The 144,179-nt window shown below is 40.3% G+C and overlaps 3 protein-coding genes and 1 pseudogene across 6 annotated transcripts in view; 2 read left to right on the top strand and 2 right to left on the bottom strand.

The window, feature by feature from the left end:
- Positions 1-3,449: 3,449 nt before the first annotated feature.
- UBE2V2 (ubiquitin conjugating enzyme E2 V2) lies at positions 3,450-62,459 on the bottom strand. 4 transcript variants are annotated; one of them, XM_054692276.1, is made up of 5 exons: positions 62,400-62,459; positions 23,277-23,350; positions 20,201-20,349; positions 15,932-16,057; positions 3,450-4,345 (listed from the first exon to the last, which is right to left on the bottom strand). In XM_054692276.1, exons 3-5 carry the CDS (start codon positions 20,243-20,245, stop codon positions 4,199-4,201), a joined length of 318 nt encoding a protein of 105 aa, XP_054548251.1. In that variant the 5' UTR covers positions 20,246-20,349; positions 23,277-23,350; positions 62,400-62,459; the 3' UTR covers positions 3,450-4,198. The 4 variants fall into 4 exon arrangements, with proteins under 4 accessions (XP_054548251.1, XP_037362679.1, XP_054548249.1 ...); XM_037506782.1 differs by lacking the exon at positions 23,277-23,350 and having other exon boundaries at positions 62,400-62,457; XM_054692274.1 differs by lacking the exons at positions 23,277-23,350; positions 62,400-62,459 and adding an exon at positions 53,921-54,091.
- A 35,588-nt stretch (positions 62,460-98,047) lies between these two features.
- Positions 98,048-98,691, top strand: LOC119244484 (MOB kinase activator 1A-like; annotated as a pseudogene).
- A 3,198-nt stretch (positions 98,692-101,889) lies between these two features.
- On the bottom strand, positions 101,890-123,852 carry MCM4 (minichromosome maintenance complex component 4). The gene is made up of 16 exons (XM_037506793.2): positions 123,649-123,852; positions 123,131-123,295; positions 122,617-122,780; positions 122,423-122,524; positions 121,798-121,893; positions 121,624-121,719; positions 120,591-120,729; positions 118,221-118,441; positions 115,283-115,403; positions 111,589-111,848; positions 110,550-110,915; positions 109,991-110,118; positions 109,139-109,346; positions 107,955-108,183; positions 104,084-104,217; positions 101,890-102,954 (listed from the first exon to the last, which is right to left on the bottom strand). The coding sequence occupies exons 1-16, from the start codon at positions 123,716-123,718 to the stop codon at positions 102,862-102,864; spliced, it is 2,592 nt and encodes an 863-aa protein (XP_037362690.1). The 5' UTR covers positions 123,719-123,852; the 3' UTR covers positions 101,890-102,861.
- A 938-nt stretch (positions 123,853-124,790) lies between these two features.
- The window catches only part of PRKDC (protein kinase, DNA-activated, catalytic subunit), a 250,915-nt gene continuing 231,526 nt past the window's right edge, over positions 124,791-144,179 (top strand). The window contains exons 1-16 of the mRNA XM_037506810.2: positions 124,791-124,949; positions 128,120-128,196; positions 128,299-128,391; positions 130,785-130,859; positions 131,756-131,864; positions 132,282-132,394; positions 132,482-132,581; positions 134,733-134,788; positions 134,870-134,900; positions 135,432-135,589; positions 138,393-138,539; positions 139,736-139,900; positions 140,639-140,807; positions 141,698-141,747; positions 142,348-142,467; positions 143,753-143,905. Coding sequence (XP_037362707.1) covers positions 124,796-124,949; positions 128,120-128,196; positions 128,299-128,391; positions 130,785-130,859; positions 131,756-131,864; positions 132,282-132,394; positions 132,482-132,581; positions 134,733-134,788; positions 134,870-134,900; positions 135,432-135,589; positions 138,393-138,539; positions 139,736-139,900; positions 140,639-140,807; positions 141,698-141,747; positions 142,348-142,467; positions 143,753-143,905 — 1,770 coding nt within the window. The 5' untranslated portion in view covers positions 124,791-124,795. The remainder of the gene's footprint in view (positions 124,950-128,119; positions 128,197-128,298; positions 128,392-130,784; positions 130,860-131,755; positions 131,865-132,281; positions 132,395-132,481; positions 132,582-134,732; positions 134,789-134,869; positions 134,901-135,431; positions 135,590-138,392; positions 138,540-139,735; positions 139,901-140,638; positions 140,808-141,697; positions 141,748-142,347; positions 142,468-143,752; positions 143,906-144,179) is intronic.

Raw genomic sequence — 144,179 nt, forward strand, 5'->3', positions numbered from 1 at the left:
TGTGTTTGGGGTTTTTTTGGTAAGCAATTAAAGGAATATAAACTTAATTGCCAACAGTGCTTCCTTATGTTTGAGCATTTTTGAGAATTATTTAACTAAACAAGCAACTAAAAGTTTTTACTATCAGCTAATTTGTCATCTTCTTTATAACCACTGGCTTCCCCTTACCATTGGTTTCTTAGAGCCAACTACTATTTTTCTTTGAAAGTCAAATATTAACTGTCCTTTTATTTAAAAAATATACAAATAAATTTAATATGGCTACTCATCATTAAACAAGGACAAGATAAATGAATTCACCTACATCTAGAACAGCAAGAAATGGACACTACACAATCCTGGTTTTTAGTCAGTTATAACTTGAGACAGGGTGATTCCTGGCATCTCTCAGTTAAACTGAGATCTGGGAAGCCTTCCTGGTGGCACAAGGAGTTAAACGTCAGCACTATAAAGCAATCTGCAGCTACTGCAGCATGAGTTCCATCCCCAGCCAGGAAGGTGACACACATGGCACAGCAGACCTCTCCCGCCTTGCCCACTACTCCCCTCAACAGTTTATTTCAGTCAATCCGACTGTTCTGCTCTCTACTGTGTCTCTGGTGAATCCTTTCACCCTCGCACCTCTGGCCTGTATGCCAGTTCTTGTATGCGTAAATGAATCTTTAAAAATAAAATGAATCAAAGATATGGATTTTACTGATTTCATAAATGAACTTGCTAGAAAAATCGTGGGTTGGTATTATTGATTACAGGTAAACAAAAGATGGAGCAGCCTCAGCGATTTTCATAGGTGAGAGTATCCTAAGGACTTAAAACACCACTGGAACCTGATAGCCAATTATCTTTCCTCATATACTCAGTCAGTTCCCCAAACTCCCTTAATTCACAAAATGTTTGACTTGCCATTTTCTGTATCAAATACCTTTCTTAATTTTCTCTTAAAAAATGCTTTTGGTGTATCTATTATGGTGTATTTTCAATATTCCACAATACTTTTTAAATAAGCAACAGTGAGAACGGTAAGATTCCTCTATTCGTTAGCATCTTCTAAGTCCTATTAATTTTTGCATAAAAGATACTCTCTTTCCAAGCACTTCCTGCCTTTTACTAAACACAGTACTGGATGGGAGTGAACTGCTAAAGAGCCAATCAATTTTGTGAAACATTACATCCATTCTTTTTCATGTTTCCATTTTATATACAAAAAATTTACACTCAGAATCCTTAGAGTTGGAATCCTTTTATGAAAATAACCAAGTCAATCAAGTTGACACTGGAAAAAATACATTGGTACTTATAGGGAAAATAAAACCAGTACCTTTAAGATCGTTAACAGCAATCAATGATATTAAAATTCTACAGGTCTAAAATATACTTTTATAAGGAAATCTGAAAAAAATTCCCTAAATACCTCCCCCAAATCGTATTATTGATATTAAACTTCATTATTAGTGCTCATATTCTATCAAATGTATGTGAACAGTCATAGGCTCATTAAGAATGATCACAGTTTTAAAGCACAGTCTATAATTCCATGATGCACCTACCAGAACTACCCAAATGCATACACACCATATTTATTAAGGAAAATGGATTAGTATTTTCCAGTTGTGTCCTCTAAATTTTCAAAACAGTATGAATTTCATATTCACTTATCAGTAATAATGTTTAGTGGGAAATATTTAAATCATTGAATTGGTACTAAGTAATCTAGACTAAAAAACCATATTCAAGTGAAACTAATTCATTTTCCAAGTACTTACTCAAATTTGAAATATGATAAATTCATTTAAAAGGATAATTTAATTTCTTACTATTTTACACACCAAGATTTAAATACACTATCCTCATAAATGTTTATGTTCCAAAATCCTGCAGTTACATAAACCTATAAAAACAAATGCCATTACTTTAAAATGTTAGACAAAATACTTAAAACTTAGCAATTCTCAAAATGCATAATTAAAACCACTATATCACTGACCTACTAGGACAAGAATTTTATTTCTGTAATCTTTATTAATATATGATCATCCCCTAAGGGTCTCACCTGCTAGGCTTTTAAATAAATTTTGAAGGCAATTTTACATTTCCATTAAGTTAATACCACATACTCCTACAACCTAGCCACTTTACAAAACAGACAAAGGAAAAACTGCTTCAAAACTTCTTAGAAATGTTACTATAATTAAAAGCGGATTTTTATTAACTCCTATATAATCAACCAGTGTGTCTTAATTGCCATGTACATTTTGATTGTGACATGCAAAACTGATTCTGCTTTGGAAATTGGCTAATTGGCATGCAGATTTCTGCAGAGATCCATAATCCCGAAAACAAAAGAGGGATAAACATTATGGGTTGAATTCAGACAACATATATTTGAAGGGAAGTCTTTCACATTAATGGATATAAAGTGAGAGGACGGGAGATTTAAGGTACCAGACTCTCTATCCATCAATATATAAAAATAATTCAACAGCATTTATATATATGGAGTTTTAACTGTCTGTATGTACTGTTTTCAAAGTGGAAAAGGAATTATCAGAGAGACTGCTTCAGACTATCAGTAACCATCAAATATGTATGACATCAATGTAATTCTATGTAAACTTCAACCATTAAAAACCTTTAAGAACGTATTCAAGGGTAATTCATTTCAAACCTATTTTAATAAATTACACATGCACTAATCTGTATGTATATTTTCTGGGCTTTTTAGTCTTTGATAATTAGGATAGAATATCCGTGTTGAAACTGATAAATTTAAACAAACCATGATTGACTGACAATGTAATACTGACCAAGAAATGGTAGCTCAAAGCTTTAACTTTGAATAAATATGACAGAAACATGTCAGGGCATATCTGAGAAATTTTTCCTTATTATCTACCACTTTTCTATTTTGTTCAGTGAATTCTTTAGAGGAATATTTTCAATAAAGTAGTATACACAGTGCTTTGAAATAAGAAAGTGGCCGAAAGTCTCAAGACACTTGGTAAAAGCACAACAAATTAAACTTTCAATTCAGCCTTAAAATATATGCCAGAGTGGAGGATAATGCAATGGATATAATATTCCCAGATAATATTAAGAGATGAAAAAATGCCATAGAAAAATAAAGATAAAGGCTGTTATGAAGAAAAAATGGAATGTATATTTTGATCACTCTATAATTCTATAAGAATTGCTTGAATTCAAACACCTTTTTCATAATATACTTGATAAAATCAAATTCAAAATATAAAACCTGGGAAGTCCTTCTTATCCAAAGAAGAATAAACTAGGTCATTTGTTCTCTGAAATACTCTGCAATTTCCACGTATACAAAGTATGATAAATGGTAAATGGTGTGTTTATATGAAAAGCTACCATAATTCTAATTTTTGCTACCTCAGGAAGGTACTGTTACATATACCACATTAATATAACAGAAATGGCACAATTTCTGAGGACACATTTCACATTTTATTTACACTTTAAGACTAACTTTAAAATCTCAAAATCACATATCCATATACCTATTTCCTTTTTGTTGATTTCACTTAAATGCATGGTTTGTCAAACAAAGACTGTAAACAAATATTTACCATGTCTGTTACATGTAACACACAGGAACTGCTTTTAACAGAAATTGATCGACCTCTTCCCCACGACATTTTTTTTATTATAAATACAAGTATCAAAACAATCCTGAACATATTTTTGATACTACTAGTAGTCAGCACCCACACCGCTTCAAAAATTAATACAATTTGTGACAATATTCATTATACCTGCTACTTTAGACAATTTAAACTGTATCTCTTTTTCTAAGCAAGATGGACAAAGCATGCTATTTAGCTTTTCCTTCTTGAGATTTTCACTTTTCAGAAATACACATGCTTCCAAAGCCATCCGATACTTCTAGTCATGCTTTCATCTTATAAACCTGAATTCAATTTTGAGCACTCTAGGTTTATGCTTCAATGACAAAGCCTTAACAAGAGAAAAAAAATTGTGCTGCATTTTTCCTCTTGTTACCTGAAAACAAAATGGGTGTACATATATTAATTATATTCTTTAAAATGTCCAGGTCATGTTTATCAGCTGGGATTCTTTTACTTAATGTGTGGGTATTTTGTATTGTGATATTTAATCAAGACATTAACATGAGTAGAAGGTTGTTGATTTAAGACAAGTTTAAGATCCACTAAAATTAATTATTGTATGTTTGTCCTTCTGGTGGCTGTGGAAGCTTCATATTTTCTTTGGACATCATTAGACGTCTTAGCTCTTGAAGTACAACTTTAATGCTATATGAATTTTGCCATTTTGCTAAGACTGGTATGCTCCGTGCATCCACCTGAAAGGGGGGAAAAAGAATAAAATTAACTACCAAGTTTAACATACTATGGCACCAATTTATTAAATAAACATTTTAGTAAGAAGTGCTTTTCAAAATTCATAGGCTGGGGCCTCCCTGGTGGCCTAAGGGGTTAGGTCTCAGAACTATTGAAGCAATCCACAGCCACTGTAGCACAAGATCCCCAGCTAGGGAGCTAACCTACATGGTGCAGGAGACCTCTTCTGTTTCGCCCACCACTCCCTTCAGCAGTGTATTTCAGTCAATCCACCTGTTCTGTTTCCCACTCTGTCTCTAATGAATCCACCAACCTCTGACCTCCCCCCAACCCACACCTCTGGCTTGCACCCAATTTCTTTTATGCACAAATGAATAAATCTTTAAAAAAAATTCATAGGCTGGGTTTATTTTTATAGAAATGATAAAACTATAGGTTCACATATTTAGGGAAAATATTCCTTCTTTAAAAAGTGTTTCGGAAAAATTTGGGTCATTTTTGTCCATGTACTTTTCATACTTTAGAATAACAACGTAGTAAACTTTGGACATGAGAAGTATTTGTGTTATAGTAATTATACTATAAATATATTTACCAAGTTCTTCCTGATAAGCGCAGAAGGTTCCTCCCCATTTGCAATGCTACTACCCAAAATTTGAGCAATTATCTCACACTGGTATTTAAGAAAGAATTTTGAGTCTAGTCTCCATTTCCAAATTGCTCTTTCCATTGTATTCTATTCAGTAAACACTAAATCTTCCACTGTGAAAGACTTAACAGAATGGAGTTGCAGCTCCTTCAAGGCCTCATTTTTAAGAAACTGTCATCACTTGGAGTGTTCAGCAGCCACTCCCTGCACCAACCTAAGTATTGCTATTCTACCACCTCTACCCACACGTCTACCCCATCTCTGGCATTTGAAAAAAATAATCAGTGTCAATTATTTAACAGCATGCTGAAGAGTCAATAGCAGACAAATAGGAAGGTAACCAAAATACTTTCCAGAGGTAAAGCTGAGAAATGAGAATTCTGTATAGGCTTTGAAAAATTTCCACATATGCCCATGAATGTGAAGAAATCACACACATGGACAGGGCTACGCACAGGCTCACAAAAACCTGAGAACCCCAAAACACTTACCTGTGGCTGACCCTGAGCAAGATATAAAACAGATGATGCACCATAAACATGTGGGATTTATGCCAGAAATGTAAGGTTTATTCAATATTTTAAAAGTCAATCAATGTAATGCATCATATATTAATAGGAAACAAAAACCGACATCTCAGTAGATCCAAAAACATTTGACAAGATCCAACAACCATCACAAAAACACTCAACAAACTAGGAATAGAAGGGAATTATCCCAACCTAATAAAGGGCATCCAATGAAAATATATGGCTAACATCAAACTTAATGGTGAAAGGCTGAGTGTTTTTCTAACATCAGGAATAAGACAAGGATGTACATTTGCATCACTGCTCTTTAATACTGAATGTACTAAAGGTTCTAGTCAGGCAATCAGGCAAGAAAATGAAAAACAGGCATTAGGATTGAAGAGAAAATAGTAAAACTATCTCTAATTGCAATTGACATATTTTATATATGTGTGTGTGTATATATTTACACACACATAAAATTAAAAAAAAAAAACTTCTTAGGTACCTACTAAAAAAATCATTAGAAATAATAAAGAAAAACAGCAAGGCTGCAGGACACATGATCAATGTACAAAAAGCCAGTATATCTGTAGTATATCTGTACATTTGCAATGAATAAAATAGTATCATTTATAATAGGATAAGAGTAAAAAAGGCATAGATTTTGCAAAAAAGTATAAAACTTACACACTGTAAACTATAAAATATTGCTAACACATATTAAAGACCTAAATAAACAGAAATACCCACCCAGTTGTCCGAGCACCCTCTGTTGTGCAAAGAAATGAAATTAGACCACTCACTGGCACCAGACACAAAAATTAATTTAAAATGGAGTACAGAACTAAATTAAGAAATAAAGGTATAAAACTATTAGAAGAAAACAGAAGTAAATTTTGTGATTAGCACCTAAGTATAATCAATAAAAGAAAAGGTAGATAAATCGATATATCAAAATTTTTAAATTATAAACCATACCATCAAGTAAGCAAAGACACAACCTACAGAATGGAGAAAATACTAGCAGATCATACTTGTTTTAACTGGCTCTTGTTCAGCATATCAGAAATCTTGCAAGTCAGTAACATAAGGTCAAATATCACAACTAAAATATGGGCAGATATATGAGATAAGTAGTTTTTATGAATGGTATATTTGTACTCCTCCCAAAATTCTTATGATGAAATCTTTATTCTACAAGGATATTATAAAATGAAGACTTTGGAACAAAGTTGTCCCTCAGTATTCCCAGGGAATTGGGTACAGGGTCCGGAGAATACTAAAATCCACAGATGCCCAAGTTTCATATAACATGATGTAATATAATGTGCACACATCATCCTGTACATTTTAAATCCTCTTTAGATCAGTTACATACCTAAACAGTATAAACACTATTTAGTTGTTACAGTATATTTTTTGAGACTAAGGACAAGAAGGGACAACAAAAACAAAAAACACCTCCTGACATGTTCAATACAGAGGGCAGCAACCTGGTATGCATTTTCAATCTGTACCAAAGGCTGAAAATAATTAGCTTTAGATGGAGTCATGAGGGTGGAACCCCCATGATGGGATCAGTCTTCCTTTAAGAAGAGAAAGTAACTAGAGCTCACTGTCTGATCCATGTGAAGACACAGCAAGAAGTCCGTGTCTGCAAATTAGGACAAGGGCCCTCACCTGTAACACCTCATCATTTTGTTCCCCTGATCTTAAACTTCTCAAGAACTGTGAGAAATAGGTTTCCAGAAATTTATTGTGAGAAATAAATTTCTGTTTAAACCACCATTCTACGCAGCTTTTTTAAATGGCTCCCAAAGATCTTCAACTCCTGATAGTCATTCATGTCCTATGTAATCCTTCCCTCTGAGTACTGGCTAGACCTAGTGATTTGCTTCCAATAATATAATATTGAGAAGTAATTTTGATATTATGTCACAAAAGCTCTCTGGCTTCCATCTTGCCCTTTCTTGTTTAACAGCCAAAAGTCAACTGCTATGTTGTAAACTACACCCTGTAAAAAGGCCTGCATGGGAAGGAACTAGGCAATAGTATGCAAGAAACGATGGCCCTTGATCCAAAAGTCCACAAAGAACTGAATCCTGAAACTAACCACAAATGAAGGTGGAATCCTTCATTTAGGGCATTCAGATGAGATGACAGCAGAAGCTGATATTTTCATTGCAGCCTTGTGAGAGACCCTGAGTCACAGGAACCAACATTCCTGGCCCACAGAAACTGAGACAGTGAATCCATGCTATTTTAAAATACTTTTGAAAAAATATACAAAGGATCTTAATAGACATTTCTTCAAAGATATACAAATGGCTAGTAAGCATGTAAAAATACTGAATTGTTAGCCTAAAGAATTGCAAATCAAAATCAAAATGAATACCACTTCATACCCACTAGTAATCAAAAGACACTATGGAGTTACACTAATAAAAAAGATGGTAAGGGGCCTCCCCAGTGGCACAGCGGTTGAGCACTGGGCTGCAAAGCTGCCCACAGCCTCTGCAGTGCTGGTTCAATCCCCAGCCACCAGGCGAGGGTCCCACATGGCGCGCAGACCTCTCCTGCCGCCCGCTGCTCCCCTCAGCAGTGTATTTCGTCAGTCTGCCTGCTCTGTTCCCCGCTCTGGCTCTGGTAAATTCTCTCACCCTCCCGCACTTCTGACTGTACCCAGTGCTTGTGTAAATAAATAAATCTTAAAAAAAAAAAAAAAAAAAAGATAGTAAGGCCTCCCCGGTGGCACAGCAGATTGAGCACAGAGCTCTGAAGCTGTCCACAGCCTCTGCAGCGCCATTTCAATTCCCAGCCGGCCAGGGAGATACCCACATGGCGCAGCAGACCTCTGCTGTTTCGCCCACTGCTCCCCTCAGCAGTGTACTTTGGTCCTTCTGCCTGTTCTGCTACGTGCTCTATCTCTGGTGAATTCTCTCACCCTCCTGCGCCTCTGTCCTGTACCCCAGTGCTTGTATAAATAAATAACTCTTTAAAAAAAAAAAAAGAAAAGTAATATGTGTTGGCAAGGATATGAAAAAACTGAAACACTTATACACTGCTGTTGAGACTGCAAAACTGCATGTTCACTTTGAAAAACCATCTGACAGTTTCTGAAAAAAAGAACACAGATTTATCATACGACACAGCAATTCCACACCTAAGTATACAGCCAAGATATATATAAAAATTCCAACACAAAATCTCATACATGTTCACAGCAGCTTTATTCATGATAATCCAAAGGAAAAAAAATCTGATGTTCATCAGATGATATAATGAAATAGCCCATATAACATCCATATAATGGAATGTTATTAACAATAAAAAGGAATAAAGCACAGATGTATGCTACAACACAGTGACCTTGAAAATCTTAAGTGAAAGAAATTAATCACAAAAGAAAACATACTGCATGGTTCCATTTACATCAAAAGTTCACAATAGGTAAATCTATAAAAGCAGAAAGTAAATGAGCAGTTGTTTAAGGTAGCAAAGGTGGGATGAAAGTGGTAACAAATGGGTAAGGTGTTTACTTTGCACAGGACAAAAATGTTCCAAAATAGGATTGTGGCAATGGTCCAAAAGCCTGTGGATACTAAAAAACAGTGAATTATAAACTTTAAATGAGTGAATCATATGACATGTGTTATACAACTGCTTAAAAAAATATAAAAATAAAAATAAAATTGTTGGGCCTCCCTGGTGGCGCAGGTGGTTGAGCGCCACACTGTGAAGTTGTTCGCAGCCTCTGCAGCACAGGTTCAATCCCGGCTGGCCAGAGAGAATCCCACATGGTGCAGCAGACCTCTCCTGTCTCACCTGCTGCTCCCCTCTGCAGTGTGTCTCGTCTGGGACTACATCAAACTCAAAAGCTTCTGCACAGTAAGAGAAATCATAACTAAAAGAAAGATACATCCTATGGAATGGCAGAAAATATTTGCACACCATATATCTGATAAGGAACTGATATCAAAGATATACAAAGAACTCACATAAAACAAAGCAAAAAAAGAAAATAACCCAATCAAGAAATGGACATAAGTGCTAAATAGGCATTTCTCCAAAGAAGATTTACAGATGGGCCAACAAACACATGAAAAAATGTTCACCATCACTTACCATCAGGGACATGCAAGTCAAAACCACAATGAAATACCACTTCACATCAGTAAGAATGGCCCATATTAAAACTTTTACACTGCTGGAGGGAATGTAGATTGGTTCAGCTCCTTTGGGAAGCAGTGTGGAGGTTTCTCAAAAGACTAAAAATGGATCTGCATATCAACCAGCAATACTGCTCCTAGATAGCTACCCAAAGAAAATAAATCTATTTATAATAGACAAGACATGGAAACAACCTAAATGCCCCAAAAGAGATAAGAGAATTGGGCCTCCCCTGGTGGCACAGCACTTGAGCGCTGGACTGCGAAGCTGCCCACAGCCTCTGCAGTGCTGGTTCAATCCCGGCTGCTGGCGAGGGTCCCACATGGTGCGCAGACTTCTCCTGCAGTGCCCACTGCTTCCCTCAGCAGTGTATTTCGTCAGTCTGCCTGTTCTGTTCCCCGCTCTGGCTCTGGTGAATTCTCTCACCCTCCCACGCTTCTGACTGTACCCAGTGCTTGTATAAATAAATAAATAAATATTTTAAAAAAGAGAGAGAGATCAAAGAATCAAGAAGATGTGATATATATGCACTGTGGAATACTACTCAGCAATAAAAAAGAAACTCATGCCATTTGCTGCAACATGGATGGAACTGGAAAGGATTATGCTAAGAGAAACAATCAAGTAGGTAAAATGTGAATATTGTATGGTGCCACTTATATGTTGAAAATAGAAAAAACAAACACAGGGTCAAAGAGAAACCTTAAAACCAAACTTTCAAAGCTGACCATAGATCAGCAGCTTTCAGAGGGGAAATGGGAGTGTGGAGATGGGAGGAGAGCACAATGGATTATAATCGAGGACTATCGTATTCTGGTGTAGAGTTGCTATGTTGACTATAGCTGAAGGTAGCAATCCTATATTGTCAAAACAACAGCAAGCATGTAAAGATGATACTTCAATAAAATTTTTTTTAATTTTAAAAAGTAGCAATTCCCATCATCTATTTTAAACAGATTCCACAAGTGAACAAAGGTTTACAAAGTGGAGCGACCATAAAGCTACTTCCAAAGCAGAAACAAACACTCTAGCTGTAAAGATAAACAATAGTCAGGGTTCAACACATGCAAATCAATAAATGGTATATATCATCTTAATAGAATAAAAGATGAAAATCATGATTATCTCAACGGATAGTGAAAAAGCACTTGACAAAACACAACCTTTTATAATAAAAACCCTTAATAAAGTAGGTATAATAAAAACATAACTCAACAGAAAAAGGTCATGTAATTAACAAACCCACAGCCAATTTCATACGTAACAGTGAAAGGTTCAAAGATCTTCCTTTAAGATCAGAAACAAGACAAAGATGGTAGCACTCAAGTACTAGCCAGAGCAATCAGGCAAGAAAAAGAAATAAAAGGCATCTAAACAGGGAAGGAGGAAGTAAAATTGTCTATGTCTGTAGTTGATACATTCTGATATAGAGAAAACCCTAAAAACTCCACAAAAAAACTACTATAATCATTGAATTAGTAAAGTTGTAGGACACAAAATCTACATACAGAAAATAGTTGTGTTTCCATACACTAATACTAAACCTCCGAAAAAGAAATTAAGAAATAACTTAAAAAAAAAAAAATAGTCAAGTAAACATAAGTGACTGCAAATCCTGTGAAATACCAACAGAGTGCACAAAAATGTGGGGGTGGTGAGGGAGCATATAGGAAGAGGCAGGAGGGAGAAAAGCATTGGAAAATAATTATCATGTCAGAGTAAATCTGCATGTTATCAGTCCACAGTATACAATAATCTCCAAGACTTCATAAAGTATTTATGTTTTACTATGCTAACCACTAAGAAGGTATAATTTTTGTCTAACCAAAGTTATTGAATACCCATAATTCATTAGGTATATAAACAACCTCTAAACATATAAAATTATCCTGGTGCAATCACCAAGGATGAATGTGAAATTTTGTGCTATTTATTTATTCCTTATAAGTAATTACATACTGAAATATCAATCAAGAAAAAAACTGATGCCCAATAAATTCGCCCTACCTCCATCCCGCTAAACATATCCTATATTCTAATAACTAAAATCAATATTTATTATTTTATTTTCAAAGCCCCATTCCAGCTTGTCAATATGGAATGATGGTGGGAATGGACAGTTAGCAGGTCAGACATGGATGCCGGCCCACGGTGAATAACTTGGCAATATTTGAAAAAATGAAAACAAGCCCCATATCTCAAAAAACATTTCACTTAGGGCCTTCCTGGTGCCACAGGTGTTAAGTCTCAGCTCTGTCCAGCTATTGCCAACCCCTGTAGCATGAGTTTGATTCCCAGCCAGGAAAGGAACCCACATGGCACAGCAGACCTCTCCCGTCTTGCCCGCTGCTCCCCTCAGCAGTGTATTTCAGTAGATCTGCCTGTTCTGCTCCCCATTGTCTCTGGTGAATCCTCCCACTCCCCTTCCCCCACAACTCTGGCCTAGGCCCCAAGTTTTGTATGCATAAATTAATTAATTTTTAAAAAATTTCCACTTCTCAATGTATGCTCTCAAGCAGTGCTATTCAAAGTTTGTTCCATGGGAACAGCAACAAAATTTGGTGGTTGTTTTTTTAAAGATTTATTTATTTATTTATACAAGAACCAGGGTACAGGCCAGATTCACGGGAGGGTGAGAGGATTCACCAGAGACAGAGCAGGGAACAGAACAGGCAGACTAACGAATTACACTGCTGAGGGGAGCAGCAGGCGAGACAGGAGAGGTCTGCCGCACCATGTGGGACCCTCGCAGGCTGACCGTGATGGAATTGGTGCTGCAGAAGCTGTGGACAGCTTCACAGTGCTGCACTCAACGGCCTGCGCCACCAGGGGAGGCCCAGGAAACAGTAACAGAATTTGAACCTATTTTTACTGGTCCATGACAAGAAAAACACAGAAATTCAGAGTAAGACTTTTTATAGATTTCTATGGCAATTTAACAGAGAAATTTTAATTTTTAAAAACCTGAGCTTTTACTTTATTTTTTTATCATTTTCCTAGTAATTCATTTTAATTGTACTTTAAAAAAATATCCACAACATATTAGAACCTGAGAAGCACGTCTCCAGGGCATATTGAGAATACTTGTACAAAAATGTTCATGTGGCAATCTTTTCACTGAAAACTAAAAATCTGTTTGCCCATCAAATGAAGAGTGGGATATTAAACAACTAAAAAGGAACAATATAATTTGCATGACTCAAAATGGATAAATAACAAATCACTGAGATTTGATTCCACATAAAAGTGATATAATCTAGAGGCACTAAATTCAAGATGGGACTCCTTCTAAGCGAAGAGCAAAATAAAAGTGAGAGAAGAGATATACATAATTACTTGTAATTTTTCTTTAAATTTTTTTTTTAAAAATCTATTATAAATAAGACAATTATGTTAAAATTTGACAAAGGCAGGTAGAGAATGTTGTTCATATCATTCTCTAAAACCTGCCTGTTTATAAGCAATATTTCCTTCAGAAACATGAGATAAAAAAGGTGAAAAATTATAATAAATTCAAAAAAAGGGAAAGAATAACAGTAACTATAACAGAGTAACGAAAGGAATACAATTCAGATTTGGGGATTAGGGAAGATTTCTCTGACAAAGTGACATTTACAAAGATGTGACAGATCTCTAAAAGTGGGGGAGATGTCCAAACAGAAAGTGTAAATATCCTGAGTTTAAGTGAAAAGTGTGCAGGGCAGAATGTACCCTCCGCGGCTATAGAAACTATTAAGGATTTTAAAACACAGATGAAACAAGAAACATATATGTGTTTTAATAAAATCTCTCTGGCCTCTGGCTTTATAAAGATTAGAGGGGGTAAAACAGTGGACTCAGAGAGGTTGCTGCCAGGGTCCACATAAGAGATGATGGTCAGATTCATTTGGTGACAATGTAAACAGAATAATGAGATGTGATGAAGTTATACTTTCATCAAAGACTGACAGGACTTAGTGACAGATGATCAGCTGAAGGAAGAGAGGTAGAGAGGGGGGCAAAATGTTTAAAGAAAAAAAAGGACAAAAAGCCCATAAGATCAGATTACTTTGTTAGAGGTAAATTTGAAATTTAATCTTAAATTTCTTAATTACCCTAACAATGTACTGGCAAATTACTAAATTTATGGAGTCTATAATAGGAAAACTAATAGTTGAGAAGAACAGCTGCTCCTGGTAGAAAAATTTAATAAAAATATCTTCCGATAACACTACTACCACTTCTCTTTATCCTATTTCACAGAAAAAGTTAAATATACATATTGCGATTTCTGAAATAATTAATGAATGAACAGAAACAGAAAGAGTTTAGGACAACCTTTTCAAAAGGAAGGAAGAAACGGGAAAATAGAAACTATAAAATGATTTATTTAAATCTGAATATATCAATAATTATCAAATATTAAATATAAGTGAGGGCCCTCCCCCCACCCAGTGGCGCAGACTTGAGCGCTGGGCTGCAAGGCTGCCCACCGCCTCTGCAGCACCGGTTCGATCCTCAGCCAGCGGTGAGGGTCCCACATGGCGTGCAGACCTCTCCTGCCGTGCCCACTGCTCCCCTCAGCAGTGTATTTTGTCAGTCTGCCTGTTCTGTTCCCCGCTCTGGCTCTGGTTAATTCTCTCACCCTCCCGCACTTCTGACTGTTCCCAGTGCTTGTATAAATAAATAAATAAATCCTAAATAAACAAATGAATAAATAAATAAATATAAGTGAACTACATGTTCAAATTACAAATACTGATAGACTGACAAAAGAGACACTAAGGGCCCAGCTATGAGCTGGCACACACGAGGTAGGGTGGTTTGGAAATGACCCAGCATGTCCAGAGCTGAGATTTCTAATAACCTTTCTACCTTCCTCCTATATTAGGATTATGCTCTTAGTGTATACTGTGGGGAGGTGCCTGTCCCTCTGGGACCCAGCTGAAGGCCTGGGGTTGGGGGCTGAGGATCAACTTGTGTCCAGGGATCAACTTGTTACCAAAATTAAATTAACAAATGGGGTAATGTGGCAAATATAAGTATATTGGGAATAATGGAAGCCAGGTTTCTTACTTTTTTGGAGGAAGGAATTACAAATATGGAAGAAATCTGGTGTTAATGCTGCAGAAATGGAATGGAATTGGAGGTATTGATATTAACCCATTTTTTATGAAAATCTATTTTTTAGATGATGATAGACAAACAGATAAATGAAAGTTTAACATTATCATTATAAATGAAAGAACAGAAGTTAAGGGCCTCCCTAGTGGCTTAGTGGCTTAGGGGTTATGTCTCACCGCTATCACCATTGCTGCCTGAGTACCTGAGTTGGATCCACAGCCAGGGAACTAACCCATATATAGTGTAGCAGACCTCTCCTGTCTTGCCTGCTGCTCCCCTTAGCAGTGTATTTCAGTAGATACACCTGTTCTGCTCCCTACTCTGTCTCTGGCGAATCTTCTCACCATCCCTACCACTGGTCTGCACCCCAGTTCTTCTATGCATAAATAAATAAAACTTTTGAAAAAAGAAAAGGGAGGGAAGAAGAGGCATACATATGTGATACATTATATAAGACTATGAATATGAAAAAATTTTCAAGATGTTAATTTTATATTCGGTGGGGAAAGGGAACAGAGGGATAGGATGAAGATCATACATGTATACTAAGGATATTGACAGCATTATTTCAAAACAAAGACGGACAGTGTTCTTTACTTCTTAACATGTATTGTGCCATGCTCTCACCATGGCACCTTGAGATTTAGGTTTGTGTTAAGTTTTAACATGACCTAACAATCCATTTATATTGAAAATTTAACTATTTCTACTAACTACCTGGTGTGAGTCAGGCAGAGCGTGTCATTCTTATTTGCTGTAAATAGACAATGCTCAGCCATAACTGTTCTAATACAAACATACTTGTTCCTCAAAGAAAAGCCTCCTCTTCGTGAACATTCATTCTTTTAATCTCAACAAATGTATTTTTACCCTAAGGAAAAATAACACTGAAAGAGATAAAACAATCATCTTTTTGCCAAAGAAGTCAACTGAAACATGACTAATGAAGCAATTAATAAAGTGCTAAGAGAAGTGTTACCATCACATCTATCTAGACTGGTACAGAAAGGTTTTTAAGGATAGGCTGCTAAGAGAGTAACAACATAAGATAAACTTCCTTAGACGCTCAGCCAAATTAAGGACCTTTTTATTTTAACTTTCTCTTAACTATGTACTATAGATTATATGAAAATAAAATGACTACTTTAACTTACCATTCCACTGGAATTATTTATTCCATTCATATTAATTTTGGTTACAAATCTAACTGATGGAGGAGCTTCTGGGTATTTAGGTCCACATTCTACTTTCAGGCTATATATTCTGTTTTCATAATTTGTCTGGAAGGCAAAAAAATAATAACATTCAACTAATAACAAAGGAAAAGTACAACAGAAAAAATCGATGTATGTATGATCAAGAATTTACTTTCCTGCATTTATATTTATCTAACCTATACTGTATGGCTAGAAAAAAAAATGCAGTAATCTTACTTAAAAGTAGGTTTTATAAAATTAAAATTAGTCTACAAAAGTAACATCAAAATGTTCAGAACTTGCTTTTTGTGGTACAAACAATGCCTACAAAAATCAAAAGGAAAAAATCAAACCTAATTTCTAATTTAGATATTACTAAAAAAGTTTACATCATAGGGGAAGTTAAGTACTTGACTGAGGCACATATATATATAAAGGTTCCCATCTGTACAGGACAATTCTGTTTAATCCTATTGTTCCAGTATTAATTATTAACAATACTTTTCTTTCTCAAAAGGATCCAGTTAGACAATAAATTCTATGGTTACCCAATATACAACAATCAATAAATTCTAATAAATAAAATAACACCATATTTTACCATCTTACAGCAATAAAATATAATTACTTCATTTCTCTATTAATATTTGCACTAGTATTTCACTTTGTGTCTTCTCAATCCATTATCCGAATTGAGAGACACAAGAGCAAATTTCATGTTTTCACCTCATTTTAAAATAGCTTCTTAATTGAGAAGTTTAACAGTAAGTACCATATTGATAAAAGAGACATTTTAAAGCTACAAGAGTTAATGCTGCTAAATTAACAGGGATTATTTTCATGCCTATACTTAACTTTTCTTTTCCCTTATGCTTTGCTTATATGGCTCAGCATACAATTAAAAGAGGGAAGTAAAAAAAATAATGACAGTGACAATTTAATATCAGCTCCTATATAAATCCGGGGTTGGGGGGGAAGCTAACTATATAAATTTCACTTGGCCAAACTGATCCAGAATTTCCTTTCCTTAAGTAATGAGTGTTACTCTAAGTGGAAGTAAGATCTGGGCTATTAAACTACTGTAATTTAATATGTGTACAATAACCTGGTACAAGTATAATTAAATATCTTAATATTCAAAAAAAGCTGTATGAAATGTATCCAAGTTTAATAGCCAACATGTATTAACTATAAGCCTAGCACTTTGGATATGTATAAGGACTGTGAGCAGACAGATCTCAAAGAAATGATCTAGTCTGTGGTTCTCCACTCTGGATGCACATAAATCTCTAAAATGTTTTGCATTCAAAAAATAATAGTTCCCCCAAAATTCCATAATATTAAAAATACTCAAAGTATGTGAAAATAACTAGAACTCTCCTACTTTGCCGGGTATAGAAAATGGTATAACCATTTTGGAAACAATCTGTTATTTTCTTATAAAAAGATAAATAAGCATATACCTACCCTTTGTAGCAATTCCAATCCTAGGCATTTTACCCAAGAGAAATGCAAAAAAAAAAACACCTCTGTTCACAAAGACTTATAAAGAAGGCTCATACCAACTTATAATAGCCAGAAAGTAGAACAAATCCAAAAGTGAGACCTGATAAACACATTCTGATATACACATACTGTAAAGTACTACTCAATAGTGAAAAGATGTAGTAGTTCTACCTGGTTCAACACAGCGAAATTTCTGAGACATTATACTGAGCCAAAAGAGTGCACACTGCATGATTCTACCTCCACAAAGTTCCACAACAGGTGAGACTACTCTAGGGTGCAGGAAGCAGTGGTGGGATGGTGGTGAGGACAGAAAGAGGCACAGGAACTTTCTGCAGTGACAAATGTTCTATATCTTTTCAAGGTTATGGGTAACAAGATACATTTATTAGCACTCACAGACCTGTGTATTTCACTGGACATAAATTATACTTTAAGATTTAAAAAGCCTCTAAATTAATCTGTTTATCTAATCCAAAACTTAGAGTGAACATCATCCTAACTTTTGATACCTTGAATTTATTTTATCACCTCTAAACTTCAGAAGCCAATTATTTCTGTTATCAAACAAAAGAGCAAAATAAAAGAGAAGAGAGTAGTAAAAGGAATAATATTTACCATGCACTATAGTCAGGTACCTTACTAGTGTGTATTAATCATTTAATTCTCAAAATTTCTGAAGATTGGGATAGTTCCTCCAAGGTAACTGAGAAAAGTCATTAATCCTTATGCTAAAACATTGCTTCAGAAAATATAATCATAAACATATAGGGAATAACAAAATGCTAATTATATAGATCCAAACAAATACTGGAATAACATTAAAAAATAAGGACCTTAATAATATATAAAACAAAAACAATTAAACAAGCAACAGGATATTAAGTAAGAAGCTTCCTATTTTCCTGGTTGGATACAGATACATAAATACAGGGGCAAATGACCTTTGCAATGTACTTCCTCTTCCTGACCCTCCTGGCATCCAAAGAAAGTGAACAGGGGCTCAAAAATTGCATGCCATAGAAGAATCTAGTTAAAGAGAAGCCAAGCATGACCTTTGCAGCATCTTGCCCAAGTGGCCCATGGAGAACAGCTCCCCTCTCCACTGAAATTAACAGCCTTCATCCCCAACTGGGCGCAGCCTGGACAACTTTCTATAGTTGACACCAGGAAAGGTAGCTATCAACAGCTTGGGGAGTTCTATTAGTTATCAAACTGGGTGAGAGTTCAAGTACCAGCTACTCTTCCACATCTGTGAACTGTACTGTGTAACAGCCCACAAAATAGATGATGAACTCATACAGAGGTACCAAAACATTCTTAAAGTTTAAAGTCCCACCGGATGTAGTGGCTGGAGAAAATCCAAATCTAAATAATTTCAAATTTATAGTACACCAAGTTCAGACTGTCAAATCTTTAAACTATTCATTAATTAAGAATGTTGGTAAGTTATAAGCACTTTTTTTTAACCAAACATGCCATGGTAATAATGTCCACAGGCAATGAAAATTCGAGGTTTTCGTTAAAAATACCAAGTTATGAAACCATCAAGAATTTTAACCTTATATTTTTTCCTTCCTCAAATGTCTTACAGAAAAATTAGAGCAGGAAAGGGAAGAGACAGATTATGAGTTAGTAGAATGCACAAAATTTGCAAAGGAATATCAGGAAATATAAAACATACATTAATTCTCTAAAATTAACACTGCTAATTACCTGATGTATTAGTCTTTTGTGATCAAGAGGAAATCTAAACTCTACCAAACAGCAAAAAGGTTGAAATGTTCTCAGCACAAGGTAGCAAACAGTATACAATGAAACCAAAGACTTAAAAACAACCTTCAAATTTGCGTTCTTTCCATCAAGTAAAAAAAATTGCATTCTTTCCATCAAGTAAAAAAAACATATTTCAAAGACTCAATGCATGGAATGGAGTAAATGGGACCTATAAGGAATGCAACAGAAAAAAAAAAATTCCCAAAACTGAAAAAGATTTTTGAGTAAAAATAAAATATCATTTAACTTGAAAAAGATTCTAAGAATAAAGCACATTGGGCCTGTTACCAACAACACTAGAAAATATGTAGAATCACAGATTTTTCAATATATTTTATAGATGAAAAAACTTAGGCTTATACCATTTATATAGCAAGTCAAATATCAGGGCAAATAGCAACATGTTCTCACTACAAACCCATTTAGAAACTCTTGGTTACACACAAGTGGGTTAATAATATTTGATGTCAAAATAAGCTGTCTGCTCTTCCCAAGTACTGCCTCCATTGCCTCAGCTTTCCTCCCCTCTATAATATTCTCCATCCCCATAATATCACTTTCTGAAATCCTACCAATCAGTCCTTCAAGGTTAATTCCAAAGGCCAATTTCTTCCACTGCTCAGCCTTCCTCTATTATTCCAGCTAAAAGAAACATATTCTAAAGTCCCTAGTGAACTTTCTCTGCTATATTTAGAATCTGTCATTTGTAACTTTTCTCCTACTAAACTGCAAATGTCTTGATGGCAATGACCATATCAATCTTTCCCAACAATCCTCCAGAAAAAAAAAAAATCAAGCATTATCTCTCGCACATGGAAATATCAATAATGTATATAAGAGAATTATCTCAGAAATGCTTTACTTTAACAGCAATATTATGAAAGAAAATGCTTACTCTAAAGTGACAATAAATATTAGAAAAAATGTATAATTTATAGCACTGACCCTTGGTGGCCCAATAATCATGCCTGTCCACCTTGTAAGTGTCATATCTTCATCATCTTCAAGGCCCCAGCTAACCGTACCATCGCCCACTCCTTTTTGTCCTTCTTCAAGTTCTTCCAACAAGCGAAAATTACGAGGAACTTTAACTCCTATACAAAAAAATGTCAATGTCAATGTAAAAAAAGCTCATAACTGTAAGAGCTACACATATTCAAATTCAACTTTTTCCAAATTAACCTTTGCAAACCACTTCCCAAAAAAAACAAAATTCCCCTTTAAAAGCATTCTGCCCCAGAAAATGCTGAACGTAATAATCTATGAAAATGAAATCACTAAAGAAAGCACTAATCACTTTTATACTGACATAAATCAATCATAAGGAAATCATGAAAAGTGAGTATTTTCCACAATTGAATTTCCATTCCTATCCAAGAACAATATGCATCAAATAAATGGGCATGACCAGAAAGTTCACAAAGTTATATTTCATTAATATACACACTCTAATCCTTTTTAAAGAATAAAGTTCCATTTTTAAAAAATACATTGAAAGGTACTATTTTCTAGAAGGCTGAGCAGTACCACCCACAGTGCCCAGTCAGTATCTTCTCTTGTTCCAATCACTACCAATGGAACACTCTCCCATGTCAGCACCTATACTTAATCATTACCTAGGGAGTACTAGATTTGAAAACAGATTTCCTTATGAATATAACAGTTTTCCAGGACATGCCTTTTACCTCCTTGCCCACCTAAATATTTTCACAATTTACTAACCTTTCTCATCCCTCCATTTCTACCCCATCACTCCGCTATTTTTAAAATCGTAACACAGAAGCATTCCTCTGTACCTAGAATCTCCTAGTCTTTCACAGCTACCAAACCTCAATCTCATTAAACCTGGTCTTTGCCACCATCTTGACCTCCAATGCCTGGAATTCAACCCAATCCAATCTTCCAACTGATCACAACCTTTCCTAGAGTTACTGGCATGGTGTCTCCAAAGGAAAGGATCTACAGTCCTCCGTGTTTTCAACAGCAGCTAACATCAATCACCCTACAGTCCCACTACATGATCCTGAAAAAATTTGGTTAGACACCCTCAGAATCTGCTCTGGCTCTGGTGCATATTCTCTCTCTCTCTCTCTCTCTCTCTCTCTCTCTCACACACACACACACACACACACACACAATTATCAGGCATAAAGTGACGTTTCCTTTAAAGCCTGTTATTTGGTTTAACCACCCTCTTGCAGAAGCCTTTTTCACTTACTAACACATAGTAACCTTTCCATACATAACGAAAAGTAGTTTTCCACTTTATAAACTGTGCTTCATTAAAAAAAAGTTTGAAAATCATAGGCAACAGAAAATTGAACTCATAAATCACAAGAGTAATTGTTATTACAACTATTATTATTAACAGCCACTGTTTAGATTATCTAGTATATTAGCTTTAAATAAGGTATTCCATTTTATTCTAAAAGCATCCATTTTACAGCTGTGGATACGGATGTCTGAAGGTCACAGTTATATGTGGCAGATACAGTATTAAAATTCAGGTTCTAGCAGAGAGGGAGGAGGGGAAAGGCAGTGTCAGAGAAGATTCCCGGCTGTGCTACTGAAAGAATAACCTAGGGTATTCCAGGCATGCACTGGACTCAAGAGAATCCTGTGATGAAACAAAGGATTCACCTCCTGGATATCAAACCAATACTGACCACATGTGACAGAAGAGATGCTAAAATACTATGGGCAAAGAGGTGAAACTATGAAAAACTAGGGGACAAATGTCTTATTAGTGAGCCTTCACCAGTGTGCTTACAACTGAAACTACAGGACATGATGCAGGCTCAGGGAGCAAAAGCAAGTTTACTTACAAAGGGGACAGAAAGAGAGAGATAAAGAAATTGGAATAAAGGAAAGACTTAGAGGCAGGGCAACCACCAGGCAGCAGTCTTATACAGATACAAAGGTCTTGAAAATCAAAGGAGTGCAAAGGTCTCTGCAAAAGTCTGTGAATATCTCAAATGTCGAAGGTTTTTTCAGAGTTGGCACCACAACAGTTAGCAATGGCAATCCAAATGCAGAGCCAGGCAGCACCAAACACTGGACCAGTCAATGCCAGAGGCAACAGCACCAGAGGCTGTTGACAGACATGCGAGAGAGGCAGGGACAAGTGTTTTAGCTCTTACAGATGCTTGGCCTAACCCAACAGCAAACATCTCTTTTAGAAACACCAAGCAGAGGCCAATGGTGTCATTCCGCAGGTGATGTCAGAGGCAGGGTAAGAGGTCAGATATTCAAAGAAACAGTGCCAGAAGACAGGGAGTAGCATTTCAACTATGTAAAGATCTTTCCAGGAGAGAGCTGGACAAATGTCAACTGAAGCTGGCCCAAACTTGGCCTATATCCACCTCAGGGTATCTGTTTTTCAAACTTGATTGGTCCATTTTATTTGATTGGCACCAACAGAGGCTTGAACCTGGGGCCAATGGGACCTCCAATCAGACTGACTCATTTTCAATCCCATGCTAGTTTCACAACTGCCTGAAACTGCACCAGCACTTCCAACCTGTCCTATACTGAGGTTGGGCTTCAAAACTGATCACCAGGGTTCCTTTGTCATTAGTACAAGCTTGAACCCAACTGGTGCCCAAAGGCATTCCAATCAGATTGATTCATTTTCAGTCACACACTGGTTTCAAAACTGAAACTGAAGCTGCACCAATGTATCTGACCTAATATATACCGAGGCTGGGTTTTAAAATTGAACAGGAGCGAGAGGGTGAGGGGCTGGTAGGGGTGCTCCTCTGACAGAGTGAATGGGAAGACTAACGGCTCTCCTTCAGCTATAAGGAGTAAAGGCCTTCTAACACAAAGAGAATTTGAAGGAGTGTGCAAATACTAGATCCCTCACAAGAAATGCTGAAAGGAGCTCTTGTATCTAAATTGAAGAGAAAAACATCCAAAAGGTGCTGAACAAGGAAACAGAGTCATAATATTAAAGACAAAATAGCAATAGCAGACCTTCATATGTCAATAATTACCCTAAATGTAAATGCACTGAACTCACCAATCAAGAGGAACAGAGTGACTCGTTGGATCAGAAAATAGAATCCAACTTTCTGCTGTCTCCAGGAAACACACCTGAGTCACAAAGATAAACACAGGCTCAGATTAAGGGTTGGAAAACAAGCCTACAAGTAAATGGGACCCAAAGGAAGGCAAAGACAGCCATAGTCCTAACAGACAAAATAAATCTCCAGCTAAAAAGAAGTAACAAGAGACAGGGATGAACACTATATAATGATTAAGGGAAATACACAAGGAAGACATAACACTCATCAATATATACTCCCAAAATGAAGGAGCATAAAAATATATACAGCAATTACTATCAAATCTGAAAATAGATTTTGGAAAAAGATTAGTGGTTGGGATGTCAACACCCTACTTTCACCAATGGACAGAGCAACCAAAGAGAAATAAACACAGACACAAGAGCCTCAAACAAAGAATTATGCCATATGGGCTTAGAAGATTTTTATAAGGCACTGCACCACAAAAAAGCTAAGTACACTTTCTTCTCAAATGCATGTGGGCCATTCTGCCATATACTGGGTCACAAAACAAGTATCAATAAACACATGAAAACTGAAATCAAACCAAACATCTTCTCTGACCACAATAGTATCAAGGTGGAAAACAACCATAAAAAGAAAACATGGAAAAATTCTAACGTGGACTGAAAAGCACACTAATGAATGACTATTGGATTAATGAGGAAATGAAAGAAAAATTTAAAAAATACCTCAAGACAAATGAAAATGAGAACACAACCTACCAGAACCTCTGGGATGCAGCAACAGCAGTTCAAAGTGGGAAGTGTATATATACAGGTCAACATCAAAAAACAAAAAAGATCAAATAAATAATCTTATCTCTCACCTTAAGAAATAAAAAAAAAAAAAAAAAAGATGATGGCACCACATTCCCAGAATTCAAACTATATTACAAAACTACAATAATCAAAACAGTAAGGTACTGAAACAAAAACCAGCATGTAGACCAATCAAATAGAATTCAGAGGCCAAAAATAAACCCACAACTATGACAGTTAATCCACTACAAAGTAGCAACTGGAGAAAGGAAAGCTTCTAAAAAAATGTTGCTGGGAAAAAGGACACATGCAAAACACTCAAACAAGCCCACTATCTCAAACCACAAACGAAAATTAACCCAAATTGAATAAAAGACTTGGAATGTAAGACCTGAAACTAACAAAAAAACAGAGAACAGAGGCCTCCCTGGTGGCTCAAGGGGTTAAGACACAGCCTATGAAGCTGTCCACAGCTACTGCAGCACAAGTTTGATCCCTGGCCAGCCAGGGAGCAACCAACATGGCCCAGCAGACCTGTCCTGACTCGCCCGCTGCTCCCCTCAGCAGTGTGTTTCAGTCAATCCGCCTGTTCCGTCCCCTGCTCTGTCTCTGGTGAATCCTCTTACCCCCAAACCTCTGGCCTGTGCCCCAGCTCTTGTATGCATAAATAAATAAATCTTAAAAACAGAAAACATTCATAACGAGGCTTCAGAAATGCCTTTATGGATTAGTCTCCAATTATCAAGAAAAGCAAAAGCTAGTATTTACAACTGGGACTACATCAAACTAACAAATTTCTGCATAGTGAAAGAAACTATCACTAAAACAAAGATATCCTGCTAAATGGGAGAAAATATTTGACACAATAATATCCAAGAGAGGACTAATATCTAAGATCTACAGAGAACACATACAACTCAACAAAAGGAAAACAACCCAAATGGGCAGAAGAGCCAAATAGGCACTTCTCCAAAGAAAACACACAGATGGCTAACAGGCACACTAAAAAAGTGCTTACCATTACTTATCATTAGGGAAATGTGAATCAAAACTACAATGAGATACCACCTGACAACTGTGAGAATGGTTCACCTCAAAAAGACCAGAAACAAGTGTTGGCAAAGATGTAGAGAAAGAGGAATTGTGGTGGTGGCAATGTAGATTGGTTCCATCCTATGGAAAACAGCAGTTTTCTCAAAATATAAATAGATCTGGGGCCCCCCAGTGGCCTAGGTGTTAAGTGTCAGTTTTAGTACTGAGACAGACTGAGTTCAATCCCCAGCCAGGGAGCTAACCCATACATGGTGCAGCAGACCTCTCCTTTCTTCCCCATTGCTCCTCTTGTTAGAGCAACCCAGATAAAAAACAGGTTGCCCAACTGTGGATCCTCACCCATGCAGGGACTTAAACTGCAGGCACACAAAAAAGGTTAATCAAAAGTTTATTTATTTATTTATTTTTTTTAAATGCTTCCTGATCAATTCTTTTTTTTTTTTTTTTTAATAGAGGCATGCTTTATTTATTTATTTGTTTGTTTGTTTGTTTTATACATGCACTGGGTACAGTCAGAAGCACGGGAGGGTGAGAGAATTCACCAGAGCCAGAGCAGGGAGCAGAGCAGGCAGAAGGACCGAAGTACACTGCTGAGGGGAGCAGCGGGCGGCAGGAGAGGTCTGCGCGCCATGTGGGACCCTCCTCCGGTGGCCGGGGAGCAGCCGGGGATCGAACCGGCTCCTCGGGCGCGGGCAGCTTCGCAACCCAGCGCTCAACCGCTGCGCCACCGGGGAGGCCCAATCAAAGGTTTATTTACAAGGAAAGGGGAAATGAGGAAATGAGTAACTCAAGTAGAAAAAGAGGGAGATAAATTCGTAAATGCATCCTACCCATTCCGCTGACATGGAATCCCAAAAGACCCACTGAGAGCTGGCTAAAAGCCCAGCACTGTGAGGCCAAGAGGCCAACCCCCACTCTCATGGCTGGTTAAATATCCAAACAGAAAACATGGCTACTTAACTCTACCCTCAGGTCCTCGCAACTCTCCCTTTGTTGATCATGGGATTTGTAGTTCCCAGTGTCTTGATGGAGTGGGGGTGGAGTCCACAAAGCCTGTATGGAGTTTGCTCAGAACATCCTTTCCCCCTAACACTCCTAGCAATGTATTTCAGTAAAATTCACCTGCTCTGCTCCCCACTCTGTCTCTGGTGAATCCTCTCACCCCCCTGCACCTCTGGCCTAGCCCCCAGCTTTTCTACACAAAAATAAATGAATTTAAAATCTTTAAAAGAAAAAAATATATCTACCATATGATCCAGCAATTCAACTCTGCAGTATTTATTCAAAGAATACAAAACCATTCAATAGAAAGGATATATGTACTCCTATGTTCACTACAGCACTATTTACAATAGGAAACAACCTAAGCGCCCCAAAAGAGATAGCTGATCAGGAAGATTTGTTATATATACACAATGATATTCTACTCAACTATAAAAAAAGTCTTGCCATTTTCAACTAAACAGATGGCATTGGAGGTTTTTAATGCTAAGTGAACTAAGTCAGAAGCAGAAAGAAAACTACTGGATGGTGTCATTTGTAAGTGGAATACAGAGAAACCACAAAGCCAGGTAAAACTAAACCAATAACAAACCCCAAAAATCTGACTGTAGAACTGAGTTAACAGTGGGGATGGGGAGAAGAGAGAACAAAACGTAGAGGGCACACAGTGAAGTATGGTGAGAACCAAGGGTGTTTCGGTGGTGGGTCTGGTATGGTAATAACACATGAAGGGGAGCTCTTACACCTCTAAATCACAATGTTGTAAAGTAATGTTACCTGAAACATACTTTTTAAGAAAATAGAGTGAAATCCAATTTCTACACCAAAGTCACTTTCTTAACCATCTAACTTCACAGGCAGCACATCAAGAATCAAGACCAAGAATCAGCAGAATACAAAATTCAACACACACAAAACAGTGCCTTCCTATACACAATCAATCAATCTGAAGAAGTAGTAGTCAAGAAAACCATCCCTTTTATAATTCCTTTTATAACTGAAACTAAAAAAATCAAATACTTGGGAATAAACTTAACAAAAGAGATGAAGGACCTATACAAAGAAAACCACAAAACAATGTTAAAAGATATAAAAGACAGAAAGAAAGGGAAAGACATCCCCTGCCCATGGATTGGAAAAATTAACATTATCAAAATGGCCATCCTACCAAAAGCAATATACAGATGGAATGCTATTCCAATTAAAATCTCGATGACATTCTTCAAAGAAATAGAAAACTGATGAAATTCATATGGAACCACAAAAAACCACAAATAGCCAAAACCCTACTGATAAAAACAAAAGAGAAAGGAGGTATCACACTTCCAAACTTCAAGCTACACTATAAAGCCATAATAATTAAAACAGTTTGGTATTGGAACAAAAACAGACACACAGACCAATGGAACCGAATAGAGAGCCCAGAAATAAAGCTACACTTACATGGACAACTAATCTTTGACAAAGGAGCAAAGAATATGCAATAGAATATGGACAGTTTGTTCAATAAATGGTGCTGGGAAAACTGGACCACCACATGCAAAAAAAATGAAACTAGACCACTACCTCTCACCGTGCACAAAAATCAACTCAAAACGGATAAAAGAAGTGGACATAAGACCTGAAACCAGCAGCTGGGACCTTCTTTGGTGGAGACTGTGAAACCAGCAGAAGGCTCCCCAAGGAGCCAGAGATAAGCTGGGAGGCTTGCCCATGCCAGGCGCCTTCCAGCCTGCAGTCCCAGAATAGAGGGGAGCAGCACCCACCGCTGGGGCAGACCGGGCGTGCAGGGGAGCGCGTCCCTGGCACCGGCATTTGCAGCAGGGACCTTTCTTTGGTGGAGACTGTGTGAAACCAGCAGAAGTCCCCCAGAGGAGCCAGAGGTGAGCTGGGAAGGTCGCCCAAGATGCCAGCCAGTACCAGCAACACAGTGTCACAAGGAATATGGCAAATTAGAAAACAGGCAGTAGGGAGTAGAAAAACCACATGCAACCCAGCAACTCCTCCGCAAAAAAGCACACCGCAAAAAGAAAACCATCCACCAGATTGCAACGACAGTAACTTGGAAGAACTTCTGAGCCTTCCAGATAGAGAATTTAAAATTGCTGTGATTAAAAAACTGACAGAAGTCATAAAGGAAAACAATGATAAGGGAAAAATAATTAATGATCAGAAGAATGAAATTGAGTCCCTAAAGAGGGAAGTAAAAGAAATGCAGGTTATTAAAGAATCATTGGAGGCGCTAAAGAACTCTGGGAAAGGCAATGAAAGCAGAATAGATGAAATGGAAGAACGAATAAGTACTCTTGAAGACATAGAAATAAAAAGAACTAAAACAGAAAAGGAAGGAGAAGTATGAAGGAAAAGAACGAAGAAAGACTTCGGGAACTATCTGACTCCATGAGGAAAGGAAATATAAGGGTTATAGGAATCCCAGAAGGAGCGGAGAGAGATGCAGGAACAGAGAAAATATTCAAGGATATAATTGAAGAGAACTTCCCAAACGCGAAGAAGGAGCTGAAAATTGATATACAAGAAGCAAGAAGAACACCAAACTTCCATGACGAAAGGAAAAATACAGCAAGACACATAATAGCAAAGCTCCCAAGAATCCAAGACAAGGAAAAAATAATGAAGCTGACAAGACGGAAGAAACAGATAACATTCAAAGGGAAACCAATCAGACTGACATCAGACTTCTCTGAAGAAACACTACTGGCAAGGGGAGAGTGGAGGGACATAGTCAACAGACTCCAAGAAAACAGATGCCAACCAAGAATACTCTATCCCGCAAAGCTCTCCTTCCTCTATGAAGAAAGAATAAGGACCTTCCCAGACAAACAGAAATTCTGGAATTTCATTACGACTAAACCCCCACTCCCAAAAAATACTACAAGGAGTCCTAAAGCCAGAACCTCAGAGGGACGAATAACAACAAAAGAAGGCCAAAGAAAGTTATTAAAAGAATAAATAAATAAAATCAAAGGAAAGACAAACACAATGGCAAATACAGATGCTAACATATCAATACTAACTCTAAATGCAAATGGACTAAACTCTTCAATAAAAAGACACAGAGTCACAGGCTGGATTAAGAAACAAAACCCAACCTTTTGCAGTCTCCAGGAAACACATTTAGCTGCAAAAGATAAAAATGGACTCAAAATTAAAGGATGGAAAACAATTCTATAAGCAAATGGACCAAAAAAGAAGGCAGGAAGAGCTATACTCATATCAGATAAAACAGATTTCAAACTCAAAAAGATAAAAAGAGACCCCATTGGTCATTACATTATGATCAAGGGGACAATACTTCAAGGAGAAATAACACTCATTAACATATATTCACCAAACAAAGGAGCACCAAATATATCAGACAACTATTGGCATCTCTGAAAACAGACATCAGAGAAAACACATATGTAGTGGGAGACTACAACACACCACTATCAACAATGGATAGATCAACAAGACAAAAAATAAGTAAAGACACTAAAGCTCTAAATAAGGATCTAGAGCTCATGAGATTAACAGACATCTATAGAACACGAAACCCAAAAAAATCCGAGTATACATTTTTCTCAAGCGCACACGGATCATTCTCCAGGATCGATCACATACTGGGGCACAAGACAAACATCAACAGATACACCAAGATTGAAATCATACCAACCATCTTTTCTGACCATGAAGGAATCAAACTAGAAATAAACCATAAAAAGAAGGCAAGGTACTCTCCTACCTCATGGAGATTGAAACCCACACTACGGGAAGTCCACTGGACTAACGAGGAGATCAAAGAAGAAATTAAAAAATTCTTTGAATTGAATGACAAGGAGGACACCAATTTCCTAAATGTATGGGATGCAGCAAAAGCAGTAATTAGAGGAAAATATATAGCAATTGATGCTCACATCAAGAAACAAGGAAGAACTCAAAGAAACAACCTAATCTCGAAGCTCAAAGATCTAGAAAAAGAACAACAAAAAAAAACCCAAAACCAGTAGAAGAAAAGAAATAATAAAAACCAAAGGAGAAATAAATGAAATTGAAAATGAAAAAACAATCCAAAAGATCAATGAAACCAAGAGCTGGTTCTTCAAAAAAAATAAATAAAATAGATAAATCCCTAGCCAGGCTCACAAGGGAAAAAAGGGAGAAAGCACAAATAAACAGAATAATAAATGAAAGAGAAGAAATCACAACGGACACAGCAGAAATCAAAAGAATAATTAATAACTACTATGAACAGTTGTATGGAAACAAGTTCAACAATCTAGAGGAGATGGACAAATTCCTACAACTCTACAATCACCCAAAGCTTGATAAAGAAGAAATAGAACACCTAAACAGACCAATTACAACTAGCGAAATTGAAATGGTAATCAAAAACCTCCCCAAAAACAAAAGCCCAGGACCTGATGGATTTACAAATGAATTCTACCAAACATTCAGAGACGAATTGGTGCCTATCCTTCACAAACTCTTCCAAAAAATTGAGAAGGAAGGTATAATACCTAACATGTTCTATGAAGCCAACGTTACACTAATACCAAAACCGAACAAGGACAACGCAAAAAAAGAAAACTATAGGCCAATCTCCCTAATGAACACTGATGCAAAAATCCTCAATAAAATTTTAGCTATCAGAATCCAACAGTGTATCCATAAGATAATTCACCACGACCAAGTAGGATTCATTCCAGGGACACAAGGATGGTTCAACATCCGAAAATCAATCAACGTTATCCAACACATCAACAAAAAGACATATAAAAGCCATATTATAATATCAATAGATGCTGAGAAAGCTTTCGACAAAGTGCAACACCCATTCATGATAAAAGCCCTTGAATTTCTTGGGATACAAGGAACATACCTCAACATCACAAAGGCCATATATGACAAGCCAACAGCCAGTATCATTCTCAATGGTGAAAAGCTGAAAGCAATTCCATTAAGATCTGGAACAAGACAAGGATGTCCACTCTCACCACTGCTTTTCAATATAATACTGGAAGTCCTAGCCAGAGCAATAAGACAAGAGAAAGACATACAAGGAATCCAAATAGGAAAAGAAGAAGTCAAACTATCACTATTTGCAGATGATATGATAACCTACATAGGGAACCCCAAAAACTCCATAGAAAAACTAATTAAACTCATCAATCAGTTCAGCAAAGTGGCAGGATACAAAATCAACATGCAAAAGTCAGAAGCCTTCCTATACACTAACAATAAATCTGAAGAAGAAGAAATGAAAAAAACCATCCCCTTTATTATCGAAACAAAAAAAATCAAATACTTGGGAATAAATCTAACAAAAGAGGTAAAGGACCTTTACAAAGAAAACTATAAAACACTGTTAAAAGAAATAGAAAAAGATACAAAGAAATGGAAAGACATCCCCTGCTCATGGATTGGAAGAATAAACATTATTAAAATGGCCATCCTACCATAAGCAATATACCGATTCAATGCTATTCCAATAAAAATTTCAATGTTATTCTTCAAAGAAATAGAACAATTATTGATGAAATTCATATGGAATCACCAAAAACCCCGAATATCCAAAGCTCTCCTGAAAAAAAAAGAAGGGAATGGAGGCATCACACTCCCAGATTTCAAACTATACTACAAAGCCATAATCAACAAAACTGCATGGTATTGGAACAAGAACAGACACACAGACCAATGGAATCGAATAGAAAATCCAGAAATAAACCACAGATTTATGGTCACCTAATCTTTGACAAAGGAGCAAAGACTATGCATAGGAGCAAAGAAAGTTTGTTCAATAAATGGTGCTGGAAAACTGGGTCGCTACATGCAAAAGAATGAGGCTTGAGCACTACCTCACACCATACACAAAAATCAACTCAAAACCGATTAATGAACTAGACATAAGACCTGAAACCATAAAATACATAGAAGGAAATATAGGCAAAACACTACAGGATATGCACATCAAAGACATCTTTACAGACACATCACCCAAAGCAGAGATAGTGAAGGCAAGATAAACAGCTGGGACTACATCAAATTAAAGAGCTTCTGCACAGCAAAAGAGACAATAACAAAAACAAAGAAAAACCCCACCAACTGGAAGAACATTTTTGCACACAACACTAATGATAAAGGACTGATCACAAAAATCTGCAAAGAGCTGATGAGACTCAATAACAACAAAGAAAATAATCCAGTCAAAAAATGGGCAGAAGATTAAAAAGAAACTTCTCTGAAGAGGAAATGCGGATGGCCAACAGGCATATGAAAAAATGTTCAACATCACGTGTAATCAGGGAAATGCAAATCAAAACTACCATGAGATACCATCTTACACCAGTGAGAATGGCACATATTAAAAAAACTAGCAACAACAAATGTTGGCGAGGTTGTGGAGAAAAAGGAACTTTTCTGCACTGTTGGTGGGAGTGCAGACTGGTCCAACCACTATGGAGAGCTGTGTGGAGATTACTGGACCTACTAAACATAGAGCTTCCATATGATCCAGCAATTCCACTCCTAGGTATTTACCCAAAGGACACAGAAACATCAATTCCAAAGAGCACCTGCACCCCTATGTTTATAGCAGCACTATTTACAATAGCTAACCTTGGAAACAGCCCAAATGCCCAAAAATAGATGACTGGATCAAGAAGGTGTGGTACATATATACCATGGAATATTACTCAGCATTCAAAAAAGATAAACACATGCAATTTGCAGCAACATGGATGTCGCTGGAAGGGATCATGCTCAGTGAAATAAGCCAAAAAGAAAAAGAAAAATATCGGATGTTCTCACTCATAGCAGGAATCTAGAAAACTTAAATAAGAGACCAGGAAAATGAATAACTATAAGAAAGTGAAAATCAAAATCAGCAAAAAACTATGAACCAGAGACACTTTTTGGGGGGTGGGGGCGGGAGGGGAGGGATTGGGGTCAGAATGGGGGGGTTGCAATTGTATGGGGAATATAAAAATAAAATTTATTATAAAAAAAAAAGACCTGAAACCATAAAATATGGAGAAGAAAATATAGGTAAAACACTACAATACATACATCTCAGATACATCTTTAAATACTCATCACCCAAAACAGTGATAGTGAAGGCAAAGATAAACACCTGGGATTACATCAAACTGAAAAGCTTCTGCACAGCAAGAGAGACATTAATCAAAATAGAGATACCCCACTGATGGGAAAAATGTTTGCACTCCATACAACTGATAATGGACTGATCACAAAAATATACAATGAACTCACAGGACCAAACAAAAAAAACAAAGTAAACAATCCAGTCAAATAGGCAGAACTTAAAAGGCATTTCTCCAAAGAAGAAATGCAAATGGCCAACAGGCATATGAAAAAAATGTTCAACATCCCTTATGATCAGGGAAATGCAAATCAAAACCACACTGAGATACTACCTTACACCAGTGAGAATGGCATGTATTAAAAAAAGTAGCAACAATAAATGTTGGCAAGGATATAGAGAAAAAGTAACTCTCCTACATAGCTGGGGGGAGTGCAAAATGGTCCAACCACCTTGGAAAGCTATCTGGAGTTTCCTCAGTCTACTAAAAATGAAGCTACCCTATAACCCAGCAATTTCACTACTAGGGATCTACCCAAAGGACACAAAAACATTGATTCAAAAGAACACCTGCACCCTTATGTATATTGCAGCACTATTTACAATAGGTTAAACCTGGAAACAACCCAAATGCCCAAAAACAGATGAGTAGATCAAGAAGATGTGGTATATATACACAATGGAATATTATTCAGCAATCAAAAAAGACAAACTCATGCCATTTGCAGCAACACAGATGGAGCTAGAAGGAATTAAGCTCAATGAAATAAGCCAGAAGGAAAAAGAAAAATATCGGATGGTTTCACTTATAGCAGGAATACAGAGGAACCCAGTAAGACATCAGTGTAAAAAAAATACCAGTACAAAACACAACAAAGCAAAAAGAGACAATTACAAATCAAAGACATACTGTGGGGGAGGAGGAGGAAGAGGGATTAGAGGGAGGGAGGGAGGGAGGAGCACAGGGAACTGAGGTGATGGTGCACAGGTGCATGGTGAAGGAAATTCTATGGGGACTACACCTGAGGAGGTGGGAGGAAGCAAATATTGTTTAAAAATGAACAATGATGTAAAAAAAAGTTTTTTAATTTAAAAAAAAAATGAGAAAAAATAAAGTCAAGCCAGAAAGGAAAAAAAAGGGGAAAAAATTAAAGGTTATGTTTTTGACTGCCAACATTGTTTGTTTGTTTTGTGGGACCCTCGCCGAGGGCCGGGGAACAAACCAGCGCTGCAGAGGCTGTGGGCAGCCTCACAGCCCAGCACTCAACCACTACGCCACCAGGGGAGGCCCTGACTGCCAACATTGTAATACTGAACTAAGCTGGAGCCCTCATAGAGATTGAATGTTGTTGTTTCTGCTGTTTTCTGATATTTATGGCAAATTCAAGTAAAAATTTCAGTCTGTCATTTGGTTGATAGAAGGAAATTTTGTGGAACTTCAGTAGATCTCCTGAGACATTCCACAAGATTTCTCCCTTTCCTCTTGGGAAAGGCATTAGATGAATTTGTCCCATTTGGCTTACCTAATAAATTAAAACTAGAAGAGAAGCATTGTCACTTGGGAAAAGGGTAACACTTTGACATATACAGAAATGTTGACGTTGATTTTCTAAAATGTGTACAGAAGAAACTCAATACCTGATATGTATGTAAACTGTCAACGGTGATTGTTGCCTTGCAATATTTTATAGTATAGAAACTGTTTTTGGAGAAAATAGGGAGAAAAGGCCTCAACAGATTCCTATTGATGGAACTTTAGAGAGTAAAAATTTCCTAAAAAGAACTGAATAGACCTGGAAATACACCTGATTTTCACTAAGTTTTCTTTGACGTAACCCTGGAATTTATTTATTTATTTATTTTTTTGCATTTTGTTCTGAATCCACAAAGTTTTCTTGTTTTGAGTGACCAGGATCTGCAGCAATGTTCTATTTTTTCTCCAGCAAAGCTAACTTGTGTTCACATTTTCTCTCCCCTGATAACAACACAGCATGAAAATAGTGGTAGTAATTTTTTTACTACTTATCTCAAAGTCTGTTTTTGTATAACTTCCACAGGGATTTTGTCTGCTTAAACTAAAACAATTGGACATGAGTTTCATTGTGTGGCTTTGAGTGGAATCTTCCAGGAAGATGAAACAGAGCTGAACCAAGAGGAGGAGAACCTGTTGCTTTGTCCATCGGCTCCAGAGACCCCCAAGGGAGGTGGGGAAACTGCCTCCATGGGCAGGACTGGACAACCCGGGAAAAGAATAAGCCCTGGTACCCTCGCTAAGAAGGAAGCCCTGGTGGATTTTGATAAGACCAACTTTGTTCTTGAAGCCTATGTGGACCCAATGTCAAGAGTTTGCTCTAATCCTTTATGGAGTATTCCAACAAAACCAGCTACAATTGCTGTTCAGTTATTCTGCCCTGTGATTTTATGCAAAAATAGGTAATATGGTTTAAAAGCAGATTTGATTTGTAAACTTTTGCTACACTATTGAAGCAATTTGGGATCAAGGTTGAGAGAACCAATTTTTGCCTAAGTTGAATCAATTTTAATATTTTTCCTGTGATTTGATATCTTTGCTGTTTTGTTTTGGCTAATGCCTCCAGATGTTTTTTTTTTTTTTTTTTTTTGGCTTGGACTGATAAACTATTTCCCAGGAATGGAGAACTTTTGCTTTCCACAATGGACAATACCTGGAGAGACTGGTTTGCTTTCCAATGGGAACACTGAGAAAAATTTTCATCTGAGACTGTACCCCAGCATCCATACATTTGATCTTCAACACCATGGAAATGGTGGCAAAGTGAAAGGGGGGAACTATTAGGGGGAAATAATGTCCTGAGCTAATTCCATACAGGCTTTGTGGATGCCACCCCCCACTCCATCAAAACACTGAGAACTACAAATCCGAGGATCCCGAAAGGGAAGTTAGTTGCAAGGACCTAACTGCAGAGTAAAACAGCCATTTTCTGTGAGTGGAAATAAAAACCAGCCATGTTAGTGGGGTCTCGGGCACTTGGCTCGTGCTCTTGGCCAGGCAGGTTTGGTCTCGGCATGTCATTTGGGATTCCAGGTCAGCAGAATGGGTAGGACACATTTAAGAATTTATCTACCTCATTTCTCCCTGAGTTGTACAATTCCTCATTCCCCTTCCCTTGTAACAACTGTTCAACCAAAAATAAATAAATAAATAATATAAAAATATAAGTTAAAAAATATATATATGCAAATGGCACCAGAAAAAAAAAAGACCAAGAATCAGACTACTGAGTCCCGCTCCCTATTCTCCTACCCATTTAACATGTGATTCCAGCACAGCATCCTCCTCTTTATGTGAAATGACAGTATTTCCTACCTCATGGAATCATTGTGAAAAACAATTTGTTTTAAACACAATGAATGTTGACTATCAACATTTTACTGTCCATATTAAGTAAATTACATATAACTTCCATTCACCTCCATCTAAATGCATGAAAATAAAAGTTCTTTGTATAATCTTGCAGAGTAGCTTCTGGAAATTTTATCATAAGTTGTGAATTTCTGTTCACATAACACTGGGATAACCGCTCATTTCCTTATCTATACAGTTAAGATCGCTACACTCTCTTGCTACTGAATTGATGTTTAAAGTAAACTTAAACGAGCTTCATTACCCTCGCCATCTTGAGGGAAGGCATTCCCCAAGAATAATTCTAAATATGTGCTAGATTTCGTTCCTCCTTTTTATAAACAATTCAGTCAAGTGATATTTATGAACATACAAAACTACAAAGGAAAGTACCATAAAAGTGATATACCTAGTTGTACCTAAGCTTTTCACCATGTCTCTATATACAGCAGTTTGGGAAAATAGTTCTAAGAATAAAGGATCAACTACTGGCAATTCTAACATTTAAAAAGTTTTAGCAGCTAAGACTATTTGTTTATAAAGTATGATTCAAAATTAAAAAGAACAACAGCAGTGTGTTATATTTTCAAATTCAGGCTAGAGCTTTCTGGCTTTATTTCACCCAAACACTAATGCCTGCTAAGAGTCACAAGAAGAGGATGTCACTCCATAAAACTGCAGTACATACAAAGCTGTCCTCTGATGTCCTGCTGTCTGGGACGTTTTCTATGGCTCTGCTTGTCTTTTTCCTGTATGCCTCTGTGTGTATTTGTTATTGTCAGTATTTTAAATATTTTAACCCTCTTAGTCAATCTCCATTTAAAAAAAAAAAAAGCATCCAAATACCATCCCTTTCTAGCTGAAACTCTTAAAATCCTGCAGTTGACAGGTCCACAAGAATCTGAGCGATCAGTCCACAATCTTATGCTTTACAGGAAAGAAAATTACCACCAGGAAGAACTAGGTGATGATCCCAATGTAACTTAACTACTAGTTCTTAAACCAAGTCAAAAACCCAAGACTCCAGGCTTCACACTTTCAAATCTCCTCTTTACCACATGAAAATGAACCTCTAATCATAAGGGGTAGAGGTATTACTTACTTAGTATTCGTAAGTAAAATACTGAAGGCCAAAAAACTTTAAAAAACATGCACCCACTTTTTAATGTGAAAAATACCAGATTCCTAATCACTTCCCTTTAATTTCTATTAATACCGAAAAAAGTATACAGACCACCAAATACTAGAATGAGTCTTGCCACACATACTGTTTATTAGTAACAAGGATTTCCCAATTTTAATTCATAAATTTTCACCTTTTACATGTCTTAGAAAAAAAAGCACAAATTAGACCTTGAGTATGGAATCTGTCAATCTAGCTATACAAATATATGAGAAAATAATAACAAAGAAAACAATACCAGTTTGCAACTAATCTGAAAGCTGTAAAATAAGGATCTTGAAGGATTCCAGTTCCACCTGATGGTAAACAGTCTGGGATGCAGAGTCCCCGAAAAATCAGAAGTAATTACTGTTACAATTACAGTATATTTCTTTTTAGACTATTATTTCATACATAGTGACTGACATGGTTTTTATTTTTTCCCAAATTGAGATCGGATTTATGGCTTCCTTTTTCCTCAAATTAAGAACATGTTTTCTGGGGTTTCCCTGGTGGTGCAGGGTTTAAAGACCATGCTATCAAGCTACTGCTAGTCACTACAGCACCAGTTTGATCCCCAGGCAGCCAGGGAGCTAACCCATGTGGCACAGCAGGCCTCTCCTGTCTGAACAGCTGCTCCTCTCAGCAGTATATTTCAGTACATCTGCCTGTTCTGCTCCCCACTCTCTCTGGTGAATCCTCTCACCACCACCCCCTACCCCACACCTCTGGCTTACACCCCATTTCTTGTATGCATAAATATGCATAAATATTTTAAAAAAAAAAAAAGAATGTTTTCTATTTCAAACATTATCAAGGATAATTTTAAAATGCACCAGTGAAGAATAAAAGTCTTTGTTGATGGACAAGAATATCTACACATTATCTTCCTTAACAGCATAAAAAAAACATGAAAACAATACCACATTATACAGCAATCAGGAAGCCTATGTTTGTCATCCATTCACTTTTATATTAATTCATTCACTCACTATATTTGAAAACCACAAGGTGCAATTACTACACACTTGCTACTAGGGAGGACAAAACCCTAAACCTCCAGAAGTTCATCATCTATTAGAGAATTGAAAGGTTCAGCGTGGTAAAGAAAAGGAGAGCCAGGCTAAATTTCTCAAAGGGAGGGAAAGTTTTATTGCGCCCCAGGCAGACCTCATGCACCCAAGGTGGGGGTCAGTGAAGCCGCACACGTTGTTAGGGGGAAGCAGGGTTTTATAGGGTAAGGAGGGGTCAGGTGGGAAGTTGGGCTCCTATGGCAGGGGGGAAAAAGTTTGTTGGGGGGGGGGGAGTTTCGTGGGGCAGGTAGAGGTTCTTTGTCTGAGAAGAGACTTGTAGGGGAAGGGGGGAGGCTCACTGCCTGAATCCTCCAGGCAGGTATCCGCATTCCTGCCCCCCAGGTGGGCTTCCTGGTTGGCTTCTGCATTCCGGCCTCCTGCATGGACCTTACAAGAATGACTCCAGACAGCACAATGCAATGTGAAATATCCTATGAGAAAACTTCAAATGGTCACTAAGCCCCAAAGGGGAAAAAGGAAGGTCTCCTAGAAGAAAAAACTCTCCAGGGGTACCATAAAGAAAAACGGAAATCACCCAGGTTAAATATGTAAGATGTTAGTGGAGAAAATTACAGAACAAAGAGCATCAAAAAACTGAACAGAGCAATCTAAGTCCATGAGAAAAATCATTAAAAATATTACCTCTCCTCAAATTGATCTGTAGATCCTTATAATGTAAACTGAAATTCCAATACCATTGTTCCTTAAACTTCCTAAAGAATTCTAATACTCTTATGAAAAATCTAAGGGGCAAGAGTTTGAAAAAAAAAAAAAGTTCAAAAGAAAACGAAGGGGACATTTTCATAGGTAATTCGCCTTTCCCATCGAAAAAATTAAGATGTGAAATGAGTGCATAAAATCTACAGACTAATGAAAAAAGAAAAGACTCAAAAGAGATATCTACATGTATCATGAAAAATGGCACATACAATACAGATAAAGTCAGCAGAAATCCAGATTAAACCTTGTATCATGTACCAGGGGGAAAAAATGTCTTGACTATGCACATGATCAACAAGAACAAAGTAAACAATTCAGTCAAGAAATGGGCAGAAAAGCTAAAAAGACACTTCTCCAAAGAGGAAATGCAAATGGCCATTGGCATATGAAAAAATGTTCAACATCACTTGTAATCAGGGAAATGCAAATCAAAACCACAATGAGATACCATCACACACCAGTGAGAATGGCATATATCAAAAAAACTAGCAACAACAAATGTTGGTGAGGATGTGATGGAAAAGAAACTCTCCCAGACGGGATCAACATGGCAGCGGGGAAACGCTGAGAGCAAGACCTCCCACAAAAAAAAAAAAAGTGAATAGGGAGAAAAAGAGGCAAGTCCCTGCCAGAACTGGGACACGGAAGATAAACAAGCGACTCTGGCAGGCAAACTGTCCAAAGAAGAAAATGGCCATAAAAGAGGACCAGAAAGGAGGAAAGCTCAGAACCCAGCTACCCTTCCCCACCCACAAAGTCTGCACTCTCTGACCAACTGAAAGTGTAACAGGGTGGGCCGCAGGAAAGGGGAAGGTTCCAGGTTCCCTGCCCCATGCAAATGGACGGTGGAGCTGAGCAGGGAGAGAAGAAGCTGCAGAGGACACTGAGGAAGGAAGCAGGATGGAGCCAGAAGGAGACCTGGAGGAGGCGCATGGAGCCTATGGACACATGAAGAAACTGCGCTTGCCTTTTGGTGGTGGCCTGGGTGACACAGATGTGGGTGAGACCCGTGGGGAGATGACAGTGGCAGCTTTTATCTTGATTTTGATTTTGCGCTTTTCCTTCCGGGCTTGTCTGGTTGTTTCTGACCCTTTTCTGTGGGTCCCCACTGGAAAATGCTTTAGACTTGTGGCAGGCTTTGGGGCCTTGCTCTGGGAAATCCCATTTGGATGGAGTTTTACCCACGAGGGGACGGGTAACTTTGGGTGCTTGGTTTAGAAACTAGATTCTTTGCCTTTCCTGTATTGTTTCCTAGTTGTATTAAAGTTCCTTCCCATTAAAGTCTCATATGTTTTGTGTTGATGCGGCAAATGGCAGAACCCATTTAGAGTAGGCAGGTTTGCGGGGTTTGGGCTACCCCTCTCCCTGCCCTGTAACAAAAGGAGGGAAAAAAAAAAAAACACAACTACAAAAAAACTAAAACAACCAACAAGAACAAACTACGCATCAGGCTGGACTGTGAGTGGAAAGGAACTATTTTCAGGCAGCTCACTCTGTGAACTCGCTCTGTGGCGAACCCTGCAGGAATCACCTCAGAGGTGAGCGAATGGATCGGGGCGCCATTAGAAAAAACAAAGACTCCAGGCCAGCGGGTAAGTTTGTGCAGAAAAGCAGCTCACTCAAAAAGCATTCGCCAGGTCGCGGAGCACTGCTGTCCAGGTCCCCACGCCTGCGACCTAGGCTTGCGGGGAGATGTGCAAGAGCCCTCATTGAGGTGAATGTCCCTCACTGAGTAATCAGAAACCCGGCGCCCACACATGGGATCGGGGTGCAAAATGTGCCATTTCTATGGACACTGAAACGGGCTACAGCCCACATCCTGGATCTGAGGGCTTTGGAACTGAGACCCGGGGCACGAAATTTGGGGCGTGGGAGATCCCAGGATGGTAGGGCACAGGGCAGACACAGCACCCCCACACCACTGAGGTGCTCAACGCCACTCCCAATCTATTCCCCAGACGCACGGGAAAAAAAAGTTCTGGAAGGACACTAGAAAAGATCTCTGGCGCCACCTAGCGACCAGGAAAAAATCACCAACACCCTATAGTTGGAAACTGGGGATCCCAAAAACACCCTCAGGCTCTAAGAGAGGGTGGGCCACGCAAATGGGGGTAAGGAGGGAAATAAGGCGTGGAGCAAGATCCCATCCTGGAACTGAGAGCCAGGTGCAGGATCCCGGGTGTGGGACACGCCATAGCAGCAGGCACTGCACAAGGTGACAGCCAGTGTTTTGGATCTGATAGCCCTGGAACTGAGACCTAGAGTGCAGAATTCAGGACGCGGGATCCATACAGCTGTGGGCACAGTACCTGGTGAAGACGGGGCAGATACAGCACCCAGCTTCAATAAGAGCCCCTGTGTTGAGGTGCCCCCTCCATCCCCTCTCCATTACTCAGAGAACCACTGAGAAAAAGCATCGTCAGCAAGTACAGGTCTCTGGCACCACCTCGTGACCAGAACAGAATCACCACCTAGCTTGATTCCGTGCTGGAACTGAGTAAATTCAGAGGGAGGGGAACTGTAAGGGACAATGCCCAGCAACACAGCATCAATACCCTGGTGGAGATTTGGCCTACCAGTGCTGGTCTCAGTCTGGTAAACAGTTTCTGACACCCCTAAAGGAGCACTCCAAAGAGATGCCCGCCAACACCAGTGGCACAACGTCGCAATGCATAAAACTAATTAGAAAGCAAACAAGAGGGAGAAGAAAAAAATATAAATAACCAAGCAAGTCCGCAGTAGAAGGACACACCACAAGAAGAAATACAGTCACCAGAGCTGAACAATGACATGGAAGAACTTCTCAGCCTATCAGATAGAAAATTAATGATTATCATGATTAAAAACCAGAAAGAAACAAAGAGAAACCCCACCAACTGGGAGAACATTTTTGCACACAACACTAATGATAATGGAATGATCACAAAAATCTACAAAAAGCTGATGAGACTCAACAAAATCAAAGAAAGTAACCCAGTCAAAAAATGGGCAGAAAGGGCCTCCCCGGTGGCACAGCAGTTGAGTTGCGAAGCTGCCCGCAGCCTCTGCAGCACCTGTTCAATCCCCGGCTGCTCCCCGGCCACCTGAGGAGGGTCCCACACGGCAGGAAGACCTCTCCTGCCGCCCACTGCTTCCCTCAGCAGTGTACTTCGGTCCTTCTACCTGCTCTGCTCCCCGCTCTGGTGAACTCTCTCACCCTCCCGCGCTTCTGACTGTACCCAGTGCTTATATAAATAAATAAATTAAATAAAATAAAAAAAAACCTTTAAAAAAAAAAGAAAAAAAGAAATGTAGGAGATTAAAAGATTACTTGAGGAGATAAAGAACTCTGGGTAAAGCAATGAAAATAGAATCGATGAAACAGAAGAAGGGATCAGTACTGTCGAAGATACAGAAATAAAAAAAGCCAAAAAAGAAAAGGAGAGAGAAGTGCAAATGAAGCAGTATGAGAATGCTTAGACAATTATCAGACTCCATGAAAAAGAGAGGAAATGTGAGGATTATAGGCATTCCAGAAGGTGAGGAGAGAGATAAAGGAACTGAGAAATTATTCAGAGATAAATGAAGAAAACCTCCCAAACATGAAAAAGGAGACATACAAAAAGCTAGAAGAACTCCCAATTACCATAATGAAAAGAAAACTACAGCAAGACACCTAATAGTAAAGCTTGCAAGAGTACAAGACAAGGAAAAAAGAATGGAACTGGCAAGAGGGAAGAAACAGATAATTTATAAGGGGAAACAATCAGGCTAACATCAGACTTCTCCAAAGAAACATTACAGGGAAGAAGAGAATGGAGTAACATATTCAGCAAACTTCAAGACAGCAAATGTCAACCAAGAATACTTTACCCTACAAAGCTCTCCTTCCTCTACAAAGAAAAAATATGGACCTTTTCAGACAAACAGAAACTCCAGAAATTCATTACAACTAAACACCCACTCCAAATATTCTACAAAAAGTCCTAAAGCCAAAACCAACAGAGGAATGAACAAGAACAGAATAAAGCAAGGAATAAAAATCACAAAAAAGACAGACAAAATGGCAAACACAGATGCCAACATATCACTATTAACTCTAAATGTAAATGGATTAAACTCATCAATAAAAAGACACAGAGTAGCAGGCTGGATGAAAAAACAAAATCCAGGGCCTCCCCGGTGGCGCAGCAGTTGAGCAATGAGGTGCGAAGCTGCCCGCAGTCTCTGCAGCACCGGTTCCATCCCCGGCCGCCAGCGAGGATCCCACATGGCACGCAGACCTCTCCTGCTCCGCCCGCTGCTCCCCTCAGCAGTATATTTCATCAGTCTGCCTGTTCTGCTCCCTGCTTTGGCTCTGGTGAATTCTCTCACCCTCCCCCACTTCTGACTGTACCCAGTGCTTGTATAAATAAATATATCTTTATAAAAAAATTAAATTTAAAAAAAACAGAAACAAAATCCAACCTTCTGCTGTCTCCAGGAAACACATTTAACCACAAAAAGATAAACACAGACTGAAAGTAAAAGGTTGAAAACAATCCTACAAGCAAATGGAATAAAAAAGAAGGCAGGAACAGCCATACTTACATCAAATGAAAGAGACTTCAAATTAAAAGAGGTAAAAAGAGACACAGACAGACTCTACATTATGATCAAGGGGACAATACATCAGGAAGATATAACACTCATCAACATTACTCACCAAATGAAGGGGCACCAAAATACATCAGAAAATTATTATCAGCTCTGAAAACAGACATTAAAGAAAATATGTATTTATGATGGGAGACTTCAACACCCCACTTTCACCAATGGACAGATCAATGAGACAAAAAATAAAGATACTAGAGCCCTAAATAAACAAATAGAACTCATGGGCTTAACAGAAATCTATAGGACACTGCACCCAAAAAAATCCGAGCACACATTTTTCTTAAGTGCACATGGATCATTCTCCAGAATCGATCACATACTGGGCCACAAGACAAACAACAGATACATGAAGATCAAAATCATTCCAACTATCTTCTCCAATTATAAAGGCATCAAACTAGAAATAAATCATGAAAAGAAAACAAGGAACCCTCCCACTTCATGGAGATTGAAATCCACACAACTGGAAGAAGACTGGACTAATGAGAATCAAAGAAGAAAATAAAAAATACTTTGAGTTCAACGACAAGGAGGACACCACTTTTCAGAATGTAATGGATGCAGCACAAGCAGTAATAAGAGTAAAATATATAGCAATACAGGCTCAAATCAACAAACAAGAAAGAACTCAAAGAAACAACCTAATCTCACATCTCAAAAAGCTAAAAAAAGAACAACAAAAAAACCCGAACGCCAGTAGAAGAAAGGAAATAATAAAAATCAAAGCAGAAATTAATGAATTGGAAATTAAAAAAACAATCCAAAAGATCAATGAAACCAAATGTTGGTCCTTGAAAAACTAAACAACATAGACAAACCTCTAGCCAGGCACACGAAGAAAAAATGGGGGAAAACAAATATAAATAGCATTATAAATGAAAGAGGAAAAATCACAACAGACTCAGTGAAAATCAAAAAATAATCAAAGAATACTACAAACACTTACATGGAAACAAATTCAAGAACTTAAAAGAGATGGAAAAGTTCCTAGAAGGATACAATCATCCAAAGCTGGACAAAGAAGAAATAGAACAACTAAATAGGCCAATTACAAGCAGCGAAATTGAGGCAGTAATCAAAGCACTCCCCAAAAACAAAAGCCCAGGCCCAGATGGCTTCACAAATTAATTCTACCAAACATGCAGCAGTAAATTAGTGCCTATCCCACACAAACTCTTTCAAAAAATTGAAAAAGAAGGAATACTACCAAGTACGTTCTACAAAGTCAACATTACACGAATACGAAAACCAAACAGACAGCACAAAAAAAGAAAATTACAGGTCAATCTCATTAATGAACATTGATGCAAAAATCCTCAATAAAATTTTAGCTATCAGAATCCAACAGTGTAGTCATAAGATAATTCACCATGACCAAATAGGATTTATTCCAGGGACACAAGGATGGTTCAACATCCGAAAATCAATCAACGTAATCCAACACATCAACAAAAAGAAATATAAAAACCATATGATACTATCAACAGATGCTGAGAAAGCATTTGAGAAATTACAATACCCATTTATGATAAAGGCCCTTGCAATTCTGGGGATACAAGGAACATACCTCAGCATCATAAAGGCCATATATGACAAGCCCACAGTCAATATCATTCTCAATGGTGAAAAGCTGAAAGCATTCCCATTAAGATCTGGAACAAGACAAGGATGTCCACTCTCACCACTGCTTTTCAACATGATACTGGAAGTCCTAGCCAGAGCAATAAGACAAGAGAAAGACATACAAGGAATCCAAATAGGCAAGAAAGAAGTCAAACTATCACTATACGCAGACAATATGAAATATACATAGAGAACCCCAAAAACTCCACAGAAAAACTATCTCAACTAATCAATCAGTTTAGTAAAGTGGCAGGATACAAAATCAACACGCAAAAATCAGTAGCCTTCCTATACACAATCAATCTGAAGAAGAAGGAATCAAGAAAACCATTCCTTTTATTATTGAAACAAAAAAAATCAAATACTTGGGAATAAACCTAAAAAAGAAGTAAAGGACCTATACAAAAAAACTATAAAACACTGTTAAAAGAAATAGAAGAAGACACAAAGAAATGGAAAGACATCCCCTGCTCATGGATTGGAAGAATTAACATTGTCAAAATGGCTATCCTACCAAAAGCAACCTACAGATTCAAAGCTATTCCAATTAAAATTTCAATGTCATTCTTCAAAGAAATAAAAAAAAAAATGATGAAATTCATATGGAGCCACCAAAAACCCCAAGTAGCCAAAACCCTCCTGAAAAAAAAAAAAGGGAATGGAGGCATCACACGCCCAGACTTCAAACTATACTACAAAGCCATAATCATCAAAACTGCATGGTATTGGAACCAGAACAGACACACAGACTGATGGAACCGAACAGAAAACCCAGAAATAAATCCACAGATTTATGGTCAACTAATCTTTGACAAAGGAGCAAAGAATATGCATTGGAGCAAAGAAAGTATGCTCAATAAATGGTGCTGGGAAAACTGGGATGCTACATGTAAAAGAATGAAACTTGACTACTACCTCACACCATTGCACAAAAACCAACTCAAAATGGATTAAAGAACTAGACATAAGACCTGAAACCATAAAATACATAGAAGGAAATATAAGCAAAAAAACTACATGGGGCCTCCCCGGTGGCGCAGCGGTTGAGTGCTGGGTTGCGAAGCTGCCCGCGGCCTCTGCGGTGCCGGTTCAATCGCCGGCTACTCCCCGGCCATCGGAGGAGGGTCCCACATGGCGCGCAGACCTCTCCTGCCGTCCGCTGCTCCCCTCAGCAGTGTACTTCGGTCCTTCTGCCTGCTCTGCTCCCCGCTCTGGCTCTGGTGAATTCTCTCACCCTCCCGCGCTTCTGACTGTACCCAGTGCTTGTATAAATAATAAATAAATAAATCTTTAAAAAAAAAACTACATGACATGCACCTCAAAGACATCTTTACAGACACATCACCCAAAGCAGAGATAGTGAAGGCAAAGATAAACAGCTAGGACTACATCAAATTAAAGAGCTTCTGCACAGCAAAAGAGACAATAACCAAAACAAAGAGAAACTCCATCGACTGGGAGAACATTTTTGCACACAACACTAATGATAAAGAACTGATCACAAAAATCTACAAAGAGCTGATGAGACTCAACAACAACAAAGAAAATAATCCAGTCAAAAAATAGGCAGAAGACTCAAAAGAAATTTCTCCAAGAGGAAATGCAAACGGCCAACAGGCATATGAAAAAATGTTCCACATCACTTGCAATCAAGGAAATGCAAATCAAAACTACAATGAGATACCATCTCACACCAGTGAGAATGGCACATATTAAAAAAACTAGCAAGAACAAATGTTGGCAAGGATGTGGAGAAAAAGGAACTCTCCTGCACTGCTGGGGGGAGTGCAAAATGGTCCAACCACTATGGAAAGCTGTGTGGAGATTCCTCAACCTACTATAGATAGAGCTTCCATACAATTCAGCAATTACACTCCTAGATATTTACCCAAAGGACACAGAAACATTAATTCCAAAGGGCACTTGCACCCTTATGTTTATAGCAGCACTATTTACAATAGCTAAGTTTTGTAAACAACCCAAATGCCCTAAAATAGATGACTGGATCAAGAAGATGGTACATATACATATACATTTGGTACATATACATTGTGTATATGTGGTACATATACACCATGGAATATTACTCAGCAATCAAAAAAAAATAAACTCATGCAATTTGCAGCAACATGGATGGAGCTGGAAGGGATCATGCTCAGTGAAATAAGCCAGAAAGAAAAAGGAAAATACCGGATCATCTCACTCATAGTAGGAATCTAGAAAACCTAAACAAGAGACCAGGAAAAGGAATAACTATAATAAAGTAAAAATCAAAATCAACAAGCAACTATAAACCAGAGAAACACTATGGGGGGTGGGGGAGAGAGGAGGGATTGGGGTCAAAATAAGGGGGTATGCAGTTGTATGGGGAATATAAAAAAAAAATCTTAAAAATAAACAAAAAAGAAAAAAGAAAAGGAACTTTCCTACACTGCTCGTGTGAGTGGATACTCGTCCAACTTCTATGGAAAGCTATGTGGAGTTTCCTCAGTCTACTAAAAATGGAGCTACCAAATGACCCAGCAATTTCACTCCTAGGGATCTACCCAAAGGACACAAACAGTGATTCAAAAGAACACCTGTAAACCTGTTCATTGCAGCACTATTTACAATAGGTTAAACCTGGAAACAACCCAAATGCTCAAAAATAGATGACTGAAACAAGAACATGTGGTGTATATATACACAATGGAATAATACTCAGCAATCAAAAAAGAGAAACTCATGCCATTTGCAGCAACATAGATGGAGCTAGAAGGAATTATGCTCAGTAAAATAAGTCAGAAGAAAAATATAGGATGATTTCACTTATAAAAGGAATACAGGGGAAACAAGACATCAGGGGAAAAAAATAAAATACAAAACACAACCAAAAAAAAAAAAAAAGACAGACCATTGTAAACCAAAGACATCCTGCAGGAGAGACGAGGGAAACAAGGGAGACGAGGAGGATGAGGGATCAGAGGGCGGGAAGAAGGTGCATAGGGGACTGTGGAGATGGTGCACGGGTGAATTGGTGAACAAAATTCTCTGGGGACTACACCTGAGGGTGGTGGCAGGGAAGCAAACATTTTTTAAAAATGAACAATGAGGGCCCTCCCTGGTGGCAAAAGGTGTTAAGACGCAACCTATGTATGAAGCTATCTGCAGCCATTTCAGCATGAGTTCAATCCCCCACCAGGAAGCTAGCCACATGGGACAGCAGACCTCTCCTAACTTGCCTGCTGTTCCCCTCAGCAGTGCATTTCAATCAATCTGCCTGTTCTGCTCCCCACTCTGTCTCCGGTTAATCTTCTCACCCACCCCCCACCTCTGGCCTGTACCCCAGTTCTTGTATGTAAAAATACATAAATCCTTTTTTTAAAAAAAGATATAAAATGCATATAAATAAAAAAATTTTAAAAACACAGTCTGAGTATGTATCTGTAAACATGTAAGATGTTAGTGGAGAAAATTACAAAACATAGAGCATAAAAAACTGATAAGAGCAATCTGCCTGTGTGTGTGTGTGTGTGTGTGTAATTTGCTTCAAAGGACATTGGTGGATGGGCCTCCCTGGTGGCACAGGGGGTTGAGATGCAACCTATGGGGCTTTCCGCAGCCACTGCAGTACGGGTTCGATTCGTGGCCAGGGAGCTGCCCACATGGCACAGTAGACCTCCCCTATCTCGCCCGCTGCTCCCCTTAGCAGTATGTTTCAGTCAGTCTGCTTGTTCTATTCCCCACTCTGTCTGTGGTGAATCCTCTCACCGCCCACACCTCTGGCCTGTAACCCAGTTCTTGTATGCATAAATAAATAAATCTTCCAAAATAAATTTAAAATTAAAAAAAAAAAATAAAGGACATTGGTGGAACTTGGCAGAATTTGAGTAAGACCAATAGATAAAAGGGGAAACATGAATATACAAACAAAGAAAATGATGCTTAAACTCAACAGTTATCAGGGAAACAAAATCAGACTGACAACTATCAAGTTTTGTTTAAGATGTAGAACTAAAATTCTCTGATGAGGTCAGAATAAACTGGCAGACTACTCCAATGAGGAAAATGCTAGCATTTATAGAGATTCAGGAATAGGGCTAGAGAAACTCATGCAAGAGTTCACAGGAAGGTAGGAACAAAAATGTTCACTAAATACTAACAGTGAAAATTTAGATACCTAAGCACAATGTGGTATAATCCATGGCAGAATACTGTTGCAACTGAAATGAGAATCAGAGCTACCATTATCAATGCTAAATTTTATTTAACACATGCTGTTTAATGCTGTCTTATGGTTCAGTTTTACAAGCTGAAAAAGTTCTGCAGATTGGCTGCACAACAATATGCATATCCTTAACATTACTGAACTGTAATCAGTTAATATGGTAAATTTTGTTATGTATATTTCACAATAAAAGAGGGAAAAAAAGAAAGCTATCTGTTCTTCAGTATAAACATATACAGCAAAAGAATATAGAGGTTTGTGGAAAACATATACCGCAAAATCAGGATAGTGATCACCTCTGGGCATAAAGAAAGGTGTCTAGTACTTGGAAGGAAGCTTTACATAAAAAATTTGTAAATACAGAATTTAAGAGTGCTAGGGATAGGTACATGTATATTCATCTAGTTTCTTCACGTAAAAGAGGAAAAAATAAAAAGGAATTATCAGCTCATATCTGTTAGCGGTTATTATCAAAAAAATAAGAAATAAGTCCTTGAGAGGACATGGAGAAAAATTAGTTCCCACTGTTGGTGGTAATATAAACTGGTGCGACTACTATGGAAAACAATATAGAAAGTCCTCAAAAAATTCAAAATAGAACTACAAACTACCAAATCAGATGCAACAATTCCACTCTGGGTATATAATAAAAAAAAAAAATCTTAATTTTTTAAACATCTTAATTATATTTGAAACATCTCTAAAATCTTAACTACATTATATAAATACATCCATGAATATCCCTAAGGTAGAAGCCAGAAACTCTCCCAGTCTAAGTGCAGAAATCCAGGTTGCACTAACCAAGTAAACTTACCCAAAGTTACAATATAGAAGCTGAAAATACAGGTTGAAAAAAGCACTGCACAGAATCACTTCTTGAAGGATCCAGTTTTCAAGGACATCTAGTTTTCAGAGCATAAGTGTCACAGTTGAGAGACTATCCCTAGTGGAGTGTCAGTAATGTCTCACCAAGAAATGTACTTGATTCTGATGGAATAGCCTGAATGTGCAGCCCCACCAGTTCTGGAAGCCTCCTAATAATATGTAACACCTTTTTTCCAATGAACAGAGAGTTTCTGTTGTTTGCAATCAGATACTAGTTTACTGGTAACCCTAAACATTATTTGTATTTTTTGGTGTACAGCACCAACATTTAACATTTTCCAACAATTCATTTGAGTTTTGTTTTTTTCCCCCAAAGATGTATTTATTTATGTGTACAAGAACTGGGGTTTAGGCCAGAGGTATGGGGAGTGAGGATTCACCAGAGATAGAGTGGGGAGCAGAACAGGCAGATCTACAGACACTGCTGAGGGGAGCAGCAAGTGAGACAGGAGAGTTCTGCCTCCCTATGTGGGTTAATTCCCGGGCCTGCAGGGGATCAAACTCATGCTGCAATTACTGGCTACAGCTTGATAGTGCTGCTGTCTTTAACAAGCCACCAGGGAGGCCCTCCAACAATTCAATTCATTCCATTACACAAAAAAAATATTTTGAAACAGTTTTCCTTTGATGTTATTCTTTGTCTTTTTGGCATGATACTTAATTATAAAAATAGGCATAACTATACAGAAATGCAATGGACCAGCAAGGCTATACACATTTTAAAGTAAGGTATGTATATGAGATAAATATATTAAATATCCACTTAAATGTGACTATTATTTGTTGTTGACCTCATGTGCATAGAACTGATTAATGATGATCATTATTAGTCCACACCAGATATAAGCCCTCTTGCTCACTAATTTAAAAAAAAAAAAAAAAAAGTAGTTCAGGGCTTCCCCTGGTGGCGCAGCGGTTGAGCACTGGGTTGCGAAGCTGCCTGCAGCCTCTGCAGCGCCAGTTCGATCCCCGGCTGCTCCCCGGCCACCGGAGTAGGGTCCCACACGGCGCACAGACTTCTCCTGCCGCCCGCTGCTCCCCTCAGCAGTGCACTTCGGTCCTTCTGCCTGCTCTGCTCCCCGCTCTGGCCCTGGTGAATTCTCTCACCCTCCCGCGCTTCTAACTGTACCCAGTGCTTCCATAAATAAATAAATAAATGAATAAATAAATAAATGAATGAATAAATAAGATGAAAGTAAATAAATAAATCTTTAAAAAAAAAGTTCAGGGCCTCCCTGGAGGCACAAGGGGTTAAGACGCAACCGATGAAAACTGTCTGCAGCCTCTGCAGTACGAGTTCCATCCCCAGCTGGCCAGGGAGTGGCCCATATAGCACAGCAGACCTCTCCTGGCTCGCCCACTGCTCTCTTCAGCAGTGTATTTCAGTCAATCTGCCTGTTCTGTTCCCCACTCTGTCTCTGATGAATCCTCTCACCCCCCACACCTCTGGCCTGTACTCCAGCTCTTGTATGCATAAATAAATAAATCTTTTAAAAAAAAGTTCAGATACAAAAAACAGATTGGAGCCTCCCTGGTGACACAGGGGTTAAAGACAGAGCTATCAAGCTATCACCAGCCACTGCAGCACTAGTTCCATCCCCAGCCAGCCAGGGAGATACCCACATAGCACAACAGACCTCTTCTGCCTTGCCCACGGTTCCCTTCAGCAGTGCATTTCAGTAGATCTTCCTCTTTTGCTTCTCACTCTGTCTCTGGTGAATCCTCTCACCCCACTCCCTCTTCCTGAACTTGTGGCCTACACCCCAGTTCTTATATGCATAAATAAATAAATTGTTAAAAAAAGAAGAGAGATCAGTGGTTTGCGAAGCCAGAGTGAGGGGTGGTCAAAATGGATTGGGGGGAGGCCTCCCCGGTGGCGCAGCAGTTGAGGGCTGGGCTGCGAAGCTGCCTGCAAGCCTCTGCATCACCAGTTCGATCCCCGGCAGCGCGCCAGGGTCCCAAATGGCGCGCAGATCTCTCCTGCCGCCTGCAGCTCCCCTCAATAGTGTATCGTCAGTCTTCCTCTACTGTTTCCCACTCTGGCTCTGGTGAATTCTCTCACCCTCTCGTGCCTCTGACTGTACCCAATGCTTGTATAATAAATAAATCTTAAATATATATATATTTAAAAAAATGGATGGGGGATCAAAAGTTACAAACTTCCATTTATAAAATAAATAAGGCTGTATTTTACACAAGGATGTAACATATAAAACACAGCATGATGACTACATTTAATAATACTGCATAGCATGTCTGAAAGTAACTGAGATAGACCTTAAGTGATCAGATGAAAAGAAAGCTTAACTAGACTTACTGTGATCATTTTTCAATGATCAAACAAATATCAAATTATGTTGTATCCTGAAACTAACATGTTAATCACACTGCAATAAAAATATAAATTAAGAAAAATGGTGGGGCGGGGCAAGGGGTTAAGCACAGCACTGTGAAGCTGTCCACAGCCTCTGCAGCAAGAGTTCAATTCCCGGCCAGCCAGGGAGCTATCCACATGGCGCAGCAGACCTCTCCTGTCTTGCCCACTGCTCCCTCAGCAGTGTATTTCAGTCAGCCTGCCTGTTCTGTTCCCCACTCTGTCTCTGGTAAATCCTCTCACCACCCACACCTCTGGCCTGCACCCCAGTTCTTGTATGCATAAATACATAAATCATAAAAAGAAAAAAAAGAATTCAAGGCTCTTACAGATTGCTGTTGGGAATAAAAATGGTTTTCCCTTTGGAAAACAGCCTGGCATTTTCTAAAGCAGGTATTTACCATGTGACCTAGCAATTCCCATCCTAGGTATATAGCAAGAAGAAATAAATACATGTCCTTACAGAAACTTATGCCCAAATGTTTATAGCAGCAGTATTCACAATCACAAGAGATGGAAACAATCCAAGTGAACTAATGAATGGATAAAGGTGGTATATATAAAATATAATTCAGCCGTAAAAAGGGATGAAATACCAATACACATCACAACATTGACCAACCTTAAAAACATGTACTAAGTGGAAGAAGCAGTTATAAAAAACCACATACTACATTCCCTTTCTGGGAATCTTGCATGACATCACTATGGCGTAGTTTAGGTTCCCTTTCTGATTCGCCATCTCATTCTCTGCTGTCTTGCAGGGTAAAAGATGAGTACACGAGATCAACATCTAAAGGAAGGAGAAATGGCCATGAATGTTCTCGAGGTAAACCTCTCATTGCCCAACAAACAGTAACAAAAAAAAAATCTCAACAAGAGGAACCACCAACTGAAAAATCCAGATATTGAACCTGAGCAAGAGAGAGAAGGAAGAGCACCTGCATTTCAAGAACCTGACTTGGAACGTGATCACCTGGAAATGGTTCTGAAAAAGACTGGGGGTGAAGGCAGTGATGGTCCTGATATGAAAAGGAAGACTCCATCTAATCAAGCACTTACTAAAATTCCAGAATCAGGTGATGGACATTAAGTTAAAATGACAAGCTGAAGCAACACATGCTGTTGTTATAGCAATAAACTGACTTTTGTTATGTAATCTCAATAAAACTCTGCAGTTTATTTTTGAAAAAAAAGATTTATTTACTTATACATACAAGATCTGGGGTGCAGGCCAGATGCGCGGGAGGGTGAGAGGATTGACCATAGACAGAGTGAGGAACAAACAAAACAGGCAGACTGACAAAATACACTGCTGAGGGGAGCAGCAGGCGAGACAGGAGAGGTCTGCCGCGCCATATGGGACCCTCGCCGGCCAACTGGAATCAAACAGGTGCTGTACAGGCTGTGGACAGCTTCACAGCGCTGTGCTCAACTGCCTGCACCACTAGGGGAGGCCCATGCAGTTTTAAAAAAAGACCGGGGCCTCCCTGGTGGCGCAAGGGGTTAAAGCGTCAGCACTATGAAGCAATCCACCAGCTACTGCAGCACAAGTTCGATGCCTGGAAGGGAGATTACCCAAATGGCACAGCAGACCTCTCCTGTCTCGCCCAGTGCTCCCCTCAGCAGTGTATTTAGGTGGATCTGCCTGTTCTGCGCCCCACTCTGTCTCTGATTAATCCTCCCACACTGTCCCCACCTGCACCACATCTCTGACCTGCAACCCCAGCTCTTATACACATAAATCTTAAAAAAAAAACACATACCATATGATTCCATAATTTGGCCTGAAATTAAAGCTGCTGGAAGGGGAAAATTGAGAGATTGGGTGGTTAAGAGCTAAAGGACGTGTGTGTGTGTGTATATATGATATCATAGAAATGATATATAAAAAGTGATATATATCAAAGAAGTAATATATATCACTTTTTGAAGTGATGTTTTAAATGGCTGTGGTATTCACTGCACACATCTGTAAATATACCAAACACCACTGAATTGTACACTTTCAATAGGTGAACTGCATATGTGAATTATATCTCAATAAAGTTGTTTACAAAATAAAATAGAAAAGATGAACTCCCAGAAACCAAATTCAATATTCACCTAAAGCTCCACATCCTAGAAATTTCAGCTTTCTTATGAAACCTTTCATTCAAAAGTGTAGTCAGGGAGATCACCAAGAAACTGACCTTTATTTCCACAGGACACTAAATTTTAACAGACACTTCAAAACCCCTGGAGAGAAAGAGAGTCTAGGTTTCAGTGTTGTTGCCCAGTCTTCCCAGTCCCACAAATCGTGGAACCAAATTGATCCCATTTAATAAATATATAATCTTGTCCAGAAGCACCCTATTTGGTAAAATAGGCAGGAGGAGGAAGATGGGTGGAGAGCACATAGTATTAAATAGTATTTATTAAATCATACACATTAAATGTCCTAAAAGATCACATTATGAGCAATTCGAGAAACATTAAATAATTCATCAGGATGTAATTCCTACTTCTCAGAGATAAGTTTCCATAAACCCCCTCAGAGCACTCCCAAAAACCTGCCTTCCTGTTCCCCAAAATAAGTTCATGGGGGAAAAGTTCAGATAAAAAAGAAACCCTAAGGGAACAACTACATATATATTTTATTTACAATATATATTATGTCTGCAATACCAAATTTGTGTTCACAAGATGGTAAATGTGTAATAATATTTAGTCACAAAAATCAATTTTCCTTAATTTTTATTATTTTCAACATTCACTCCTTAAAAGAACATGTAGTTTTAATTACTTACAAAGCCATTACAAGGGCCTCCCTGGTGGCGCAAGAGATTAAGACGCAGCCTCTGCAGCTGTCCGCAGCCTCTGCAGCACGAGTTCGATCCCCGGCCTGCCAGGGAGCAACCCACATGGCACAGCAGACCTCTCCTGACTCACCCGCTGTTCCCCTCAGCAGTGTACTTCAGTCAATCTGCCTGTTCTGTTCCCTGCTCTGTCTCTGGTGAATCCTCTCATCCCCACCCTCACACCTCTGGCCTGTACCCCAGCTCTTGTATGCATAAATAAATCAATCTTGAAAAAAAAAATAAAAATATTTTTAAAAAAACCACTACACTACCAAATATCTTGTTTTGATCCTAAAAGACATTTATTTAAGAAATATTATTGGGGGCCTCCCTGGTGGCGCAGCGGTTGAGCGCTGGATTGCGAGGCTGCCTGCAGCCTCTGCAGTGCCGGTTCGATCCCCGGCTGCTCCCCAGCCACCGGAAGAGGGTCCCACATGCCACGCAGACCTCTCCTGCCGCCCGCTGCTCCCCTCAGCGGTGTACTTCGGTCCTTCTGCCTGCTCTGCTCCCCCTCTGGCTCTGGTGAATTCTCTCACCCTCCCGCGCTTCTGACTGTACCCAGTGCTTGAATAAATAAATCAATCTTTAAAAAAAAAAAAGAAATAATATTGGGTTTCTACAAAATGAAAGCAATCAAATTTTATAGTACAATACAGAAAAAGCAACAAAAACCTGAAATCAAGCAACTAGCTTTGGACTCTACGTTTAGCTAAAAAATCTTGTAAAAGTCATTTCATATGTAGATTTCCACTGTTCATCTATAAAATAAACTTGGCCTGTATCCATAATATACTTTTTGTATTAGAACATTAGAACTATTTCAATATATCTAGTTCTATACAAGGCCATAACAATTTCTCTACTTCGAGCCTCCCTGGTGGCACAGGAGTTAAAAGTCTCAGAGCTATCAAGCTACTGCCAGCCACTACAGCATGAGTTCAATCCCCAGCCAGGTAGCTAACCCACATATGGCCCAACAGACCTCTCCTGTCTCACCCCCTGCTCCCCTCAGCAGTGTTTTTCAGTAGATCTGCCTGTTTTGCACCCCATTCTGTCTCTGGTGAATCCACCCACCCACCCACACACACACCCTGCATCTCTGGCCTACACCCCAGTTCTTGCATGCATAAATAAAAATAAATCTAAAAAAAAAAATTCCTCTACTTCCATGGTTTGAAACTATGCTGAATTCCCACTTAGACTGAAAACAGCATGTGCTCTTAACAACAGGTAAGACTGTGAATAAGAATATCTCACTTCCAAATTCACTCTTGAAGTTCCATCTAACTTAATAGCTCAAATTTACTTCTTAAAAAATAGCTCTTAAAAAGGCAATTATTTCTGAAGCAAACTTTTGAACATTAAATATTATTCTAAGGCCTCTCCGGTGGCGCAGTGGGTTGAGCACAGGGCTGTGAAGCTGTCCGCAGCCTCTGCAGCACCGGTTCAATTTCCAGTCAGCCAGGGAGATACCCACATGGCACGGCAGACCTCCCCTGCCTCACCGGCTGCTCCCCTCAGCAGTGCTTTTCCATCTGTCTGACTGTTCTGCTCCCTGCTCTGTCTCTGGTGAATTCTCTCACCCTCCGGTGCCTCTGGCCTGTACCCCAGTTCTTGTATAAATAAAACTTTAAAAATATATATTATTCTAGTTTCCTTGTTTTATATCCACATCTTAAAAGTTTGAATGAAACAGCTCCCTAAATAATTGCTAAGTGGAAGTTTCCACATATGGCTCCATAACGCATGATTTTCAGTTTGGTTGAAAAAATCAAGTGGGGCCTCCCTGGTGGCTCAGGGGTTAAATAGACACAGCGCTATCAAGCTATAGCCAGCCACTGAAGCACAAGTTCAATCCCCAGATGCCCAGGGAGCAACCCACATGTCACAGCAGACCTCTCCTGTCTCTCCCGCTGCTCCCCGCAGCAGTATATTTCAGTTTATTGATGTAAAGAGCAAAATGGTTGTGAGAAAAGGATGACAATGTCCTCGAGGAAGGATTCACTCTCTCTGGTGAATCCTCTCACCGCCCCCCCATCTCTGGCTTACACCCCAGTTCTTATATGCATAAATAAATAAATCCTAAAAAAATAAAATTTTAAAAATTATTAAAAAAAAAACACAAGTGCCCCAACAGCACAGTTCAAACTTCAGTTACCATAGTATATTAACTATGAGTAACTGCATAAAGTACAAACTTTCCATAAAGTACCCAAATTACTATATAAGTAACTATGTGTGTAAAGTGGCGAATTATATACCACCTTTCAAGTTTCACCATCACAGTTCACTACACATCTTAAATTCACATACAGACAGCAAAGCACATAATTTTATTGACTCCCGGTCTCTAGTGTAAACCCATACGACACACTAGTAAAAAGAAGAGAAGTCAAAAAAGCAAACTAGGCAACAAAGATGAAAGTGCAGGGGAAAAAAGAAACTGGTAACACTGGAATGAAATTTTAAAATATAAGAGTTAAAGAAAAATATCTAATTAAAGGAATACAGGCAACCCAAAATAAGCAGTCATAGGAACTTGATGAAGGTGAGCTTATTCATGTAAAAGAGAAAGTGGTTGTGAGAAAAGGATGACAATGTCCCAGAGGAGGTGAAAAACCTCACAATAAGGTAGCTCTCAGAGATATTTCTTAACACTGAAAGCACAAAAGGATAAAAGTTGGAAGTTGATCGAAACTTAGAAGTATGACAATTCACCAAGCACAGAAATGATGACTGCTCCACATAAAGGCATTGTTCAAAGTGCTCTTGAGAAAATTTTATGAAGAAATTAATGCTCTAGTTCTTACTGCCTAATGTTTAAATTACAGTATACCAAAGTTTTACTGTTTTTTCATTTTCCAATATACCTGTAACCAGAATTTTTAATGTTTTAGCAAATATTTTCAAAGGTCACAGAATGACTTTTCTCACTTAGTAGCTTTGCCCAGTTTCAGTTTGAATTGTCTCTTTTATTGGCCCTTACCACTGTGCAAAGGGAGGACTGCCTGCATGCTAATGATGCTACTTAATCATCTAATCAAATGCAAAGCAAATATTTAAGAATATGTAGGTTCCCAAGTGACCAAGAAAATCTAGTGGGCCAGTTACTAAATTCTCAAGAGGGAAATACAACTCCTCTATTGTTTAGTTCCCAGGTTATATATTAAGATTTATACAGGCAATTCTCTTCTTTACTACTCCCAAGTTCTGCCCATATTCAAGTATCTTTGTTAGAAAATGGAGAAACAAGGAAAATCATATTGCCCAGCCTTTTCATAGAATTGGGAGAGCAAGCTTAAGGGATTCAGTGACACATGCCTAGCAAGGTACAGTAATCAGAGGGAGCAGGGAAACTAAAACACAACTAGCCTATTTCTTATTCCAATAAACACAAGGCTGATTATTTCTGAACAGTTATCAGTTGATTATTTGGTCTTATTTGCTGCTGCAATGGTTTACATACACCTATTATCAAATAAAAAATGTTCAATTTTTTTCTGTGCCTCTTTAAGACATTTTACAATCATGTACCTTCAGAGAGTCCAGCCCCATGATATAACTTAAGTGGTAAGAAATTTTTAATTTTTATGTTGCAATGTACCCTTGCTAGATAGGATGGAATCCTGGGACCAAAAAAAGATTAAGTTAAAAACAAGGAAAATCTGTATACTATGATTTTAGCTGGTAATAAAATATTCTATGCTGTTCATTAATTATGACGAATGTACCATATACTAGCATAAGACATTAATAAGGGAGAACTGATTGTGAGGTATAACTGAACTCTATCTTTACAACTTTCCTGCAAATCTACAACTATTCTAAAATACAAAGTTTATTTTGTTTATAAAGTATTGCACATACTTTAATACTTCAATCAATGCTGTGATCTAATGAAATTTTTTACTTATAGGTACTAAATATATTAATAAATTGTTATTCTGAATTTTTCAAACTATGCTCTGTGAAAATCCTCTGACTCCCAGCGGAGACTTAGCCTCTTAGAAAAGGGGAATTTAGACAGGCATCTCTACAACAGTCCTACCTCTATTTATGAGAAGTGTCTAAGAAACAATGATTCTGCTAGGAAGGGAATTGCGAAAGTCACCCCCTAGCCTAAAAAGTCGGTAAGATTCAAAATTTGAGGAATAGTCCAAATTCATTGTTCCTCATCATGAAAAGAGCACTAGACTGGATTTTAAAAACCTGTAATTTTTATTCTATTATTAACCAACTATGTAAAATCTATTTCTTTAGGCAAGTTTTCTCATGTGCTAAATAAGACCAAATGGCAAAGTATATTACACCTTAAAGGTCATAAGAGAATGGGTAAAGTATATAATTCAATGTATGTAAAAATGATGATTTAGTAAATATCAAAAAATCCTGCCAGGTGTTTTTCTTCTTTTTGGTGTATTAAACGACTATTTTTATCAAGATTATTTTGGCTTAAATAAAAAACCAGTGTACTACAGCCATCCAGTTCATCTAACTTTAAATCTCAAGATGTATCACCTTTATTTCACAAATATACAGGTACTTTTTACCTCCCATGCTACCAGAAAGCAAACAAAAGTATAGCCAACAGAAAGTATAAAGAATTTCAAAACACAGTCCAACGTTTCTGCATTCATCTCTTCCCCAATTCAATTAATATTGTCAATGATGTAAAGCACAAAATATGGATACAAGGAATATGAAATTGACCAGAGCAAAGGTTTCAGCAATAGTTTCAAAATGAACTTTAGTGGTTTAAGAAAACTTTGTAAACTGGCTAAATTATTTTTTAATTATGCTAAGGTATCAAATTTTGTAAGTCTAATAACAGTAAAAATGTAACAATCAGAATGCTCAAATGTAACTAAAATACGGCTTCCAATGTACAATAAATATGCTAACAGTGTATGAGCAACTTCTTTGTAATTTATATTTGTCTTTCAAAAATTACTGACCAACTGTAGTTAACAAAAAAGCGTCTGCCATTAATATCATCTAATCTTTGATCTTTAAAAATATTTTCACACCCTTATTTGCATGTTAGGGAAAACAATGTTTAAATAAACGCAATCCACAAAATAACTATCAAATTAAAATGCATCATTTTATTACTAAAGGTTCAAGAATCTATATAGTTACTAAGCATAACTCTTAAAAAACATATGGTCTCATTCACAAGCACATCCATGTCAAACACAAAGTACCGTTATTAAAGTTTTAACACTAAAATGTCATTTTAAATAACCGCTGCTTTACTGAGGTCTGACCCCAAGTAAACTGAAGTATTTCCCCAACGCTAAAAATCTCTCAAGCTATGACAACTGTACACAACAGACTTATAAGACATAATTTTTCATTAAAATGTATGTAAATTATACCTTAAAAGCACCAATCACAACATAAACTGACGCCTTCCATTTAGCACATTATAGACTTGAAAATTCGTTTTATTATGCAAAGATGTCATGGAATATTAAATCACACTTATATAATCTGGTTTCAATAACGGTTTTTAAAATGAAACATGTTAAAGTAATAAGACAACAATTTTAATTAACATTTTTAAATGGTCAAATTTCTAAAACCTCAGCGGTAATAATTTAAAAGTCTGGGCTCATAGGAAACAAAACATCGTATTCAGTACGAGAAGTAGCTTATCTACAAAACCACTTTTTCTTCAATTAGCTTTCATCTTGCTCTGTGCTTTTACTTTGCTTGCACTGCAGTTTTTCACTTAAATGGAAAAAAAATAACACGTATTCAGTCAGGTAAGAATGGTCATCTCAGTTATTACAAAAAGCAACGGTCCTGAAGTCATTAGTCCTCTCCTCACCCACGACGAGGCGAGTTTAATGCGTGGGAAACCCCACTCGATCCAGGAAGCCCCTATCCCGACGCCTTTGCGACACCCGCCCGTCCCGGGCCTCCTTTCCTCGCTCCCACACCGCACCCCGCCGATCCCTCAGACCCGCGCCCGCCGGACCCTGCCCGGGAGCCGGAGCCACGCCGCCCCCATCCCCGGGGCGCACGGCCGACGCGCGAGCACAACCCGCTGCCCCCAACAGCCTGGCCGGGCCCTCGGCGCCAACGCCGACCCCGCCCGACCCTCCCCGGTCCCGGGCTTCGCTCCGCGGTGAGCCCGGTATCCGAGAAGGCGCACTCCGGCTTCTCCCACACGGTCAGCACCCAGCTGCCAGCAGCAGACGACCGGGCAGAGCTAGGTCGGGATGGGAAAGCCGGCAGTCCGGCCAGGGAACCGACCTGTGGAGACCGCCATCTTCTCCTGCAGCCCGACGCAGCCGCCCGCACGCAGGGCGACGTCCCGCGTCACTTCCGGGAGGCGCCGCCGCCGGCCGGGCGGCTTCCTGGCTGCCGTCTCTTGCTCGCCACCCCGGTGGGCGGGCTGCCGGAGATTCCGGGGTGCAGTGTTCAGTGTAGGCAACTTCCTGAGAAGGAAAATTGAAAGAAATTTGGTTGGAAGGGTGGGTAGACAAAGTTAAGTCAATCGCTATAAGTGTAGAGCAAGTTAAGAAATTACTATTTTAAAAGTTAGATGCAGTGGGGCTGCGCTCTCCGTTAGGACAGCGACCAGAGCTTGGCACGCGTGCGTAGAGCTGTGCCGTGGGGGCGCGTGGGCGCTGGTTTTCAAACACTGGGTAACTTAAACTTTAGATAGGTGGATAGATAAGTGTAACATGGAGGATGTTTTATACTGCCAAAATATTGAATACTCACTCTGGTTAATGAAATAGTGTGCATTTATAGTAAAAACCATAACAGAACATAGGCTTTAAAATTCTCTGATGGAAAATTTAAGAGTTGGCGAAAAATTTAAGAACCCCTAAAAATTAAACCAACTTAATTCATTCAGATTTTCCTTTTGAGACACAGTTGTGAAACATGATTAAAGTATGTCTAATAAAATCTTTTTTTTAAAGTATGTCCAAGTTTTTTCCAAATGTGTGAAATAAAAATTCTAAGTAACTCTAAAGAAACATAAGTGAATCAGGAGGCTATTTTTAACCTTCCACGAAATAGAGAGCCCATACCTTGAGATGCTGTGTTTTCCACTTTTCAGACATTTAGCAAACAACAGATGGGCCTGGCATTTGAAACAATGTATTGGTTGTGTGGCTATGGGCAGTGGAGTTGCTTGTCCCTCCTCCCCAAGGGTTGGAGTCGCTCTTGCTGTCTACCTGCCTGTCTCAGCATTAAAGGTCTGCAACATCAATCAAGGTTCCAAATTCTCTTTCCATTTGTGAAAACTGACAATGAGCCTACCTGGGCTTCCCTGATAGCGCAAGGGTTAAGTGTCAGCACTATGATGCTATCAGCAGTCACTGCCACTTGAGTTCAATCCCTGGCCGGGAAGCTGACCCACATGGTGCAGCAGACCTCTCCTGCCTCGCCTGCTGCTCCCCTCCGCAGTGTATTTTCAGTCAATCTGCCTATTCTGTGTCCTACTCTGTCTCTGGTGAATTCTCTCACCCCCCGCATCTCTGGCCTGTACCCCAGCTCTTGTATGCATAAATAAATAAATCTTTAAAAAAAATATTATGCCAAGAAAAGAGAAATTGCTGCCCTGATGGGGTTTCTTAGTTCTTTCATATTGCATTTATTTACCCATCTCTTACACCTGTCTAAAGTGTTGGGGAAAGACTTTTCTTAATTTTCTGAACTTGGACTGTCAGCTGCTTTTTCTTCCCTGTCAGTCCCAGCTATGCTCTCTACTATGAAGTGAAACACTATGTAACATTCTTCTAAATTTTGTTTCACCCCTAAATTTTGTTTCACCCCTGGTTAGTTTGCAATGAATAAACTAAAACAGAGCTGTGGGATAATGCAATAATGTGGTCTCCTGGAAAAGGGGAGGTTCCAGGGTCCTCCCTGGTGGTGCAAGGGGTTAAGACACAGCACTATGAAGCTGGCCACAGCCACTGCAGCACAAGTTCAATCCCTGGCCAGGGAGGTGACCCACATGGCACAGCAAACCTCTCCTGACTTGGCTACTGCTCCTCTCAGCAGTGTGTTTCAGTCGATCCACCTGTTCTGTTCCCCGCTCTGTCTCTGGTGAATCATCTCAACCCTCCACACCTCTAGCCTGTACCCCAGTTCTTGTATGCATAAATAAATCTTTTTTTAAAATCTGAAAAAAAAAAGGGAGAGGTTCCAGTTTCTCAATCCCACCCAAGGGAGGGTGGAGCTAAGCAGGGAGAAGAAGTTAGAGAGGAGGCAGTGTTACAGAGAAAAAGAGGGAGATAAGGTCATAAATGCGTCCTACTGGTGACCAATGCAAGGAAAGTTACTTTGGGCTGGTCAACCATGGGTGTAACTTGGAAACCACCTTGGGCACCAAGCTGTTACAGAAAAACCTGGGTTGCCTGACTGTGGGTCCTCACCCACACACTTAAAGGGGACTTACTAGGCCTCTCCTGGTGGCACAGCGGTTGAGTGCTGGCTTGCAAAGCTGCCCGCAGCCTCTGCAGCATCAGTTCGATCCCTGGCCACCAGCGAGGGTCCCACATGGTGCGCAGACCTCTCCTGCAACACCCGCTGCTCCCCTCAGCAGTGTATTTCGTCAATCTGCCTGTTCTTCTCTTTCTGGCTCTGGTGAATTCTCTCACCCTCCTGCGCTTCTGCCTGTACCCAGTGCTTGTATAAATAAATAAATAAATAAATAAATAAATAAATAAACAAATAAATAAATAAATAAATCTTTTTAAAAAATGAAGGGGACTTATTAATTCCGCTGACCTGGAATCCCAATGACCCACCAAACTGGTGAAAAACCAAGCACACCGCATGGCCAAGAGGGCGACCCCCGACCACATGACCAGTTAAATGCTCAGACTGAAAACCTAATTGCTTAACTCCACCTCACAAAGGTCCTCCTAACTTTCCCTTTGGTGATCATGGGATTTGTAGCTCCCAGTGTCTTGATAGAGTGGGGGCCTGTATGGAGTTTGCTCAGGACATCCTTTTCCCCTGTAGGGTAAATGGTTTTCAGCTTTTCTGCTCTCCCACCATTGGGATTGCCCTGCATGATGGGGCACATGCAGTTGTTAAATTGCTGCAAATTGTCTTATTTACTTCTGTGGGCCATGGGAGGAGTATTGAGATCATCACCAAGAGAAGCAGAAGCAGGAGAAGAAGCAGGTGAGAGGCAGGAGAGGGAAGGAGAGAGAGGCCAGAGAAGCCCAGAGTGAAGAGTTCCCCAGGGCTTGGAGGCCTCCTGGCCTCCTGGCCCCCCGGCACCTCTGCCTGCCATGTACCTGGTTGCTGCACTACATGTAAAAGCTTAATAAAAGCCTGAGAAATCCACCAAGGGCTCCAAGACTCTCCTTTACCAGTATTCTCAGATCATAGAAAAAAACCTGTACTGTGCCATTCCTGGCACTGCACCCCCTAACAACTGAGCAAGGAAGGAAGAAGGATGGAAAACCAGAAGGAGACCTGGTGGAGGCACATGGAACACAAAGACATGTAAGAAGCTGCACTTGCTTTTTGGTCCTGGACTGGTCGAAACAGATGTGGGTGAGAGGCCTGTGGGGAGGTTAACAATTGCAGATTTGATCTTGATTTTGATTTTGCTCTTTTCCTTCCAGACTTGTCTGGCTGTTTCTGCCCCTTTTCTATGGGTCCCCACTGGAAAGTGCTTTATTCTTGTGGCAGGCTTCGGGCCTCAGAGGCTTTGCTTTGGGCCAACCCTCTTTGGCTGGGCATTAAAAGATTTATTTATTTATGCATACAAGAACTGGGGTACAGGCCAGAGATGCAGGGGGTGAGAGGATTCACCAGAGACAGAGTGGGGAGCAGAACAGGCATACTGACTGAAATACACCGCTGAGAGGAGTAGTGGGCGAGTCAGGAGAGGTCTGCTGCGTGATGTGTGTTGCTCCCAGGCAGGCCGGGGATTGAACTTGTGCTGCAGAGGCTTCAGATTGCTTCACAGTGCAGTGCTTAACCCCTTGTGCCACCAGAAAGGCCCTCCCTTCTCTTTGCTGCATGTTAATTGTATTAAAGTTCCTTTCCATTAAAGGTCTTAAATGTTTTGTCTTGATGTGGGGGATGGCAGAAACTATTTAGAGTGGGCAGGTTTGAGGGTTCCGGGGTGCCCCTCTCCTAGCCCTGTAACAATATCACATGAAAAGGGCCTCCCTGGTGGCACAAGGGGTTAAGACACAGGCCTGTGAAGCAATCGCAGCCACTGCAGCACGAGTTTGATCCCCGACCGGGGAGGTGGCCCACATGGCGCAGCAGACTTCTCCTGACTTGCCCTCTGCTCCCCTTAGCAGTGTATTTCAGTCAATCTGTTAGGGCGAAAGGATGTCCTGAGCAGAGTCCATACAGGCTTTGTGGACTCCACCCCCACTCCATCAAGACACTGGGAACTACAAATCCCGTGATCACCAAAGGGAATTTTGCGAGGACCTGAAGAGGGAGTTAAGCAGCTATGTTCTCTGTTTGAGTATTTAACCAGCCATGTGGCCGGGGGTCTCTCTCTTGACCTGATGGTGCATGGCTTTTCGCCAGCTTGGTGGGTCATTGGCATTCCAGGTCAGCAGAATGAGTAGGACGCATATACGAACTTTTCTCTTTTTTCTCCCTGAGTTATTCATTTCCTCATTTCCCCTTTCCTTGTAAATAAACCTTTTATCAATCTTTAGTGTATGTCTGCAGTTTAGCATTAATAAGTCCCCTTTAAGTGCACGGGTGAGGACCCACAGTCAGGCAACCTGTTTTATATCAGGGTTGCTCTGTAACAATCCGCCAGTTCTCTTCCCCACTCTGTCTCTAGTGAATCTTCTCGCACACACACCCTGCCCCCTCACCTCTGGCCTGTACCCCAGTTCCTATATGCATAAGTGAATAAATCATTTTAAAAAATAATATGTGAAAAGACTGGATACATCTTGATAACCAATAAATAATAATCACCACTGTGTGGAGGGGAAATGATTTATTCTCAGAAGTAAAAAAAAAAAAATGAAGATTAACAAGGAAGAAGAGAAAGAGTGCCAGCCTGTTGCTTTTTCACTCCACCTCAGCATGTAGGATTGAGTTTATATAGTGTTGAGACTGGGGTAGGGATTACTCAAGAAAAGGAGGCATTATATTAGAAACAAGCTCAGGACAGAAAGAATTCCTTTTGGGTCATGTATTAATTTCTAGTCAGGATAACATGCATGCTATAAATTTATTACCTCTTGGGATGAGATCACAAAACCAGAAATAGGAGATGGGGGTAGAATGGTTAACATAGTTGTTAAACCAACTATAGAAATTGTAGGGGTAGGAATGTCCACGGAGCAGGTTTTCTATGATCCTATGCAGACGGGGTAAAGGAGGAGTCAGAGTCCTGGAGTCCTCAGTGGCTTTTGCAGGCTTTTATTGGGATTTACCAGGTACATGGCAGGCAGGGGTGCTGGGGGGCTGGGAGGCAAGTCTTCACTCTATCTGGGCTCTCCAGCCTTCTCTCTGCTTCTGCTCTCTCGTGGTTCTGCTTCTGCTTCTCTGTTTCTCAGCTTCTACTGCTTCTCTTCTCTTGGCTTCTGCTGGTGTCCCCGCGACACCGCCCTTAAAAGCCCAGTCTAAGCCCAGGTGAATCCCATCTACCTATGCCCACACCCTATTCCAGGTGCCCGCCATCAGGCATGCATTCAGGACCTCAGGGTTCCGTCATCTATCCTAATGGTGGGAGGGCAGAAAAGCCTGATATTTTTTACCTTACCCTACAGAAATGAAAATCCTTAGGCTCAGACTGCTATATAAAAAGCAGACTGCTATAGAAAGTATCTGGAGGCACAGAATAGAGGTGGGGATATGGAGACTGAGGGTCATTATAGAGAATCACCTGTCCTTAACAAAGCAACCTGATCACACCCTAAAATAATTAGCAATAGATAACAATTCCAAAAAGGAATGAACTTCCCCAAAATTAGAACACTATATCAGTACCGTTTCTGCACTGGCAAAATGCAGCTTTCCTGCCCACGTGTGACTGTGCAGGCATTTCTTTTCATAAACCTTTTCCCTTTGTAAAGCAGCAGCAGTAACTCTCCACCCACCTTTGTCTATTCAAGTGTCTCTTGTATTTTCCTTTTAGTTGCCAGTGGGCTGGATTCTTGTGTTGCGGAGATTGAGGAATAATCACCAAACACGGACTGAAGGTTAGCAAGCTCAGGTTTATTGTAAGAAAGACTCCTGACAGCAGGAGGGGTTCTAAGGGAGGAGACCATTACTGAGGGGGTAGGCTCCCTTTTTATAGGCACTCTTGGGGACTCCACTGCTCCAAAGAGCTCTCTCAGAGGCTTTTTTCTGCTTTGGGGTACTTTTCCACTCCCTACTTTGCCTCATTGCCCCCCTCTGTCACCCAGAGGTGTGAAACCACCACAAGCTGTTATTTCCCACACCTCTCTTGTGGCTGCCAGCTCATGCCTGCCAGCCTTGTGGTTATCAGCCTTTGCCCACTAGCCCCCTGCTCCTTCAAGTCCCCCCTAAGAAGCAAGACTCGAACTGCAATGCCGGGTGGCAGGGGTGTCGAGATCTTTCTGGCTACTTCTGCTGAGTGGGGTAGATGTGGGGCCCAATCATTTTGGTCGGTCTAGGGGCTCTCTGTAGATGGGGAATGTTGGAGAGGCCGGGAACAGGGCCATATGTAGCTTAATAGCCTGGAGACTGCGGGAGACAAGAAGTGAGGAGATTCACTATGCAAGGTCCAAACAGGAGAAGAATATGGGTCCTAGCAGCAGTAGCAGCCAGAATTTGAACCCCAGAAGGATGTTGTTTAGGTCTGGGATCCGGGAGGTACACTGACTGTCGGCTTGTTCCCATAACCACAATGCATTTTAGAGAATCTGATCAGTCCATCACTCTACCTGGTAGGAGATGTTGATAAAGAAACAGCAAGAGGTGTTAAGGGCTGCACACATCCCACCCTGGTGGACCAGCAAGTAGTCTAGAGCCAAATGATTGTCTAGAGTCAGCAGAGATCCCGAAAGTTTTCCCCAGTATACAGAGCTACCTCAGAGAAAGTATGTGACATTAGACAGCTTTTTGGCATTTTATACTACCCTGATGGAGAGTCCAGTGATAGGAGCCACTAATGCAGAAATCCCCACAACAATTAAAGTGATGGGTTCCCTCTTTGCCCACTGGGTCTCTCTCTGAGTTCAAGTTGAGGGTGGTAATGGCTGTGTAACAGGGTGTGGTTGAGGAAAAGAAGGGTCCAATTGGAGGGAGATACTTGAGCTATTGTAGTTACTTTACACCTCAGAAAGGGGGAATCATTGCATTCCAGTGAGTCTGGACTCCTGCAGCCTTCCCACAAACAAGAAGCGCTCTGGGTCCCATAGCAAAGAGGCTTTGAAGGAAGAGTTAGCTGGGGAGAACAACGAGAAGTTTCCCAAGAGTATCTCATTAGGAGTTACCAAAGAGGTCAGAGGGTGGGATTTTGGTGTTGGGCGAGTGTGGTACCAGTCAGAAAACTTATTCCATTTGGTCAAATTCATGCATAGGTGTAGGGTAAAGAAAATGTCAGGCTTTTCTGCCCTTCCGCCATCAGGATAGATGATGGATCCTTGTCCTGAATGCATGCCTGATGGCGGGCACCTGGAATAGGGTGTGGGCATAGGTAGATGGGATTCAGCTGAGCTAAGACTGTGCTTTTAAGGGCGGCGTCACGGGGGGACGCCAGCGGCACCAGTAGCAGCAGTAAAAGCCAAAGCCGAAGCTGAAAGAAAAGCTGAGAAGCAGCAGAACCAACGCCAGAGAGCCCAAATAGAGTGAAGACTTCCTGGGGTCTGGGAGGCCTGCTAGCCTCCCAGCCCCCCAGCCAGCACCCCTGCCTGCCATATGCCTGGTGAACCCCAAATAAAAAACCTGCAAAACTACTGAGGACTCTGACTCCTCCTTTACCCGGTCTGTATGGGATCAGAAAACCTGCACTGTATCCAGTCCTGACCTTACAATTGGCGTAAGTTGGCAGGATCCATGCAGATGGGTATTGGAGCCCTCCGAAGAAACTGGAGAGACTAAGGAGAACAGACTGTGTGTTTACCTGTGATGACGCTGGAGGCGCCATGGCGGTATAGAAGGTGGACAACTTCCACAAGCTACAGGATGAGACCTGGCGTGAAGGAGACGCCTGAAAGGACCAGCCAACAACACCGGATAGGACCAGCCAATGACCCCCGAGGCAGCAGGCCGTTGCTGAAGCAGGGAGAGGCCAATGGACTTGAACTGATGGACTGATGGACTGACATTCCTGCCAGAAGGCGGAAGACCTTGCAGGTTGATATGTTTTGGGACCCTGGGGGTGGAACAGTTTTGTTTGTAAACCCCAGGAGATGGGAATCTGGGGGTGGCCAGTGGGCCTAGATGGCCAAAAGCAGCCTGTTGTGCCCAGCAGCCAGGTGGAGGAGAAAAGCCAACTAAGAAAGCAAAAGCTGGTACTGATGCTAAGTTGAGAAGCCCTGAGTGGCTGTTAAGCAGCCTGGGTATGCTGAAGCCCTGTGAGTCTCGTAAAATCACCTGTGGGGGATGCCCTGCTCATTCTTGAGTGAGGGTGAGGAGCTGAGGAACCTGTCCTTGGGGGACGGGTGGGGAACGTGGCTTGGGGTGGAGCCCAAGCCACATGTAGAGTTTGGATCCCCGACCCATGTGCTTGTGCAGTGGGTTGGTTTGAGAGCAGGGGTCTGTGAGTCGCATTGGTGGCCATGAAGGCCGAGTGTTGGAGCGACTGCAGACAGAAACCCTGAGGGTTGGCGATTACCCCCAACAGAATAAAATTGCCAATCCCAGAGCTAGTGCATCCTGGGGGTGGATGCTGTGTGTGCCTTGTAGCCGAGACTACAGCCAGAGAAGGCCAGGAAGCCTGACGGCTCCTGGTGTGATATAGTAGATGCCGTGAGTGATTCCCCTCCCTCGTATGAGCAGTGCCTTCGGCAGCAGATTTGGTGGCTCATCTGCTGGTACCAATAATTGTCTTTTGCGCTAGGTTGGTGCCCTGCCTGGACTTATTTGTGTTCTATTGTATTTTGTTATATTGTATTTTGTTATATTTGATGTATTTGCTTTTGTGGGCCATGGCTGCATTGTTTGTTTGCTTAGAAAATTGTATATATATGTATAGACTGTATGGCAGAAAACCCTGAGGGGGTGGACTGTAGGGTAAAGAAAATGTCAGGCTTTTCTGCCCTTCCGCCATCAGGATAGACGATGGATCCTTGTCCTGAATGCATGCCTGATGGCGGGCACCTGGAATAGGGTGTGGGCATAGGTAGATGGGATTCAGCTGAGCTAAGACTGTGCTTTTAAGGGCGGCGTCACGGGGGGACGCCAGCGGCACCAGTAGCAGCAGTAAAAGCCAAAGCCGAAGCTGAAAGAAAAGCTGAGAAGCAGCAGAACCAACGCCAGAGAGCCCAAATAGAGTGAAGACTTGCCAGCACCCCTGCCTGCCATATGCCTGGTGAACCCCAAATAAAAAACCTGCAAAACTACTGAGGACTCTGACTCCTCCTTTACCCGGTCTGCATGGGATCAGAAAACCTGCACTGTATCCAGTCCTGACCTTACAATAGGTTGCCTGGGTTTGCAACTATGAGGTCCTGATTGCAAGGGAAAGAAGGCTCTTTGTACCGGGTAACCTGGGTGGGTGTCAGTGGAACACCAGAGGAACACCAAAGGAACTGGAGGAATCTTGTGTGAAACTCTGGCTCCTGTGGCCAGATTGTATGAGACAGTGACACCAAGGGATTGTCTGCCCCACGGGGTTTCTTTTCAAAGACCAGGTGTTGGGTAAAGAAAATGTCAGGCTTTTCTGCCCTTCCGCCATCAGGATAGATGATGGATCCTTGTCCTGAATGCATGCCTGATGGCGGGCACCTGGAATAGGGTGTGGGCATAGGTAGATGGGATTCAGCTGAGCTAAGACTGTGCTTTTAAGGGCGGCGTCTCAGGGACGCCAGCGGCAGCAGCAGGAGCAGCAGTAGAAGCAGAAAGAGAAGCTGAGAAGCAGCAGAACGAACGCTAGAGAGCCCAGATAGAGTGAAGACTTGCTGGGGGCTGGGAGGCCTGCCAGCCCCCCAGCCAGCACCCCTGCCTGCCATATGCCTGGTGAACCCCAAATAAAAAACCTGCAAAACTACTGAGGACTCTGACTCCTCCTATACCCGGTCTGCATGGGATCAGAAAACCTGCACTGTGCCCAGTTCCTGCCTTTACACGAGGATTTCACCTTCTTGGATTGACCAGAACCAGAGTTTGAACCAAGGAATGCAGTTAGCCATGGATGACTGCTGGAGGCACACCCAACAGTTGGGAGGTGGCTCCATGGAAGGAATTATTTTAACTACTGAGCTGGGAGTGTTTCAGAAATTCTCAGGGAGTTGAGGTGGCTTTAAGCCTCGGTCAGGAAAAGTTATACACAGGATTGGCATCTAAGCAGCAGTCCCCAAGCTAAGCACTGAGCAGGGTCAGAAGTTAGGGACAGAGCTAACCCCTCACAAAAACCCAGAAATGCAAGCCCCACTGCTACTTCCCACGGGTGGATCTCACTCATCAGATGCTTTGTCTTCTCAGGGTGACATTTAGAGGGTTCTCAGGATTTTGGGAGGCACCAAAATCCTGTGCCATATCGTCCTATCACCTGGGATTGAACCCTCTGGTCTCCACTGTTTAGCATGGGTGTAGTGAATCCACCAGTCAACCTTTGCCACCCTCAGCGCTGTAGGAAAAGTCAGAATAACCTTGAAGGGTTCCTCCCACTTGCGAACCAGAGAGGGCTGGTTGGAGATAATTGATTTGATGAGAACCTGGTAACTTGGCTTGAAGGGTGAAGGGGGTAGGGGGTCTCCCAGGTTGGAGGAAGCTCGAATGAGATCCTGAAACTTGTTCAAATGAGTGATATGTAACAGCAGTTCCGAAGCCTTGGAGTATAGTTCCAGGGCAAATAGGACTTTTGGCCAGGGCAGATGGGTCTCCTGGGTTAACTTTCTAAGATTTCTCTTTAAGAGACCATTTATGCACTCTACCATCCCCAAGGATTGGGATTCCAAGCTCAGTGGAGGTGAAGCTGTATTCCCAGGGCCTGTGAAACTGCCTGGGTGACTTCAGCCTTAAAGGCAAGACCATTATCACTCTGTAAAGAGTGTGGCAAACTGAATCCGGGAATGATCTCCTGAAGCAAGGTGCGAGCCACCACCAGGATTCTCTCTCCCTTGCAGGGGTATGCTTCTACCTACCCAATGAAGGATCAACCCATAGGAGCATAGTATGCTCTCCTGCTTTGGGGAGGTGGGTGAAGTCGATCTGTCAGTCCTCTTCAGGTTGTCTTCTCTGATGCTGAGGCCCCAGAAGGGCTTGCCTGATGGCTAGGGGATTATTGGTTTGGCATATCCTGCATTGGCAAGATATGTCTTTGATCATGTCCTGTATGCCCTTTCCCTGGAGCAGGGATTCTATCAAAGGGAAGAGCATATCTGCTCCCATATGGAAAGCCTAATGCAGCGGTCACAAAACCTTCCATTGAGAGGTCTCTGGAGTGATGAATCTCCCTTGTGGGCTAATCCACCATCCTTGAGAGTTTTTGGAGGCACCCTGTTGTACTGCCTCTCTACTTCAGCTGGCATATAGGAGGGATTTCCAGCAGACTGTGGGCCTTCCCACAGCAAGAGAGACACAGGTATTGGGGGAAAGAGTCCTCACAGGCAGGCTTAGCCTTCTGATCTGCAAACCAATTACCCAAGGCACTCTTGTCCATCCCCTTTTTTATGACCTGGACAATGGACAACTGCCACTTCAGTTGGAAGGTTTATTGTTTGTTACAGGGTCTTGATATGCTCCTGATATTTTCTTAGGATGTGATCTGCTGAGACAAAATCTCTCTCTGCCATATGGCCTCATGTGCATGGATCACATGGCATACTTGGAATCCATGAAGGTGTACACCCCAGCTCTTGTATGCATAAATAAAAACTTAAAGTAAAAATAAAGAAAAAAAATCCACAGGCTTTGATAAATAGTCACCTCTGGGTTTTCCAATAAGGTAGCCAGTAACTGAGCAGCTGTGAGTCATGTATCCATGTCTGTGCCCTGAGGCCCCAAGAGGGCAGAAAGAACATTCAAGGCATATAGGGTGAGCAGTTGGTGTGCTTCTAGTTTGAGGGCCTCCGGTAAGAGGGCAGCAGCTGCCGTAATCATCTAGAGGCAATCAGGCCATCCACCATCCCTTGCCCACTGTATCTAATTCCTTCTAATACCCCATCGGTTGGTATTGTGTGCCTAACATCTGAGTCAATACTCCCAGCTGAATGCCCTGGTTTTCAAATACAAAAAGTTGAAGTTTTCTCTTGGGGCAAGGCAAGTGCTAGAGCTTGTAGCAGGCCTCTTTGCAGGGACTTAAAAGCTGCCGTGCCTTCTGGTTCCCATGGAATAAGCCCCTTTCCTTCAGGGGAAACCCTTTTAAGTGATTGGTAAAGCGGTAGAGCCCAAAGGTTAACTTTTCGGGTCCATAACCAGCAAAATCCAACCAACCCCTTGGGCCTCCCTGGTGGCACAGGTGTTAAAGACAGCACTATCAAGCTACGGCAGCCGCTGCAGCACGAGTTCAATCCCCATCCATCCAGGGAGTTAACCCATGTGGCACAGCAGACCTCTCCTGCCACGCCTGCTGCTCCCCTCAGCAGTGTATTTCAGTAGATATGCCTGTTCTGCTCCCCACTCTGTCTCTGGTGAATCCCCTCACCCCCTACACCTCTGAACTATACCCCCATTCTTGTATGCATAAATAAATAAATCTTTTTTTATTTTAAAATATTTATTTATTTATTTATTTATGCACACAAGAACGGGGGTACAGGCCAGAAGTGTGGAGGGTGAGAGGATTCACCAGAGACAGAGTGGGGAGCAGAACAGGCAGACTGACTGAAATACACTGCTGAGGGAAGGAGCAGGTGAGACACGAGAGGTCTGCCCCACCACATGGGTAGCTCCCTGGCTGGGGATCGAACTCATGCTGCAGTGGCCATGAATAGCTTCATAGGTTGTGTCTCAACCCCTTGCACCACCAGGGAGGCCCCAAATAAATAAATATTTAAACAAAAAATCTTCAAAAAAAAATCCAACCAACCCCAAGAAGGATCTTAATTGCCTTGTGGCCTTAGAGAGGGGATGGTGGACAATAGGCTCAATTCAAGAGTTGTTCAGGGCCCTTTTTTCCTTAGAAAGTAGGAGTCCAGATATGGGCCTGGGCCCCGGCAATCTGAGCTTTACGCCTCGAGGCTTTGTAACCAACTGCTGCCAAAAGGTCAAGGAGCCTGGATATGATTTCCCAGCACTGATCCTCAGAAGGAGCACCAGTAGGTATTCATGTACTGGATTATGCGAACTTGGTCCTGCAGGCTCAACTTATTTAGATCACTCTAGTCAGTGCCTGTCCAAAGAGGTGGGGACTATCCCTGAACCCTTGGGGGAGGACTGTCCATGTTAATTGGAGCTGTGTCTCTGAGGGACTTCAAAGGCAAAAAGAAACTGCGAGTCAGGGTAAAGGGGAATGCAAAAAAAAAAAAGCATCCTTTAGGTCAAGAACTGAGAAGAAACTGGAGTCACCTGGGATCTGAACCACTGGGGTGTAAGTATTTGGCACTACTGGATGGATGGGCACAACCTCCTGATTGGCTAAAGTATAAGCCCTGCACCAGTCTCCAAGATCCATCTGGCTTCTGTACCACCAATATGGGTGAGTTGCAACCACACCCCGTGAACAGGAGCTGAGGCGAACCCTGCAGGATCCGCCGCGGCGGTGAGCGAACTGCTCCGGGCGCCATTAGAGAAGAAAAAAGACCCCGGGAGACGCGCACACAGCCCGGGCTGCCGGTAAGCCTGCGTGGAAACGCGGCGCGCTCGGCGCGCTTGAAAAGCAAGTGCAGACCTGGATCGCGGCTGCCCAGGTCCCCGCGCCTGCGACCTAGGCTTGCGGGGAGACGACCTAGGCTTGCGGGGAGACGCACGGAGGTCCTCACTGAGGTGAAGGTCCCTCCCTGAGTTAGCAGGAACCAGGCGCCCAGGCACGGGAGCAGTGCAAAAGGCGCCATTCCCGCGCCACTGAACTGGGCTACAGCCCGCGTCCTGGAACTGAGGGCTTTGAACTGAGACCCGGGGCACGAAAATTCGGGGCGTGGTTTCTCCACGACGGTGGGGCACAAGGCAGACACAGCACCCCAAAGCTGTTGAGGTGTACCCTACCATTCCCGCTCTGTTCTCTGTCCCACGGGGTGGGGGGAGGCGAAAAACAGCCCCCCAAGGACAATAGGAGAGATCTCTGGCGCCACCTAGCAACCAGGAAAAAAAAAAGTCACTAACACCCTATAAAACAGGACATTTCTTAAGACTGCTTGAAAAGGGCAGAAGGTTTCTGGAGGACCCAGTGGCCAGCCGGGAAGTTATTCCACGCCAGGCCCCTTCCGACCAGCAGTCTGAGCCCACAGAGGGAGCAGGCACCCACGTCCGGGGCAGACCGGGTGCGCAGAAGAGTGTGCCTGAAACCGGAGGCGCAGGGACTGCATCCCGCTTCGCCATTTGAGAACAGGGACATTTCTTCAGTAAAAACTGCCTAAAACCAGCAGAAAGCTCCCCCAGAAGACAGAGATGGCTCCTGGAAGAGCCAGAGGGGAGCGGAGAAGTTCACCCAAGATGTCAGTCAGTCCGAGCAACACAGTGTCCCAACGCATACGACAAATTAGAAAACAGACAGTAGGGAGTAGAAGAACCACACGCAACCTAAAAACTCCTCAGGAAAGAAGCACACCACAAAAAGAAAACCACTCCCCAGATTGCAACGACAGCAACTTGGAAGAACTTCTGAGCCTTCCAGAAAGAGAATTTAAAATTGCCATGATTAAAAAAGTGATAGATCAGAAGAAGGAAATTGAGTCCCTAAAGAGGAAAGTAAGAGAAATGCAGGAGATCAAAGAATTAATGGAGGAACTAAAGAACTCTGGGAAAAGCAATGAAAGCAGAATAGATGAAATGGAAGAACGAATAAGTAATCTTGAAGACACAGAAATAAAAAGAACCAAAACAGAAAAGGAAAGAGAAGTACGAAGGAAAAAGAATGAAGAAAGACTTCGGGAACTATCTGACTCCATGAGGAAAGGAAATATAAGAGTTATAGGAATTCCAGAAGGAGAGGAGAGAGATGTAGGAACAGAGAAAATATTCATGGATATAATTGAAGAGAACTTCCCAAATGAGAAGAAGGAGCTGAAAATTGATATACAAGAAGCAAGAAGAACACCAAACTTCCACGACGAAAGGAAAAACACAGCAAGACACATAATAGTAAAGCTCCCAAGAATCCAGGACAAGGAAAAAATAATGAAGCTGACAAGAGGGAAGAAACAGATAACATTCAAAGGAAAACCAATCAGGCTGACATCAGACTTCTCTGAAGAAACACTACGGGCAAGGAGAGAGTGGAGGGACATAGTCAACAGACTCCAAGAAAACAGATGCCAACCAAGAATACTCTATCCCGCAAAGCTCTCTTTCCTCCATGAAGAAAGAATATGGACCTTCCCAGACAAAGAGAAACTCCGGAATTTCATTGCGACTAAACCCCCACTCCAAAAAATACTACAAGGAATCCTAAAGCCAGAACCTCAGAGGGACGAATAACAACGAAAGAAGACCAAAAAAAAAAAAAGTTATTAAAAGAATAAATAAATAAAATCAAAGGAAAGACAAACATAATGGCAAATACAGATGCTAACATATCAATATTAACTCTAAATGTAAATGGACTAAACTCTTCAATAAAAAGACACAGAGTTGCAGCCTGGATTAAGAAACAAAACCCAACCTTTTGCTGTCTCCAGGAAACACATTTAGCTACAAAAGATAAAAATAGGCTCAAAGTCAAAGGATGGAAAACAATCCTACAAGCAAATGGGCCAAAAAAGAAAGCAGGAACAGCTATACTTATATCAGATAAAACAGACTTCAAACTCAAAAAAATAAAAAGAGACGCCAGTGGTCACTACATTATGATTAAGGGGACAATACTTCAAGAAGAAATAACACTCATTAACATATACTCACCAAACGAAAGAGCACCAAAATATATCAGACAACTGTTGTCCTCTCTGAAAACAGACATCAGAGAAAACACATATGTAGTGGGAGACTTCAACACACCACTATCAACAATGGATAGATCAACAAGACAAAAAATAAGTAAAGAAACTAAAGCTCTAAATAAGGACCTAGAGCATTTGGGCTTAACAGACATCTATAGAACACTAAACCCAAAAAAAACGGAGTACACATTTTTCTCAAGCGCACACGGATCATTCTCCAGGATCGATCACATACTGGGGCACAAGACAAACATCAACAGATACACCAAGATTGAAATCATACCAACAATCTTTTCTGACCACGAAGGCATCAAACTAGAAATAAATCATAAAAAGAAGGCAAGGAACTATCCTACCTCATGGAGATTAAAAGCCACACTACTGGAAGACCACTGGACTAACGAGGAGATCAAAGAAGAAATTAAAAAATTCTTTGAATTGAATGACAAGGAGGACACCAATATCCTAAATGTATGGGATGCAGCAAAAGCAGTAATAAGAGGAAAATATATAGCAATAGAAGCTCACATCAAAAAACAAGAAAGAACTCAAAGAAACAACCTAATCTCGAAGCTCAAAGATCTAGAAAAAGAACAACAAAGAAACCCCAGAACCAGTAGAAGAAAAGAAATAATAAAAACCAAAGCAGAAATAAATGAAATTGAAACTAAAAAAACAATCCAAAAGATCAATGAAACCAAGAGCTGGTTCTTTGAAAAAATAAATAAAATAGACAAACCCCTAGCCAGGCTCACAAAGGAAAAAAGGGAGAAAGCACAAATACACAGAATCATAAATGAAAGAGGAGAAATCACAACGGACACAGCAGAAATCAAAAGAATAATCAGTAACTACTATGAACAGTTATATGGAAACAAGTTCAACAATCTAGAGGAGATGGACAAATTCCTACAACTCTACAATCACCCAACGCTAGATAAAGAAGAAATAGAACACCTAAACAGACCAATTACAAGCAGCGAAATTGAAATGGTAATCAAAAACCTCCCCAAAAACAAAAGCCCAGGACCTGATGGATTTACAAATGAATTCTACCAAACATTCAGAGACGAATTAGTGCCTATCCTTCACAAACTCTTCCAAAAAATTGAGAAGGAAGGGACAATACCAAACACGTTCTATGAAGCCAATATTACACTAATACCAAAACCGAATAAGGACAACACAAAAAAGGAAAACTACAGGCCAATCTCCCTAATGAACACTGATGCAAAAATCCTCAATAAAATTTTAGCTATCAGAATCCAACAATGTATCCATAAGATAATTCACCACGACCAAGTTGGATTCATTCCAGGGGCACAAGGATGGTTTAACATCCGAAAATCAATCAACGTTATCCAACACATCAACAAAAAGAAATATAAAAACCATATGATAATATCAATAGATGCTGAGAAAGCTTTCGACAAAGTGCAACACCCATTCATGATAAAAGCCCTTGAAATTCTTGGGATACAAGGAACATACCTCAACATCATAAAGGCCATCTATGACAAGCCAACAGCCAGTATCATTCTCAATGGTGAAAAGCTGAAAGCAATTCCATTAAGATCTGGAACAAGACAAGGATGTCCACTCTCACCACTGCTTTTCAATATAATACTGGAAGTCCTAGCCAGAGCAATAAGACAAGAGAAAGACATCCAAGGAATCCAAATAGGAAAAGAAGAAGTCAAACTATCACTATTTGCAGATGATATGATAATATACATAGAGAACCCCAAAATCTCCACAGAAAAACTAATTCAACTCATCAATCAATTCAGTAAAGTGGCAGGATACAAAATCAACACGCAAAAGTCAGTAGCCTTCCTATACACAAACAATAAATCTGAAGAAGAAGAAATCAAAAAAACCACCCCTTTTATTATCGAAACAAAAAAAATCAAATATTTGGGAATAAATCTAACAAAAGAGGTAAAGGACCTATACAAAGAAAACTATAAAACACTGTTAAAAGAAATAGAAGAAGACACAAAGAAATGGAAAGACATCCCCTGCTCATGGATTGGAAGAATAAACATTATTAAAATGGCCATCCTACCAAAAGCAATATACAGATTCAATGCTATTCCAATCAAAATCTCAATGGCATTCTTCAAAGAAATAGAACAATTATTGATGAAATTCATATGGAATCACCAAAAACCCGAATAGCCAAAGCTCTACTGAAAAAAAAAGAAGGAAATGGAGGCATCACACTCCCAGACTTCAAACTATACTACAAAGCCATAATCATCAAAACTGCATGGTATTGGAACAAGAACAGACATACAGACCAATGGAATCGAATAGAAAATCCAGAAATAAACCCACAGATTTATGGTCAACTAATCTTTGACAAAGGAGCGAAGACTATGCATTGGAGCAAAGAAAGTTTGTTCAATAAATGGTGCTGGGAAAACTGGGTCGCTACATGCAAAAGAATGAAGCTTGACCACTACCTCACACCATACACAAAAATCAACTCAAAATGGATTAAAGAACTAGACATAAGACCTGAAACCATAAAATACATAGAAGGAAATATAGGCGAAACACTACGGGATTTGCACATCAAAGACATCTTTACAGACACATCACCCAAAGCAGTGATAGTGAAGAGAAAGATAAACAGCTGGGACTACATCAAATTAAAGAGCTTCTGCACAGCAAAAGAGACAATAACAAAAACAAAGAGAAACCCCACCAACTGGGAGAACATTTTTGCACCCAACACTAATGATAAAGGACTGATCACAAAAATCTGCAAAGAGCTGATGAGACTCAGCAACAACAAAGAAAATAATCCAGTCAAAAAATGGGCAGAAGAGCTAAAAAGAAACTTCTCTGAAGAGGAAATGCAAATGGCCAACAGACATATGAAAAAATGTTCAACATCACTTGTAATCAGGGAAATGCAAATCAAAACTACCATGAGATACCATCTCACACCAGTGAGAATGGCACATATTAAAAAAACTATCAACAACAAATGTTGGCGAGGATGTGGAGAAAAAGGAACTCTTGTGCACTGTTGGTGGGAGTGCAAACTGGTCCAACCACTATGGAGAGCTGTGTGGAGATTTCTGGACCTACTAAACATAGAGCTTCCATATGATCCAGCAATTCCACTCCTAGGTATTTACCCAAAGGACACAGAAACATCAATTCCAAAGAGCACCTGCACTCCTATGTTTATAGCAGCACTGTTTACAATAGCTAAGCTTTGGAAACAACCCAAATGCCCAAAAATAGATGACTGGATCAAGAAGATGTGGTACATATATACCATGGAATATTACTCAGCATTCAAAAAAGATAAACACATGCAATTTGCAGCAACATGGATGGCACTGGAAGGGATCATGCTCAGCGAAATAAGCCAAAAAGAAAAAGAAAAATACCGGATGGTCTCACTCATAGCAGGAGTCTAGAAAACTTAAATAAGGGACCAGGAAAATGAATATAAGAAAGTGAAAATCAAAATCAACAAAAAACTATGAACCAGAGACACTTTTTGGGGGGTGGGGGGCGAGGGGAAGGATTGGGGTCAGAATGGGGCGTTTGCAATTGTATGGGGGAATATAAAAATAAAATTTAATATTTAAAAAAAAAAAAAAATATGGGTGAGTTGCAGGGGCTGGTGCACAGAACTAACAGGTCCTGTGTTAGGAGGTTAGCAATTATGGAGGTCAGTCCCTCCCGTGCTGCAGGCTGGAGAGGGTATTGTCTCTACAGGGATAGGACACTCCATGTTTCAAATGGATCTTTCCAGAGGCAAAATTCACTGCCCACTCTACTTTGAAGCCATCAGACCAAACCTCAGGATTGGCTTCCAAGACTGGGGTTGCAATCAAAATGGGCTCCGGGTGAGTAAGGACCTGGAGGACAGCTCCAATCTTGACCAAGACATCTCTACCTAACAAGGGCAGCAGGCATTCCAGGATCACAATAAATGAATGTAAAAAACAAGTCATGCATGACCAGCCCAACAATGGGGTAAGATATGTAGTTAGTGTGTTTCCGGTGACACCCTTAATTTGCACTCCCTGGTCTGTAAGCAGAAAGGGACAGTGGTGGATGACAGAAAATGTAGACCCAGTATCATGCAGGAATTCTAGTGGTTGGCTCTTGATAAGGAGTGTAACCATCAGCTCTGTGGTGGTAATAGGGAGGACAGAGCAACCAGAGACAACAGGCCCCATCAACCCTGGGAGGGGGATGGCCCTGGGTTCCTCACTTGGGAACAGTACTTCCTTCAGTGATTGCCTATGGGGCATGTCAGCATGAGCTGTGGGCAGTAGTCACTTCGGAGACATGGACAGTTCCACCTTAAGTGTCCTGTCCCACTACAGTGGAAGCAGGCTTGGTCAGTCCCAGCCACCACTCCTGAAGAATGGAGGGCTGCCCCCAGAGCCTGTGCTTTAACCTTGAATGGATGTCCTTTTGTTCCTCCTGGTCTCTGTTAAAGGAGACCTGGGAGGTAATAGTTAGGAGGTTATCCGCAGCCAATTTCTGTAACTTCCTCCTTATATCAGGAGCCCCCTGCAACATGAATTTGTCCTTTAACAAGCTCTGGTCCTCCGACAACTCTGAGTTTACATTGGTGTATTTTTGCCAGGAAAAACAATGAATTGTCATCACAGCCCTGCACAATCTCCAATACTTTGGTATAATTGAGGGGTTTTTTGTTTTGCTGCCTCCATCCCTTGGACTATGCATTCCATAAAATGAACCCTTAAGACTATGTGGTCCTCATTGTCATGGTCCCACCCTGGGTCATGAGGAGCACTGCTTGAACCCCTGAAAGGCACTGGTGGGGACTGGTCTCTTTGGTCTGGTTTACTGTATACCATGGATTCCCCCTTCTGGATAGCCACCCTTAACATTCTCTCCCTGTCCCCTGATGACATGGTTTGAGTCAGCAGTAGCATAATATCCTTCCAATCTAAAGCCACTATCACATTGAAGTTGGAAAATAACCCTACATATTGATCAGTGTTTTCTTTTTTTTTTTTATAAGAAAACTCTGGTACTTTTATTAATTTGACATATTAATAGACAGACTTTTAGTTTTTAACTTTTTTCATGTTCTTTTTTCTTTTTTTCATTTATTTATTTTTTTAAATTTTATTTTTATATTCCCCATACAATTGCAACCCCCTTATTTTGACCCCAATCCCTCCTTTCCCTGTCCACCCCCCCCCCATAGTGTGTCTCTGGTTCATAGTTGTTTGTTGATTTTGATTTTTTCTTTCTTTCTTTTTTTTCCAGACGTTTATTTATTTTTATTTATTTATTTTATTTTATTTTTTTTCAAAGATTTATTTATTTATTTATACAAGCACTGGGTACAGTCAGAAGTGCGGGAGGGTGAGAGAATTCACCAGAGCCAGAGCGGGGAGCAGAGCAGGCAGAAGGACCGAAGTACACTGCTGAGGGGAGCAGCGGGCGGCAGGAGAGGTCTGCGCGCCATGTGGGACCCTCCTCCGGTGGCCGGGGAGCAGCCGGGGATCGAACTGGCACTGCAGAGGCTGCGAGCAGCTTCGCAACCCAGCGCTTAACCGCTGCGCCACCGGGGAGGCCCTATTTATTTTTTTAATTTTATTTTTATATTCCCCATACAATTGAAACCCCCTTATTTTGACCCCAATCCCACCTTTCCCCACCCCCCACTCCCCATAGTGTGTCTCTGGTTCATAGTTAAACAATAGTTATTCTTTTTCCTGGTCCCTTATTTAGGTTTTCTAGATTCTTGCTATGAGTGAGACCATCCGGTATTTTTCTTTTTCTTTCTGGCTTATTTCGCTGAGCATGATCCTTTCCAGCGCCATCCATGTTGCTGCAAATTGCATTTGTTTATCTTTTCTGAATACTGAGTAATATTCCATGGTGTATATGTATCACATCTTCTTGATCCAGTCATCTATTTTTGGGTATTTGGGTTGTTTCCAAAGTTTAGCTATTGTAAATAGTGCTGCTATAAACATAGGGGTGCAGGTGCCCTTAAATTAGTTGACCATAAATCTGTGGATTTATTTCTGGGTTTTCTGTTCGGTTCCATCGGTCTGTGTGTCTGTTCTGGTTCCAATACCATGTAGTTTTGATTATTATGGCTTTGTAGTATAGTTTGAAGTCTGGGAGTGTGATGCCTCCATTCCCTTCTTTTTTTTTTCAGGAGGGTTTTGGTTGTTCGGGGTTTTTGGTGGCTCCATATGAATTTCATTGATATTTGTTCTATTTCTTTGAAGAATGACATTGAAATTTTAGTTGGAATAGCATTGAATCTGTAGATTGCTTTTGATAGGATGGCCATTTTGATAATGTTAATTCTTCCGATCCATGAGCAGGGAATGTCTTTCCATTTCTTTGTGTCTACTTCTATTTCTTTTAATAGTGTCTTATAGTTTTCTTTGTATAGGTCCTTCTTTTTTTAGGTTTATTCCCAAGTATTTGATTTTTTTTTGTTTCAATAACAAAAGGAATGGTTTTCTTGATTTCTTCTTCTTCGGGATGTCCACTCTCACCATGCTTTTCAAAATTATACTGGAAGTTCTAGCCAGAGCAATAAGACAAGAGAAAGATATACAAGGAATCCAAATAGGCAAGGAAGAAGTCAAACTATCACTATATGCGGACAATATGATAATATATATAGAGAACCCCAAAAACTCCACAGAAAAATTAATTAAACTAATCAATCAGTTTAGTAAAGTGGCAGGATACAAAATCAATGCACAAAAATCAGTACCCTTCCTATACACAAACAATAAATCTTTTTTTTTTAAGATTTATTTTTATTTATGTATGTATATAAGAACTGGGCTGTAGGCCAGAAGTGCAGGTGGTGAGAGGATTCACCAGAGACAGAATGGGGAGCAGAACAGGCAGATCTACTGAAATACACTGCTGAGGGGAGCAGTGGGGGAGATAGGAGATGTCTGATGTGCTGTGTTGGTTAGCTTCCCTGGCCAGGGATTGAACTTATGCCACAGCAGCTGGTGATAATTTGATAGTGCTGAGACTTAACCCTGTGTCAGGTTAAACCCTGTGCCACAAGAGAGGCCCATGATGAGGGTTTTCTGAGTATCGTCCCAGACCTGCCGGAGGATGGAAAGTGAAAAGGGGGTATAGATCCTACTGACCCCCAAAGCACCACTGGGGACCCCCTGGACCAGGAGATGGAGGATGGGTCAGGAGGAGCAGGGTCAGGGGGAGCAGAAGTCTGGTAAACAGAGTGAGCCAGAGCCTTATATTCAATGTAGGATGACCTGGGATGGGGGTTGTTTAGATCAGGGTACAGACCTGGAACAGGGACGGGGGAGGTTTGGCCATCACCAAGGAAATCTGAAGTGAACAAGTTTGGTAAAAGTCAGGTCTCTCTTAGCACAAAGAAAAGCTGGACATAAGGGACCTCTGCCCACTTTCCTTCTCTTTTACAGACAATATCTAACTGAAGTATGGTATTGTAACAAAGGGACCTCTCCAGCAGCCATGCCTCCCCATCCTCAGGTGATATTGGGGCCATGCTTTTTGAGAGTAGAACAAGAGGCAAGATCTCCTCAGTCAGGATCGGTCAGGATGCAGGAAAGGGGAGATACTCCTGCTGCCTTAGATTGATTTGTACACATCTAGACAGAAAGAAGTGATGAGATAGAAGATCCCACACAAAGTCTCCATTAAGGCCCAGAGGTGATCAAGATGGTAGAGCATCCGCTGTGCACTCTACATCTCACCCAATCTGCCGTGGAGACTGACCCTAAGTGTCCCATAGGCATCAGCCTGTCTGGTTAAAGAACAATCCTGGACACCCCCAGGTGTCATTTGTGACACCCGTCCCCCCTCCCAATGGGGATGGAGGTGAGGTCTCTCCCAGCCATGGATCCGGTCCCATCGGCATTCCAGCTGGCAAGTCAGGCAATAAAGGGAATGTGAAAGAAAGTCTGGAGAAGAGCAACAAGAATGGGGTCTCGCCTTGGTAACTCAAGTGTGAGCATAAACGTACATTCAAATTATGTGATGGATGAAGATGATCAGAGACCAGTGTAGAAGGCTCCATAAGGCAATCTCCTGTCATGATGAAAAGTGGTGTCTCCTAAAGGTAAGTTTTGTGGCCTGTAAGAAGTATATGAGAGTGTCCTGAACTTGGTCATGTCCCCAGTCCCACTCCTTCAAGAGCAACAAAGCTAATTGGCAGTGCCTTTTAGGATGCCAAGGTGATCATACGTAGGACGCCAGGACCCAAAGGGTAATGCGTCCCCAAACCTGAAACTGAGGAAAGGTCAGGGGCTTTTCCAGCCCCATGACAGTTGCTAGACAGAGGGCCAAGCCACGTCCCCAAATGGGGTCATGGTAAGGGCAGAGCTCTGGTAGGTGAGGAGAGCCCAGCAGGACCAAGAGATAGGCTGGTAGGGGAGATGTTTGATAATGAAAGAAGACTCTCAATGTCCTACGGACCAATGGGGAAGACACAGGGCATGTAAGACCTGCCAAATTGACATAAGAACCAGATTCAGGGGAGAGGACACATGCCTAATATATAAACGATGACCAGATCTGTTTTTCATGCTGAGTCTTTGGTTTGAATTTGAAGTTCACCATGGCCCACCAGCCTGAGTGGGACAAAAGCAGGTACAGCCAGTAACTCTGTCCTTCCACAGTGAAGCCATAGGATAAAGTGGCCACAAAGAGGAGTTGATTGGGGAGTGGAGTTTCAGGGGAAGGAGGACAAGAAGTGACATCTCACCAAAGAATTGAGCTGCATTAGTAAGGAGTTCTGGAATGTCTCAATGTTGCCTAGCCTGTGTCACAGAGAAGAACTCAGAGTAATGGCTTCATGGAAACTGGCTTACCCAGGATTGCATTTCTCCTTGGGAGGCAGACACAGAGGCAGTGACAGGAAAGTAAGAAAGGACTTCCCCATAGGGCTGTCCTGGTGGCCTAGGGGTTAAGTCTCAACACTATCACCTCTGTGGCCTGAGTAAGATCCCCTGCCAGGGAACTAACCCATGTATGGCACATCCGCAGCAGTCCTCTCCTGTCTTGCCAGCTGTACCCCTAGGATTGTATTTTGGTAAATCCACTTGTTCTTCTCTCTACTCTGTCTCTGGTGAATCCTCTCACCTCCCGCACATCTGGCCTGTACCCCAGTTCTTTTTTTATTTTTTATTTTTTTGTAAAGATTTATTTATGCATACAAGAACTGGAGCACAGACCAGAGGTACAGGGGGTGAGAGGATTCACAAGAGACAGAGTGGGGAACAGAACAAGCAGACTGACTGAAATACACTGCTGAGGGGAGCAGCAGGTGAGACAGGAGAGGTCTGCTGTGTCATGTGGGTTGCTCCCTGGGCAGCTGGGGCATGGAACTTGTGCTGCAGAGGCTGTGGATAGCTTCACCGTGCTGTGCTTAACCCCTTGTGCCACCAGGGAGTTCCTATACCCCAGTTCCTATACACAATAAATAAATCTCTAAACACACTCACAAAGAGAGGAGTTCCCCATAGACAGACATTCTGATCCTCAAATTTAGGAAATTTAGAACCGTAAAGTTCCCCGGAAACCTATCACCAGAGACTTGAGAGAGGCAGCCATGCTAGTTGTTTTTAGAGGGCCAACGGGTACCTTCATGAAAATTATGATTATAAGGATAGAGTAAGAGCAGTAGAATACAGGTGCAGTCTTGCCTTCAACTGTGCCCTCAGCTCCCTGTACAGGCCACCAGAGATGTGCCAATGGGCTGGGATCTTGTGTTGCAGTGATTGAGGAATAATCACCAACACACCAGAATGAAGGTTAGCAAGCTCAGGTTTATTTCAAGAAATACTCCTGACAGCAAGAGTAGGTCCAAGGGAGGAGTCCATTACTGAGGGGGTAACTTTTTTTTTCCCCCAACCTTTTTAAAAGATTTATTTTATTTATTTATTTTTTAAGATTTATTTTATTGGGGCCTCCCTGGTTGTGCAACAGGTTAAGTCTCAGCACTATGAAGCTATCAGTAGTCACTGCAGCTCAAGTTTAATCCCCAGCCAGGGGGCTAGCCCACATGGTGCAGCAGACCTTTCCTGCCTCGCCTGCTGCTCCCCTCAGCAGTGTATTTCTTTTCTTTTCTTTTTTTTTTAAGATTTATTTATTGGGCCTCCCTGGTGGCGCAGCGGGTGAGCGCTGGGTTGCGAAGCTGCCCGCGGCCTCCACGGCGCTGGTTCGATCCCCGGCTGCTCCCCGGCCACTGGAGGAGGGTCCCACATGGCGCGCAGACCTCTCCTGCCGCCCGCTGCTCCCCTCAGCAGTGTACTTCGGTCCTTCTGCCTGCTCTGCTCCCCGCTCTGGCTCTGGTGAATTCTCTCACCCTCCCGCGCTTCTGACTGTACCCAGTGCATGTATAAACAAAACAAACAAATAAATAAATAAAAAAAACCATGCCTCTATAAAAAAAAAAATTAAAAAAATAAATTAAAAAAAAGATTTATTTATTTATGCATACAAGAGCTGGGGTACAGGCCAGAGGTGTGGGGAGTGGGGTGAGAGGATTCACCAGAGACAGATTGGGGAACAGACCAGGCAGATGGATCAGAGTGCACTGCTGAGAGGAGCAGCGGGTGAGTCAGGAGTCGTCTGCTGTGCCATGTGGGTTGCTCCCTGGCAGGGAATGGAACTCATGTTGCAGAGGCTGCGGACAGCTTCATAGGTTGTGTCTTAACCCTTGTGCTGCCAGGGAGGCCCCAAGCAGTGTATTTCAGTCAAACCAAGTATTCTGCTCCCCACTCTGTCTCTGTTGAATCCTCTCACTCTGCCCCGCCCCCACCTCTGGCCTATACCCCAGACGTGTATGCATAAATAAATAAAATAAATCAATTTGCTTCATAGTGCAGAGATTTAACCCCTGATGCTACCAGGGAGGCCCTTTTTAATTTATTTATGCAAATAAGTCTGGGGTGTGGCCAGGGAATTCACCAGAGACAGAGTGAGGAGCAGAACAGGCAGATCTACTGCAATACACTGTTGAGGGGAGCAGCAGGTGAGACAGAAGAGGTCTGCTGTGCCATATATGGCCAGGTATTGAACTCAGGCTTCAGCCATGAGAGCATGATAACCCTGAGACCTTAACTCCTAAGCCACTAGGGAGGCCAAGGCTCCCTTTAAAAAAAAAAAAAAGAGTTATTTTTATTTATTTATGTGTACAAGAACTGAGGTACAGGCCAGACGTGCAGGGAGTGAGAGGATTCACTGGAGACAGAGTGGGGAGCAGAACAGGCAGATCTACTGAAATACACTCCTGCAGGGAGCAGTGGGTGAGACAGGAAAGGTCTGCTGTGCCATGTGAGTTAGCTCCCTGGCCAGGGATTGAACTTAGGCCATAGTGGTAATAGCCTAACCCCTGAGCCACCAGGGAGGTCCCCAGGCTCCATTTTTATAGGTGCTCTTAGGGATTCTCCATTGGTCTTAAGAGCTCCAGGGGCTTTTTTCTGCTTTGGGGTACATTTCCACTGCCCTATTTTGCCTCATTGTCCCCCTTTGTCACCCAAAGCCACCACAAACTGTTGTTATTTCCCTACTCCTCTCTTGTGGCTGCCAGCTCATTCCTGTCAGCCTTGTGGCTATCAGCCATGAGATCTCCTCCCCACCCACCCCCTTCTCCTCTTTTACTTCATTTTTCCTAATAAATCTGTCCTTTTAACATAAAACCTTTAGGCCTCCCTGGTGGCCTAGGGGTTAAGTCTCAGCGCTATCACCTCTATGGCTTGAGTTTGATCCCTGGCCAGGGAGCTGACCCACATATGGTGCAACAGATCTCTCCTGTCTCACCCACTGCTCCCTTCAGCAGTGTATTTCAGTAAATCTGCCTGCTTTCTCCCCAATCTGTCTCTGATGACTCCTCTTACCCCCTGTTCCTCTGGCCTACATCCCAGTTCTTCTGTGCAAAAATAAAAAATATATAAATAAAACAGAACCTTTGCTTGCCTGTGTCTGCAAATGTCTTCCTCTCCTGGTGGCACCAAAAGGGGAAACCTGCTGAAACTTTTCTCAGAGGTATCCTAAGGACCTTGCCCACTAAACCTAACACTCATCAAAACAAAATCAGAAAGTCAAGAACTTAGGAGAGAAATTATTTTACCATAAGGAAAATGACTATTTGGCTGGAGGTCTTCAGGTTTACTCAAAGAGGGAAGATAGTGATTCCTGTCTATGTCAATGGTCAGGGCTGACCTTCACCTTTATGCATACAAGAACGGGGGTACAGGCCAGAGGTGTGGGGGGTGAGAGGATGCACCAGAGACAGAGCGGGGAACAGAACAGGCAGATTGACTGAAATACACTGCTGAGGGGAGCAGTAGGCAAATCAGGAGAGGTCTGCTTTGCCATGTGGGTAGCTCCCTGGCCAAGGATCAAACTTGTGCTGCAGTGGCTTCAGATAGCTTCATAGGTTGTGTCTTAACCCCTTGTGCCACCAGGAAGGCCCTCACAATCTTTAGTGCTCTCTCCTTTGTTCTCTCTGAAGGAAGCCAGCTACATAACTGTGAGCTGCCCCACAGAGAAACCCATATGACAAGCAACTGAGCTTACCCTCTGGCCAAAAACCTTTCAGGAGGTGAGGCCCTCAGTTAAGAAGTGTGGTCCAGTAATAGGGTTAGGCAGGAGATGCAGAAGTGAAAATACTTGCCAGAGATGTCGGGATGTTGGGATGTTCTGAATGAACTCCACACATTTAGGTTTCATGACTCTATCCCCACCCCAGGCCAAAGAGATCCAAGGCACCAAGGACTGCAAATCCCATATAGTCATCACCACAGAAGGGAGGATTGATGGGAACTAAGGGTAGAGTTAAGCATCTAGGGTTGGTATATAACCAAAGACATGTAGGCCAAGGGTGCCAGCCTTTGGCATGCTCTTGGTGTCCCAGCTCAGTAGAACTGGTAGGATGCATTCACCAATTTATCTCTCTCTCTTTGTCCCTGGGTTATTCCTCTTTTCATTGCCCATTTTTGTAAATAAACCCCTTTATTAACCTTTTTGTGTATGCCTGCACTTGGGTCTCTTAAGTTTTTTTAAGCATGTGGTTGAACACTCAGACTTAGGCCAATCCATTTCACATTGGGGTTGCCCTGTAACAAGATGAAAGCAAAGCTAAGAGTCTTTTTTTATTTTATTTATTTTATATATATATATATAAAATATATAATATATATTTTTATATATCTATATCTATATCTATATCTATATCTATATCTATATCTATATCTATATCTATATATTTGCATACAACTGGGGTTGAGAGGATTCACCAGAGACAAGAGCAGGGAGCAGAACTGGCGGATTCACTGAAACACGCTGCTAAGGGGAGCAGCAGGCAAGACAGCAGAGTTCTGCTGTGCCATATGTGGGTTAACTTCCTGGCCAGGGATCGAACTCAGGCCGTAGAGGTAAAAGCACTGAGACTTAACTCCTAGGCCACCAGGGAGGTCAAAGCTAAGATTCTTACATGTAGAGTAAATGTCCTATTATAACCATTACGAAAACTGTAACAGGGTTCCCAGAGGTCTATGCCATCATAGATATGGATGGTGGGATAAAAATTAAGAGGGGGGATAAAAATAAAAATAAAAATAAAAATTAACTGGGTGGTCCCCAGGAAAAGGGGAGGTTCCAGGTTCCCTGCCCCACCCAAAGGAGGGTGGAGCTGAGGAGGGAAGGAAAAGGAGCTGAAGATGAAACTGGAGAAGGAAGGAAGGAGAGCCAGATCTGAAGGAGGCACATGGAGCAGAGAAGCATGGGAAGAAACTGCGCTTGCTTCTTGGTCCTGGACTGGTTGAAAGAGATGTGGGTGAGAAACCCATGGGATGGTTAACAATGGCAGTGCTGATCTTGATTTAGCTCTTTCCTTCCAGACTTCTCTGGCTATTTCTGCCCCTTTCCTAAGGTTCCCCACCAAAAGGTGCCTTAGACTTGTGACAGGCTTTTTGGCCTCAGAGGCCCTGCTTTGGGCCAATCCTATTTGGCTGGGCATTTGCACATGAGGGGATGGGTAACTTCGGATGCCTGATTTAGAAACTATATTCTTCCCCTTTTCTGTATTGCACATTAACTGTATTAAAGTCCCTTTCCATTGAAAGTCTTACACACTAGAATATGTTTTGTCTTGATGGGGCAAACGGCAGAACCTACTTAGAGGAAGCAGGTTTGGGTGTTTTGGGGTGCACAACTCCCTGTACTGTAACATAATTAGGGTCAATAAAAATGGGAGCAAACTTTAACAGACTCAGAAATTAAATAGAAATTACCACAGGTGGGTCTCCCCTGGTGGTGCAGCGTTGAGCGCTGGGTTGCAAGGGGGGTTCGATCCCCGTATGCTCCCCAGTCACCAAAGGAGGGTCCCTCCTGGCGCTCAGACCTCTCCTGCCTCCTGCTGCTCCCCTCAGCAGTGTACCTCGGTCCCTCTGCCTGCTCTGCTCCCCGCTCTGGCTCTGGTGATTTCTCTCACTCTCCCGCGCTTCTGACTATACCCAGTGCTTGCATAAATAAATAAACAAATAAATCTTAAAAAAAGAAAAAACTCAAATTCTTCCAAAAAATTGAGAGAGGGAGTATTTCCTTTTTTTTTTCCATTGAAATATACTTTTATTTTCAGAGCCCAAGGAAAATGCAGAAAAGTAAAGAACAGTATCCAATAATTACCATTTACTAATTCTCATTTATTATTTTTGTTTATTAAATTTTCCATTTTCTTCCTAATATCAAATATTTCCCTTTATTGCTTATTTTTTTCCAAATTATAGGTGATTATAAGGCATTCTCTGGGACCCACTACCCCCCTGCTCTACTTGTACTCAAGGATATTTTAATTACTTAAGCTTTTCAAGTTTTTTCCTGAGTATTCTATATTAGAGTATAACATCATTTTATTTTTTCTTTTTTAATAAATTATTTTATTTTATATAATTCTTACATCATTTTTCATTTTTGCATAATGTATGCATTTTCATTTTGGTTATATTCCCCATACAATTCCCACCCAAGAGGGAGTATTTCTAAACATATTTTACAATGCCAATTCTGATACCAAAACCTGACAAAGACAGTTTCTCTTAAAAGAGAACTATAGGTCAACACGAACATGGATGCAAAAATCCTCAACAAAATCTTGGCAAACAGAATTTAACAATACACTAAAGAATCATACATTATGACATTTATTAAGTGGCATTTATGTCGTGATACAGGAATGGTTCTACATCCAAAAATCAATGTAACTCACCACATCAAAGAAAGTTAAAAATTATATGATTCTATAAGCAGATGTAGAGAAAGCAACTTGATAGTATTCAACATACATTTATGATAAAAACACTCAAAAATACTGGGGATAGATGGAACATATCTCAACATAATAAAGGCCATATATAACAAAGTCACAGATAACATCACACTTATTGTGAAAAACTGAAAGCTTTTCCTCTAAAATCAGGTATAAGACTTTCAACACTAATATTCAACAAAGTAATGGAAGTCCTTGCTAGAGGAACTAAGCAAGAGAAAAATATGAAATTAATCCAAATTGGAAAACAAAACTATCACTATCTCTAGATGACATAACATAGATAGAAAACCTTTGAGATGCCACTAAGAAACAGAAAGAGGCAGCTCTTTCTGCCCACTTGCGTCTAATTGCCCTTTACTTTTCTTTCCCTTTTGGATATAAAAACTCTAAACAAACAGGCAAAAAAAACTGATTGAAAGAATGAATTAATACAGTAAAGTAGTAAGGTACAAAATCAGTTTACAAATATCAGCTGTTTCTATAGTCGAACACCAACCTGGAAGAGCAAGAAATTAAGAAAACAATACATTTGCAATTGCAATACAAAGAATTAAGCACTTAAAAGTAAACAAAGGAGATGAAAGTTTTGTGTAATGAACTCTATAAAATATTGTTAAAAGAAATAGAAGATACAAAGTGGTGGAAAGAAATTTCCTGCTCATGAATTGGAAAAATTAACATTGTTAAAATGGTCATCTTACCCAGCAAGGTACAAATTCTATGAAATCCCTATCAAAGATTTAATTGCATTCATCAAAGAAATGGAATCACATAAGACCCAAAATAGCCAAAGAAATCCTGACAAAAAGAACACAATCCCAGACCTCAAATTATATACAAATCTACATTAATCTAAACAGTATGGTATTGGACTAAAAACAGCATTAAAGACTAATGGGACAAAATTGAGACCCCAGAAATAAACCCATATTTATATGGACAGTTAATTTACAACAAAGGACTCGTTGGTATATACTGGATAAAAAAAATTCTCTTCAACAAATGGTGCTAGGAAAACTGGAGTCACACACAGAAGAATGAAGATAGACATGCTATTATACAAATAGTTCAAAAATGTATTAAATTCTTGGATGTAAGACTTGAAACTGTAAACTACATAGAAGAAAACACAAGCAATACACTCCATGACATTAGCTTCTGTGATGTCCCTGTGGATTCATCTTCAAGGGCAAGAGAAACAAAAGTAAACAAATAAATGGGACTACATCAAACTGAAAAGCTTCTGCACAATGAAATAAACTATCAAGAAAACAAAAGGATGCCCTATTGAATGGGAGAAAATATTTGCACACGTAAATCTGACAATGGGCTGATGCCCAAGATCTACAAAGACTATAGACTATGATGTAAGTCTTTGGATGTTTCTTTTTATATATATAATTTTTATTTATTTATTTATTTATTTATTTATTTATTTATTTATTTATTTATTTATTTATTTATTTATAGAAGAACTGGGGTGCAGTCCAGAGGTGCAGGGGGTGAGAGGATTCACCAGAGACAGAGTGGGGAGCAGAATAGGTGGATTTACCGAAATACACTACTGAGGGGGGAACAGCAGGTGACACAGGAGAGGTCTGCTGCACCATTGAACTCAGGCTGTAGTTGTGATAGCACTGAGACTTAACCCTTAGGCCAGCAGGGAGGCCTGTGTATGCTTTCATGGTAAGTGTGGTGCAGTAACATGCATCTGAAGAGTTGTGATCCCCTCTGAATCATACGCAGTGTTGTAAACCAATGTTACCTCATGGAAAAGTTTCAATAAGTGAATTGCAGAGGTATTTTAAGAAATTAGCTTATATTTATTAACAGCACTTTTATAAATAAAAATTCACACCTCACTTAACAGCACTGACACATTATTGCGAATTTCTTGAACTAAAATAAAATGATATCAAACTGACCAGACTCATTGATATAAACCAGAGTTAAGTCCTCTGGCATATTGCTGTTCAAATGAACATCACTAAAATTCTAAATACCCAAGCCCTATTAATATAAAACAATCATTTGTAATCACTTTCTTTTTCCATCTGTTATTACAGTTCATAGTTCAATGTGGTTGGAGCCTGTCCAGGTAGCTCAGGGTCAAGGGGTGACACAGCCCTAGACTGGACACTTTTCCATCACAGGGCACTCCATAAACACATATTTATGGAGAATGGGGCAATTTAGATATGCCAATAAACCTCAAAAGCCCACCTTTTAGGTGTATGGCAGAAAACCCAGTTGTGTGGAGAAATGTACATACTTCACACAGTGGATTGATCAATTATTTCTTTTCTCATCAACATTATAATGAAATGATAATGAAGAAACCTACCTTAATGGAGGACGAAGCACTCTATTTCCCGACCTGTGTTAAGGGTGAGTCATCACATTCTGGATGTCTTTGTTCCTCTTGCTATAAATAGTATGTGTATGTATTTAAGTTAAATAAATTATAGTAAGTTAACCAGCTCTTCAGGGTCAAAGTAAAAAATGTAAGTGGATTACATTTGTTTGTTTTTTTTTTTTTTGAAAGTTTGATGTTTTTATTTATTTTTTTTAAAATAATAAATTTTATTTTTATATTCCCCCATACAATTGCAAACGCCCCATTCTGACCCCAATCCTTCCCCTCCTGCCCCCCACCCCCCAAAAAGTGTCTCTGGTTCATAGTTTTTTGTTGATTTTGATTTTCACTTTCTTATATTCATTTTCCTGGTCCCTTATTTAAGTTTTCTAGATTCCTGCTATGAGTGAGACCATCTGGTATTTTTCTTTTTCTTTTTGGCTTATTTCGCTGAGCATGATCCCTTCGAGCGCCATCCATGTTGCTGCAAATTGCATGTGTTTATCTTTTTTGAATGCTGAGTAATATTCCATGGTATATATGTACCACATCTTCTTGATCCAGTCATCTATTTTTGGGCATTTGGGTTGTTTCCAAAGCTTAGCTATTGTAAACAGTGCTGCTATAAACATAGGGGTGCAGGTGCTCTTTGGAATTGATGTTTCTGTGTCTTTTGTTTTTTTAAGATTTATTTATTTATGCATATAAGAACGGGGGTACAGGCCAGAGATACAGGGATTCATCAGAGACAGAGTGGGAAACAGAATAGGCAGACTGAAATACACTGTTGAGGGGAGCAGTGGGTGAGACTGGAGAGGTCTGCTGTGCCATGTGGGTAGATCCCTGGCCGGCTAGGGATCGAACACATGCTGCAGAGAACTCAAGCTTCACAGTGCTGTGATTAACCCGTTGCACTGCCAGGGAGGCCCAGATTACATTATATTGTAATGCTTGAAAACTCTCTCTTTATAGGAATTAAGCTGAAATTGTAGTGCCTTAGTAATAAAGATTCACATTCTTACTTTGTTCACAGCATAGTATTTATTGGGCACACATGTACAGTGTCCTTAGCATTGCATGTTGGAAGTGGTGAACCAGGGTTAAAGACTGAGCAGTCACACCTGTTCTCTCAAATCACATCATAAACCATCTTACATAAATGGGGTAGATGCTCTTCAGCTCAAGGTAGGGGGTTCTGATCTTTTCTGATACTCCTGAGGGGTGTGGTGATCTCCAACAGCAAAGAGGTACATCATTTACGGGAGCATCTATCAGAATTTAGGGAACAGAGCTCTATTTTGAACACATTTCAACAGAACACATTTGAACAGAGCTCTATTTTGAACACATTTATTGCCCCATTTCATACTATGAGACTGCATATTTTACTAATGTGCTCTGATAAATTTTATGGCCTCTCCCTTCATGGGAGTCAGTTTTCTCTACAAATATATAACAAGTATCTTTCGCTAGACACTACAAGAAATAGGATCATCTACACTTGCAGAGACCTACAGATCATTGGGCAAGTCACAGACTTAAGCAGGAAATTCACCAAGCTAAGTAAATTCAGTCACTGAGGTGGAAACTGTCAGCAACAAGATAGCCACATTCTTTTTGCTTAATTAAAATTCCATTAAAATAAAACTATACATATACTTCGAGTGCAGTTGTTATACTTCCATCTTGGTATGAATTACCAGGTTTAGGAAAACACTACAAGTGTATAAGACTTCAGGGGAAAACATTATAGTCAACAAGCATTGTACACATCCATTAATTTCAAATCTAAAGATAGCTTCCATTGTACTAGTCATTACTGCAGATAAGAATTTAATTTGGAGCAAGAACTTATTATTTCTTGCATCAATTTTATAACTATACAGAACTGTATAAAGAATTTGGCTGTAAAACTTAATACTCTTTGATTTCCAGTTCCCTACTAGCTGCAATGTTTTAAAATTACATGCTTACAATTATAAAAGAATGGACTCTTTTTGTTTGTGATCTAACTCGGTATGCAATGGAAAAATTAAGGGAGACCCGGCTGGGGTGGGGGGGGTCAGCAGCACCCCCTCCCCTCCAAGGATAGATGATGAGCTTCCTCTTCAGCAGCTGCTCTTCTAAAACATTCAAACCACAGAACATCCCTGAAGGGTCTCATCAGTATGAACTCTTGAAACATTTGGAAGCGACTTTAGGAAGTGGAATCTGAGATAGGCTGTTATGTTGCCAGGGGAGAGGACCTCAATGAATGGATTGCTGTTAACACTGAATTTTTTCAACCAGATGAACATGTTATATGGAACTAAGACAGAATTCTGCCTTGAAGCAAGCTGTTCAGTCTGTCTGCAGGTCCAAGGTATGAGTATCATTGGGCAGATGGTACTAATATTAAAAAGCCAATCAAATGTTCTGCACCAAAATACATTGACTATTTGATGACTTGGGTTCAGGATCAACTTGATGATGAAACTTTTCCATCTAAGATTGGTGTCCCTTTTCCCCAAACCTTTATGTCTGTGGCAAAGACCATTCTAAAACATTTCTTAAGAGTGTATGCCCATATTTATCATCAGCACTTTGATTCGGTGATGCAGCTTCAAGAGGAGGCCCACTTCAACACCTCCTTATGTAAGCACTATATTTTTTTTTGTTCAGGAGTTTAATCTGATTGATAGGCGTGAGTTGGTTGGCTCCTCTTCAGGAATTGAGAAGCTTGGATTGAAAGACAGATAACTGGTTTCTTTTGGAACAGTTTCACTCTTGCTTCATGTACTGCAAAAACCATCTCGTTACTCTCTGTTACAGACTAGTGCTACAAACTTTATAGAAATAGGATAAAAAAAGACATGTTGTCTGTGTATAATGATAAAATTGTCTCACAGGTAGGTTGGCCTAATGCCTTAATAGTGCGAAATTAAGGACACACCTGAACCTGAGACACTGTGTCACTACTCCTGTTATTTTCAGAGTCATGTTTGGTTGTAGTAAGTGATGTCTAACCTGTAGCTTGTCAGTTTACTCATTATTCATTTACTGAAATGATTTAGTCTGTTTCAGTTGGCAGTAATAATGGATATTAAAAATTTCCACCAGTAAGTTATTTTTTTTTTTTTTTAAAGATTTATTTATTTATTTATTTATACAAGCACTGGGTACAGTCAGAGGCACGGGAGGGTGAGAGAACTCACCAGAGCCAGAGCGGAGAGTAGAGCAGGCAGAGTGACAAAGTACACTGCTGAGGGGAGCAGCGGGCGGCAGGAGAGGTCTGCGCGCCATGTGGGACCCTCTCCTGGTGGCTGGGGATCAAACCGGCGCTGCAGAGGCTGCGGGCAGCTCCGCAACCCAGCGCTCAACCGCTGCGCCACTGGGGAGGCCCTCCACCAGTAAGTTATTAACAGTTTTCCAGAACAAATTTCTAAGTAACACAATCAGATCAGTTTTACTCTGTTGTATACAGATAAGTTATTTTTTTTTTAAAAGATTTGTTTATTTATTTATACAAGCACTGAGTACACTCAGAAGTGCGGGAGAATGAGAGAATTCATCAGAGCCAGAAAGAGAAGAGGCAGAAGGACCGAGGTACACTGTTGAGGGGAGCAGTGGGTACGGCAGGAGATGTCTGTGCGTCATGTGGGACCCTCGCTGGAGGCCTAGGATTGAACCGGCACTGCAGAGGCTGCAGGCAGGTTCGCAGCCCAGCAGCGCTCAACCGCCGCGCCACCAAAGAGGCCCGATAATAAGTATTTTTAAATTTCCTTGAGATTTAGAACATTTGTGTCACTTTGAATAACTTTTAGTTTGATGTTTGGGCAGTACTGTTTTTATAGATGAGGTTATATGTATACTTTTTCAAAATCCATGATTGCAGCTTAAATCATCTTCTGATATTATGTGGTATGGGATTAACCAAGGTTATTTTTAAATAACTTTAAAAAAATTTTTTTTAATTTTTTTTTTTTTTTTTTTTAATTTTCTAGAGGCATGTCTTTTTTATTTATTTGTTTGTTTTTGTTTGGTTTGTACATGCACTGGGTACAGTCAGAAGCGCGGGAGGGTGAGAGAATTCCCCAGAACCAGAGCGGGGAGCAGAGCAGGCAGAAGGACCGAAGTACACTGCTGAGGGGAGCAGCGGGCGGCAGGAGAGGTCTGCGCGCCATGTGGGACCCTCCTCCGGTGGCCGGGGAGCAGCTGGGGATCGAACCGCTGCGCCGCAGAGGTCGCCGGCAGCTTCGCAACCCAGCGCTCAACCGCTGCGCCACCGGGGAGGCCCTAAAAAAAATTTTTTTTACAATTTTTTTTTGTATTAATTTATTTATACAAGCACTGGGTACAGTCAGAAGCGTGGGAGGGTGAGAGAATCCCCAGAGCCAGAGCGGGGAACAGAACAGGCAGACTGACAAAACACACCACTGAGGGGAGCAGTAGGCACAGCAGAAGAGGTCTGTCACACCATGTGGGACCCTCGCCAGCGGCAGGGGATCGAACCAGAGCTGCAGAGGCTGCAGGCAGCTTTGCAGCCCAGTGCTCAACCGCTGCGCCCTCAGGGGAGGCCCATTTTTTAAATCTTTTTTTTAAATTCACATTTGTACAATTTTAGAAGTGTGTGTCTCATACAATTTTTTAATAGCATCTACAGGTGGTTCTTATAGATTTTTATTTTGAGTGCTTCAGATTAATTTTATTATGTAGTTGTGACTGGGGAAAAAAAGAAACTTCCCCCAAATTATGATAAATTTAGGTCTCAAAACCATTATTTCCATTCACATTGTTTTTCAGAGGTCTTCAAATTCTTGATAGGAGACTGGAAGAAGGTACTCGGTATTTGATTATTTTGTCTTGAGTTCCCTTTTTTAAAAGAAGTATGTTTTTATTATGACTTGAGACTAGTAGTGGAGAATGCACAAATTTTATCCCAGTAAGGATAAAACTTAAAAAAAACACAATAAAAACCTTGAAGGTGTACACATTTAAAAAAAAAGAAAAATTAGGAAACAATTTCTTCTTGTGGCCACAGGACAGATTTTCCAATCACTTTAACTTTGCCTCATACAACTCTACATGTGTAATGTCCATAGTGACAAAGTGTGTATTATTTACACTTTGGCAGTGGCAAAGGCAAAAAAAACTCAAGGGCAAGTTATCTTAATTCTAGATCTGGACATAAAACATATTTCCAGGCTAAAATCAGAGTGATCACAAGAACAGTTTATCAGATCCAGACTTTTCAAAGGAACATTTAAAAAGTGCCTACCATATGACAACCACTAGGAAAGCCTCTCTGAATTACTCTGGAAGCTTAAGCAGTATGTTGAAAAGTTGAGCAGAATATCTGGGTTATATATAGCCAGTGGATAGTACAGTTAAATTCAGTTCTAAAGTCTGAAGCCTAAACTTTTAATCATCGCTTCACCTTTTCTTGCTTTGGGTAGTCCTTCATGGGAAAAATGGAAAGTACTGATCCTTCAGCGTGGTTGAGAGGATTACATGTAACTGAATCTCCTTCACCAAAAAAACCTGATTAGCAAAGCCATTAGGTGGCAGTCTGCCCTGCATTCTCTGTCAACACCCTAACCTAACCACTGTTTAATTCAAAACATTAGTGTTTTGCACATCTGGTAGGCCTGAACAGATAAAAATGATCCATGAAATGAAAACATTTGGTTAGATGATCTCTAAATATCATACTAATGTTAACATTTATCTAAACAATGAATTAGATCTATCATTTTTTATGTATACTTTATTAATGAATATTGATTCTAAATTATTTTAAAAAAGGTCTAACTCATAAAATGACTTAAATTCTTCAGAAATTTTTTATTATAGTAGTATTTCCATGTATGATCTCAGCCTTATGGTGGTTTTATAATAACCCTAGGATTGAAATAATTTTTGAATAAAATGAAATTCATTATGACTTTTTTTTTAAAGATTTTTTAATTTATTTATACAAGCACTGGGTAGTCAGAAGCGCGGGAGGGTGAGAGAATTCCCCAGAGCCAGAGAGGGGAGCAGAGCAGGCAGAAGGACCGAAGTACACTGCTGAGGGGAGCGGCAGGTGGCAGGAGAGGTCTGTGCGCCATGTGGGATCCTCCTCCGGTGGCCAGGGAGCAGCCGGGGATCAAACCGGCACTGTAGAGGCTGCGGGCAGCTTTGCAACCCAGCGACCCAGCGCTCAAACGCTGTGCCACCAGGGAGGCCAATCATGACTTTCTTTTATGATGTATAAGGTACTTACTGTCATGACTTTCCATGAATACAGTGTTTATTATTAAAGTTCTTCTCTTAATGAAAAATGCCAAATAAGCAAGTATTATTTACTCTATTATTTATTAGGAAAGTTTTACATATTAGGATAATTACTTAGAGCCTAATCACTTCCATTTTAGATCACATAGTAGCTATGAGAAAGATCCTTAGAAGCAATTACACCTGAGAGTTGTAGCAGGCAGAAAGAGTATTCCTTCACTACTTCATAGCCAATGAAATGCCCTCATTAAGTCTTTTACCTCACTTGCAAAAGACTCTAACACAAGGATGATTGCCTAGCATAAAAAACCACAACTCAAACTGCCATCTTCTAAAAGTACATCCTGCTATCTGTAAATACATACAGATTAAAAGTCATGGTGTTAAGGAAATAGTATATAGAAAATTATCATTATTCTGTATGCTTACAAATTGAATTGGCATATTATCCTTAAAATGTTATTAAAAAAATGAAAACATTTTACTACGAAAACTGAACTCAAGTTAGAAAATCTCTATGGAACCAAATAATGATGCTAAAAATCAATGTCCAACAATAATACCAGCAATAGCAGCTGACCAGTCTGATGCCACACATATGAGCAAATGCCATGCCCTTGTCAGGACAGAACACATGGTAATCCTCACAGAGCTTCAGAGCAAGCGAACAGTTTTCCCAGTTACTGTCAGGAAGTCATCATCAGCCAAGGCACGCAGTGCTTCTTCAAACATATCTTTGGTAATTGCCTTTGAGGAAAAATAGGAAAGCAAACATGTTAGATGTGAGGTCTTCCCTTAGCTGCTGGAGTCACAATAATTTCACTTGTAAAGAACCACCAGTCTCTTTCCTTTTAGTGGTTGCATACATTTCTAAGGTGCTAATTCAGGTGGCGGTAAACATTTCCTGTAAAGGGCTAGATGGTAAGTATCATGAGCTTGGCATCTGCATGGTCTCCCCAACTACTCCACTCTGCTACCCTTGTGGAATTGGAGCTGTGGATGGGAAGTAAGGGTAGGACTGAAAGCAGGCAAAAGCATGGACTTGGCCAATGGGGTTCTTTTCACTTAATAATTTAACATAACTTATTCACAAAATGATACCAGTCTTTTATTCCCAAAACAAATATAGTAGTAAATACGATCGCCATAAGATGTGTGATCCTAACACTATAGAAGCAAAAAACCCAAGATCCGGGCCTCCCTGGTGGCGCAAGGGATTAAGACACAACCTATGAAGCTATCGGCAACCACTGCAGCACAAGTTTGATACCTGGCCAGGGAGCTACCCACATGGAGCAGCAGACCTCTCCTGACTCACCTGCTGTTCCCCTTAGCAGTATATTTCAGTCAATCTGCCTGTTCTGTTCCCCACTCTGTCTCTGGTGAATCCTCTCACCCCATGTACCCCTGGCCTATACCCCAATTCTTGTTTGCATAAATAAAATCAATCTTAAAAAAAAAAAAAAAAAAAAAAACCCTCCCAAAAACCCAAGATCCTAAATGGCTGACAACCGATAAAATAAGTGATTGAATATGGAAGCAATGGAATGATACCCACCTATTTTGATGCAACCATCACAGAAAATGTTAACAGTAATTGTTAATTAAAAAGAAAAAACAAAAGCCACCAAGTTACAAAACAGTATAACTGTAATTGTCTAGGTGCATTTTCCAAAACAAAACAAACACATGTGTGCATATACATACAGAAAAACTGTAATAGTGTAACAAATTTTGTGATTATTTTTTGATGATTGGTTCATGTTACCTCTTTACCCTTAATACATTTATTAAACAATGAAGGAAAAAATTTTAAAAGCTCAAATTTTATTTTAGGCAAAAGCTACTCAACAAACAAAAAAACATAAATACTTACTATGTCAGACTGTCCCCGAATATCTTCAAAAAGTTGCTGGTATTTAAGAGCTGGTGTTTTGCCCTTAGATAAAATAAGTTTTTTCAATGCTTCTGCTAACTCTTCTTTCCGTTTACGAGAGGTGGCACTCAGTCCTGAATTTAAAAGAAATTAAAATAACTTGTGCTATAAGGAAGTGAAACATTCAAATGTCTAGCAGTGTTGCCAAAAGAGGATAGGGGACAGTGATTGAATGCCAAAATTGCTCAAAAGCATAGTAAGTTTTGATTTCTTTGCTATTTCCAAATTTCTGCACGTAATAACTGTTACAGTCCCCTGAAACATGATCTATATAATTTATAGACTGATCAATCATTGCTTTAAGAAATGAGTTATTTAAAAAGGGCTAACATGGGTACATGGGCAGAAGAGAAGCAAGAATCCCTTTTATGTTAGACAGAACTTTGGGTGTGCATTTGCATGCATGCTAGTGTATATTTCTCTCAGAAGTTAGTGTAGGTCTCTGCCAGGAGCTGTCAGCATGGATTATGCAGAAGAGCCCAGCTTGCTGATAGGTTAGGCATGGTGTGACTACTGACATTTAGGGATATGGCCACAGAATTCTCCCAGGAGTAGGAATATCTGGTTGAGGTTCAATGGAATTTGTAAACTGATAGGATGTTGAAGAACAATGGAAACCTGGTTTCCTTGGATCTAAGTCAGACCTAGTCACCATTTTGAAATAAAATAAGGAATCCTGGGAGATAAAAGAGAAAGGAGACAGCAGTCTTATGTCCAGGTTGCATGAAACTCCTACAGGGAAAGAATACTCACTACTATAGATCAAGTCCTAACACAAAAATACAAACATACACATGAATATTATGCAAGATAAGAAAACGTCAAAAGAAACAAAGTATAAGATGAATAGTTTACCACATGTAACAATTTTTCTTTTTTTTTTGATTTTACATATATTTTACATCATTCTTCATTTTTGTACAATGTATGCTTTCTCCTCTCGGGTGTAGTCCCCACTGAATTCCCACTATCAATTCACCCGTGACCCATTACCATAGTCCCCTGTGCTCTTCCCACCTGTTTTTATCCTTCTACCTCCTCCTCCCCTGCAGAATGTCTCGATAACAGAACAATTTCTAATGCAAGAAAAAATTGGAGCATCTCATGAAAAGAATAATATCAAAGATGCATAAAGTCCTCAAATTATTCAAGGCTAAACAAGAATATAATAAGGACCATGAAAAAAGGAAACAAAAATCATTTCTAGATATGAAACAGCCATAAAATTAGATTAGATATAGCTGGAAAGAGAATCAGAGAACTGGAATATTGGAATTAGAACAGAAGAGATTACCTGGAATGCAATAAACTGATGGAAAATACTTTTAAAAAGTTAAGTCACATGGGTTTAGTAGAATGAAGCCCAACATATGCTTAACAGAAGTTACAGAAAAAAAGAATAGAAAAATGCAGAGGGAGCTCTCCTTCTTGCCTGCCTATAGAGGCAGGCCCTTCTTAAATTACCTTGCTTCCCCTTAGAATTGGGAATAACCTGGAATAGGGAGAGATGAGGATTTCAAAATACTTCTGAATACAGGACAAAAGATGCCATTGTTGAGGACAGAGTTAAGGTACTACGTGTATATTTTACAAGGTTAGGAAATACCACTTGGAAATTTTGGGAATATTATTTGTTAAATCAATTCAGATTATGATTGTCTTTGGTATCATAAACACCATTCTAGTGTTTATCAAAATATAGTGAGGGGGCGTCTTGGTGGCAGCAAGGGGTTAAGTCTCAGCACTATGAAGCTACTGGCAGCCACTGCCACAGGAGTTCAATCCCCTGCCAGGGAGCTGGACCACATGGCACAGCAAACCTCTCCTGTCTCACCCGCTGCTCCCCTCAGCAGTGTATTTCAGTCAATCTGCTGTTCTGTCTCTGGTGAATCCTCACACCCTCCTCATCCCCTGTACCTCTTGACCTACACTCCATCTCTACACATAAATAAATAAATCTTTAAAACAAACAAAAAATATATATATATAGTGAGGAGATCCCTGTTATCTGATCATTGTAGATGATTATTTAAAATGCTGATTCCTAAGACAGAGACTACTAAACCGAATCCCAGAGACTAGAGTCCAGCCCATGAACTGAATTTCTAAGGAGCAATCTAGTTGATTCAGATGATGCCTATCAAGGCAGGGGAATTACCGTGTCTATGGTATTCAATAGAAATTTAAAAGATACTTAGAGAGCAGGGATTTGAGTATTTACCCAAAATGTATAAGTACCATAGAAACCAAAACAGAAATTCTTGTGATGAGTCCTTAAGAACCACTCCAGTTTATTCTGTCCACATATAATAAGCACCATTATTAAAATTTAATTACACCATAAAGCTACTGGGAAAAGATCAACTATATTTTGTCAAGAATATTACCTTATTTTATCACCAAAAGTAATGCTGGGCCTCCCTGGTGGCACAGGCAGTTGAGCACAGCGCTATGAAGCTGTCCGCAGCCTCTGCAGTGCCATTTCAATCCCCTCCAGCCACAGAGTAACCCACATGGCACAGCAGACCTCTCCTGTCTCACCTGCTGCTCCCCTCAGCAGTGTATTTCATTATTTTTTTTAAAAAAGATTTATTTATTTATTTATTTATACATACATACATACATACACGCACTGGGTACAGTCAGAAGAGTGGGAGGGTGAGAGAATTCACCAGAGCCAAAGCGGGGAGCAGAGCAGGCAGAAGGACCGAAGTACACTGCTGGGGAGCAGCGGTCACAGCGGGAGAGGACTACCGTACCATGCGGGACTCTTGCCAGTGGCAGGGGATCGAACCGGCACTGCAGAGGCTGCAGGCAGCTTCGCAACCCAGCACTCAACCGCTGCGCCACTGGGGAGGCCCTATTTCATATTTTTTTAAAAGAAGATTTATTTATTTATTTATATAAGAACTGGGGTACAGGCCAGGCGTGGGGGAGGGTGAGAGGATTCACCAGAGACAGAGCGGGGAACAGAACAGGCAGACTGACGAAATACACTGCTGAGGGGAGCAGCGGGTGAGACAGGAGAGGTTTGCTGCACCATGTGGGACCCTCTCCGGCTGGCCAGGATCGAACTGGTGCTGCCAAAGCTGTGGACAGCTTCATAGTGCTGTGCTCAACCGCCTGTGCCACCAGGGGAGGCCCAGCAATGCATTTCAGTCAGTCTGCCTGTTCTGTTTCCCCCTATGTCTCCGGTGAATCCTCTCACCCTCCCCCACACCTGGCCTGTACCCTGGTTCTTGAATAAATAAATAAACCTTTAAAAAAAAAAAAGTAATGCTATTTTTATTGTTTTAAAAATTTAGTTAAAATAAAAAGTCAGTGTATAGTTTTCTCACAACTTTCAAAAGTGCCCTGATCCTGGGGCCTCCCTGGTAGCTCACGGGGTTAAGCATCAAGCAACTATGAAGCTATCCACAGCTATTGCAGCACGAGTTTGATCCCCGGCCAGGAAGGTGACCCACGTGGTGCAGCAGACCTCTCGTCTTGCCCACTGTTCCCCTCAGTAGTGTATTTCAGTCAATCCACCTGTTCTGCTCCCACTCTGTCTCTGGTGAATCCTCTCACCCCTCTGCACCTCTGGTCTATACCCCAGTTCTTATATGCATAGATAAATAAATCTTTAAAAGAAAAAAAGTGCCCTGATCAAAAAAACATGAAGAATCTATTTAAAATGATTTAATTGTTAGCTTAAAGGTATCGGTGACTCACACATTTAAATAATCCCCACGAGGTGAACATGATAACCACTACAATATAGAAACAAGAAAAAAATTTTCATGCACCCTTAAGTTCAATGCCAAAAACAAACCTGTAGTAAGAATAGATATGTCCACAATGCCAGTCCTGGGGTCAGTTGCAGACTGCTTTAAAGCTTCCCTATGGAGGCGTTTTGCCTCTTCAACATCAATTGCTTCAACTTTGTTTGAAAACCGTACTTTAGCATGGGCTTCTGCTAAGCGGATCAGTGATTCCAGCTGTCGAGGGTATGCAGAAACCATTCCTCGGCTACTCCCTATCTTCCTCATGTCTACATAAGCCTGGTGGACAAAGGAACAATAATCTTAGTAACAATAACAACAATAATCCTCAGTAACAATAATCTTAATTTCATGGTTGAACTTTGAAGTTAGAATTCCATTAACTTCTATTTGGCTGCACATATAGGTAGTGATCTGGCCCTGAGTCATCAAGATGGTATGAAATGTAGCTTCAAAGAATGGAAAATTAGAGAGGGTGGTGAGGCTGGCACAAAGAGGACTCACCAGGGAGCCTATCAGAAAATGGTACTCAGGCAGTGACTTCGGTTTATACCCTGCTAAGTAAGAATTCATTTAATGTGGTATGCACAGGGTTACTGGGACAGTTACAAAAGTTGTACTATACTTACATGTAGATGACACAATTTATTTTTTCAAATAACTCTAAAGAATATATAATACATAGAAAATTACACCTAATCTATAATTTTTATTTGAGCTTTTTCAGGAGCTTAGTTAAGATGGAAAGTTATCCAAGCATCCAGGAACTTTCTCAGCATCATAATGCTTGAATAAACTAATATCTGCCATTTCATACAACTATCCATATAAAAGGATACTGAAAAGTGAACACAGAATATTTACAATTCATTTTATCTTTTAGAAACAAGAAACTGGAAGCTCAGAGAAACTGCTTGACTTGCCCAGGATCATAAAGTTACAAAGCAGTATAATTCATATTTCAACTCAGGCATTCTGATTTTAAATTCATTGAGCTTACAAGTAGTTAAATATAAACTGGTTTGTACAACCTCTATGGATCTTTTTACCCTTTCCACATTTGGAAAAGTCAATTTTGCAACACAGGAGGGTAAGAATAGCTACAGAAGATAGTATGTTATTCTTAAAATAATTGTTGAGAGAGGATGATTGGCTAGTTACATCAATGCTTTTAGTTAAAGGCTCCGCAATACATATTTTTCAGGCTTTAAACCTAGGAGTGAATGTGTGTTACCTCAATGAGAGCCTGGCTGGCCTCCTGACTCAGCCGAGGCATGACTGTGCTGTGGGCATAAGCAATGTAGTCCTTGAGCACAGCCATGTCCATGAACTCCTCCTCCACCTGCTCCTCACTCTGGTAGTATAGTGCCACCAGGTGGTGAGCAAGGCGCCTGTCATAGGCTTCGTCCTGGGGATCCAGCATGAGGAAGATCAAATCAAATCTGAAAACATATTATAAAAACACTGTTTTCCTAGTTGGGACCAATATGATTGTAAACACAATTAAAATATTATTCTTGAGACACCCAGGCACGTACAGTGAACATGCTTTTAGCCAGGGCTATCAAGGGAGGGAAGCATCTTCTGCCTATGAAGAGCTTCTACATGGATCAATTCACTTGCTTTGTCCCCAGAGGGCATTTAATCTCCTAGTCCTTGGTCTGCCCAGGGAAATGCCTAGTCACCATATAGCTGAGTCAACCTAAGATTCTCTGGTGGGAAATGTTACTCTAATTTTGAGGAATGGAAGATTTTAAAGAAAACACATTTAATTCTAGGGGAAAAAAAGAACTGCTTGATAAACCCCATCTATCATGTAAAGCAATTCTGTGGAATATGTCGATACTGAGAGGGTTTAAAACTGAGAGTGGTGAGTGACAGGTTTCTGAAAATGCTGTTAAGGTAAAATGTCCTGTTTCAGAAAATGAATGCTAAGGTGCTACCATAGCTCAGTAGAGAAACACCATACCAACCAAATTTGAAAACCTGCAATAAAGCAATGAGTTTATTAGTTAAGTATTAGTCTTTCCTCAATTTCAAGATGAAAGCTCTATGAATGAACAAAGTAAGAACATCTGTTTTATACCTTGATAATAATGTGTGAGGTAGCTGGATATTTTCAATGGTAGTTTTTTTTGGATTCCACTGAGATTCAATAGGATTTGCTGCTGCCAGGACAGAAGTGCGTGCATTGAGCTGACAAATAATCCCAGCCTATCAAAGAAAACAGTGCAATTAGAAGCCTTACCCTGAGACTGGCAGAGCTGCCTTTGCTTGGCAAGCCCTCTGCTGTATTATCACAGTTACTGAGAGTCACATATTCTTGTAAAGGTGACTTCAAGTTTCACTTGGGACAGGCCCAAGTAAGGCGTTAAGTGCCTTTCAAAAAACACTAAACCCCTGAATGAGACTTAGAAAAAGTTCTAGTTCTACAAATGGTACACATTAGTGAATTTGTACAGCAAAAAAGATAGAAGCGAATCCTGTAGAAAATTCTCAGGATTATGCTTAACTTTAGCAGGAAAGATATTCATTCATCAATTTTCCAGTTAGAACTAAGATGCTCTGCAGTTTCAGATACTTTATTTCAATTGTCTATACATTTTGAATGTATCCAACACGTAAGAATGAAGACTCTAACTCACCTTTGCAATGGACAGTGTTTGTTGTTCCATGACTTCATGCAGTACTGATCTTGTACTTTCATTCATCTTATCAAACTCATCAATACAGCAGATGCCATTGTCACTTAGGACGAGGGCACCGGTCTGCAGGACCAGCTGCCTTGTTTCAGGGTCTTTCATTACATATGCAGTGAGGCCAACCGCACTTGAGCCCTTCCCAGATGTATATTGGCCCCGGGGAACAAGGTTGTACACATACTGCAGTAGCTGGGACTTGCTGGTTCCAGGGTCACCACACAGGAGGATGTTGATCTCAGCACGAAATTTGCCCCTTCCCGTGTGACTAAAATCCTTTCTTGTTCCACCAAAGAGCTGAAGCAAGATTCCCTAGGCAAACAAACATGTCTAAACATTTTGTTTACTACAGGGTAACTGAGATTGAATTTGTATTTTAGTGATACTGTTTTCTCTATGAATAAAGAATTAAAGTTAAGAAATTACAGGTAAACCTGGTGGCACAAGGGGTTAAGCACAGCACAATGAAGCTATCTGCAGCCTCTGCAGCATGAGTTTGATCCCCAGCCGGACAGGGAGATACCCACATGGTGCAGCAAACCTCTCCTGTCTCACCCACCGCTCCCCTCAGCAGTATATTTCAGTCAGTCTGCCTGTTCTGCTCCCCACTCTGTCTCTGGTGAATCCTCTCACCCCCCTGCACCTCTGGCCTGTACCTCAGTTCTTGTATGTATAAATAAATAAATTTTAAAAAACAATGTTATGTGGTAGTGCATGCTTTATTTAAACATAAGTACACTATGCTGTGCCAGATGGCGACCATGTAAATCTCTATTCTGACCCCATGTAGCTTTTCTTAATTTAGAAACATGTAAGTATGGTGTGGAGAGGAGGAAATGGACAATGTATCTCCTCAGCCAACCAATTTAAGATGTGAATATCTTGCTTTGACAAACAGGTCACAAGTCTTATCCTGTATGGAGCAGAACAAATGTTAATATCATTTGATCCCAAAGAACTATAAACCCAACACAAACCCAGTTACCTTCTTTATATCCTCATGTTCATAAATACTTGGTGCCAAGGCTGAAGCAAGTCTTTCATAAATGTCTGGTTTCCTGGAAAGTTCCTTAAGTAATTCCACACGTTTCTCTGAAAAAAGTTTCTGTTCTGCTTCTTCATCAAGGCCATGCAGACGTTTTGCATCCGTTTTCCGATAATGAATGACATCAATATGAGTTTTGTAGACAGACTTCACATTACTCACTCTTGGATTGACTCGAATAGGAACAGCTCGATAGATGCCTAAGAACATACCATAAGATGTAATTTTACCTCCAACCAATAGCGTTGTAAAGCAGTGCACAACAGGAAGCACTGAGGAGAGCTGAGGGCAGACTCCGAAGCAGGTGCACATCTGAGTATACTGCCTTCATGGCTCCCAGAGCTAACTGTGGCACACTCTTAACCTCTCAACCGACAGAGGCAGGGCAAGTTGGGACAAAAAACAGGTTTCTGAAAAAGGCAGACCTAAAAATGTGTTCACCATTTACCTTCCTCCTTAGCTCTACCATCTCAGACACCTATCTGGGTGCAACCACATTGCATACGATTATTCCAAGGCTTAGCTGAAATTATTCCACTTCTAGCACAATGACTGGTTCATGGTTGTGTTCAAAGAAACAGTATTTCCATTTTCCTTAAGCTTAGATTTGACTGGAACAAAATACCAAAATCTCTTATCAAAACTTGAGAAGGAAATTCTAAAACTGGGCCTCCCTGGTGGCACAAGAGGTTAAGACACAGTACTATGAAGTGATCTGCAGCCACTGCAGCATGAGTTCGATTCTGCCCAGGGAGGTGACCCAAATGGCACAACAGACCTCTCCTGACTTGTCTGCTGCTCCCCTCAGCAGTGTATTTCAGTCAATCTGCCTGCTCTGTTCCCTGCTCTGTCTCTGGTGAATCCTTTCACAACCCCCCCACACCTTGGCCTGACCCCAGTTCTTGTATGCGTAAGTAAATCTTAAAAAAAAAAAAAATAAAAAAATCACTCATACATTATATCACAGGTAAAGGTAAAGACATGGTGAAGGAACAATGACTCACCCTTAGTATTTTTTTATAACCCTTAACCTTTCTCCTTTATGTCACCCTCTTAGCCTCAGAACTCTTAATTCGTTTATTAGTGTATGCTAGCTTTTTTTAAAAAAAGATTCATTTTATTTATTTATGCATGCATGCAAGAGTTGGGGTGTAGGCCAGATGTGTGGGGGTTGAGAGGATTCACCAGAGACAGAGTGGGGAGCAGAACAGGAGGATCTACTGAAACACACTGCTGAGGGGAACAGTGGGTGAGACAGGAGAGGTCTGCAGCACCATATGGGTTAGCTCCCAGGCTGGGGATCAAACTCATGTCGCAGTGGCTGGTGACAGCTTGATAGTGCTGTGACTTTAACCCCTGCGCCACCAGAGAGGACCCTATCATGCTTTCTGAAGAATTTAAGAACATTAAAAGAAGTAGGTGCTCAACTCTTCAACCACACCAACTCATCATTCTCCAAGAAGAAAAAAATCCCAAAGTGGTATGTTTGATGTTTTATCTTTTTTGAGTTTCTAATTAGAAGCCTTAACTTCTAACAATTCAGTTTTCTGCTGCTTTTTTTTTTTTTTTTTTAAATTTTTTTTTTAAATTTTTAAGATTTATTTATTTATTTATACAAGCACTGGGTACAGTCAGAAGCGCGGGAGGGTGAGAGAATTCACCAGAGCCAGAGCGGGGAGCAGAGCAGGCAGAAGGACAGAAGTACACTGCTGAGGGGAGCAGCGGGCGGCAGGAGAGGTCTGCACACCATGTGGGTCCCTCCTCCTGTGGCCGGGGAGCAGCCGGGGATCGAACCGGCGCTGCAGAGGCTGCGGGCAGCTTCGCAACCCAGCGCTCAACCGCTGCGCCACCGGGGAGGCCCAGTTTTCTGCTGCTTTTTGAAGGGAAAATATTCATACATGTGCCCTCAGCTTTCTCAACATGTTGCCATTGATTACCTGCCCTTCTGTTTATCTAACAGGTCAGTTCATTTCTTTTAAAACATAAAAACCAGGGTCCTCCCTGGTGACACAAGGGGTTAAGTCTCAACACTATGAAGCTATCAGCAGCCACTGCAGCATGAGTTCAATCCCTGGCCATGAAGGTAACCCACATGGCATCGTAGGCCTCTCCTTTATTGCCTGTTGTTCCCCTCAGCAGTGTATTTCAGTAGAGCTACCTGTTCTGCTTCCCACTCTCTCTGGTGAATCTTCTCACCACCTCCACACCTCTGGCCTCCAGCTCTTGTATGCATAAATAAATAAATGCTAAAACAATCTATATGTAAATATGTAATTAGACTACACACACTATTCCTCACGCCCACATAGATTAGGGACAGATGATTATGATTATGTTAAAAGTGGTCTAGTTATCTTCAGTGGTGATTTATCATCACAGAACAGCATTGTTAATACTTATTTTACATTTATATAGTGCTTTTCATGGCCCCCTCCTCCAAAACACTTTTACATGTATCATCACATTAATTCCACTTTGCAGTTAAGAAATTTAAAACATTGGATTAAATATTTGATCAGTTTCAGAACATTAGAGTGGCAGAACTGGAACTATACATCTATTTTGCTAAAGGTAACATGTTCTTTCACATTTTAATTACTACCCATATGTTTAAGTCTGTTAGTAACAACTGCTGGAGTGGAGTCACAGCTGAAGGCACACAGGATAAGACATCTGACTCACTGGACAGAACACATAGACAGTGTTAGTCTTGACTCCTCAACATCCTCAACAAGGACAATGCTGCCATAAACACCTCCAAGAAAGGGAGTCTCATGTCCTGTGTCCTATCCTGTACCTGTACCGTACTGTCCCCAGCCCTATGCTGGAAAGAACACTCTTTTGGCATAGAGGAAGAGTCCTGAGAGCCAGAACAACCATAAAAAATTTGGTAAAGAGATTTACATGTCTCTGTATCTCAGTTTGTTTAGCTCTAAAAAGACCCTAACTCCTAGCATCAAAATAGTGCTATAACCAGTTTTTTCTTTAATAATTAAACTGTAACCTGTAGCTGTGTACTTGGGAAATAGGTGGAAAATTATTTAAAATACCAGAGTTGGTAAGCAGTATTTCCTGTAACTTCTGGCATAACTCAAAATATTTCCAACACCAAATTAGGATATATACACAGCTTTGGAACACTGAGAGCAAGAAGTAAGGAACTGCAAGGACAATACATATACTGGAAGGTTCTATCCCGTTAGGTGGCAAAGGGGGATAAAACATTATATCCTGTCTTCTCAAGACCCAAAGGTACAATTAGTCCCATGTCAATGAATTCATTAACAAGTCAAATAAGGGCCTCCCCGGTGGCGCAGCGGTTGAGCGCTGGGCTGTGAAGCTGCCCGCAGCCTCTGCAGCGCTGGTTTGATTCCCGGCCACCGGCAAGGGTCCTACATGGCGTGCAGACCTCTCCTGCCGCCCGCTGCTCCCCTCAGCAGTGTATCACTGGTCTGCCTGTACTGTTTCCCACTCTGGCTCTGGTGAATTCTCTCACCCTCCCGTGCTTCTGACTGTACCCAGTCTTGTATGCATGTCTAAATAAATAAATAAATAAATCTTAAAAAACAAAACAAAACAAGTCAAATGATTAAATGCAAGGCAGATTTATTACATTAACAACCTACACTCTTACCTGTAACATTCACTCTGTCCCCAGGTTGAACCTTGTCAACAAGATCATTATGAGCAAAGAGGATGACGGTGTGAGGCGTCTGCCCTGCGGGCATATCTTCAGGAGACTCCTGAAGTTTGATCTGAAAGAAGAACAGTGAAAACATAAAGCAAAATGGAGACAAATCTGTGTGAGTCTATAGCTGTTTTTTGACATCATTTTAACCTCTCAGAATCATATACTTTGTTTTAATCACTATATAGTTAACAGTTAAAAAAAAAAAGGCTTTAATATGGCCCGAACATTTTGTTAAGGATGCTTAAACATTCCTCTGATGGGGTGAGGGGGTGAAATACATGATTTTGTCTCTTTTTGCCACTGTAAGGTTTTAATGGATATGTCTTTTCATAAATGCTACATTTCTAATTAATTTAGAACTTATTTCTATTAGATTTCCTAGGTGAAACACATGCTTTTCAGGCTCACAGTCAAGTACTTCTTGTCCATCTCTCGTAGTCACTTTGTATACCTAACAAATACCTGCCTAGCTAGTTCTATATTCTCTTATCTAATAGGGTTCTGTTGAACACCTGCCACTTGCTGGACCCTGTTCTAGGTGTTGGGGATTCTTGAAAGAAGTCTGTTTTCTCATAAGAGGGTAGATGGGTAATACACAAACTCATGCAAGTATGTTAATAGATCTGACAGTAACAAATGCAGTCAGACAGGCCAAGAAGGTAGAAGAGATGATTTTAATAAAGCAAGGTTAGGAAAGCCTTTTAAGTCACATGACCTCTGGGCAGATGTCTAAGAATGCTGTATGTTCTCACTGGAAAAAACAATAAATACAACGGTTCTCAGAGAGGCTTTTGCTAGTCTGAGGAGCCATAAAAGAAGAAACGGTTCAAACAATGTCAGGGAGGCCTATGGTTATAAAAGTGTGTTGTGGGTGATAGCAGGTCATGTTGGTATAGAATCTACTCTCAGATACTAGGCTTTATTGCGTGGAGCTTCCTCAGAACAGTAAAAATGGATCTACCATATGATTCAATGATTCCACTCCTAGGAATCTATCTACCCAAAGAATATAAAACCACAAATTTGAAGGGAAACCTACACTCCCGCTTATTGCAGCAGTATTAACAATAGCCAAGAAACAGAAACACCTAAATGTCCCAAACAGATGAATAGATGAAGAAGATGTGATAAATATACACAATGGAATACAACTCAGCAATCAAAAAAGATAAACTAATCCCATTTGTAGCCAACATGGATGGAGATGGAAGAGAATGTGCTAAGTAAAATAAATCAAAGAGAATGATAAATATCAGATGGTTTTACTTATATGTGGAATACAGAAAAACCAAACAAAGGGTCAGGAAAAAAAACAAATTGCAAGCTGACCATAGATCTGAGGCATACAGCACGGGAGAGAGAAGGGTTAAAACACAGGAGGGCACAAGGGACTATGGTGATGGTTCATGGGTACTATGGTGGTAGCTGACCTATAGGGACTACATCTGAGGGGAGAAATCAAATACTGTATAAAAACTAAGATGTAAAAGAAAAGACATTAGGTTTTACTCTAAGACAGTCTGTGAGTTTTTGAAGTATTCTGAGAATACAGACTATACTCCTAGGGAGTATGACTCCTACCACTGTGTTTCTAGTTCTCAGTACTGAAAAGGCATGTACTGAGGTATATTCTTTCCTACAACTTGCACAAACACTCAATGAAAATTTATTAATTTCATCTTAATTCTTTGGTTATAAAGTTAAACACTATTTGCATTTGGTAGTATTTTCCTTATTGGCATCCAATAAAGGAAATTAACAGCAGTATTAATTTATAGTATTTCAAACATGATCTCTATTTAACATTAAAAAAACCTTAGCCCTGTGCATAACTACGCCATTATCATCATAATAAATAATTTTCTGCTTACTGATTTATTTCTACATCAATGATTGCATCTCAAAATTTTCATCATTAAAGGGCCAAGCTTCCTATATAATATAATGAGAAAACTTTAAAAAGATTATCAACCCATTATTTACCAGTGGCACAGCTGCAAAATGACAGACCTTAGCCAAATAATTACTATTTTAAATGTTTTATATATACTTTTCGATGGTATATATTTTTAATTTTTTGCATAAAATAACTGGAGTTTAGGCCAGAGGTGCAGGGGGTGAGAGGATTCACCAGAGACAGAGTAGGGAGTACAACTGGTGGATTTACCGAAATACACTGCTGAGGGGAACAGCGGGTGAGACATGAGAGGTCTGCTGCACCACATGTGGGTTAGCTCCCTGGCCAGGGAATTCAGGCCATAGCGGTGATAGCGCCAAGACTTAACCCCTAGGCCAACAGGGAGGCCTCTGACATAAATTTTTTTAGTCCTAAATATTTTTCACAGATGTACTGCATGTTAAGTTTGATTTATTACACTGGAATGGGTTAATCTGATCTACTAGCTTATAAATCACACGAAAACTTAACATGTTAATAGTGGAGGAATGCATTCTTTTTCACCTTATAAGGTAGATGAAAGTAATTTAGGAGGGCCTCCTTGGTGGCACAAGAGGTTAAGACTCAACCTGTGAAACGATCTACAGCCACTGCAGCATGAGTTCTATCCCCGCCCAGGGTGGTGACCCACATGGCACAGCAGACCTCTCCTGACTCCCTTCAGCAGCTCCCTTCAGCAGTGTATTTCAGTCAATACGCCTGTTTTATTCCCCACTGTCTCTGAATTTTCTTACCGCCTCCCCTGTACCCCAATTCTTGAGTGCATAAATAAATCTTAAAACAAAAATGTCATTTATGAGCAAGGTTTTAGGGCCTCATGAATGAACAAGTTAAATTTGTCTTTTTTGAGGATCTAGGTAGGGGCTGAATAAAGACAAGGTATGCCAAAGGGGAAGTCACCCAAGGAACTGGAAGGCCATGTACCATCTGCTTGTCAGAGAACACGGAGCGGTTGTGGATCAGTGCCATGCTGTGGGTGGTGTGACAGCGCTCGCACACACAGGGCTCAGCAATGCGCCCACGATCGATCTCCACACGGGCTGTGTGGGCACAAACTTGGCACTGGAAGAAGGCTTCCTGCATCTCTGGAATCAGCTGGGATGTCCGTATCACCATGCCACTTATGGTGATGAGCTGGTCGATATCTGTACGGGGAAAGAGAGGTTGGCATATCCATTAGTCACAGCCCACAACCCAGTCAGATGGGTCTTTCCCTGAGTTAGGCTTCTGCCATGGCAGGCATGGTTCTGTTGTCAAATCCAACAGAAGCTTGTACAGGCATGCAGAAATACCGGGGGGTGGTTGTGTTAACAGGTACCATTGGGTACTTTTGGTACCCTCAGGTCTTAAATGCCCCTCTGTGGCCAGTCTGCCTTCTCTCAACCCTGGTTGACCTCTGGCCCTTCTTCATGGTCCCACCACCAAACCCTTGCTCATCTGCCTCCTGCTCAGCTCCATATTCAGTAAAGATTAGAAGCTCTAAGCTTTTCCCTGTCTTGCCTTGTACTTCACTCACTGTGTCAGGTAAGTCTTCTTTAAAATGTAACTTTTATTGTGTAACTAAGTTACACAATAGACATACAAGCTAATTAAGTAAAACCTGAATACTTTTGATATCAGTTGAACACCTATAAATCCCCTGGTGTCCTTGAATGTGTTATTTCTGATATTACCCTGGAATTCTTCACGTAACATTGTTCTTGTTTCTGAACACTTAAATGCAACACGCCTACCCAAAATAGCTCTCTTCCTCCTTCAGTGTCCCCACTAGAACTCCCAACCATAGAGATGTCAAAAACAAATTACAAGTATAAAAAATTGTATTTCTTTAATAAATACTTTCTCATATTTATTGACTTTTTTTTTCCCTTACTGAAATTTATCTTCTGCACATCTATCTACAGAGGCATTAATACATTTTCAATGGTTTTGTATGTTAATCTCCATATACAGCAAATATGTTTACTCTGTATTTTCACTCCTGTGGTCACTGTCTAACTTAGGACACTGCTGCCTCACATCTGAGCTATGGTTGAAATAGATATGAACTTCAATATACCTTACACACTTAACCACTGTGAGCTTACGGAGAGTGCAAAATCTTTCTCCTTAAAAAACTGTCAATGGCTCTCTACTTACTTGGGTAGTTAAAGTTGGAATTCAAAGCTCTTCATTACTTAGGCTTTCCAGCTCCCAGGCAAACATCACCTCCCAAACTCTCTGTAGCTATCTAAATTCCTTTACATCTGCTTTCCAAACATTTCCAGTAATGCAAAATTCTCTTTCACCATGAACTCTTCCAACTCAGGCCCTGCACTCTGCTTCTCCTCTTAGGTGAGACAGCCTGCATGTTTCTTTGTTGTTCTAATTTTCGCTTTCCATGCCAGGTTTCTTTTTTAAGTTCCCGGAACTGTATTTTGTATTTGCTCTTTATAATGATTTTGAAAAGATGCCAACTTAATTAAAAAACAACCTGACATTTTTGAATAAGTTCACCTTAAAATAGAAAACTGCCAATAGTAATTTCATCTTTCATATAAATAATTTCAGTTAACTTAAAATTTTTTCTTTTTTAAAGATTTATTTATTTATTTATACAAACACTGGGTAGTCAGAAATGCGGGAGGGCGAGAGAATTCACCAGAGCCAGAGCAGGGAGCAGAACAGGCAGACTGATGAAATACACTGCTGAGGGGAGCAGCGGGTACAGCAGGAGAGGCCCGTGCGCCATGTGGGACCCTCGCCAGCAGCCGGGGATTGAACTGGCACTGCAGAGGCTTGGGCAGCTTTGCAGCCCAGAGCTCAACCGCTGCGCCACCGGGGAAGCCCAGTTAACTTAAAAATTTTGATAAAGGGGCCTCCCTGATGGTGCAAGAGGTTAAACACAGCACTGTGAAGGTATCCGCAGCCTCTGGAGCACAAGATCAATTCCTGGCCGGCCAGGGAGCTACCCACAAATTGCAGCATACCTCTCTTGAATCGCCTGCTGCTCTTCTCAGCAGTATATTTTAGTAAGTGTGCCTGTTCTGATCCCCATTCTGTCTCTGGTGAATCCTCTAACTTTACCCCCTGCACCTCTGGCCTGTACCCCAATTCTTGTATGCATAAATAAACAAATCTTTAAAAAAAAAAAAGCTTTTGATAAGGTGGGTCCATGAGCATATAGGATCACTGAATCTGCTCTTTGATTAGTTTATAATCCATCACTATCACTGATGACTCTTTAAAATTCTTTCATGAAAGAAGCTTTGCTTATTTTTATGTTAGGTAATTTCCTGTTACTGAAAAGATTACCTTCTGGATTCAGGCTTCTCATATTCTTAGTCTTCAACGCGTTGAATGGTCTTACTTGAATCTGATGTTCTAAGATTGAGTCAGGGTAACTGTCAAAGAAGATCTCATTCACAGCCATGTCAAAAGTTGGGATAACCTCCTGTTAAATGAAGGTAAGGATGCCAAACTATCATTGTATCTTAGTGCTAAAAATAGGAAATAAAATATTTTACATTGGCAAAATAGAAAAACAAAAACACACAACATAATTCAAAAATATTATCCTAATTAATTACACACATGCCATTTACATACCCAGGCAATGATTATCTCATTAGATGCATATTCTCATTAGGGTAAATGTGACCATATACATGTAAGTGGCATAGTTTAGACTTTTAATTGGTAATAGAATTTTTTTTCATACTTTTCCTGTCTTACTTTCCCCCCATATTTTAATGCTATCGAAACTGTTTAAATCATCATTATATATTTTTTTTTGTTATTTGTTAACGTTTGCTTCCCATTTTGCAGGTAAGGAAACAATTTCTGGGAAGCTAAGGAACCTGAGCAAAGTCACATAGTTATTAAGCCACAAAATCAATATTTAAAACCAAGCCTGTATGCCTCCAAGACCTACTGCTAGAATCTAGCTGATATTTCATCAAGAAGGCCTGAATCCTAAGAAAAAAGACTACAATATAGTTAGGTTAGTCTGCTGAGTTGACAGAAGTATGAAATACATTCCTAAAATATTTCCTCTTAAGGTAATTCACTTCATCAAATCTAACAAGCTATCAATGATAACATTCACCATTATCTTATATGCTATGCCAGTACCAAATGAAGTATGACACACCATTCACAATATACATTCTACTTTCAGAAATGTTAGCGTGAAAAAATGTTCATCTTAGTGGAGATGAAAAGCAGTTTTATTAGGAAGCTTTTACAGTTTGGCATAGCCTCTTGATAGCTAAGGAAATTCTGCTATCTAGAAACCCTACTTCCAGATGTTTATTGTGATTCATGATGGTCAAAGCAAAATTCTTACCTGTGGGTAGCAGATGAGCTGTCTGTATAGGTTCTTGTCAAACGATTTTATGTGTTCACAGTTTACATTTAAAAATGGCTCCCCAATAACATTAATCTGTAAGAGTTAAAGAAATGTTATGTTCTGCTAATTAAACAAAAGATGTCCCTTGGAATTATAAGAATATTTGATTACCTCTGCAAGTCGTTGCATGTACACAGGTTCTGTAATATCTATGGCAAAATTTTCTTCTTCTTTAGCCAGTGGGTCAACAAAATGCTTAAGAAATCTCTTGATGTGGAAAGAAATATACCAAGTTCAATGCACTTAGAAATAAGTAACTAGGGCCTTACTGGTGGTCAAGTTTCAGCGCCTTCACATTATCATTGCTACCGCCTGAGTTCGATTCCAGGTCAGGGAGATAACCCACATATGGTACAGCAGACTTCTCCAGTCTCACCTGCTGTTCCCCATAGCAATGCATTTCAGTAGACTTGCCTGTTCTCCTCCCCACTCTGTCTGGTGAATCCTCTCACCCCCTGTACCCCCTGGCCTATACCCCAGTTCTTCTATGCATATATATAAATACTAAAAAAAAAAAACAAAAAAGAAAGAAACAAGCAACTACTCAAAAAACAAAAAGTTATGAGTATATCGTTATTTGGACAAAAAAACAATGACTTCTGAAAAACTAGAAAAATAACAATTCTAAGTCATCTAAAAATCTACTCCTAAGCATTATGGCCACTTGGTTACAGATTATAAACACTTTCAGCATTGTCAGGGCCCTAAGATATGAATTCTAACACATGTGGCTCACCTGAAAACTTTCTTTGCATGTTGCCACATTTACATCTGTTCCCCAAATCACAAGTTTTTGGCCTAGAGACTGGTCACTTGCCACTATTTCTTCTGTTGCTGGCTACACAGAAAGAATGACAAAACCACGTTAATAGGGAATATACCTTTTACAACCCAAAAATGATGTTACCAAAGACTGTACAGGGTACTCACCCCATCGGACTGCAAATCCACCTGCAGGCCCTTTCGTGCAGAGCCTAGGTCAGGTCTCTGCCTCACTGGTGTGCCCCTAACACCACTTCTTGGGGTACCCTCTACTCTAGAGCTTGGTGTACCATAAGTCAGTGGTGAACTAACATCAAAGTCAAGAGGAATGGCTGTAAAAAATTTGTGAAAATTTACAATGAAATTCTGGTAGCACATCAACTCCCAAACTATAGCATGTTACTTGTTGATCTAAACACACTAATCATCTAATTCATCTAAACACACTAGTAAAACTCACCTGTGGTGGTGAAGATGCTAAGAACAATTAAATATTCTATTAAAAAAAGCACCAAAAGTTTTTTCTCTGCTCACTAACCCCTAAACATGTATTAGCTTCTTGTAGAAAACACATTATCTAATGCAGAGTTACTCCAACTACCATGAACAAAAGGAGGAAATTTGACCCTTAAGCATGTTCTGTGCATTAATCAGGGGAATACTCAGATCTACAGAAACGCACTTGAAGAAAGCATCTGAGGAGGGCTGGAGAATACTGTATCTTGTGCTGCAGGACTCTGTAGGTCAACTCCAGGGGAGGTGGGCATCGGCTGCAGCTCTCCTGTGGAAGTTGAATCCTCGCCTCTTCGCTTCTGAGACGGAGATGACCTGGCATCGTCACTTCGAACTTGTGATACACAAAACAGAAGAGATGGCACTCACTTCCCTTGTTTGGTTTACCTTGTTTTGACTCTAGGGACGAATTCTTTACTGAGCAAATGGAAACCAAAGAAAACAGAGGCAAATGGGGGCGAACAGGTCAGCCAATGGTTGCTGTGCGCCCTAAAGCCAAGGCTGCACAGTGGAGCCTGCAGAGCACGCACGAAGGCTCGTGGTGCCCACATTTCTTACTTCACCCCGACGGAAGACACAGGCGGCCTGAAAGGAGAGAGGCCCAGAGCGCAGGCCAAGGTCTCCCCGCCGTGGCGGGAAAAAGCCAGACGGCGGGCGGGAGCGGGAGGGCCGTGGGCGGGCACTTACGCGTCGGCGCCGGGGGGGCCCGTCCGCGCCGGCTGCTCCGGCGGCTCGGGGTGGACGCCGGGGAGGACATGGTCCTTCGTGTATCTGCGTGAGGACGAGAACAAGCGCTCGCCGCGCCCCCTCGCTCCTCTCCCGCGTCCCTCCTCCCCGTTACCTGGACGAGGCAGCGCGCGGCGGGCTCGGCTTCTGGGAGCCCGAGTCTGCGGAGGTTTCGCGCCAGCGGCGCCAACGTCACCGCCGTCGCCGACGCCCTGCCAATCACAGCAGCGTCCTCGCCGGCTCCGCCCCGGGAGGTGCCACTCCGCATCGACGGGGGGGACAGAACAGCACCCGAGCGCCGCGGAAGGCCAGGGCTCCCCGGTCCCCCTGCCGTTCGGGTGGTGCGGCCGCCCACGCCACCCCGATTTTGCGGGAAAGCTGGGGAGTCGGATCAAACCATGTTCAACTAGGGGTTGGTTTTCACTGTAGTGCTAGCCAAGGAGAAGATGCTTCTTTCTATCTTAGACAATTGTATTTCTAAAACTATTCCAAACGCATTTCAGCCTTTAGCTAGAGAAAAAAGTGTAGCTCATTCACCAAGCTCTGGTATTGGGTCAACTTCAACTCCCACACTCTCCTTCCTGTCTCTTTTTGCAGGTCAAATTGATGGCTTCTGATTTCTCCTGAGGTTTCGGTACAGGCATGATAAGTGAATTGTATCCAACAAATTCATAGCGTGGCCGCTCAGCTATTCTAATTGACGTCCAAGCCGGGGGCCCTAGCGGGAAGGCACTAGGGGCTGACGGAAAGTTCCCGCCACGGCGAGCCCCGCCCCCAAGGGGCCCCGCCCCAAGGGGCCCCGCCCCAAGGGGCCCCGCCCCAAGGGGCCCCGCCCCAAGGGGCCCCGCCCCAAGGGGCCCCGCCCAAGGGGCCCCGCCCCAAGGGGCCCCGCCCCTCGCTCCTGCGAGCCCCGCCCCTCGCTCCTGCGAGCCCCGCCCCCAAGGGGCCCCGCTCCCCGCTCCCGCGAGCCCCGCTCCCGCGAGCCCCGCCCCTGCGAGCCCCGCCCCCAAGGGGCCCCGCCCCTCGCTCCTGCGAGCCCCGCCCCCGCGCGCGCGGCCCTTCCCGGCGGGACGGCGCGTGCGCACGCGCTCTGCTGGCCTGGGGCGTCATGGCGGACCCCGGCTTGGGCGTGCGGGCCTCCTTGCTGCAGCTGCAAACGTCCTTGTCCGCAGCGGATCGATGCGGCGCCGCGACGGCCAGCTGTCAGCTGATCCGAGGCCTGGGGCAGGAGTGCGTGCTGAGCGTCGGCCCCGCGGCGCTGGGTGGGTACAGTCCAGGCGTGGCCGCGCCGCCTCCGGCGCCGGGGCGCGCGCCCTGCGGATTTCCGAGCCGGGAGGGAACGAGGCCGGCAGTTCTCCCGCAGGGGGACGCCGAGAGTTTTTGGTGGCCCAGCCATTTGATTCTGAAAAAGGCGGGATTTCTGTGGACGTGTATAAAAAGTGATTTGTCATACTGCTTTTTGTTGGAGAGGCATATTAAAATCAAATTTGGTGCCCTAAGTTTGGCAACAATTGCTGTCTAAAGCAGGGAGAGCAAACAAGGATTTTCTTTCACCTTAATTTCAGCTACAACCACTAGTACCTTCTTTAAGGTTATACGTGCTGTTCCTACTTTTGAACAGCATTACGGAAATGTAACTTAAAAAGTCATGCTATTCTTTTCACTTTTTAGCAATGCGTGGGTCAGAACTTTTTATCCTTTTGTGGTAAAAGTGCCTCACGTGAGCACTGTCAAAATTCATCATTGCGTGAAAACTTTTCCTGAATTTCTTTTCTTAAAACACCAAGATGTTGTGTCGGTCTTCTTAATTGAAAGATAGGTGAAATTGTCTTCCGCAGAAGTCAGTGCTGAATATGTAAACAACCCCTTAAACGCGGTGCTATTTAGTATCTATAAATTGTCCAGAATATGTTAAAGGAGATATAAACTAACAGCGTTATGTAATTGCTTTATTGTCACAGTTTCTTTTTTTTTTATTGTCACAGTTTCTAAGTTAGAATTCTTTTTGTTTTTTGATTACAAGGCAGTTCCAAGTTTATTTTCAGTATATAATCTGTGTCTTTTCATTTGTGTATTGTTATTGGTTTTAGAGGATGGCGATAAAAACTGTCATAAACTAGTGGTTTAAAACATCACAGGTTTGTTAATCTTACCATTCTGTAGTCAGCAGCCCAACATGGATCCCAAGGTATAATAAAACCAAGGTATCCACCAATGCCACTTTCCATTCTGAAGATTTGAGAATTGATTTTCTTTTTCATTAAGGTTGTTAGAATTCTGTTCTGCCTCATTGGGGTAAACTACTTCTCATGTTTGAAATCTCTCATGCTGTCCAGTCTTCCCATCTCTCTTGCTCCCTCTCCATTTTTTTTTTTTTTAAGATTCTATCTATCTATCTATCTATCTATCTATCTATCTATCTATCTATCTATCTAAAATATTTATTTATTCATGCATACAAGAACTGGGGTACAGGCCAGAGGTGCGGGTGGTGAGAGGATTCACCAGAGACAGAGCAGGGAACAGAACAGGCAGATCTACTGAAATACACTTCTGAGGGGAGCAGTGGGCAGGTCAGGAGAGGTCTGCTGTGCCATGTGGGTAGCTCCTTGGCCGCTAGGGCTCAAACTCATGCTGCAGAGGCTGTGGATAGCTTCATAGGTTGCATTTTAACCCCTTGCACCACCAGGGAGGCCCTAAAGATTATATTTATTTTTGCATAAAAGGACTGTGGTGTAGGCCAGAGGTGTGTATGTGGGGGGAGGATTCATCAGAGACAGAGTAGGGAGCAGAGCAGGCAGATCTACTGAAATATATTGCTAAGGGGAACAGCGGACAAAACTGGAGAGGTCTGCACCATGTGGGTTAGCTACCTGGCTGGGATTGAACTCAGGTGGCTGCAGAGGGCTGTTGCAGTGGCAGCACTGAGACTTAAACCCCTAGGCCACCAGGGAGTCCCCTCCCTCTTCTACTTTTAAGGACCTGGTGATTACATTGGGCCTACCTGAAAATCTAGAATAATCAGTAGATAAAGGCCTCCCTGATAGTGCAGGGGTTATAGACACAGCAGTATTAAGCTATTGCCAGCCACTGCAGCCAGCCACTGCAGCATATCCTCTGCTGCTGAGGGAGCCAACCCACTTGGTGAAGCAGACCTCTTCTGTCTCGCCAAGTTACTGCTCCCCTCAGTGTATTTCAATGGATCTGTCTGTTCTGCTCCCCACTCTCTCTGGTGAATTCTCTCACCCCGCACCCCTGGCTTACACCCCAGTTCTTGTACGCATAAATAAAAAAAAAAAATCTTTTAAAAAATACTGTAAAAAAAAAATAAAGTCAGTAGATAAAACTTCCTTAATGTCATTTGCATTCTTTTGCCATGTAAAGTAGCATAGTCTCAGCTTTGACACCAGAGATTTACCTTGCTGGCATTTTTGGGCCCTTTATTCTGCATACTGCAGTCCTGTGGAAGATCATCCAGATTTCCTGCTTTGGTCTGGGTTTTGGAGTTCCTTGATTCTTGAGTATAGCCATGAAAGAATTTAAAGCAATGTCTAGGCAAAGCAAAGTTTATTATTGACAGAATGACAGAATGACTGTACGCTTGGGAAGAGGTCTAGGCTGGCAGAGTCCAAAGAACAATTGCAAGGAAAGCCTGTGACCCCTGCCTTAAAGGGGGTACAGGGGATTGCTCACTCCATCCCTTTTTGGGGTTTACTGCTCCGGTGTTCCCTGGGTGTTAATTTATCTGTCCAGGCAGGATTTTCTAAGTCACTGCTCTGTAAGCAGGATGTTGGGGCAGTGATCTGCCTTCCCCCTTTCCACTTCTTGCTCTCCTTGGGCTTTAAGGGCCTGCCTGTAGGTTGGGGTGAGGGACTGCCTCTGCCCCTCTGGGGGTTTCTTGACCACGTTATGGAATTCTTTATGGACTCTAGCAAGTGCTTCCTGGGGTCCGGATGTAGATAGCCATTTGCTTTTCTTTGGGTATCCACCCTCTCTGCCCTAATGGTCTGATACTTGTTTTAATATAGCAGCCTTATTTTAGTGTTTTATCACTTACAAGGCCGAGTTCAGAAACATGCACTTGGGTGGGTTTGTGATGGAGTACTTCCCGGGGGCTCTTTTAATTTTTTTTTTTAAAGATTTATTTATTTCTACATAGAAGAACTGTGGTAAGGACCAGAGATGTAGGTGGTGAGAATTCAGCAGAGACAGAGTGGGGAGTGGAAGAGGTGGATTTACTGAAATACACTGCTAAGGGGAGCCGCAAGCAAGACAGGACAGGTCTGCTGCATTGGATGCCTGGCTGGGGGATCAAACTTGGGGATCGAACTTAGGCCCTGGTGGTGATAGTGTTGAGAGCCCCTGTGCCAATAGGTAGGTCCTTGAGGTTTTCTTAACTGTTTTTTTTTTTTGTTTTTGTTTTTCGGTCCAGCATTACAGACTTCCTTAGTGTTTTCCAAGGATTTTGGTTTGCTTGTATTTGTTCAGAAGTCACTTAGCATTTATGAAGTAAGTTGAAAATTTTCATTGCTTTTCTTGTATATTCCTTTATGTTGGAGTGACTCTTATTCTTACCCATATTTACTATATTGTGCATTTATTTTATTATAGTTTCGTGATTGTAGAGAAGAAGTCTTAAAATTTTTATGTATTTTCTTAGAAAAAATTGGCCAGAAGATCACACCTTATTCTCTTGATATTAAGGTAAGGAACATAAACCTTATTAAATAGCAACATCCATTTTTAACATCCATGGCATAAATTAAACTTGGATTTTTATTTTACTGATTCCTTTCTTGTTGGAAAGTTTACTTATATACTTGATTGTGTTAGAAATAAAGGGGGCTTTTTTTTAGATCTAATAAGTCCATGTCAAAAACTTATTTTGATAAAATTTGCACTTAAAATGTTATGTCATAGTAAATTGGATTTTTTGAATTGTAGGGAGATTTCAAGTCACTTTAAGCAATTTTAAAGAATTATCCTACTGAGTAAGATTCACATTTTCTCTTTGACACTAGTGTGAAAAGTTTTCTCTCTTGGGCCTCCCATTCTTGTCTAACCTGTGTTCCCTAGGTTTCCTCAAATATACTTTGGAAATAGTAACCATATATTAAGCTTTTCTTTCCCAGACTTATTTATAGTTTGAATAGTAATTTGTTTTAATAGCCCTAATTTGCTTCTATTACAGTTCTTGGATGCTAAGGGTTCAATGAAGTCTGTATTAAATCTTTTATAAATTATAATTAGCCCTAATGTAGGAAATATTTTTAATGATTAGCAGTCTTTTTTTTTTTTTTTTTTTAAGATTTGTTTATTTATGCATACAAGAGCTGGGATACAGGCCAGAGATGCGGGGGATGATAGGATTCACCAGAGACAGTGGGGAACAGAACAAGCAGATTGACCAAAGTACACTGCTGAGGGGAGCAGCGGGCGAGTCAGGAGAGGTCTGTTGTGCCATGTGAGTTGCTTCCTGGCTGGCCAGGGATTGAACTCCTGCTGCAGAGGCTTCTGATTGCTTCATAGTGTGGTGCTTAACCCCTTGCGCCACCAGGGAGGCCCAATTATCAGTCTTTTAAAAATAGGTTTTGATTTTGTCTTTTGACTTCTTTCTTGATTGGAATTTTAACATATACATATAACATTTCTAGAGTGCATCACGTTTCGCAGAATTCCTTAATGCACTGTTTTGCTTGTCTTATTTTTTTTTTTGAAGATTTATTTTCGTTTATTTATGCATACAAGAGGTGGGGTGTAGGTCAGAAGTGGGGAGGTAGGGTGGTGGTGAGAGAAGTCACCAGAGACAGAGTATGGATCTACTGAACAGGTGGATTTACTGAAACTCAATGCTGAGGGGTACAGGGGATGAGACAGGAGAGGTCTGCTGTGCCATGTAGGTTAGCTCCTTAGCTGGGGATGGAACTCATATAGCAGTGGCTCACAATTGCTTGACAGCGCTGAGACTTTTAACACCTGTGCCACCAGGAACTCCCCTTGTCTTATTTAATTTTTACCAAAAGTTGGTGGTGTTGGTATTCTTAACCTCTGTAAGCTTACAAATATGAGTTATGAAACTCATTCTTATCTTGGAGCCAACTTGCCTCCTTCCAGAGCTCCTGCTTTTTTTATTATATTGTACTGTTTACCCATCGTATCTCAGCTAGTCTTCCCTAAACTTTCTTTTTTTAAAGATTTATTTATTTATGTATACAAGAACTGGGGTACAGGCCAAAGGTATGGGGGGGTGAGAGAATTCACCAGAGACAGAGTGGGGAACAGAACAGGCAGATTGACTGAAATACACTGCTCAGGGGGGCAGCGGGTGAGACAGGAGAGGTCTGCTGCGTCATGTGGGTAGCTCCCTGGCCGGGGATTGAATTCGTGTTGTTGTGGCTGCAGATAGCTGCATAGGTTGTGTCTTATCCCCTTGAGCCACCAGGGAGGCCCTCTTCCCTAAATTTCTCTAGTGACTTTTTAAATTATTCATCCTTTCTTGATATAGTAATAAGTGTTGTGGAAAGTATGGAAGGAGGAGTGACTTTTTTTTTATTTAAATCCTGCTGAGGTTTCCTTTACTTTGAATTTTTGTAGTTACTGTTGATATTGTTATACATAACATACTGCTTCAGTGTTTTCATTAGTTTTTAAATTTGTACATTTATGTACTTAAGTATTGTACTTTTAGCAACTAAATAGTGAATTTTTTTAAAAAGATTTATTTATTTATGCATATAAGAACTGAGGTATAGGCCAGAGGTGTTGGAGATGGTGGTGAAAGGATTCACCAGAGACAGGGTGGGGAACAGAACAGGCAGATCTACCAAAATTCACTGCTGAGGGGAGCAGCAGGTGAGTCAGGAGAGGTCTGCTGCACCACGTGGGTATCTCCCTGGCCAGGGATCAAACTCGTGCTGTAGTGGCTGCAGATAGCTTCATAGATTGCGTCTCAACCCCTTGCGCTACCAGGGAGGCCCTAAATATGAATTTTGTTACATCATTTATTGGTATTGCTCTTCTCAGAGATATTGTTTTAGCTGTTGTTATATATTTGTTGTTTTACTGATGATTTGGATATGTCTCCTTTTAAAACTTAGAATACCTGTACCAGTGTTTACACAAAAGATAAAGCTGCTAAATGTAAAATTCCAGCTCTGGAGCTCCTTATTAAGGTAATTATTTATTTATAAGAACATATATTTTATACTAAACATATATAACTTTAAAAATTTTACAATGTTGCTTTGGAATATGTTTTGCGTGGGAGCTGTTAGAAGAGGGACTTGAATTACATTAAGGTTATGGATAAGCTATATATTTTCTTTTTTTTTTTAAAGATTTATTTATGTATATAAGAACTGGAGTACAGGCCAGAGGTGCAGGGGGTGAGTGGATTCACCAGAGACAGAGTGGGGAACAGGGCAGGTGGATTGACTGAAAAACACTGCTGAGGGGAGCAGCGGGTAAGTCAGGAGAGGTCTGCTGTGCCATGTGGGTAGCTCCCTGACTGGGGATGGAACTGTTGCTGCACTAGCTGCATAGGTTGCGTCTTAACCACTTGCGCCACCAGGGAGGCCCTGTTTATTTTCTGTCACCCAGTATCTGGGTATTTGCTCTCAGACCCTTCTGGGTAGCGAAGGAAGAATTTTGGGTTGTGAGTATAAAGGGGAAAAATAACTAAAGAATTTGCTGCTCACATTACTCTAAAACCTAAGGTTACTAAGAATTGCCTAAATTCATTGTCATTGTATCAGAGTTTTTTCCTTACCTGCATTTCTTACAATTCCTTTGGGTCTTGTTGATCCTTGTCTTAAGTGACAATGAGAGATTATGGTCATATAATAATATGACCATAGTTACTTGGGAAGGTAACATTCAATCTACACTTTCTTTCCTCTTGTAATCCCCTCTTTTCACTACCCAACCTTATCCCTCAAGTAATCGGGTAGATAAGAATCCTGAGAGCCCAGGCATAAATCCCTTAGAAACACATGATTCTGGAACTTTACTGTATACACACACATTTCATTATTTTCCTTCTTAGAAAATGCTATTTGTATTCTTTTAGTTACTTCAGACTTTGAGGAGTTCTAGACTCATGGATCAATTTAGAGTTGGAGAATTATTTAGCAAATTCTATGGAGAACTTGCATTGAAAACAAAAATACCAGATACAGGTAAGATACATCTACATATCATTTTAAAATGTGTTAACAAAGTAACACTAAAAATTATTAGTGTAAGACTTTTCTCTACTAAGGTATATTTATATGTTTTATGGATGAATTGTTTTGCTGAATACAAGCCAAAATGGAAACAAAAGAAAAACAATGTGAAGACTTCTGCTTCTAAAAATCTTAACCTTTACAAAGTGGTATCTGTAAACAGAAAATTCATTGTGCATGTCAAATGTAGTTTAGTTTATAATAATAGATTTACATAAAGCTTCAAAGATTTCAGTACATAAAACTAGATAGTTGGTATATCTTAATTATGAAATTACTTTTGAACTAAAGTCTCATATTTTTTCTTATTTTCTTTAATTTATTTAAATGTTACTTTAGGCCTTCACTTGTCTAAAATTTATTTTTCAGTTTTAGAAAAAATATATGAACTCCTAGGAGTATTAGGTGAAGTTCATCCTAGTGAGATGATAAATAATTCAGAAAATCTGTTCCGGGCTTTTCTGGGAGAACTTAAGACCCAGGTATGATAAATTTTATGATACCCTGCTTCCAAAGATTTGATTGTATTTTTCTCTTTTATTGATACCTTTGTAAAACTTGCCTTTTAGATGACATCAACAGTAAGAGAGCCCAAACTACTTGTTGTGGCAGGATGTCTAAAGGGATTGTCTTCACTTATGTGTAACTTCACAAAAACCATGGAAGAGGGTACTGTTTGACCTTACTTGATTTTTTTTTTTAATTTTCTTTATTCAAAAACCATAAGTCTAAAATAAATTGCCTGTTTATTTTTTTGAACTTTCAAACCAGTTGTGGGCTTATGTGCAGTTGTCAAAAGTTATATAGACTTTATATGGTCTGCACCCACTTACCCCCAGTAAGCACATCTTTTATAACTATAGTAGAATAGTGACCTATTTCAGATTCATGTTCATGTTTGTGTATGTATTTAGTTCTGTGCAGTTTTATCACCTATGTAAATTTGTACACCAATAGTCAAGATACTGAATATTAATTAACATAAGGATCCATTCTTCTACCCTTTTATAGCCACAGTCACCTCTTTTCTTGCAACCACATTGATACACAATATATACATATTATAATACTATATACATACATAGTGGGATCTGTCTTACTCTATAGCTTTAGTAATGGAAGGGGCTACTGTTACATACTACCATGTGAATGAATCTTGTGCATATCATGCTAACTGAGAAAAGCCAGTTAAAAAAGCACAAATAGGCCCTCCCTGGTGGCTCAGGGGTTAAAGTCTCAGCACTTTCAAGCTATCACCAGCCACTGCAACACAGGTTCGATCCCCTGCCAGGGAGCTAACCCACATGGTCCAGCAAACCCCTCCTGTCTTGCCTGCTGCTCCCCTCAGCAGTGTATTTCAGTAGATCTGCCTGTTCTTCTCCCACTCTGTCTCTGGTGAATCCTTTCACCCCCTGTACCTCTGACCTGCATCCCAGTTCTTATATGCAATATATAAAAATAAATCTTTTTTTTTTTAAAGCACAAATATTCCATTTAAGAGAAAGCAAGAATAGGCAAATTGAGAGGGCCAACGATAGGAAGAGAATTCACAATGACCAGGATGGTATCCACTCATACTTCTGAGAACTCAGGGTCTTTAATCCCTAATGTACTGAGTCCATTTGTTTTAGACCAACAGCTCTGAAGAGTGCCTGGTGCCCTCGTGTCTGCACAGCTGTGTATACTACACCTTTCTATTAGAGTGACCTTTCCCCCAATTAGTATTCTCTTTGGCTCAGTTCAAGTGATACCTTGACTTTAGAAGCTAACTTCAGTAATCACAGCCAGAAGAGATCTTTCCTTGTGTGTAATTTAAAGTACCTTTCCTTGTCATGTTAATATTCCTCTCAACTTAAGCCCCTTCTAATTCCTTCTCTTTTTCGCCTCTGCCATGCTTTCAAGTCATTGTTACCAGGGCAGGAAATTCTGTGAATAAAGCATGATTTCTGGACAGCTGCAATGAATAATCTGGTGGGAGATAGTACTTCAAATAAATGTTACATCAAGCAGACCAGGATAAGAGCCTTGCTTTATATAGTTGTGTATCTGTTTTATCTTCATAATTCACATTTATAGATCTCATAATGATTTGGTATGTACTACATGATGAATTCCTGGAAGACTTGGGAAAATTATAATGTGTTTGGCTTTTGTTGAGTTACATAATCTTCCAAACAACCCTGAAAGAAGGTATAAACTGCCCCTTTTTACAGATTATAAGTGGGGGCTCAGAAAGATTATTTAACTGGTTATAAGTGATGGGTTAGAATTTAAACCCCTGTCTTTGTTATTTTAAACTTTCTTCCAATTTTACTGTAGTAATAACTGTACAGTAGTAATAATTTGCAGCTCTCTAGCTCAGTCAGATCTTGGGAGACATTATTCCTTCATTCCTAAGAGACTGTTGGGTTTGATATAGATGTCACAATGTCTGAAATAGAGTTATTAGTTGTGAAGTTGGTTGTGAAGTTTGTCAGATAACTATTAGAATTTAGAGTAGGGCCTCCCCTGGTGGCACAGTGGTTGAGCGCTGGGCTGCGAAGCTGCCCACAGCCTCTGCAGCGCCGTTCCATCCCCAGCCGCTGGCGAGGGTCCCACATGGCACGACAGACCTCTTCTGCCGCGCCTGCTGCTCCCCTCAGCAGTGTATTTCTCCATCAGTCTGCCTGCTCTGTTCCCCGCTCCCTGCTCTGGCTCTGGTGAATTCTCTCACCCTCCTGTGCTTCTGACTATACCCAGTGCTTGTAGAAATAAATAAATAAATCTTTCCAAAAAAAAAAATAGAATTTAGAGTAGAGGCTTTTTTGTGTTTTTTCCCAGATGCCCAGATGTCAAGGGAGATTTTTGATTTTGCGTTAAAGGCAATTCGTCCTCAGGTAGGATTAATACTACTCTAATTCTCTTACAGTTGAGGCTTGTGATTGTCAAACACTGATGGTAATTTTCTTTTTTCATAGATTGATCTGAAGAGATATGCAGTACCCTTAGGTAAGATTCTTTATTTAATGAGGTGGAATATTTCAGATTACTAAGTTAATGTCCTGAGTAAACTTTTGCTTAAACTATAAATGAAAGTAAATATAGCATCTGTGATGTTTCATACACAATTTTTTACAGGGAGGCTTTTGAAGACTTTTTAGCGCACAAACTCCAGTTGAGGTGGTCATGCTTAGATTAAATGATTTAAAAAAAATTAAAGCATTTTTTGGTGGGACCCAGATTGATTGATTCTGACTTTAAATAAATCCTGATCCTATTTCTGAACTTTGTTTCAGGGGCCTTGGGTCAAATCATTGGCCAGTCATGGGCCACTGTTATTGATTCATTGGTCAGCTGTTGATTCAAATGGTCAATGAGGCGTTAGAGCTCTGATCAGGACCCGTAGGTTGTTAGCTATAATGACACTAGATTTTCATGAACACAGTTTTAATTTCTACATATGCCTAAAGTTTATCAGTTCTTTTTCTGCTTTTTGCTGTGCTAATTTAAATTAAACATGATTGTTTTTTACAATTGCAGCTGGCTTACGCTTACTTACCCTGCATGCATCACAATTTAGCACCTGTCTTCTGGACAACTATATTTCTTTATTTGAAGTAATGTCAAAATGGTGTAGCCATACAAATATGGAATTGAAAAGAACTGCACTTTCAGCCCTGGAATCTTTTCTGAAACAGGTACTACAAATTCAACTTTTCACTTGAAAATGTTTTTTTCCAAACAAAAGATTAAATTCCAATTCTGTGAAAGCACATTTCAAAAGTAAGTACAAATTGACCCATTAGCTTCTTTAAAGAAAAGAGCTTCATCACTGATCAGCCACATGGGTAGCAGCAGGATTGAAATAAAGCTTAGAAGATACCAGATCTGACTGGGGTTTCAGAGCCAAGAGTAGGGCAGGTCTCAGAGAGAGAAGATGTAGTGATGAGGTGGTAGAAGGAAGGGCTGAGAGATCAGGTCTTCACTCAAGCCAGAGGGCAACCAGGTAGGTGAGGAACACAACTCCCTAAATGTGGGGCCATTGGTGGTGGTAAAATGCTACATTGCACATATTTAAGAACAAGGAGAGTTCATTTGCCTTTCCCTGTTCCCATCCAGATAGGATGTGGGTACAGAATTTGAGCCTGCAAGTTTGGAAATGTAGAACATATCTCACTTGACTAAGGTGAATGTGTTTATGACTGTCATCTGAGAATCTAGGCATGTCTGGAAATAACTCTGTTGCACTAATTGTGGAATTAGACTACTTAGGTTGGCACTGATGGAGAGTACTGAAGATTGACAACAAAATTTTTATCTGGGCAATGTTATAAAAGATTGTACATTTAAAAGCTAGTCCATGAACATCTATTTGAACTGTGACACACAGATAGTATTGGCCTGAGATTCCTGACTTTGAGGTACAGGAGGGAGAGGAAGTGGTGATTTTTTTTTTTTTTTTTTTTTTTAAGGTGTGGGCCCAATTCCAACAAAAGTTGAAATAGATGTGCTTTTTTTCTGGTCCCCTTCTCCCGTTCTGTCCCTTTCAACTTCTTATCAATCCCCTTTAGCATGCTTTCCTTCTCACTACATTATTCTGGTTATTAAGATTACCTCTCATTTCTAGCTCCCATAATAAGAAATTTAAATGTGTAGGAAAAAATAGGTAAAAAATTTCCCCTTTGCATTTTGTTGTACATTTCATGATATTTTTAGACAGCCATAAGGAACTTCCTTACTACATTTATTCTGAGATTTTATTGTTAATAGTACCCCCTTTCTGACTTGTCTAAGTACTAGGAAAATCTTTGTTCTCTTGAATACGTTGAATATCTGGGATATATATAATATAGTTTTTGTTCTGGCTGCTGAGAAGCTCAGAATCTAGCAACTAGACACACATTTTTTTAAAGATCAACTTTTTCAAGGTATAATTTATATATAACAACATATACATATTTTAAATTTTTAGTTTGAGTTTGACAAATATATATACCTATGTAACTGTCAACACATTCAAGATACAGAACATTTCTATCACCTCAGAAAATTCCCGCTAGCCTCTTTGCATGTAATTTCTACCTCCTGTCTCAGGCAACTAGTACATTCTGTCACTGCCTTTAGAATTTTATGTAAATCTCACTGTGTTCTTTCATGGTTTTGCACTAATGTTTCTGAGATTTTTCTGTTTTGTTACTGCATAGTATTCCATTCTTTTTATCAGGCTTTCCTTTTCACCACATTATTCTGGTTATTAAGATTATCTCTCATGTGTAGCTCTCACAATAAGGAATATACCATGATTTCTTTGTGGACAAAATTTGGGTTGTTTCCAGTTTTGGGTTTACACATCAATCACTGTTTTATATATATGTGTGTGTGTGTGTGTGTGTGTGTATATATATATATATATAGTTAATATTTTATTTATTTAATTTTTTTTAAAGGTTTATTTATTTATGTATGCATACAAGCACTGGGTACAGTCAGAAGCGCAGGAGGGTGAGAGAATTCACCAGAGCCAGAGCAGAGAGCAGAACAGGCAGACTGATGAAGTACACTGCTGAGGGGAGCAGCGGGCGGCAGGAGAGGTCTGCACGCAATGTGGGACCCTCCTTCGGTGGCCGGGGAGCAGCCGGGGATCGAACCGGCACTGCAGAGGCCGCGGGCAGCTTCGCAACCCAGCGCTCAACCACTGCGCCACCGGGGAGGCCCTTATATGTATATATTTTTAAAAGATTTATTTTATTTTTATGCATACAAGAACTGGGGTCTAGGCCAGAGAGGTGTGTGTGGTTGTGGGGGGCAGGGTAAGAAAATTCACCAGAGACAGAGTGGGGAGCAGAACCGGCAGATCTACTGAAATACACTGCTGAGGAGAGTAGCGGGGAGACAGGAGAGGTCTGCTGTGCCATGTGTGTTGTTAGGTTGGCAATTAAGGTAGATAAGTTTTTTTCTGGCTTTGATAACTATCTAGAGTCTGTGTATTCTTGTTTTGGGCAGAGTGTTTGCCAAAATTTGAGACTTTATGAACATCCATATTCGTTTTTGCGTTTGAGCTATTGCTTGTTTAATTTGATAGAGACTTTCTTGCTTCTCGTCTAATTTAAGCTTTATAGTAGGTAGATTTTTAAATTTTTAATGAGATGCCTTTCTTGTTAGTTTTGAACCTATGTTGTATTACCCTAATGAGGTGCCCAGTCCTTTGGTGACTTGAACTTGCTGGATGGTGGTGGGCCTTCACTGTTGTAAGTGATGTAATTAGATAATAGGGAAAAATACATCACATATAATACAGCCTTATTTAATAGTGTATCTTTTCTGAACTTGATGAGACCAAACAAATGGAAGCAATGGTCCTTTTTTGAGTAAAGAAATGGTATTGAACTGCGTAGCACGTTAACAATAGATAATTGAACAATTGTAGCCTTTTCACATTTGTGTAGATTCCTTTGTTTTGTTATTCATTATTTCTGAAAAGTAAATATTATGCAATTGCAGGTTTCTTTTATGGTGGGAAAAGATGCAGAAACACATAAGAAAAAGCTGCAGTACTTTATGGAGCAATTTTATGCAATCATCAGGAACATGGATTCAAACAGCAAGGATTTATCCATTGCTATCCGTGGATATGGACTTTTTGCAGGAGTATGGCTCATAAATTTACTGTTTTTAGTTTCATTTGAATGTTTAGAGTAATATAGTTTATTGCATTTTTTAATATCATAATCACACTTGACAATATTGTTGACATTTGCTTTCTTGCTGTTTTTGTTTTTCCAGTATCTGTTCTATTGTGTAATATACTTTTGTGCATGTATTAGATCAAATCTTCATATCTTCCTAAAGCTTACAGAAGTATTATTCCACTTCACAGATAAGGACTTCAAAACCCAGATTAATTAGGAAACTCGTCAAATGATACACAATTAATAATTGCTAGAACTAAGATATAAATTGAAGTCTGATGGCTAGAAACACCATGTTTTTTCCAATATAGTATTGTCCCTTTATTATGATGTAAAACTTGTACTTGAGGTTACCCAGAGTTTTAGAAAGAGCAGTTATTATAAGACTGTTAAGAATGGCCAAATTACTGCTCTCTTAGCAGATCTCTGCTTTACAGAAAAATTACTTGTTATTTCTCTACAAGTCTGTCTTTCAATATCTGCTCCCTTGTCTCAAGAATAAGAATCCCATTAGTCTTTGTTTCTGTTTTTGGTACAATACCATAAAACATTCCGATGATGAATTGAGTTCTTAGTCTCATCCTCTTGGTGACTTAGCCTTGTGGGGGCTGGGACTGTCTCATTGACTTTGATATCTGCTGTCTAAATAATGCTAGAATGTACTTGATAATCAGTATAAATTTTGTGTAGAATAAATATTAATAATGTAACTGATGGATTGTTTTTGAAAGTATCGTTATAATATATACTGTATTTTTAAACAAATATTATTTATACAAGCACTGGGTACAGTCAGAAGTGCGGGAGGGTGAGAGAATTCACCAGAGCCAGAGGCAGGGAACAGAATAGGCAGAGTGACGAAATACACTGCTGAGGGGAGCAGTGGGTGCAGCAGGAGAGGTCTGCACGCCATGTGGGACCCTCCTGGTGGCCGGGGATCAAACCGGCACTGCAGAGGCTGCGAGTAGCCTCGCAGCCCAGCGCTCAACTGCTGTGCCACAGGGGTGGCCCTATACTGTATTTTATATGTGTTTCTTCTCCATTAAAAAACTTATTGGTATCTAGTGTATAAGCACATGGTTTAGCACAGCATCTTAAACACCATTATTTTGTATTTATAAGATTGATTAAGACTATTGTTTTATCTTCTTAAAGCCTTGCAAGGTTATAAATGCAAAAGATGTTGACATCATGTATGTAGAGCTCATTCAGCGCTGCAAGCAGCTGTACCTCACTCAGACAGACACAGTTGAGGACAATATGTATCAGATGCCAAGTTTCCTCCAGTCCATTGCAAGTGTCTTGCTTTATCTTGATACTGTAAGTAGGATCATTTAATTAAATTGAGCACAGTTTTAAAGTATTTAATCTCAGTTCTTAAAATAACTTGATGGAGTCATGTATGCATTCGGGACACCACCATTATGATTAAATTTTTTTTTAAATATTTATTTATTTATTTATTTATACAAGCACTGGGTACAGTCAGAAGCACAGGAGGGTAAGAGGATTCACCAGATCCAGAGCGGGGAGCAGAACAGGCAGACTGACGAAATACACTGCTGAGGGGAGCAGCAGGTGCGGCAGGAGAGGTCTGCACACCATGTGGGACCCTCGCTGGTGGCTGGAGATTGAACCAGCGCTGCAGAGGCTGTGGGCAGCTTCGCAGCCCAGTGCTCAACCGCTGCACCACTGGGGAGGCCCCATTATGATTAAATTTTAATTGTATTTTATGTAAATAAATTTGTCACGAAACTTGACTTTTTGTTACTCATAACAGGAAAAATTATTTACTATTCTTTCTGAAAGATTAAGATTGCTGTTTGGGCTAGGATTGTACCTTAGGATCATTCAGACTGTTCTACTCTGAGTTTTGGGGCCTTTATTAGGTAATGACAAGAATCAATGCTAACCTTGTAATAGATAACAAGTTAGGTTTTTTTTTCCCCACTTATCTAATATGTATATAATTGAGTTGTAATTACTTTGAGTATTTAACTACTCCTGTGTTTACTTATTTTCTTCTCTAACTTTTAGTTTGCTCTTTATTTCCATTAGGTTCCAGAGGTATATACCCCAGTTCTGGAACATGTCATGGTGGTACAGATAGACAGTTTCCCACAGTATAGTCCAAAAATGCAGTCAGTGTGTTGTAGAGCCATCGTGAAAGTTTTCCTTGCTTTAGCAGAAAAAGGACCAGTGCTCTGGAATTGCATTAGTACTGTGGGTAAGTTTGGAATTATTACTTTTATGGCAAATACTTATCATTGTTAATATCAAGAGCATATAGTTATCAAATTCTTTTAATGTCATTTGAAGAACTTCTGATAATTGATGTTCCAAAATTTCCTTTTTTCATCCTTTCTTTGAACCTTTTTTTTTTACTTCTGAATATTAATAGTTTAAAATTTAAAACTGAAGTGATTAACACACTTCAAGAAAAAAAATAAGATGTAAAGGTTATTAAAATTGCTGTCATTTTTTGTTGAGTATTTGTATTTTTCAGCATTTATTTATTTTATTTAATTTTTTAAAGATTTATTTATTTATTTGTTTGTTTATTTATTTGTTTATTTATGCAAGCACTGGGTACAGTCAGAAGCGCGGGAGGGTGAGAGAATTCACCAGAGCCAGAGAGCGGAGCAGAACAGGCAGACCTATGAAATACATTGCTGAGGGGAGCAGTGGGCGTGGCAGGAGAGGTCTGTCGCGCCCTGTAGGACCCTCACCAGTGGCCGGGGATCAAACTGGCACTCTAGAGGCTGCGGGCAGCTTCGCAGCCCAGTGCTCAACTGCTGCACCACCATTTTATTTTTTTAAAAGATTCATTTATGCATATAAGAACTGGGGTACAGGTCAGGGGTACAGGAGGTGAGGGGATTCACCAGAGACAGAGTGGGGAGCAGAATAGGCAGACTGACTGAAATACACTGCTGAGGGGAGCAGTGGGCGAGACAGGAGACATCTACTGCACCATGTGGGTAGCTCCCTGACCTGCTGGGGATTGAACTCATGCTGCAATGGTTGTAGGTAGCTAGCTTCATCGTGCTGTGTTTAACTTGTGCCACCAGGGAGGCCCTCAGTGTTTATTTATTTTTTTTATTTTCTCTTTTTTAGTGCATCAGGGTTTAATCAGGATATGTTCTAAGCCAGTGATCCTTCAAAAGGTAAATTCTGAATTTTATTTTTTTATGTCATTGAAAGTTAGAAATATTGTTGGGGCTCTAAATAAAATACACAAAAGTAATCCTTTTAGTAAATATACTTAGCCATGTCTTATATTTTCAAAATTGTAGGACACAGTACCTATTTATTTTTTTAGGTGAATAAACTTCTAAATTATGAAACATCCTTAAATGTAACATTACTGTTATATACATATTTTTACAAAAAGGGAATGTTTTGTCCCTTGAAACTCTAGGCTACTTATAGTAGATTAGAGGAAGCATGTCTTAGTGACTAGAGGTTACAGGACATGAGATAAGGTGAAAGATTGACCAATGTATGATAATAAGATAAGTAATTTATAACATATTTCTTGGTGTTTGTTTTAATTATATGTTAGTGTGTCACAATTTGTCCCAGTTGAGAACATCAGATATTTTTACAGTTTGCTTTCTATTATGCTTTCATAATACACTGTCTTCCTCAATCAAATTATAGTCTCCTACTCCTAACTGTTTTAGGTTAGAAAATTCAAGAAATGAGTGTGGCAAAAGTAATAATTATGTAATACCATTAGTAAATTTTGTGTGTTGTCTTCCCAGGGTGCTGAATCTGAAGATGATCGTGCATCGGGGGAAGTCAGAACTGGCAAATGGAAAGTGCCCACCTACAAAGACTATCTGGATCTTTTTAGAAATCTCCTGAGCTGTGACCAGATGATGGTAAAAATGATAATTTACAATTGAATAAAGTACCCTAGTTCTTCTCTATTAGTCTCTAAAGTTTCATGCTAAAGCTTATTTCAGAATTATTTTTTACTAATTTTCAATTGTTATTTTGAAAAATACTTCACATAATAAAGCACTAAATTTGTAACTTAGAGACTAGGAAAAAAATCACTTAAAAGGAAAAAAATTATAGGGCTCATTTAAATTTAACTTATTACTGTAGTTGAGTCCTCATTTTAGCTTTAAGTAGTTTAGTATAGTTGATGCAAAGACCTTTCTGACATCCAGCCTGTGGGTAACAAGACTATAACAGTATTACCAATATTTATTATTTAACAAATAAATAACAAATAAGTACAAAATAAGTATCAAATAAGTACAAAATAAGCATCAAATAAGCACAAAATAAGTATCAAAAGATGTATTGATACTTTTTATATTTGTTAAATGTGAAGATAAATCCAGTTGATTTAATAGGAATGAAGGAGGTTGGCATATAGCTTTTACTTATATCATTTGTGATTATAATAATGTCTCTTGCCTAATATATTTCTATTAGTTTCTTTCTACTTCTGGCTGGTTCTGGGCATCATTTTAATTTAGACTTTGACAAAGTAATAGCCTAGGAAAAATAGTTTTGTCAATAGTTCATTTCTGTCTTGTGAAAAAGTCTAGGAATTGTTGCAGAGAAGTTTTTAGTAATTTTACTACATTTACTAACTTAAATATTTCTTCCTTGGGTATGATATCCCTATTTTGAGATTAATTTCCACAGGATATTTGTCTCAGTAAAGGCAGAGTAATTGGTCTATATTTTTGTTATAATAGAATAGTTTCACTTTTAGAGAAATGGCCGATTATAGTTTTAAGTTATTTTGAGGGTATATGTTTATGTATGTATGTATAAATGTGTGTATGTATACCTCTGCATGTACACAGATATGTAAATACATCATGTGTGCACACTTACACAAATTAATGGGTGAGGTGATAGGGATTGAACTAAATCCTTCCCGTGTACCTTTTTACTTAGTAACTGTTACATGACTGATAAATTGAAATTGCATCATCTGACTGAAATGATACTATTTAATAATTTAGCAAATTGCCTATATTTTTGCAGTTTGAAAACTTCCTGATAATCTGCTAGTTTATATAGTGGTTTTTATAATTTCTAAATATGTATGTATGTATGTGTATATCTTAGTACTTAGTTAATATTCATATTGATAAATTTGTGTACAAAATTTTGACAATTATTACTTTTCTTTACCTAAAGGATTCTTTTTTAGGTGATGAAACATTTCTCTTTGTGAGTTCTTCCCTTCAAAATCTGAAACGTTTGGTGTACAATGAGTTTGTGAAGTCTATTTTGAAGATTGTTGAGAAATTGGATCTTACACTAGAAAAACAGATTGTTGGACATCAAGAGGTTAGAAGTTTTTGCCAGTAATGCTTTTACATAATTTTAATACCAACTCTTTGCATGTAAGTATTCAGGAAAAAATAGCATATTTGTTGACATATAGGAAGTTGATTTCTTCAGCATAAAGATATTAGTGCTTTTCTGTTTGAATAGTCTAAATATATAGAAAATGTTGTTACTATGTTCAAGTAATTTGTATGTTTAATATGTTAAAACAAATTTTTGGAAAAATTGTTGAATAGGTTTGTTAGTTTTTCTTTGCAATAACAAAGTCAAATTT

The sequence above is a fragment of the Talpa occidentalis genome, unplaced genomic scaffold (assembly GCF_014898055.3).
Source record: "Talpa occidentalis isolate TD23 unplaced genomic scaffold, MPIMG_talOcc4v2.1, whole genome shotgun sequence".
Lineage (NCBI taxonomy): Eukaryota > Metazoa > Chordata > Mammalia > Eulipotyphla > Talpidae > Talpa > Talpa occidentalis.

Bases quoted from the DNA above. Each gene is read 5' to 3' on its own strand.
- UBE2V2 (XM_037506782.1), bottom strand. The intron at 16,058-20,200 runs GTCAGTGCTATA...TTTGCCTTCCAG, and splicing joins TGATTATTGGGCCACCAAGG to ACAAATTATGAAAACAGAAT. The intron at 4,346-15,931 runs GTAAGTTAAAGT...CCCCCCTTTCAG, and splicing joins TAAATAATTCCAGTGGAATG to GTGGATGCACGGAGCATACC.
- MCM4 (XM_037506793.2), bottom strand. From the start codon at position 123,718: ATGTCCTCCCCGGCGTCCACCCCGAGCCGCCGGAGCAGCCGGCGCGGA. The intron at 115,404-118,220 runs GTACATGGCCTT...TTCTTCTTTCAG, and splicing joins TGTTCTCTGACAAGCAGATG to ATCAAACTTCAGGAGTCTCC. The intron at 109,347-109,990 runs GTATAAAACAGA...ATATGTTTTCAG, and splicing joins CCTCACACATTATTATCAAG to ATTTGATTTGATCTTCCTCA.